Genomic DNA, 120501 nt, shown 5'->3' with positions numbered 1-120501 from the left:
AACCATGCCCTTTCCCCTGAGAAACAAAACTCACCAGGCCAGGTTCCTGATGTCAGTTTGCAGGAGGCACTTGGCACTGTCAAACCAGACACAGTTGCCTGTGGGGGCACCTTGCATCTGGGAGATATCCTGAAGCATGCGGAATTTCAGCAGGCAGCCGGCCACTCCGGGCCACCGGGCCCTGGACAGGAACGATGCCCTTTCCCCTGAGAAACAAAACTCACCAGGCCAGGTTCCTGATGTCAGTTTGCAGGAGGCACTTGGCACTGTCAAACCAGACACAGTTGCCTGTGGGGGCACCTTGCATCTGGGAGATATCCTGAAGCATGCGGAATTTCAGCAGGCAGCCGGCCACCCCGGGCCACCGTGCCCTGGACACGAACCATGGCCTTTCCCCTGAGAAACAAAACTCACCAGGCCAGGTTCCTGATGTCAGTTTGCAGGAGGCACTTGGCACTGTCAAACCAGACACAGTTGCCTGTGGGGGCACCTTGCATCTGGGAGATATCCTGAAGCATGCGGAATTTCAGCAGGCAGCCGGCCACTCCGGGCCACCGGGCCCTGGACACGAACGATGCCCTTTCCCCTGAGAAACAAAACTCACCAGGCCAGGTTCCTGATGTCAGTTTGCTGGAGGCACTTGGCACTCTCAAACCAGACACAGTTGCCTGTGGGGGCACCTTGCATCTGGGAGATATCCTGAAGCATGCGGAATTTCAGCAGGCAGCCGGCCACTCCGGGCCACCGGGCCCTGGACACGAACGATGGCCTTTGCCCTGAGAAACAAAACTCACCAGGCCAGGTTGCTGATGTCAGTTTGCAGGAGGCACTTGGCACTCTCAAACCAGGCACAGTTGCCTGTGGGGGCACCTTGCATCTGGGAGATATCCTGAAGCATGCGGAATTTCAGCAGGCAGCCGGCCACTCCGGGCCACCGGGCCCTGGACACGAACGATGGCCTTTGCCCTGAGAAACAAAACTCACCAGGCCAGGTTCCTGATGTCAGTTTGCAGGAGGCACTTGGCACTGTCAAACCAGACACAGTTGCCTGTGGGGGCACCTTCCATCTGGGAGATATCCTGAAGCATGCGGAATTTCAGCAGGCAGCCGGCCACTCCGGGCCACCGGGCCCTGGACACGAACCATGCCCTTTCCCCTGAGAAACAAAACTCACCAGGCCAGGTTCCTGATGTCAGTTTGCAGGAGGCACTTGGCACTCTCAAACCAGACACAGTTGCCTGTGGGGGCACCTTGCATCTGGGAGATATCCTGAAGCATGCGGAATTTCAGCAGGCAGCCGGCCACTCCGGGCCACCGGGCCCTGGACACGAACGATGCCCTTTCCCCTGAGAAACAAAACTCACCAGGCCAGGTTCCTGATGTCAGTTTGCAGGAGGCACTTGGCACTCTCAAACCAGACACAGTTGCCTGTGGGGGCACCTTGCATCTGGGAGATATCCTGAAGCATGCGGAATTTCAGCAGGCAGCCGGCCACTCCGGGCCACTGGGCCCTGGACACGAACGATGCCCTTTCCCCTGAGAAACAAAACTCACCAGGCCAGGTTCCTGATGTCAGTTTGCAGGAGGCACTTGGCACTGTCAAACCAGACACAGTTGCCTGTGGGGGCACCTTGCATCTGGGAGATATCCTGAAGCATGCGGAATTTCAGCAGGCAGCCGGCCACTCCGGGCCACCGGGCCCTGGACACGAGCCATGCCCTTTCCCCTGAGAAACAAAACTCACCAGGCCAGGTTCCTGATGTCAGTTTGCAGGAGGCACTTGGCACTGTCAAACCAGACACAGTTGCCTGTGGGGGCACCTTGCATCTGGGAGATATCCTGAAGCATGCGGAGTTTCAGCAGGCAGCCGGCCACTCCGGGCCACCAGGCCCTGGACACGAACCATGCCCTTTCCCCTGAGAAACAAAACTCACCAGGCCAGGTTCCTGATGTCAGTTTGCAGGAGGCACTTGGCACTCTCAAACCAGACACAGTTGCCTGTGGGTGCTCCTTGCATCTGGGAGATATCCTGAAGCATGCGGAATTTCAGCAGGCAGCCGGCCACTCCGGGCCACCGGGCCCTGGACACGAACCATGCCCTTTCCCCTGAGAAACAAAACTCACCAGGCCAGGTTCCTGATGTCAGTTTGCAGGAGGCACTTGGCACTCTCAAACCAGACACAGTTGCCTGTGGGGGCACCTTGCATCTGGGAGATATCCTGAAGCATGCGGAATTTCAGCAGGCAGCCGGCCACTCCGGGCCACCGGGCCCTGGACACGAACCATGCCCTTTCCCCTGAGAAACAAAAGTCACCAGGCCAGGTTCCTGATGTCAGTTTGCAGGAGGCACTTGGCACTGTCAAACCAGACACAGTTGCCTGTGGGGGCAGCTTGCATCTGGGAGATATCCTGAAGCATGCGGAATTTCAGCAGGCAGCCAGCCACTCCGGGCCACCGGGCCCTGGACACGAACGATGGCCTTTGCCCTGAGAAACAAAACTCACCAGGCCCGGTTCCTGATGTCAGTTTGCAGGAGGCACTTGGCACTGTCAAACCAGACACAGTTGCCTGTGGGGGCACCTTGCATCTGGGAGATATCCTGAAGCATGCGGAATTTCAGCAGGCAGCCGGCCACTCCGGGCCACCGGGCCCTGGACACGAACCATGCCCTTTCCCCTGAGAAACAAAACTCACCAGGCCAGGTTCCTGATGTCAGTTTGCAGGAGGCACTTGGCACTGTCAAACCAGACACAGTTGCCTGTGGGGGCACCTTGCATCTGGGAGATATCCTGAAGCATGCGGAGTTTCAGCAGGCAGCCGGCCACTCCGGGCCACCGGGCCCTGGACACGAACGATGGCCTTTGCCCTGAGAAACAAAACTCACCAGGCCAGGTTCCTGATGTCAGTTTGCAGGAGGCACTTGGCACTGTCAAACCAGACACAGTTGCCTGTGGGGGCACCTTGCATGTGGGAGATATCCTGAAGCATGCGGAATTTCAGCAGGCAGCCGGCCACCCCGGGCCACCGTGCCCTGGACACGAACCATGGCCTTTCCCCTGAGAAACAAAACTCACCAGGCCAGGTTCCTGATGTCAGTTTGCAGGAGGCACTTGGCACTGTCAAACCAGACACAGTTGCCTGTGGGGGCACCTTCCATCTGGGAGATATCCTGAAGCATGCGGAATTTCAGCAGGCAGCCGGCCACTCCGGGCCACCGGGCCCTGGACACGAACGATGCCCTTTCCCCTGAGAAACAAAACTCACCAGGCCAGGTTCCTGATGTCAGTTTGCAGGAGGCACTTGGCACTCTCAAACCAGACACAGTTGCCTGTGGGGGCACCTTGCATCTGGGAGATATCCTGAAGCATGCGGAATTTCAGCAGGCAGCCGGCCACTCCGGGCCACTGGGCCCTGGACACGAACGATGCCCTTTCCCCTGAGAAACAAAACTCACCAGGCCAGGTTCCTGATGTCAGTTTGCAGGAGGCACTTGGCACTGTCAAACCAGACACAGTTGCCTGTGGGGGCACCTTGCATCTGGGAGATATCCTGAAGCATGCGGAATTTCAGCAGGCAGCCGGCCACTCCGGGCCACCGGGCCCTGGACACGAGCCATGCCCTTTCCCCTGAGAAACAAAACTCACCAGGCCAGGTTCCTGATGTCAGTTTGCAGGAGGCACTTGGCACTGTCAAACCAGACACAGTTGCCTGTGGGGGCACCTTGCATCTGGGAGATATCCTGAAGCATGCGGAATTTCAGCAGGCAGCCGGCCACTCCGGGCCACCGGGCCCTGGACACGAGCCATGCCCTTTCCCCTGAGAAACAAAACTCACCAGGCCAGGTTCCTGATGTCAGTTTGCAGGAGGCACTTGGCACTGTCAAACCAGACACAGTTGCCTGTGGGGGCACCTTGCATCTGGGAGATATCCTGAAGCATGCGGAATTTCAGCAGGCAGCCGGCCACTCCGGGCCACCGGGCCCTGGACACGAACGATGGCCTTTGCCCTGAGAAACAAAACTCACCAGGCCAGGTTCCTGATGTCAGTTTGCAGGAGGCACTTGGCACTGTCAAACCAGACACAGTTGCCTGTGGGGGCACCTTGCATCTGGGAGATATCCTGAAGCATGCGGAATTTCAGCAGGCAGCCGGCCACTCCGGGCCACCGGGCCCTGGACACGAACCATGCCCTTTCCCCTGAGAAACAAAACTCACCAGGCCAGGTTCCTGATGTCAGTTTGCAGGAGGCACTTGGCACTCTCAAACCAGACACAGTTGCCTGTGGGGGCACCTTGCATCTGGGAGATATCCTGAAGCATGCGGAATTTCAGCAGGCAGCCGGCCACTCCGGGCCACCGGGCCCTGGACACGAACGATGGCCTTTGCCCTGAGAAACAAAACTCACCAGGCCAGGTTCCTGATGTCAGTTTGCAGGAGGCACTTGGCACTGTCAAACCAGACACAGTTGCCTGTGGGGGCACCTTGCATCTGGGAGATATCCTGAAGCATGCGGAATTTCAGCAGGCAGCCGGCCACTCCGGGCCACCGGGCCCTGGACACGAACCATGCCCTTTCCCCTGAGAAACAAAACTCACCAGGCCAGGTTCCTGATGTCAGTTTGCAGGAGGCACTTGGCACTGTCAAACCAGACACAGTTGCCTGTGGGGGCACCTTGCATCTGGGAGATATCCTGAAGCATGCGGAATTTCAGCAGGCAGCCGGCCACTCCGGGCCACCGGGCCCTGGACACGAACCATGCCCTTTCCCCTGAGAAACAAAACTCACCAGGCCAGGTTCCTGATGTCAGTTTGCAGGAGGCACTTGGCACTCTCAAACCAGACACAGTTGCCTGTGGGGGCACCTTGCATCTGGGAGATATCCTGAAGCATGCGGAATTTCAGAAGGCAGCCGGCCACTCCGGGCCACCGGGCCCTGGACACGAACCATGCCCTTTCCCCTGAGAAACAAAACTCACCAGGCCAGGTTCCTGATGTCAGTTTGCAGGAGGCACTTGGCACTGTCAAACCAGACACAGTTGCCTGTGGGGGCACCTTGCATCTGGGAGATATCCTGAAGCATGCGGAATTTCAGCAGGCAGCCGGCCACTCCGGGCCACCGGGCCCTGGACAGGAACGATGCCCTTTCCCCTGAGAAACAAAACTCACCAGGCCAGGTTCCTGATGTCAGTTTGCAGGAGGCACTTGGCACTCTCAAACCAGACACAGTTACCTGTGGGTGCTCCTTGCATCTGGGAGATATCCTGAAGCATGCGGAATTTCAGCAGGCAGCCGGCCACTCCGGGCCACCGGGCCCTGGACACGAACCATGCCCTTTCCCCTGAGAAACAAAACTCACCAGGCCAGGTTCCTGATGTCAGTTTGCAGGAGGCACTTGGCACTGTCAAACCAGACACAGTTGCCTGTGGGGGCACCTTGCATCTGGGAGATATCCTGAAGCATGCGGAGTTTCAGCAGGCAGCCGGCCACTCCGGGCCACCGGGCCCTGGACACGAACGATGCCCTTTCCCCTGAGAAACAAAACTCACCAGGCCAGGTTCCTGATGTCAGTTTGCAGGAGGCACTTGGCACTGTCAAACCAGACACAGTTGCCTGTGGGGGCACCTTGCATCTGGGAGATATCCTGAACCATGCGGAATTTCAGCAGGCAGCCGGCCACTCCGGGCCACCGGGCCCTGGACACGAACGATGCCCTTTCCCCTGAGAAACAAAACTCACCAGGCCAGGTTCCTGATGTCAGTTTGCAGGAGGCACTTGGCACTGTCAAACCAGACACAGTTGCCTGTGGGGGCACCTTGCATCTGGGAGATATCCTGAAGCATGCGGAATTTCAGCCGGCCGCTCCGGGCCACCGGGCCCTGGACACGAACGATGCCCTTTCCCCTGAGACACAAAACTCACCAGGCCAGGTTCCTGATGTCAGTTTGCAGGAGGCACTTGGCACTGTCAAACCAGACACAGTTGCCTGTGGGGGCACCTTGCATCTGGGAGATATCCTGAAGCATGCGGAATTTCAGCAGGCAGCCGGCCACTCCGGGCCACCGGGCCCTGGACACGAACGATGCCCTTTGCCCTGAGAAACAAAACTCACCAGGCCAGGTTCCTGATGTCAGTTTGCAGGAGGCACTTGGCACTCTCAAACCAGACACAGTTGCCTGTGGGGGCACCTTGCATCTGGGAGATATCCTGAAGCATGCGGAATTTCAGCAGGCAGCCGGCCACTCCGGGCCACCGGGCCCTGGACACGAACGATGCCCTTTCCCCTGAGAAACAAAACTCACCAGGCCAGGTTCCTGATGTCAGTTTGCAGGAGGCACTTGGCACTCTCAAACCAGACACAGTTGCCTGTGGGGGCACCTTGCATCTGGGAGATATCCTGAAGCATGCGGAATTTCAGCAGGCAGCCGGCCACTCCGGGCCACCGGGCCCTGGACACGAACCATGCCCTTTCCCCTGAGAAACAAAACTCACCAGGCCAGGTTCCTGATGTCAGTTTGCAGGAGGCACTTGGCACTCTCAAACCAGACACAGTTGCCTGTGGGGGCACCTTGCATCTGGGAGATATCCTGAAGCATGCGGAATTTCAGCAGGCAGCCGGCCACTCCGGGCCACCGGGCCCTGGACACGAACGATGGCCTTTCCCCTGAGAAACAAAACTCACCAGTCCAGGTTCCTGATGTCAGTTTGCAGGAGGCACTTGGCACTGTCAAACCAGACACAGTTGCCTGTGGGGGCACCTTGCATCTGGGAGATATCCTGAAGCATGCGGAATTTCAGCAGGCAGCCGGCCACTCCGGGCCACCGGGCCCTGGACACGAACCATGCCCTTTCCCCTGAGAAACAAAACTCACCAGGCCAGGTTCCTGATGTCAGTTTGCAGGAGGCACTTGGCACTGTCAAACCAGACACAGTTGCCTGTGGGGGCACCTTGCATCTGGGAGATATCCTGAAGCATGCGGAGTTTCAGCAGGCAGCCGGCCACTCCGGGCCACCAGGCCCTGGACACGAACCATGCCCTTTCCCCTGAGAAACAAAACTCACCAGGCCAGGTTCCTGATGTCAGTTTGCAGGAGGCACTTGGCACTGTCAAACCAGACACAGTTGCCTGTGGGGGCACCTTGCATCTGGGAGATATCCTGAAGCATGCGGAATTTCAGCAGGCAGCCGGCCACTCCGGGCCACCGGGCCCTGGACACGAACCATGCCCTTTCCCCTGAGAAACAAAAGTCACCAGGCCAGGTTCCTGATGTCAGTTTGCAGGAGGCACTTGGCACTGTCAAACCAGACACAGTTGCCTGTGGGGGCACCTTGCATCTGGGAGATATCCTGAAGCATGCGGAATTTCAGCAGGCAGCCGGCCACTCCGGGCCACCGGGCCCTGGACACGAACGATGGCCTTTGCCCTGAGAAACAAAACTCACCAGGCCCGGTTCCTGATGTCAGTTTGCAGGAGGCACTTGGCACTGTCAAACCAGACACAGTTGCCTGTGGGGGCACCTTGCATCTGGGAGATATCCTGAAGCATGCGGAATTTCAGCAGGCAGCCGGCCACTCCGGGCCACCGGGCCCTGGACACGAACCATGCCCTTTCCCCTGAGAAACAAAACTCACCAGGCCAGGTTCCTGATGTCAGTTTGCAGGAGGCACTTGGCACTGTCAAACCAGACACAGTTGCCTGTGGGGGCACCTTGCATCTGGGAGATATCCTGAAGCATGCGGAGTTTCAGCAGGCAGCCGGCCACTCCGGGCCACCGGGCCCTGGACACGAACGATGGCCTTTGCCCTGAGAAACAAAACTCACCAGGCCAGGTTCCTGATGTCAGTTTGCAGGAGGCACTTGGCACTGTCAAACCAGACACAGTTGCCTGTGGGGGCACCTTGCATGTGGGAGATATCCTGAAGCATGCGGAATTTCAGCAGGCAGCCGGCCACTCCGGGCCACCGGGCCCTGGACACGAACCATGCCCTTTCCCCTGAGAAACAAAACTCACCAGGCCAGGTTCCTGATGTCAGTTTGCAGGAGGCACTTGGCACTGTCAAACCAGACACAGTTGCCTGTGGGGGCACCTTGCATCTGGGAGATATCCTGAAGCATGCGGAATTTCAGCAGGCAGCCGGCCACTCCGGGCCACCGGGCCCTGGACAGGAACGATGCCCTTTCCCCTGAGAAACAAAACTCACCAGGCCAGGTTCCTGATGTCAGTTTGCAGGAGGCACTTGGCACTCTCAAACCAGACACAGTTGCCTGTGGGGGCACCTTGCATCTGGGAGATATCCTGAAGCATGCGGAATTTCAGCAGGCAGCCGGCCACCCCGGGCCACCGTGCCCTGGACACGAACCATGGCCTTTCCCCTGAGAAACAAAACTCACCAGGCCAGGTTCCTGATGTCAGTTTGCAGGAGGCACTTGGCACTGTCAAACCAGACACAGTTGCCTGTGGGGGCACCTTGCATCTGGGAGATATCCTGAAGCATGCGGAATTTCAGCAGGCAGCCGGCCACTCCGGGCCACCGGGCCCTGGACACGAACCATGCCCTTTCCCCTGAGAAACAAAACTCACCAGGCCAGGTTCCTGATGTCAGTTTGCTGGAGGCACTTGGCACTCTCAAACCAGACACAGTTGCCTGTGGGGGCACCTTGCATCTGGGAGATATCCTGAAGCATGCGGAATTTCAGCAGGCAGCCGGCCACTCCGGGCCACCGGGCCCTGGACACGAACGATGGCCTTTGCCCTGAGAAACAAAACTCACCAGGCCAGGTTCCTGATGTCAGTTTGCAGGAGGCACTTGGCACTCTCAAACCAGGCACAGTTGCCTGTGGGGGCACCTTGCATCTGGGAGATATCCTGAAGCATGCGGAATTTCAGCAGGCAGCCGGCCACTCCGGGCCACCGGGCCCTGGACACGAACGATGGCCTTTGCCCTGAGAAACAAAACTCACCAGGCCAGGTTCCTGATGTCAGTTTGCAGGAGGCACTTGGCACTGTCAAACCAGACACAGTTGCCTGTGGGGGCACCTTCCATCTGGGAGATATCCTGAAGCATGCGGAATTTCAGCAGGCAGCCGGCCACTCCGGGCCACTGGGCCCTGGACACGAACGATGCCCTTTCCCCTGAGAAACAAAACTCACCAGGCCAGGTTCCTGATGTCAGTTTGCAGGAGGCACTTGGCACTGTCAAACCAGACACAGTTGCCTGTGGGGGCACCTTGCATCTGGGAGATATCCTGAAGCATGCGGAATTTCAGCAGGCAGCCGGCCACTCCGGGCCACCGGGCCCTGGACACGAGCCATGCCCTTTCCCCTGAGAAACAAAACTCACCAGGCCAGGTTCCTGATGTCAGTTTGCAGGAGGCACTTGGCACTGTCAAACCAGACACAGTTGCCTGTGGGGGCACCTTGCATCTGGGAGATATCCTGAAGCATGCGGAATTTCAGCAGGCAGCCGGCCACTCCGGGCCACCGGGCCCTGGACACGAACCATGCCCTTTCCCCTGAGAAACAAAACTCACCAGGCCAGGTTCCTGATGTCAGTTTGCAGGAGGCACTTGGCACTGTCAAACCAGACACAGTTGCCTGTGGGGGCACCTTGCATCTGGGAGATATCCTGAAGCATGCGGAATTTCAGCAGGCAGCCGGCCACTCCGGGCCACCGGGCCCTGGACACGAACGATGGCCTTTGCCCTGAGAAACAAAACTCACCAGGCCAGGTTCCTGATGTCAGTTTGCTGGAGGCACTTGGCACTGTCAAACCAGACACAGTTGCCTGTGGGGGCACCTTGCATCTGGGAGATATCCTGAACCATGCGGAATTTCAGCAGGCAGCCGGCCACTCCGGGCCACCGGGCCCTGGACACGAACCATGCCCTTTCCCCTGAGAAACAAAACTCACCAGGCCAGGTTCCTGATGTCAGTTTGCAGGAGGCACTTGGCACTCTCAAACCAGACACAGTTGCCTGTGGGGGCACCTTGCATCTGGGAGATATCCTGAAGCATGCGGAATTTCAGCAGGCAGCCGGCCACTCCGGGCCACCGGGCCCTGGACACGAACGATGGCCTTTCCCCTGAGACACAAAACTCACCAGGCCAGGTTCCTGATGTCAGTTTGCAGGAGGCACTTGGCACTGTGAAACCAGACACAGTTGCCTGTGGGTGCTCCTTGCATCTGGGAGATATCCTGAAGCATGCGGAATTTCAGCAGGCAGCCGGCCACTCCGGGCCACCGGGCCCTGGACAGGAACCATGACCTTTCCCCTGAGAAACAAAACTCACCAGGCCAGGTTCCTGATGTCAGTTTGCAGGAGGCACTTGGCACTGTCAAACCAGACACAGTTGCCTGTGGGGGCACCTTGCATCTGGGAGATATCCTGAAGCATGCGGAATTTCAGCAGGCAGCCGGCCACTCCGGGCCACCGGGCCCTGGACACGAACGATGGCCTTTGCCCTGAGAAACAAAACTCACCAGGCCAGGTTCCTGATGTCAGTTTGCAGGAGGCACTTGGCACTGTCAAACCAGACACAGTTGCCTGTGGGGGCACCTTGCATCTGGGAGATATCCTGAAGCATGCGGAATTTCAGCAGGCAGCCGGCCACTCCGGGCCACCGGGCCCTGGACACGAACCATGCCCTTTCCCCTGAGAAACAAAACTCACCAGGCCAGGTTCCTGATGTCAGTTTGCAGGAGGCACTTGGCACTCTCAAACCAGACACAGTTGCCTGTGGGGGCACCTTGCATCTGGGAGATATCCTGAAGCATGCGGAATTTCAGCAGGCAGCCGGCCACTCCGGGCCACCGGGCCCTGGACACGAACGATGCCCTTTCCCCTGAGAAACAAAACTCACCAGGCCAGGTTCCTGATGTCAGTTTGCAGGAGGCACTTGGCACTCTCAAACCAGACACAGTTGCCTGTGGGGGCACCTTGCATCTGGGAGATATCCTGAAGCATGCGGAATTTCAGCAGGCAGCCGGCCACTCCGGGCCACCGGGCCCTGGACACGAACCATGCCCTTTCCCCTGAGAAACAAAACTCACCAGGCCAGGTTCCTGATGTCAGTTTGCAGGAGGCACTTGGCACTGTCAAACCAGACACAGTTGCCTGTGGGGGCACCTTGCATCTGGGAGATATCCTGAAGCATGCGGAATTTCAGCAGGCAGCCGGCCACTCCGGGCCACCGGGCCCTGGACACGAACCATGCCCTTTCCCCTGAGAAACAAAACTCACCAGGCCAGGTTCCTGATGTCAGTTTGCAGGAGGCACTTGGCACTCTCAAACCAGACACAGTTGCCTGTGGGGGCACCTTGCATCTGGGAGATATCCTGAAGCATGCGGAATTTCAGCAGGCAGCCGGCCACTCCGGGCCACCGGGCCCTGGACACGAACCATGCCCTTTCCCCTGAGAAACAAAACTCACCAGGCCAGGTTCCTGATGTCAGTTTGCAGGAGGCACTTGGCACTGTCAAACCAGACACAGTTGCCTGTGGGGGCACCTTGCATCTGGGAGATATCCTGAAGCATGCGGAATTTCAGCAGGCAGCCGGCCACTCCGGGCCACCGGGCCCTGGACACGAACCATGCCCTTTCCCCTGAGAAACAAAACTCACCAGGCCAGGTTCCTGATGTCAGTTTGCAGGAGGCACTTGGCACTCTCAAACCAGACACAGTTGCCTGTGGGGGCACCTTGCATCTGGGAGATATCCTGAAGCATGCGGAATTTCAGCAGGCAGCCGGCCACTCCGGGCCACCGGGCCCTGGACACGAACCATGCCCTTTCCCCTGAGAAACAAAACTCACCAGGCCAGGTTCCTGATGTCAGTTTGCAGGAGGCACTTGGCACTCTCAAACCAGACACAGTTGCCTGTGGGGGCACCTTGCATCTGGGAGATATCCTGAAGCATGCGGAATTTCAGCAGGCAGCCGGCCACTCCGGGCCACCGGGCCCTGGACATGAACGATGGCCTTTGCCCTGAGAAACAAAACTCACCAGGCCAGGTTCCTGATGTCAGTTTGCAGGAGGCACTTGGCACTGTCAATCCAGACACAGTTGCCTGTGGGGGCACTTCCATCTGGGAGATATCCTGAAGCATGCGGAATTTCAGCAGGCAGCCGGCCACTCCGGGCCACCGGGCCCTGGACACGAACGATGCCCTTTCCCCTGAGAAACAAAACTCACCAGGCCAGCTTCCTGATGTCAGTTTGCAGGAGGCACTTGGCACTCTCAAACCAGACACAGTTGCCTGTGGGTGCTCCTTGCATCTGGGAGATATCCTGAAGCATGCGGAATTTCAGCAGGCAGCCGGCCACTCCGGGCCACCGGGCCCTGGACACGAACGATGGCCTTTCCCCTGAGAAACAAAACTCACCAGGCCAGGTTCCTGATGTCAGTTTGCAGGAGGCACTTGGCACTGTCAAACCAGACACAGTTGCCTGTGGGGGCACCTTGCATCTGGGAGATATCCTGAAGCATGCGGAATTTCAGCAGGCAGCCGGCCACTCCGGGCCACCGGGCCCTGGACACGAATGATGCCCTTTCCCCTGAGAAACAAAACTCACCAGGCCAGGTTCCTGATGTCAGTTTGCAGGAGGCACTTGGCACTCTCAAACCAGACACAGTTGCCTGTGGGGGCACCTTGCATCTGGGAGATATCCTGAAGCATGCGGAATTTCAGCAGGCAGCCGGCCACTCCGGGCCACCGGGCCCTGGACACGAACGATGGCCTTTGCCCTGAGAAACAAAACTCACCAGGCCAGGTTCCTGATGTCAGTTTGCAGGAGGCACTTGGCACTGTCAAACCAGACACAGTTGCCTGTGGGGGCACCTTGCATCTGGGAGATATCCTGAAGCATGCGGAATTTCAGCAGGCAGCCGGCCACTCCAGGCCACCGGGCCCTGGACACGAACGATGCCCTTTGCCCTGAGAAACAAAACTCACCAGGCCAGGTTCCTGATGTCAGTTTGCAGGAGGCACTTGGCACTCTCCAACCAGACACAGTTGCCTGTGGGGGCACCTTGCATCTGGGAGATATCCTGAAGCATGCGGAATTTCAGCAGGCAGCCGGCCACTCCGGGCCACCGGGCCCTGGACACGAACGATGCCCTTTCCCCTGAGAAACAAAACTCACCAGGCCAGGTTCCTGATGTCAGTTTGCAGGAGGCACTTGGCACTCTCCAACCAGACACAGTTGCCTGTGGGGGCACCTTGCATCTGGGAGATATCCTGAAGCATGCGGAATTTCAGCAGGCAGCCGGCCACTCCGGGCCACCGGGCCCTGGACAGGAACGATGGCCTTTCCCCTGAGAAACAAAACTCACCAGGCCAGGTTCCTGATGTCAGTTTGCAGGAGGCACTTGGCACTGTCAAACCAGACACAGTTGCCTGTGGGGGCACCTTGCATCTGGGAGGTATCCTGATCCGTGCGGAATTTCAGCAGGCAGCCGGCCACTCCGCATTTCCAAATCCCCCATTCCCAACCCCTCATTCCCAATCCCAAATCCCACAGCTCTCATTCCCAAATCCCCCATTCCCAAATCCCCCATTCCCAAACCCCCATCCCAAATCCCCCATTCCCAAATCCCGCAATCCTAAATCCCCCATTCCCAACCCCAAACCTCCATTCCCAAACCCCCATTCCCAAACCCCCAATCCCAAACCCCCCATTCCCCACCCCTCATTCCCAACCCCAAACCCCCCAGCCCTCCCAGCGCACTCGGGGGGTCCCGGGGCTGTCCCCAGTCCCTGCGGTGCCGCCCTTGTCCCCGTGCCCACCCCGGGCACCGGGAGCCGGGGCCGGTGCCTTTTGTGTCCCGGGATAAAGGGCCGGGGTTGGTGTTTGGGCTCTGGGCAGGGGTGCTCAGCTCCCTGCTGAAATTCCCCAGTGTTTTTTCAGCACTGCACCGCTGTGTGGGGTGGATTTTGGGGGCTGGAGCCTCTTGGGGATGATGTTTCATGGCACGAAGGTCCTGCTGTCGGTTGTGTCCCCTGTTGGTCCCCACACCTGCTGGGGATGGGCTCCGCTCTGTGTCCCCGTGGGATGGCTGTCCCCGATCCCTCGGGCAGTCCCGGGGCCACGGAGCACAGGGAGAAGCTGCTCCTGTGGCCAAGGTTCAGGGGAACAGCGATGATTTGTGTCACAGCTCATTAACAGACTTAATTGCTCTTTGTGTCACAGTGTAGATTTGCGTTATTCCTTTCCCACAGAACCTGCCGGGCCAAACCTTGCGGTGAGCGCTCCACGTGTGGGGACACGAGGCTTGCCTCCATTCTGCTCAGAAGGCTGACTTGTTGTGTTATATATTACATTAAAATGCTACATTACAACTATGCTAAAAGAACTAAAAATATATCAAATATACTGGAAGAAGAAGAAGAAGAAGAAGAAGAAGAAGAAGAAGAAGAAGATCAGAAGGCTACAAAGCACAAGAATAGAATGGAATGGAATGGAATGGAATGGAATGGAATAGAATAGAATAGAATAGAATAGAATAGAATAGAATAGAATAGAATAGAATAGAATAGAATAGAATAGAAATAGAATAGAATAGAATGAAATAGAAATAGAAATAAAATAGAATAGAATATAAATAGAAATAGAATAGATGAAATAGAAATATAAATAGAACAGAATAGAATAGAAATAGAAATAGAATAGAATGAAATAGAAATAGAAATAGAATAGAATAGAATAGAATAGAATAGAATAGAATAGAATAGAATAGAATAGATAACAAATCCTGTGACTGCTCACAGCCTCGGCACAGGCTGTGATTGGTTATTAATTAAAAACAATCCACGTGGAGCAATGGAAGATTCACCTGGTGCATCCCACAGCAGCAGATAATTATTGTTTATATTTCTTTTCTGAGCCTCTCAGCTCCTCAGGACGGGAAAAATCCTAGCAGAGGATTTTCCATAAAATATCATGGCTACAGCCAAACTCACTTGAGTTACAGCACTGTAAAGAAAAACACCTAGCAGGGAGATCTGAGGCTTTTTATCTGTGGGCTTTATTGGTATTGCTCCTTATTTGAGCGATATTTTATTTTATTTTATTTTATTTTATTTTATTTTATTTTATTTTTTATTATTTTTTTATTTTATTTTATTTTGTTTTATTTTACTTTATTTTATTTTTTAGGTTCAGTTTGCTCTGCACTGAGCTTTCCACACATCCACATTCATTTTGTGCATCGTGCCCACTCTCTGTGTGTGGTTTAAGTGGTGTGGATTGTCCTCCAAGCTGAACCAATGCTAAATGACATTAAGTGTTAATTTTATCTCTGGCTTTTATGACCAAGAAGTCAATTATAATACATCTTACCAGAGCTGTGATATCATATATTATCCTATATACATATATGTGGTTGAAAAGCATACAAGACGCCTTTCTCTGTGTATATAACAAAAGTATTTTCTTACAAAAATCCCTGAGCACCCCACAGGTAACTCTCAGCACCGAGCACACAGAGAGCAGGTTATCGAGTGCAGAATTTTGTATATTCTTGATCCTTTATCAGCCTCAAAAACTCCGTAATTCTGTGCTTTTTCTGCTGGTTTAGTCTGCGGTGTGGTTGAAGCATGCTGCAAGGCACCCAGGCATCTCTTCACGCTTGAGAGAGGAAATGGAATCTCATTTTCAGAGTGAATAATGCAAAACAGCCTCCCATCAGTGCTAGGGGCTCACCTGAGAACGCTGAGAAAATATTCTGTATGTAATGTCCCGGGTTTATTTCACTGACTTTAATTGCTCTGGAACCCTTTTGAGAGGTTAAAACGTAATATTCCAATGGAACACGCAAGAAAAAAAAAAGAAAAAAAAAAAAAAAAGAAAAAAAAAAGAAAAAAAGAAAAAAAAAGAAAAAAAAGAAAAAAAAGAAAAAAAAAGAAAAAAAAAGAAAAATGAAAAAAAGAAAAAAAAGAAAAAAAGAAAAAAGAAAAAAAAGAAAAAAAAGAAAAAAAAGAAAAAAGAAAAAAAGAAAAAAGAAAAAGAAAAAAAGAAAAAAGAAAAAAAGAAAAAAGAAAAAGAAAAAAGAAAAAAGAAAAAAAAGAAAAAAGAAAAAAAGGAAAAAAAGAAAAAAAGAAAAAAAAAGAAAAAGAAAAAAAGAAAAAAGAAAAAAAAGAAAAATAAAAAAGAATTAATTGTATTAAACTTTGTATTAAAAATTATTTTAAATGTATAAAAATTATTATTAAATTTTAATTCTATTAAAATTATTTTAAAAGTTCAGCTCTGGTTGAACTTTTAAAATAATTCCCAAAGCCAGCAAGGCCTGGGGCCGAGGCAGGTCTGTTACCTGTAACGCTCTGCCTGCGCTGTCCCTCCGAGCTGAGCGCTGCATTTAACCCAGGCCGTAGGAAAAGCTGCCAGAATGGATTGATTACAGGCGTGTGGTTTAATTAGAGCCGTGCAACAGCACAGCCGAGAAAACGTAGAGATTAGAGATTTAGAATACAGTAAAATATATATAATATATATATATATTATATATATATAAAAAATATATATATTATATATAAAAATATATATAATATATATATACATATATATATGTATATATAAATATATATAATATATATATAATATATAATATATATAATATATATAATATATATAATATATATAATATATAATATATATAATATATATATAATATATATATAATATATATATTATATATATAGAGAAATATATATTATATATATAAATATATATAATATATATACATATATATGTATATATAAATATATATAATATATATAATATATATAATATATAATATATAATATATATTATATATTATATATATTATATATTATATATTATATAATATATAATATATATAATATATATAATATATATATAATATGTATATTATATATATGTAGAAAATATATATTATATATATAAATATATAATATATACATATATATAAATACATATATATAAAAATAAATAAATATATATATATATAAAATATATATATATATATATAAAAATATATATATAAAAATATATATATATATATAATATATATAGAGAGAGCAAAATAAAAGTTTTAAGGCAGAAATGAATCCTTCACGAGTTTCGGGAGTGTTTTGTAATTAGAAAATTGAGGAGTTGGAGTGATTAGTTACTGAGTGAAAAATAAAAACAGTTTATTGTGTTTATTTCCTAATTAGATAGTTTAACCTTCAAAGACCTTGTGGACAAAAACAATTAGCCATTTTATAACTCATTAATGGAATAGTACAGAGCTCACGACTTGGAAGACCCTTACAGAAATGAAAAAAAGAAAAATAAAACCATTGAAGCCTGAACACAAAACTCCATCTCGAGTACCTTCAATGCCTGCCTGAACAGAACAAAAGGGGAAACCCAACATTTACAGGTTTCATTGTTATTTAATTGTTATTTAATTGTTATTTAATTGTTGTTTAGTTGTTAGTTATCGTTATTTAGTTGTTATTTAATCGTTATTTAGTTGTTATTTATTGTTATTTATCGTTATTTATTGTTATTTAGTCATTATTTATCGTTATTTATTGTTATTTAATTGTTATTTATTGTTATTTAATCGTTATTTGTTATTTATCGTTATTTAATTGTTATTTATTGTTATTTAATCGTTATTTATCGTTATTTATTGTTGTTTATTGTTATTTAATCGTTATTTATTGCTATTTATCGTTATTTAATTGTTATTTAATTGTTATTTAATTGTTATTTAATTGTTATTTATCATTATTTATCGTTATTTATTGTTATTTATCGTAATTTATTGTTATTTAATTGTTATTTATTGTTATTTATCGTTATTTATTGTTATTTAATTGTTATTTATCGTTATTTATTGTTATTTATTGTTATTTAATTGTTATTTATTGTTATTTAATCGTTATTTATCGTTATTTTATTGTTATTTATTGTTATTTATTGTTATTTATTGCTATTTATTGTTATTTATCGTTATTTTATTGTTATTTATTGTTATTTATTGTTATTTATTGCTATTTATTGTTATTTATCGTTATTAATTGTTATTTATTGTTATTTATTGCTATTTATTGTTATTTATTGTTATTTAATTGTTATTTATCGTTATTTATCGTTATTTATTGTTATTTATTGTTATTTAATTGTTATTTAATTGTTATTTATCGTTATTTATCGTTATTTATTGTTATTTATCGTATTTTATTGTTATTTAATTGTTATTTATCGTTATTTATCGTTATTTATTGTTATTCATTGTTATTTATTGTTATTTATTGTTATTGTTATTTAATCGTTATTTATCATTATTTATCGTTATTTATTGTTTTTATTGTTATTTATTGTTATTTATTGTTATTTATTGTTATTTATTGTTATTTAATTGTTATTTAATTGTTATTTATCGTATTTAATTGTTATTTATCGGTATTTAATTGTTATTTAATCGTTATTTATCGTTATTTATTGTTACTTATCGTTATTTATTGTTATTTATCGTTATTTCTCGGTATTTATTGTTATTTCTCGTTATTTCTCGGTATTTATCGGTATTTATTGTTATTTCTCGTTATTTATCGGTATTTAATTGTTATTTCTCGTTATTTCTCGGTATTTAATTGTTATTTCTCGTTATTTCTCGGTATTTAATTGTTATTTCTCGTTATTTCTCGGTATTTAACAACCCCTCCCCTGGCTCCGCCCCCGCCGCGCCGTGCGGCCGCGCGTCACCGGCGGCGCGCGCCGTCTCCACGGCGACGGCGCCGTAAAGCGCGGGCGCGCGGGTGTCGCGGTGTGGCGGGCGGCGCGGCGCGGCCCAGCGGGCCCCGGAGCCGCGGCCATGGAGATGCCGCTGCCGCCCGAGGGTGAGCGGCCCCGGGCCTTGGGGCAGCGGGGGGATCAGCGGGAGCGGGGGGGGACAGCGGGAATGGGGGGGGACGGCGGGGGGCTGACGGCGCTGCTTCCCCACAGACCAGGAGCTGCGGAATGTCATCGACAAGCTGGCGCAGTTCGTGGCGCGGAACGGGCCCGAGTTCGAGAAGATGACGATGGAGAAGCAGAAGGAGAACCCCAAGTTCTCCTTCCTCTTCGGGGGAGACTTCTACGGATACTACAAGTACAAGCTGGCGCTGGAGCAGCAGCAGCGTGAGTGGGGCCTGCGGCTCGGGCAGGGCCGGCCGCGGGGCTCGGGCTCGGCCGGCCCGGACGCTTTTGTCCCTCGTGGGCTCGTCCTGCTCCGCCGGCACCGCTCTGCGGCCTCTTCCTGCGCCCGCGGTGCCCGCTGGCTGGCTCAGCGCTGCCCACGGCCCTGGTTGTGGGGCTGGAGGCGGGCAGGGGGGAGCCGGAGCTGGGCACCGAGAGAGCCGGGGCTCGGCACCCGGAGAGCCGGAGCCGGGCACCGGGAGAGCCGGAGCCGGGCACCGGGAGAGCGGGAGCTGGGCAATGAGGAGAGCCGGAGCTGGGCACCGGGAGCTGGGCACCGTGGAGAGCCGGAGCTGGGCACCCGGAGCTGGGCAATGGGGAGAGCGGGAGCTGGGCACCGGGAGCTGGGCACCGGGAGAGCCGGGGCTCGGCACCCGGAGAGCGGGAGGTGGGCACCCGGAGCTCTGCACCCGGAGCTCGGCTTGTCCTGGAGCTGTCCCTCTGGCAGTGCGCAGGCAGCTGCTGACTCTCCTCCTTGGCACCATCCACCTGTGGTTTTGCGTTAAGTGTGGAACCACAGGATGTGCCGAGTTGGAAGGGACCCATCAGGAACATCCAGTCCAGCTCCTGGCCCTGCACAGGACACCCCAGGAACCCCCCCAAGTGTCAGAGCATTGTCCAGGCAGCTCTGGAGCCCCCCTCACCCCCTCAGAGTGAGGCTCTCTTTGGAAGCAGTGCCGTTCCCACCCGTGGGCTGGCGGCAGCAGGTTTCTCTGGGGGGTTTACTCTCAAAGTTTACTCCGTCTGCCAGTGTTGTGCAAGCAAAGCCAAGACATGGAGGCTTCTGCACAGATGCAGCCCCTGGCACAGCCCTCGCTGCCGCCGGCCGCGCCCATCGCGGCCCCCCAGGGCACCCCCTCCGTGGAGGAGCTCATCCAGCAGAGCCAGTGGAACCTGCAGCAGCAGGAGCAGCACCTCCTGGCCATGAGACAGGTTGGTTTGAGATCTGCAGCCATCCCGTGTGTGCTGGCCCCTCGGTGGCTGTGGGAGTTAGGAGTGGAGGGGGAGAGGAGTGTTTGCTCTGAGCAGAGCTGGAGGTGAGGAGAGGGGTTGTTGCTCTCCTTATTTTTGTTGTGTGGCAAATGCCATCGTTCCCCTAGAATGGATGGATCTGATGTGTGGGTTGTGTTATTGTTGCATATGGGTTATATTATTGTGGGGTGAGTGATCTGTGATTAAAACCTTGGAAAATCTTTTTAAAACCTTGAAAAATCTTCTTAGTTTTAGAGTGGAATAGATTGTGACTGCTTTAAGCTTGGTTTGATGCTGCACACTGCTGGGATCTGCAAGATGTTCCAGTTTGTAGTATTCCAATCAAATTGGAGGGGAACTGTGCTATCAACTAGCTGATTTTTGCAGGAGATGTTCAACTGTAAAGCTGCTGAAAACCAAATTGAAGAGTTCCTTGTGCCTTGGTTATGTTGCTTACATTTAAGAGCTTCTTGCAATTTTTTTTTATTACGTGATAGATTTTAGAAGTAGAAGTAAACTGGATTTCTCCAGAAAAATATAAACAGTCTTTTCTTTTCAGAACCAAAGAATTGAAACATTTTCATGTGGTCACAGTGCTTGTAAAAGATTTTGATCCTTGAGATTGCCACTTAGGTCCAAGAGGATAAGGATACAGCAGCTTCATTCTTTAAAAGAATTTTGGCTATAATGTAATTATTTCTCTTTTTTTTCTCTTCTGTTTTTTTGGGTTTTTTATCAGGAACAAGTCACATCAGCAGTAGCCCTTGCAATCGAGCAACAAATGCAGAAGGTTTTGGAGGAAACCCAGTTAGACATGAACGAATTTGACAACTTGTTGCAGCCAATAATTGACACTTGCACGAAAGATGCAATCTCAGTAAGTGATCTGAATCTGCACGGGGATTTGGGTTTGGGTTTGTTTGAGTTTTGACATTCTCTGTACATTAACAGCAGCTTTGTGTTGCGTGGCAGGTAAGATGGAAGCTGTTACCTGAAAACTCCCCTTCCTGTTATTTCAGAACTATAGGAAGCCTATATCATGGGAACACATTAGACTGACTTAAAAATATTTTAAAATGTGCTTTCCTAAGGCGGGCAAGAACTGGATGTTCAGCAATGCCAAGTCTCCTGCCCACTGCGAGCTGATGGCCGGGCACCTGCGCAACCGCATCACCGCGGACGGAGCGCACTTCGAGCTGCGCCTGCACCTCATCTACCTAATCAATGATGTTCTGCACCACTGGTGAGGATTCAGGCCTGCCTTTCAGGTTGTTGTTTTGGTTCATTTGATGAAGTTTTCTAGGTACGGTGTTGGTTTGATTAGTCACTTTGTGTTTTAACGTATTAATTGTTTTTAGCAGCTGTCCATAGGTTTGATCTAGTGCTTTAGTAATCAAATGTAGGTAAAACCATTTTACCTACTTGGTGTATTTTTCCTCCTGACAGGATTTTACAATAAAGTCATTAGGGAGAGAACTCTATTTCATGATTCCACTACTTTTAGTAGAGAAGAAGTTGAGATGAATTGAATATTCCAATGCACTTAGTGTTACAGTGAAAAAGATAATTCTTCCCATTCCTTTCTTGAAGCCAGAGGAAGCAAGCACGAGATCTTCTAGCTGCTTTACAGAAGGTGGTTGTGCCTATTTATTGTACCAGTTTTCTAGCAGTGGAGGAGGATAAGCAACAGAAAATTGCCAGAGTGAGTACTTGGTTTTGGTTTAACTGTGACTTTTGCTTTGTTAGGTTGGTGCTATGTGAATTCACAAATAGGAAGGTGACTGAGATTTTTCTAGTCTGATTGTCTTCATAAAGTCTGTTATAGAAGGTGCTCTAGTACACGTTTAAAATAGAACTTGAAAGTCCTTAGGCTTTATTTAAGAGTTATCACAATGATGAATGCATCTGAATCTTTAGTCATTCAAAAATAAATAGAAAAATCCTAAGTGTTATGAAAAGCTGTAGACACAAAAATGCTGTGCCTCAGTTTTTCTTTGATTGTTCATAATTTCTAAAACCTTTTCACTCTTATTCATGCAGCTTCTTCAGCTGTGGGAGAAAAATGGGTATTTTGATGAGTCCATTATTCAGCAGTTACAAAGCCCAGCTCTTGGACTTGGCCAGTACCAGGTTAGCCACAAAAATACCAATTTTCTTATCTATGCAAATATTTTGAAAGGTTGTTTTTTTTTTTCAAAGCATAATGTTAATTTTTGTCTCCCCTCCCCTCCCTTGAAGTTGCTTACAAGGGATTACAAAAAATAATGTAAATTATAACCTTGTTATTTCAAACATTGAATAATCCAGCTGCTGATGTGGCCCTGGGTGCAGGATACAGACTGATACAGTCCTGTACTTATTTGACAGTGTCTTGTATAGCAGGGAGTATTTGGTTAAAAGGAAACAAGCAAACATAGCTTTAAATTGGATACATTGAATATAAAAATTGTGGTGACAGCAGGAACTTTTCCTTTTTATTATTAATAATGAATGCTGTTGATTTGAGCTGTATTGGAAAGACAGTGCTAAAGATGGTGGGTTTCAGGCTGCAGAGAATATTTTGGAAATCTCCACAAAGCTTCATAATGGGACTGGGTGCTTCTGCCATCATTATCCTGCATCCTCAGCTGTTTTTTGGGAGAGAGGATGAAGGGCAATACAGGGAATTTGGAACAACTGGATAAGGTGGGTGTTGCAGGTTCAGTGTTCATTTGTTCTTCATTTCTTTTGTCAGGCAAATTTGATCACTGAATATGCAACGGTTGTCCAGCCTGTGCAAGTGGCTTTCCAACAGCAGATTCAGAACCTGAAAACTCAGCACGAGGAGTTTGTGAACAGTTTAACACAGCAGCAGCAGCAGCAGCAGATCCAAATACCCCCCCTGGAGAACGAGGTGAAATCAACTCCCCCACCTCAAGCCCCCACAGCAGCCCCAGCCTCAGCTCCTCCATCTGTTCCAGTCACACAAGCAGGTACTGAGCTGGCCTGTGCAAAAATCACTGGGTGACAATGTTGTGACTTCTTTTTTTCCTCCTCCTTTTTGAATGATGAGGCACAGTGCACTGCTGGTTTGGTTCAGGCAAAAGCTTGAATCAGTTCAGAGCCTTGCAGCAGGTACAGGCTGATGCAGGAGTATAAAAAGACCAAAGAGATGAGTGTTAAATGGATCAGAAATCCTGTCTCCTAGTAATCAGATTTCTTCAGAAAGAATTAATCTGGAGCCTGGTGTGCTGATGTTTTATTAACTGCAAGTGGCTTTGATGCTGACAGTAGGCTCTGAATTGTTCCAGATGATGGTAAATCTCAGCTGCCTCTGGCTGGCTCTACAGAGTATGACACAGCTGGGTCTGGAGTGCAGGATCCTGCCTCAGGTGGACCACGTGGGCCTGGGTCTCATGATCAGATTCCCCCAAATAAACCACCCTGGTTTGACCAACCTCACCCTGTTGCGCCGTGGGGTCAACAACAGGTAAGAAGCAGTTCTAAAAACTGATGTGGAGGTTTGGAATGTTTGTTTTAGTTGTGGAGGTTGGGAGTGACCACCTCGGTTGTGGAAGTGCAGTGAAAAGCTGGAAAGTTAGAAGCTGTGAAAATTAGAAATCCAGATTTCAGTGCCAAGCTTTGTCAGTCTGAGTGCAGTTAAAGGCAAAATGTTAATCCTGTTTCAGTTTGTCAACCATCAGGCTATTCCTACGAACAAGAGCTGTTTGGTTCAGTAAGTTTGGTCTTTTTTCTGGAGTTGCAGTCATTCAGACTTGTATTTGAAATGTCCTTTCACCTGTGCATGGGCTGTACTTCCTGAAGAAGGTATTTTATTGTGTTCTTCATTCTTGTAACCTGTTAACCAGGCTTCTGTACTTCACCTGCAGGGGCCACCTCACTGTCCTCCCTGGAATAACAACCACGAAGGAATGTGGAACGAGCAGAGAGATCAGGGCTGGAACAACCAGCGAGAGACGCCGTGGAACAACCAGCCTGATCCTTCGTGGAACAACCAGTTTGAAGCCCCGTGGAACAACCAGCACGAGCAGCCTCCATGGGGTGGGGGTCAGAGGGAACCTCCATTTCGAATGCAGCGGCCACCTCACTTCAGAGGCCCATTTCCTCCACATCAGCAACATCCCCAATTCAACCAGCCCCCGCATCCGCATAATTTCAACCGCTTTCCACCTCGCTTCATGCAGGATGATTTCCCACCTCGCCATCCCTTTGAAAGGCCTCCTTATCCTCATCGTTTTGATTACCCCCAGGGGGATTTTCCTCAAGGTAAAGTGTGTACCAGGCCAGGTTTTCTTCTGTTGTAATGCTGATTGCCATTACAGAATTGTTTAGTGGTTTGGGATGATAGTTTAGCCTTGGTGGATTGGTGTGATTGTCCTAAGAAATGCTTCATTTGGGAGTTTGGGAAGCTGAGAACTGCTAAGAACTCAGCAGGAAACACATGCAGAGTTGGATGCTCCCTTGCTTTTTGAGTCTTCCCTAACAAATAAGAAATTGTAGTCCAAATTCAAGTCAGCATCTCTACAGGCGCCTCTTTCTGTGACTACTTTGCTTTAAAAGCAGTAGGTTCAAAGGTGAGAAGCAGCATTTTCTTGTAAATTTAATTACCTGCTCATCAGCCTGTGGGTGAGGGCTGATGAGGTCTGTGACCTGTGTAGATGGAGGAAGTTAAGAGGAAGGCTGAAAGGATTTGTTCCTGTGTGTACACTCATTTGTTCTTTTTATTTTGACTGCCAGGCTCTCTAGTTTTCTGCATTTAATGTTGTGTGGTTTGGTAGTGTGTGGTGAAACCACCCCTAGCTCCAGTTCTTCCTCCTCACTGGGTTTGTTCTCTTTTGGAAGGTGGCAGTGTGTGGCAGTGTAACCTGGTGCAGCTTGCCTGGCCACAGGCAGTTTCCATTTCACCTGCAGGAGTTACTGTTACTCTGGAATGATCCTTTCAGTGGGAGGGCCAAAGATCACCCTGCTGCTGTGTGACAAGCCGTGTAGAAAATAGATTATGTTTCTGTGTAGGAGTTGCTGTGTTAATCCTAAAAGTTTCTCAATTTTCCAAGTCCAAAAATGGTGGAAAACCAACAGATTTGAGTTTATATATTAATAATTGAGTTTTACTTCTGTAGTAGAGATTGTCCCTTTTTTTCCCCTAGGGTTTTATTGTTTGGGTGTTTTTTTTAAGAAATGTGTTAGTGAGTAGGGAGAAAGGGAGAATCCCCTCTTGTCCAAGGGAGTTGAGGTTTATGCTCAGAATGAGATGCTTGGTTTTGGATTGTAAAGGTGATTTAAGATACCTGTTGCTTCATGCAAAGTTTTTGGAGGAAGGGATCTACTAAACCACATGATTAAATTTAGGAAAGCAGTGAAGCAATGACAGTACAGACTCTGCTCAAGTCCTGATGCCAGTGAGTCAAATAGTACCAGCTCAAGATTGGGAAGGGGCTGTAATGGCTTTTTCTGGAAAAACTTAATCCTGTTGCAAATGATGTTGATTTTCAGTCTTGCATTTTTCTCTGCAGACTGCAGAGAGTTCAGCAGGGTCTCCTGGCATTCATGGTGTTTGTCCATCAGTGGTAGGGAAGTGAGTGACACTCATCCAATCTTAACAGAATTATTATCTCTATCTCTATCTCTTCTCCAAATTTATTTTTCTCCAAAAGTAATTTCTTGTCACTCACTGGTGCGAGTTAATTGCTGTTGTAGGTATTTCTTCACATATGTTGATTTAACAGGTCCAAGCTGAGCCATGATTGTGTACTTAGCTTCAGAAATAAACCCCACCAGTAGCTGCCCTGCTGCATCTGAAACATTTTGTTCTTGCCTGTGTCTTTGTTGTGGTCCTTTTGACCACAGCACGTCCCAAAGGAAGCAGTGGCTTGGGGCTGAACTCTTCTGTTGTCTAGAGAGTGGTTGCTGTGGCCAGGGAGGTAAATGCTCTGCAGGGTGTGTTGAGTGTGGACCTGTAGCCAGCCTCTTGTCCTTCAGTTCTGGTGCTTTGCTGGATCTGCTGGGCTTGGGTTTTAGGATAAATGCAGTAATTGAAGTGCATCTCTGCTTGCCTTCTTTCTTTGCTAGCTAAATAAAACATTGTAACCCTCCCACTCTGCAGAAATTGGACCTCCTCATCATCATCCTGGTCACAGATTGCCTCATCCTGGTATCAGCGAGCACCCTCCCTGGGGAGGGCCTCAGCACCCTGATTTTGGGCCTCCCCCCCATGGATTTAACGGGCAGCCCCCTCACATGAGGCGCCAAGGGCCCCCTCACATGAACCATGATGATCCCAGCCTGGTGCCAAATGTTCCCTACTTCGATCTTCCTGCTGGCCTGATGGCTCCACTTGTCAAAGTAAGTGCTTGCTGTGGGACTGGTGGGATTAAAGCACCCAAAAGCCCTTGTTGTTATCAGGGACAGTTCAGCAGTGATGTGTATGATTTCTAATCCTTCCATCCCACAACCTGTTGTGTAGGGTATAAGAACAGGAGTAGTTTGGGGGATTAGGTAGTGAAAATGGTGAGAATTTTCGTGTGTTGTGTGCCCTGTGAAAGAGTAATTTATACTTGAAAGTCTGACCCCTCTTTGTAGGAAATGGAAATCCCCAGTGATTTCCAGTGGCCAGAGAGCCCTCTCAGATCTGATGGGGCCACTGTACTAGTTCTTCATAACCAGAATTCTCTTGAAGATGTTTTACAGTATCAATGTTATATATATGAAGAAGGATAGAGAACAGGAAACACACCTGTATCAGCATCTTCAGAGATGTTTACATTTATGTATTCTGTGTTTGAGATGAACAAATAAGCCTCTTCCATCTCTTTGTGTTATTCTTGTACACCAGTTTGTGCCAGGCTTCCACCCAGACACATTAGCACAAAGGTGGATGAGATCTGCATTTCATCTACCTGGTGACCCACTTAATTCTTCAGCCTGTACTTAATTCTTCAACCTGTGCAGTGCAGGCTTTTCTCAGAGAATTCACAACAGTGACAGCACGAGGAACATTGGTTCATCTGCAAAATCCTTGTTTCCAGATAATTTTTTATCCAGTATTGAAATTTGAGATCTCTACCCAGCTAAATCTGTATTTAACTCTTCAGGTAGCCACCCCGTGACACGTGACACAAATGTCATTTGTTTTGTTTCTGGCAGCTTGAAGATCACGAGTATAAACCTTTAGATCCTAAAGATATACGTCTTCCACCTCCAATGCCCCCCAGTGAGAGACTTCTGGCTGCAGTTGAGGCATTTTATAGTCCACCATCTCATGACAGGCCTAGAAACAGGTAAGAGTAGGTGTAGCCAATAAAATGGTAAGGAAAATGCTCTTAAGAAAGTGCCTCAAATCACAAAGTGCCTCCCTCTCTTTTGCCCGTGTTTGGTTCTCCTAATGCTCTTGTTGTATTGCAGCTGCACTTGCTGTTTGATCTTGTACTGAGATTTGTGAGAGTTTTTCCCAGACCCTTTGTTCTGTACAAAATCCTGTGCAAATCCTTAAGGTCACAACTGAGGTGGAATTGACACGTGTGGGTTCTGTGTGGTTGATCTGTTGCAGTGAAGGATGGGAGCAGAACGGACTCTACGAATTCTTCAGAGCTAAAATGAGAGCAAGGCGGAGGAAAGGTCAGGAGAAGAGAAATAGGTGAGAGCTGCTCTGTGCCACCTTCTGCTCTGGGCTGTTCATCTGGAAGGTGCTCGGGCTAAATGCAGAGGGAAAGTCTGTTCAGCAACGTGCTGATGGAACAATGAGTTTCAGTGTGCTGAAATTTCTGTCTAATCTGCAGAAAATGGGCACAGCACAGGTGCCCAGAGCAGCTGTGGGTGCCCCATCCTGGGAAGTGCCCAAGGCCAGGCTAAACAGGGCTTGGAGTAACCTGGTCTTGAGGAGGGTGTCCCTGCCCAATGGCAGGGGTTGGAACTGGATGAGTTTTAAGGTCTCCTCCAACCCAAACCCATTTGTGATTCTGTGAAACAGTTTTTCACACTCAAGCTTTCACTTTCACTGCAGAAGTAATGCTTGTGTATAATTTGAATTGGATCAGGGGTAGATTTGTGTTTCTGGTGCTTCTCCATGGAATGTGACCGGAGTTTTCCTGCTCGTTTGTGCAGTGGGCCCTCTCGGTCTCGCAGTCGGTCCAAAAGCCGAGGCCGTTCATCCTCTCGGTCTCACTCACGCTCTTCAAAATCATCTGGCTCCTACTCGAGGTCGCGCTCCCGCTCTTGCTCTCGGTCGCGATCCTACTCTCGCTCACAGTCCAGGTAGGGCACGGGGGGCTGAACCTTGGGAACCCCAACCTGGAGGCAGATCCAAGGATCCTCGGGGTTTCTCTGCTAACCTGTGTGCTCTCTGTCCCTTTCAGGAGCCGGAGCAGGTCCCGCTCCTCTCGCAGCCGCTCGCGGTCCCGCTCGCGGTCTCGCTCCAAGTCGTACTCCCCGGGACGGCGGCGCCGCTCCCGCTCCCGCAGCCCCACGCCTCCGTAAGCTCTGCCTTGCTCCTGGCTCCCTGTACCTGCCCGGGCTGTTTGAACACAGCGCCTGCAGGGGCACTGCCTCCTTACACGGGGATAATTAGCATTTCATCAAAGAGCAGAAAAGATGGTGGAGGGGAGATCTAGAAACAACTCATCTGCTATATGGGCTTGTAGAGAGAATATTGCTCTGTTGTGGTGGCTTTTTATTTTAACAAAACTGCATGCAGAAGTGAAAACTGCAAAAGTGTGAAGTCTGTGTATGCCTTCCTTGGGAGCAGGAGTAATTCTATGTTTGATTTCCCTTGTGCTGAGAAGCAGGTGATGTGTTTCTGGCACCTCAGTAACTGCATCATCTGATGGCTGGAGTAAAGAATAGCTTAGAGTGGATAGAATTGTGTTGGATGTTAATGCTTAACAGACTAGAACTGTGTTTTGTGTCAGAATAGTATCACTGGTTCTTAATTTGTTCTTATTTTTCTTAGTTCTTCTGCTGGTTTGGGCTCCAGTTCTGGGCCTCCTATACCAGAATCGAGACTTGGAGAAGAAAATAAAGGCCATCAAATGCTCGTGAAAATGGGTAAGAGGCTGTTCTAGAATCTTACACAAGCCAGGAAACAAAATTAGACACCAAAGTCTTAGATGTAATTAATTAATGCATGTTCATACGGAATTATTGCTTTGCATTCCAAGGTCAGCATAAGAATATTCAGAGGTGTAAGTATATGGAGCAGTGATAGTTGCTTTTCTGAGAAAGATACAGAAGACAGGGCTGAGTTTGGCATCAGACAGAACTGACCCTACCTGAAGTATTTAATCTCCCAACAGTGCAGGTCAGCAGGGTTGGCTGGACAGATTGGACTTGCATTGCCTTTCTTGTTATCCTCCTAACAGTTTTTAGGGATGCTGCTGCTGTCAGCTCCTAGAATCTGTGCATATTAATGCTTGTGAAATAAATGGGACAGTTCATGAGTTGTTTCAGGTTGTCTGTTCCCATCCTGCTTTATCAAACTGATGCTGTCTTTGGTTGTTTCCAAAATGTCATGTTTGTCATCACAATTGTAGTCATAAAAAACCAGTGAAAGGATTGCAATGTTGTGTCCTTGCTGCAGGATGGAGTGGATCTGGTGGATTGGGAGCCAAGGAGCAAGGAATTCAAGATCCAATTAAAGGAGGTGACATCCGAGACAAGTGGGATCAGTACAAAGGAGTGGGAGTTGCATTGGACGACCCTTATGAAAACTACAGAAGAAATAAAAGTTACTCATTTATCGCACGCATGAAGGCCAGGGATGAATGTAAGTGAACATTTCTCAGCAATTTAGAAACTCCTGTGGACTTGAAAGTGATTTTTGTAAACCCAAATCAAAATAGCAGTAGCTCTTAATTTTTCCTAATGTAACCAATACAGTAAAACAACAGGTAAGTGGATGTGTAGTCTGATTAACCCAGCAGGTTTTCCTTTTTAGGCATTGTGGTGTGTTTTAATTTCTGAAATGTTAATTAATAAGTGTGTTCTATGCAAGTCATTTCCTGGCTGCAATACTGAGCACCTGCATCTTTAATATTGCCCCACAAGAACTTGGAACAGTCACAGAGTTGGTGGAGGGGGAGCTGTGCCACACAAGGGACAGCTGCCACAGCAGGGAGGAGCCAAGGTTGGAACCAAGCTAGGCCACACTCACTGTTTACCCCTGCCCTATTCAGAGTTTTCTACCATTATTATCACATTCTGCCAAAGCCAGAATTGGTAATAAATTCCCTGTACTGCAGGAAGGGTTCAGAAAAAGACAATTACCCAAATGATAGATTTTTGCAGAGAGTCTGTGATGCATTAAACATTGGCTAGAAGGAAAAAGCTGGCATGCTCAATCAAATGTCACTTCTGCCTCCAGATCTGTGCAATCAAACGGGTTCAAATAAAGCCCATAAGGAAAAATTCCTTCTTAACAGAACCCTCTTTCCACCAAACACTTCAGACAGCTTAGGTAGCTGCAGAATGTGTAGGAACTCTTGTCCCTGTTGTTTCAGTGAAGTGTGAAACACAAGACCCTTCACCACCCGAGTAAGACTCTCTGAAGAAAGGTGTCTTGCATCTTCTGCAAAACATTAAACTTTTAGAAATCCTGATTAAAGTCTGGACGAAGTGACAAATGAATTACTTTTAAAACTATGGTGAAAAATTGAAAGCTAGGACATGTACTTCAGTACTTGTCAATTAGTGCTTCAAAAAGGCCAGTTGTTACTATGACACGTCTAGCAAGTTTAAAAATTCCCATTTATCTTGCAAAACTTTCTAATTATTCCCCATTTTCCAGTAGAATTAAACCCCACTCAAGCTGTTCCTGGTGCAGGACTGTGCCTCATTCATTGCTGTGCAGCAGACATTATGTGATGTGGTTGTGTGTTCTCTAGTTCCATAATATGTATTTATTTCTCTCAAAAGGTTAATTCTGTTTGAAGTGGAGGGGTGCTGCCTTGGGATCAAGTCAGACCGATGCTGAGCAGTGTATCCTAATGTCTAAATGGGGAATGAAGCATCTAGTTCCAGTGCAGGTGACCTCTGAGCACTGTGCCAGCTTCTAGAACCTTCCACTCGCCTCCAGGCCCTGCCCAGCAGCTGCTGCAGCCACCACTGGGGCAGGAGACAAGGGCAGTTCTCTGGTAGCTTTCCCAGCACTCTGAGGGATGGGCAATGCTTTGTAATGGAACACAGTCTTTGAGCTTTTTATATTTTTGTATATACCCTTTAATAAAAGCTAATTAGTTCAATAGAAGAGAATCCATTTTCTCTGCTCTACACATTTCTATCAACGAGAAACTTAGAAACTTGCTGTAATCTAAATGAAAAAAGAAACAAATCTTTTGTACCTGTTTCCAGAGAGCACCAGCTAGAGCTGTTAGGCCCTTACACTGCACTTCCACTCCCAGGTCTGCGTGGTGGTTCCCTGTTCCAGTTGTTTGTTTGTAGAGCAAAAACCCTCATAAAACCATCCAGTTAATATGGTGGAATATCAGTTTGTTCTAGATCTGCTGTAGTTGTGGAACTGTACCTGTCTGTGAATCAGCATACAACACCTGTATGTTACCAACTTGTGAACGTTGTTGTTTTGCCTTCCAATAAACAATTTTTTTTAAAAATAAAAATGCAGCTGAAATTTCCTGTACCTTGATGTAAGCCTTCCTTGTTTTGAATTATCTTAATGAACACACCCAAGTGTGTGTTGGGGTTTGTTGTAGCCTGACAGGGCTGATTATACAGAAACATTGTTTGGGTAATGGCACTGAAGTCAGGATATGGTAATTTTCTGCTGTGGTTGTGTTCTCAGGCTCTAGTACAGACTTTCACTTGTACCACCATCACAGATGAGATCACAGATCTCACAGTGCACTGGATAAATGTGTGCACTGTGATGACTTATCAGAGTCCCATGAGATACAAGTGTTATCTTGATGTCTCTTCTGCTGACATAGTCTGGCTGCAGGTTCCTGTGTATCTCTGTATTGTGTACACAAAACATTCAGGTATAGAAAAGTAAATTATATACAGTAATTAGCAACTTGTACTAATTTATACTAACATAGCAGTTTGTATGAGTTCTTCCAACACAGTTTATCATCTTTTATCTGTGCAACTTGGAAGGTTTCTTCTTTCAGCCTTAGCCCTGTGAATACAAATGTCACTTGAAGTGCAATAACTGTCCAAGCAGTTCCTCCTGGGCTCTCTCTGAATTTCTTCAAGTGCTTGCTCAATTGTTAGAGGTGGGGATTTGTGATTCCTGATGTACTGCAAAAAGAAAAAAAGTTAATAAGCTAATGTCTTCATTATGTAGATTATTATTTATTAAACATTACAACTAATCTTCATGTCAAGACACCTGCAGGTTTCTGTACCGGCAACAGAAAGTGACCCTTCTGTTGCAGCATCTGAATGATCCCTGCTCATTTGAGGGATCAAATGCTACAGCAGAAACCTTAATCTTTAAAAACTATGGCCTCCTGCAGGACCTTCAGTCTTTTTTTTCCTTTTAAACTTATTCATATGCAGAGAAACTAGGTTTGCTGTAAATTCTGCAAGCGTTTGGAAAGGAATACACGTTCAGTCTCTGGTTTGTCACAAATACCTCTTTAGCCTCTTCCAGGGTATGGTAGCAAAACTTCTCACGCTCCAAGGACTCCACGAGGGCTGTGTGAAGGTGGTGAACGTTCTGGACAAAGTGCTGGGTCAGCATCAGGTGCTGCTTGCACAGGGTGTGTAAGAGCAGAGCCGAGGGGCTGTACGCGCTCAGGGCTGCGAGAGGGGACAGGGTGCACTGTGCTGAGGCACGGCTGGCAGCAAGGGCTCAGCAAACCAAGCTGGGCTCAGGTGCAGAAAATAGAGGGAAAAAGAAGAATAAATGTGGTTTTGGTACCTTCTACTGCATCCGGGCTGATGGCGTGACTGGCAATTGGCACAGGGTCAATGCAGCTGGTGCCGACGGGCGGGGCGAGCGCTGCAGCGGGGTGTGCTGCCAGAGGAGAGCACAGAATTACTGCCTGGGGCAGGGGAAAGGTGCAGTGCTACACCTTGGTGCTTCTTGGGACAGCAGCTGCCCTGAAAGCACAGTACAGCCAAACAGGAGAATGCTGTCAGCCAAAAATGTGTTGACATAGTTATACAATTTCTACAGTTTCTTTACTCTTAGGCTCACAACACCACTGAAGAAGGCACCTTTTCTAACCCTAGGCAGAGTCAAAATAGAAGAGTTTTGTACTCAATGCTTCTGTTTTCAAGTTTCTCCTTTCTCCTTGAGTGTGGCAAGGAATGGTGGCTCTAAAGGATGTAGGCAGGGAGCTACCCCTCAGGATGTGAAAGCTCCTATCTGAGCCTGTCGTGGGGCTATAATGCTTTCCCAAAAGAATTCTATGAAAGGGCAATCACTTTAGTAACATTACTAATGCCAGCACTAATAATGCTAGTTTTTAAATAGTAAAGATACCAGAATATTGAATTTCATTTGAGAGTACTACTTGTGCTGTTGTGAGCTCTGTCACTAACACTTGCTCATCCAGCCTCAGGTCCTAGGGGGAGTGTTTTTAAGCAAAAACCATTCCTTATTATGATATTCACTCCTAGTCTTTCCTGTAGACAGCAGATTAAAGCACTGGCCTTTAGAAAATTTTTTATTTAGCACTAGTGAGAGGAAGCTGTCACTGAAGTGAAGAAGTGTTACTGTTTAGTAAGAAATTATATAAAGTCATCAGAAGGTTGAGTGGTATATATCTTTTTATTTATTTATATAAATATGTATGTGTGTATATATATATATATATATATGGTGCTCATTTATTCCAGACTGCTCCTTTTTAATCACTGTTCCAGTACATATGGACTGGACTGCTTATTTAGTTAACACATTTCACCTGATTACCTAATTAACAAGATGCTCTTTCATAAACAATCTTTGAGAATAAGAAGAAAACAGACAGTAGGAAAAGCAACACCTGTAGATGGTTTTTGATAATTGTTATCACTGTTTATCTCCAGCTCCCTAAAGTCTCCCAGGCTGATTCTGGGAAACCTTACCTGGCTTTCTCACTCTCTGACCAGGCTGTCACATCTACAAAGAAGTCCCTCAAGGCTGACTGGGCTGGCACATATGGAAGTGTAAAACTCACCTGAGCAGGGCAGTGAGAGGTGCACTCACCCTTTGCCCAGCAGGAGCTGAAGGGAGGCTCTGCTGTCTGGACTGCAGCTTCTGTGACGCTCACTTGGTGGCCCGGGCTGTGCTGCTCTGGGGGTGGCCCTGAGGATGGGTGAGCTCCAGAACAGCTGCAGCCCTCAGCACGTCCCTCTTCCCCCTCTGCTGCAGACTGAGACCCTTCAAAGTCTTCAGAATATTCTGAATTAAGAGTACTCTCATTCTGATTAAGATAATGCTGTTTGTGTGGAGGGAAATCTGAGGAAACTCCACTTAAGTGTTCAGAGATTTCAGCTTCAGACACACATTTTTCAACTTCTTCTGCAGAAGAATCACTCCCAGCAGTTATTGCACTGCTCATTTTTACAGCAGCCTGCTCCTCTTCCACCTGCAATGCATCTTTTTTCACATATTTGTTTGATTCTTGAGTAAACGGAATGTCTTCTCCCTGTAAAAGTATTTATTTTAGAACTTCCATGCTCCACCAAAGGCAGACTGGGAATATGTGCTAGTGGGGAATTTCTACTTACTTTCTGCTTTAATTCTGCTGCCTTACTGGTGGTATCTGGTGCCAAATCATCAAGGCTCATGATATTCAGCCCAAAGTCTGCAAACAAATGACACCTACATGAGAATTTGCATGACAATTACAGTACACTTTCCTGTAAGTGAGAAAAGTGTGGGAAAAAAAAATCAGTACTACCTTCCTAGTTCAGTACTAAAAAGTAACAGCAATGAGTCACTGATTCTTTAACTTCACAGAAACTCCTAAAATTTCCTCCTTTGATCAGCTGACGTTCCTGAAGTTCAAGAGATTTTTGCTGCCCCTCATTTCCAGCTGTTCTCACTCTGACCCACTGGTACATTGTGCCACTGATACAGGAAAACTACTTTAAATATTCTAATTGTTTTGGCATCATAATTTCACCCAGGCAGCATCATTAATATGAACCCATTAAGTCAAAAGCTAAGAAAAATACAAACCTATTACACTAGAAAAATGAAACAGATCTAGATAATTACTTTGATCAGGCCTTGGTTTGTGTAAAATTTCACTGGTGAATCCTTTCAAAGTGACTATTTGCCCATGTTTATTAAGAGAATTTATCTGGAGATCATCAGTACAATTGATACTGAGTCTACTGAGACAATATTGTAGAACACTTACATTTCAAACTGCTGCTGGATGGAGCTTCTGCATCAGTTCCTTCAGAAAATAATTCATCTAATGACTTTATTTCACTTCTGACACTTTCAAGGGATTCTTGGATTTGCTTGGTGTAGCCTGCTTTAGGCAGAGCACTCTTTGCAGTGCTGTCTTGCATGGAAGATGACAGCAGTCGAGGTCTCGTGGGATGTCCTGACAGGTTTCTGCTGGTGGGTGAGGGTGCTGGTGAATTAACTCTACCAGACACACTTTCCTCTGAGTCTTTGTTGTGAGAAGAAGATGCTGTAGATAACTCTGCTGATGAAATTTCCTTACGAGGTGGAGGAGCCTTTCCTGATGGAGCTGGAGTCTTACTCTTTTTGGAGAACACAAAAAAGAGATTTATGTGTTACTTCATTGTTATATGTAGATTGCTAAAGGGAGAATAAATCATTGTGGGTAAAATAGAGCAATTTTAATATGTGAACCTGAATCCTATTGTGAGCATGACACAATGCAAATTTAAAATTTAGTTGCTAGTGTTATCTAAATAAAAAGCAATCAACCAATTAAAACAATCACACAAAAGCATTAATAAAAATACATAATCCAAAGTTTGTATTTACCATTCTGCCTTACTGAGCATCACTCACCAGAACCTTCTGATTCCCACTTCCACTGGAAAGCCCCAACGAGCTCTCCATCAATTCCCTCATTTCCTCTTCATCACTATCCAGATCGAGCTGTTGTTTAACCACAACACTCCTTTCAGGGCTTGGCGTGCTTTCCTCTTCCCCAGAACAGGCATCCCTGCGGGTCCCATTCCCACCGGTGGCACCGGAATTCTTCCAGTACCTCCTGCCCTTGGCACCACCTTCACGCCCAGAGGCAGAGGAGGCGCACCCCAGGCCCGAGTCGGTGTTGTGCAATTCCAGGCGCTTTTTCTGACCCATGATTTTGCTTTCTAGCTGCGCCACTTTGCTCAGGACGGCGCTCAGGCGCGTGTGCGCGGCGCTGCCCGGAGCGCTCCCGGCCCGCACGGCGCTCCCCGGCCGCGGGCCCGGCCGCATCGCCCCGGGTGTTCCCTCGCACGGCTTCAGGAACCGCCCGTGGTGGGACGGAGCGCCTCCAGCGTTCCCCAGCTCCGTGTCCAGCGCCGTCAGGTCACCGCGGGGTGCATGGCTGCGGCCCTGCCAAAAATCAGAGTTATTTGCCTTAGGGAAGACCCGACATCAACTTGTGGCTGACCCGCACGTCGTTAACCAAAGCACCGAGTGCCACATCCAGACTTTCCTCAAACATCTCCGGGAGCGGTGACTCCACGGGCAGCCCCTTCCAATGTGCGACCACTCTTTCTGTGAGGAATTCCTTTCTGATGTCCAGATTAAACCACCCCTGTCGCAGCTTAAGGCTGTCCGCCCGTCCTGTCGCGGCTGCACCCCGCTGCAGGGAGCGGCTGTACAGATCCCTCCCCACACAAACACCGGCCCGCGCCGAGGCTGCCGCGGTACACCGAGACAGGCGCCGGTGCCTCACCTGCCCGCGGCCAGCCGGGCCGGGCCGGGCCAGCGCTGAAGGGCGCAGCACGGACGGCATGACGGGAGCGGGGCCGGGAGAACGCCGTCGGGTCCGCCCCGCCCGAGGCACCGGAGGCTTCTGAGGGCCGGGCCACAGCGGGCGTCTCCTGGAGTCCGGAATTCCGCAATATCCCGCGCACTCATTGGCTCCGAGCAGCGGTTCGGCGCCGCCAGCCAATCACAAGCAGGCTTGCAGCCGCCGACAGCCGGCGCCCCGACTGCATGTCCCAGCATGCACCGGGATCCTCACGAACGCGCGGTTTGCTGATTATCGCAGCGAGCTGGGAATTAATTCATTCATTCCGCAGGATTTGCCTTAAAACCCCTCACTGAAACCACATATTGTAGGTTATTACCCGCCCTTTGTACTTGTGTGGCATTTCCAGGGACGTGGTGAAACTTGTGCTTTGCGTGTCACAGCGAAATTTGGTGTAAGGTATCTAACATCGTTACATAGTTGTAATACAATTACATAGCTATTGAGCTTATGCCATGGATATTTTTTGTTTTGCCTAGTTATTTGTTTTTCTGGGTTAGTTTTCTAGCACTTTCTACTGATATCATTCTGCTGTAAGCCTTAAACTTGAATTTAAGGTTCTTAAAAAGTTTCCCTTGCTATCTCTAAAACCCTGGCTGACAGATATGCACAGCAATATACTCCAGTTATATATTTTGATTAAAATTCCAGATCAGAGTTATGAAATAAAAATTGATAACAAAATGCATCTGGCAACCCACAAGATTATTTAGATTGTTTACCACTGAGGAAAATTAATGATCAAAGAAACCCACGGACTGGGATGATTGAATCTGAATTTATTATCTAAATGACCAAACTGATGATCTAAATCAGACCTGAGGTAAATTGTTCTCCTTATTCTCTGTTAGTGGATTATTTAATTTCTTTTTAATATGGTTGAACTGTGCACTGGTTTTGCTTTCTTAATTTTCCTTTCTTAATTTTCCTGTGCCTTTTAAAGGATTGGGATGACCCTGAACCCATGGTGGAACTAGTGCTGAGGACCTGAATTTTGGGATGAAGACTAATAATAATGCAGACTGGTATGATGCTGTAGTGTAATTATAAATAATTTCCTTCTCCTAGCTAGGGGAACACCTTGAGCCACTTTCTTTGCCTGACTGTATTCCAAACACGTAGTTCATCCTAGGGGAAATGGAAACCAAATTGGATGGGTAACCAGATCTGTTCTCTTAAAATAACAGACTTCCTGTATTTTTTTCTGTTTTCCTTCCAAAGTGACGGAGGAAGGCACAATTTTTTTACAATTTCTGAATAACAGATGCTGAGGTTTATGCAAAATGTTTTGGAGGTAGAACGTGGGGAGAAATGAACGTGAAATTCCCATGGGTGTTTTCATTCTTTATGTCCACATTTTAAAGATTCTTTGTCTAATCTGACTGAGAAACTATTGGTTTCATACATTTCATACAAATGAAATTAGAATCCCATGGTCCTGAAAGGGAAATGAAGTAGGTTGAGGAATAGCAGGAGAGAGAAAGGACTATGGAGGAAAAGTACTTTGAGCAATAGTTCAAGAAAAAAAAATTAGAAAGCAAAGATGACTCAGGAAGGGACAGAGCAATGGGGAATGATATTTACAATATATATTATAGAGAGGAATCCTCTCTGTCAGTGTCTGCAGGGAAGGGTCAGAGCATAGACCAAGGGGCCCAGCAATGGCACAAGCAGCAGCAGGCACAAACCACCTGAATATGAGAAAAACTTCTTTACTGCGCAGCGACCGAGCGCTGGAACAGACCGCAATCCTCGCTGGAGATATTCCAGAGCCGTGTGGGCACGGTGCTGTGCCGTGAGCTCTGGGGTGGCGGCCCTCTGCCTTCACCCAAACCTCGCTCCTTCTGTGCGATGTGGCTGTGAGCTGGTGGCGAAGCCCCGATACTGGCGGTGTTCAAGGAGCGACAGGACGTGCTGCGATCTGCTGGACACGGCGGTCATCTCTCAAGGGTTCGATGACCTCAGAAGTCTCTTCCGTTCTAAATGACCGGCTGACTCCGCGCAGCGGCAACCGCCGCCGAGCAGCGCCGGCCGGGCCCCCACACGGCCGCTGCTGGGGCTCTCGAGCACCGCCTCAGCCGCCGCCGAGCAGCGCCGGCCGGGCCCCCACACGGCCGGCGGCTCTCGAGCACCGCCTCAGGCGCCGAGCAGCGCCGGCCGGGCCCCCACACGGCCGTGGCTGGAGGCTCTCGAGCACCGCCTCAGCCGCCGAGCAGCTCCGGCCGGGCCCCCACACGGCCGCTGCTGGGGCTCTCGAGCACCTCCTCAGCCGCCGGGCCCCCACACGGCCGCCGGCTCTCGAGCACCGCCTCAGCCGCCGCCTCCCCGGCCCGGCCCGGCCGCCGCCCGCCCCTCGCTCCGCCCCGGCCGCGGCCCGACCCAGCGGGAGGAAGATGGCGGCGCTCATCCCCCTCAGCCAGCAGGTACCGGCGCTGCTGGGGACGCGCGGCCCTCCGCACCGGGCGCGGCGAGCGCGGCAGCGGGGCCGCATCGTAGCCCGGTGCAGCCGGGCTGGATTTGGCGCTGCTTGCAGGCCCCGTGCCGGGAAGGGCTCGGCCCGCGGGGAATTAAGGGTCGGGGCGCGGCGGGGAGCGGGAGCCGGGCGGGGCAAGGGCGGCGAGCGGCCCCCGCTCTGCCCCGGGCCCGGGCGGTGCTGCTGGGGGGCCGCGAGCCCTCCCCTCATGGAGGCCCTGGAGCCGCTGCGTCCCTGCGGAAGGGCTGAGGGTCTCCTGGCGCTTCCCCACCCCGAGCCGCCGGGATTACCGCGGGCCAGGGGCTGGGAGGCAGGAGGGCTGGTGCTCCGCCGTCAGCCCGTTCTCCTGTTGGTGCCGGGGCGGTGATGCCGCCTGGAAGTGCCGAGGTGTTGTGGCGGGCTGCCGTGACCGTGCGCGGCGTTCAGGGGCTGCTGCGGAGCGGGGACACCGGGAAGGGGCTGGGGGATGAGCGGGAGGTGTTCGCCTGTCAGGAGGAGCAGAAGCTTCTGCAGGGCAGGGCGCTTCCCCCTGACCCCTGGGAGAGGCTGTTTCCAGCTCTGGTTGAATGCTTGGGATCCCTGGGTTCATTTCTGTTGTTACAAGTTTTTTTTTAAATTTGATTTCTCACCCAAATAACTCAAGCCTGAGCAGTGTGATCGCTGTTTATTATTTTCCATAGCCATGTGAAGAGAGTCAGTTTACTTATTTGCTTTAAAGCAGAAGAAAATCAACCACCCCACTACCTTCAATGTCTTGAAACCAAAACTATTTTCTATACTGTGCCTAGGCCAGTCAGGCATTCTGAGTGACTCATATTAGTAGTTCAGATTAATTAAATATGTCAGTTTCCTTTTAGTAATGATCTTTGAGTTGTGATACTCTAAAGATTTATCTCTCAGTGGAGTTATGTGATGCTTGGATAACATAACTTGCTGTGTGTCTTACCAAGACCATGTACTGCTCTTTAGCTTCTCTGTGGCAAGTCCTGATTAACATCAGTTTGATTAAGTGATCATATTCAGAAACACCTGAGAACATCCATGTGCACACAAACTGTCATCAAAAATTTTCAAGTGATTAATGTGGTGCAAAATATGTAAGTCAAATAAACTCTGCATGTGAAAGGGTTTGTAGTTGTGAAACTTCTATAACACATTATAGAAAAAGGTAAAAATCAAATAATTATCAAATACTTCCTCTAGAAATCCAGTTTCTCTATTGTTTAAATTCTCATTGATCTCTGAGAGACTGGCATCAATGGTATTCTTTTTGATAGAAAATGTTATGTTTAGGGGGACTAAGACCACATTCTGTAAACATATATGTTATTTTCATATAGTATTTTCCAGCTAATTCAGTGGAAGCATTGTAGTTCTAAAACTTGTTTTCATATATTGAACTGTCAAGAGTCATCTAGCTGTAAATAGAATTCCCTTTAAAGTAATAAACTTCCTCTTCTATTAGCCTCAGTTTTGTAATTACTAAGGAGATGTGTGTTAATTAGAGTAAATGCCAGAAATGGAATTAGACAGAGTAGGAGAGGGTATGTGTGTTGTGAAGCTGAGGCATGTCCACTCAGAAAGCTGTGAAATAACATATTAAGAGCTGCAAACAGTATGGGTAATTCAAGCAGCTTAAAATATTTTCTCACTAATCATTTATCCTAATAATAATTTATTTTAATTAATCAATGTGATCCAGAGGCCTTTGTGGCCCCGAGATGACTTCAGGAAAGAGAATGAACTGTTCTGGTGGCAGGTTCTTACTCGTGCCCTTTTGCCAGAGCTGCATGGAGGATCTTGGAGCAATATCCATCCAAACACAGTGTGCAGGCTCAAGGCTTCACCTTCTGAACAGGAGGTCAGCTTGGAGGTTAAACAGCAAGGCACCAGGGCTCTGAAGGGTCTGTTGGGTTGGTCAGAGGTGATGTTTTGGGGAGTGCAGAGCAGGCATAGGAGCCACGGGGTGGATAACTGTTAGTCAGACTGAACCTCTCTAACAGGTTATGCTTCGATGTCGTCAACAGTGCACTCTTCAAAATTGGTGTCTCTGCCAGTGTTGGCAGTCTTGGGTTGGTCCTTCATGAGCAGATGTCACCAAATTACAGAATCCTCTTGAATGATGGTGGTGTCGTCACGTGTGGTGACGGGTGGATAGAGAGCTGTGCTATTTTTGTCACTTGAACCCATTTTGTCTGGTCTGCTTCATCACAGAGATGCAGTCATTTAGGTAAATCGGTCAGAAAGACTGAATCTTTGTAAAATTCTGCAAGTAGAGAATTGATCTTGAGGTGCTTTTCAGCAGTGCTTGGGTGAATAATTTGCTGTAGAAGAAATTTCATAGCATTGAGGCACATCACCCTGGCTCCCTGCCACCTCTGCCAGGTAAGTCAGCTCCACGTCATGGCTGACAATATCAAATGGGGGTGACAGGAATGTCTGGTGATGGGGTGAGATCATTCAGTCCTGCTGCTGGAGCAGTTTGCTCTGTGTCTTGGTAGGAATCCAGTCTCTGCATGCTCCAGGTCACTCACTGCATCACTTAGAGGAGCTTGGAGTTGGTGGTTGACTCCCTGAGCTTGCTGAATAAACAAGAGGTGCATAGTTTGGTGAGAGCTGGCTGAAAACATGGTGTTATTCAGAGTGGAACAGGCTATTTCCTACTTCCACCTTTTCTCTGAATGATGTGTTTCCTGCTTGGACAGGAACTCAGTGCTTAGATGTGCTGATCGTTTACATGCCAGCACAAAGAATTGTCAGATTTATGAGTTATGTTTGCAGCATCCTTCTGAAATCCTGTCTGCCATCAGGGAGAGCGAGAGCTTCCAGAGAGTGTTGATGTTGGAAAATGCAGCAGCTTATTTTGTTGATGGATATAAGTGAAGTACATTTAAGATGTTTAGGAAACTGTTGTGAAAATGCAGGGTTTTTCTGTTCAAGTAGAGCTGTAATCTTCAGAGAGTCAGTGTTTGCTTGTGCTTGGTTCAGAGAAATTAGCTATTGTGGATAGCTCCTTAAATTAGATTTAGCATGTTTATGGTAAACTCACAAGAAGGTTCTCTTGGTGTAAAATAAAATTTTTGTGTTCTTGATTGCTCTTTTCTTTCCTCATGTTCCTGCCTTCCTCTCAGAGTAAGCAGAACATCTGGAAATCCATGAGGATGACAAGGAAGGAGGTGACATTTGGGAGGGGACACAGTAGTGATGGGACTTAGTGTGAAATACTCCTTTTCAGGTTGTCCTGGAGGTGGAGAGTGGTTATCCCAAGCAGTTTTTGTGACATCTCTGTGTTTTGCTCATTGACATCTTTCTTGGGTTGTGTTGTTGCTTGCTTTTTAAGGCCCTGAGTGGTCTAAGGACTGGTTTTGACCAGACTGGTTTTTGGGGAGAACAGGGTAAGCTGCACAGGGCTAGATCTCCCGTGGCAGCTCTAGGAGGTGTGTGAGAACATGGCTTTTGGGGCTTCTGCAGCTTTTGGCGTTCCAGCTGCCTTGTTGGTTTTTGTTGTTTTTTTTTTTTTTTTTGGTTGGTTTGGTTTTTTGTTTACTCTGTTTCAGTTTAAGATCCTCGTCTTGAAAATATGTTAACATAGGCACTATGTGTGTGTGTGTGTGTATAATTGTCTGCTGAAAATATTCTGTAAGGATGTACATGGTGCAGTAGGTAGTCAGGTCAGCATTGTGTTGAAAGCTTGACCTTTGTTACCAGTCCTTCTCATACTCAGGTCTGAAATACTTCAGCAAATAATTCAAAGCTGTTCTTCAAAACCTTATCCCTGTGTAGTGTCACTAAGTAACAGTGTGAGGAGAGGTAGGAATCCTGATGAATGAGAAGTTCTAAGAGATGACAGCAGTCTGTGGTCTTGGTGGATCACTGTTATCCACACTTAGATTTCAAGTGTCCAGTTTGTAACACAGCAAATGAACACACCATTTCAGGTTCTTGATAGAAGTGATACACAAAGTGCTATACATTTCTTTCCCTATCAATTCTGATTGTTGATTATTCTGTTTTCTTACTTGTGTTTCAGTTTTCTACTGGGAATCCAATATATGAAACATATTACAAACAGGTATGTTCTTAAAAAGAAGTAAAAATAAAGTGCTGTATCTTCTTCCCCAAGATTTCCTTCTCTTTCTTTTCCCCACTGCAGTGCTAAAACTGTGTGAATTCTGAGTGGTGATGCAGTTTCTGTAACTCCTTTTGACCTAGAGGCAAGAGACATTGCATTTCTTAGACCTGCTTTCACAACAGCCATGTTTCAATTAAATGTTAATTTTTCTCCTTCAGGTAGATCCAACATACACAGGGAGAGTTGGGGCAAGTGAAGCTGCTCTGTTTCTTAAAAAATCTGGTCTCTCTGATATCATCCTTGGAAAAGTAAGTTGAAGGAATTGGACAATGCAGTATCTTTACACTTCTTTTAAGTGAAAGGAAAAATTTAATAAGAAAACTTGTTTTTTGTGTAACATTTTTGTTGTTAACTCGACAATTCAGTAACATTGTGTGTCATTACCTGAAAGCTGAATGAACATTTTAAGAAGACATATAGTAGGAACTGTTGAGCTAAGTTTTCTTTGAAATTCACAGCAGCTTTTCTTTTGTATCTCCACAGATATGGGATTTGGCTGACCCAGAGGGTAAAGGATACTTAGATAAACAGGTAAATGAAATGTTCATGTAGACTTCCTGTATTACCTTTCCCAGATGAGCCTTGTTTCAATCAAGCCCTGGTACCACTAGCAGTTTTCTTTATCTTTTTCAGGGTTGAGTTTTTGTTTACAAGATGAGTTTTGTCCCCAACACTGCTCATATCCAAGTGTATTACTCAGTGAGGCTGCAGGAGAAGTTTGGTTCTGATTTTCTGTATCTCTTTGTTTTGTAAATAATTGGCATGTGTACTGTGTAGGTACACAGTCATTGAGTCACAAATGAAAACTATGATTTGATTTTAGAAGACTTTTGTGCATGAAAAAATCTAACATTTTTACTAAAAATGGCTTGGAATTCCAAATAGCAAGTTACTTGTAGATACAAATGAACTCTTTCAAAACATTACTAATTTTTAAGAAAAAATGTTGTATTTTAATTAGGAGAGAGTTCTTCATATAAACCAACTTCCAGTTTTCTCCTCTTTGTTTCCTGTCACTGTAAAATTTTTCCCGACTCATCCTTAAAAGCAAAGGGGTAGTTGCCATTATGGGGCTGTACAGGTGGGGTTTTCTGAATTGCACATATAGAGTGTTAGTAAAAATGGTAAGCAGGTTATTTTTTATGATTGAAACTGGTTTTTAACAGAAAACAAAATTGTTTGTAGGGTTTCTACGTTGCGTTGCGCCTTGTGGCATGTGCACAGAACGGCCACGATGTAAACCTGAGCAGTCTCAATTTGACTGTGCCACCTCCTAAATTTGTAAGTAGTGTCCACTTAAATGCAGGTATGTGTTGTGTGAGAATTAAGGCTTCAGTTGGAACACTGGAGTGATCTTGTGTTTCATAAATGTCATGGTTCTGGTGCTTCAGGCTGCTGTCAAACAGTTCCTTAGGGCACAGCAGCCAGGGCTGAGGGACAAGAGACCAGCCCATCCCTGGAGTGCAAAACCAGAGTGAGTTTAAGTCTGGTCAGGAAGCTGATGTGGCTAAACTCTGAATTCGTGAAAACAAAGGAAAGAAAAAAGGTTATTTTGGGGCTGGCTCAACAGGAATGAGTAGTAGAAGGCATTGCTGCAGCTTTGCCCTGCCCTAGCTGCAGCACAGCCTCTTTGGCTTGTCTTGGTTCTGTGTTTGGACACTGAATGCATCTGCTGGATGTCCTTACTCCAGTACTGTAATGATATAAAATGAGTGTGACTTCTGTTTAGGTACCTGTGCAGCCATTTTCCTCAATGTAGTTAAGCTTCATGTCCATAACCATCTCAAACTCAGTGCAATTAATAAGTACTAGAGACAGAAGTATGTATATATATCTATTTATATATATAAATAAATAAATTTCTCATTTTTAGCATGACAGTAGCAGTCCTTTGCTGATCACACCACCCTCAACAGAGACTCACTGGGCTGTTAGGGTAAGTGTAAAAGAGAGCACATTCCATCCATTTTTTAGAAGTAAATATTTTTCATGTGTGTAATTTTCCCAGTGGGAGAATTTTGTCCCAAATGTATTTCCCATTTCAGAAGTCCCCCCTTTCTGTGCAGACCTGTGCACAATAGAGAGCACCAAGGTGTAGTTTTAGATATGCAATGAGTATTAAACAACCTTTGACAACCACTGGTGGGATGTTTTTAAGAAAATGAATTTTAATCTTCTGCCTGGATTTCTTCCAGAATCCTACAATTAGGCACTTTGTTTGTATAAAGGAACCCCACTGGGAACAGCAAAGTGTTTCACCACATCCAGTCTGAACTGTTAATTTAAAGCTTGAGTTCTTAGTTTCTAATTAGTATTCAATGATACAAGCAAATATATATAATTTGGAAAAAATAACTTTTGATGCATATGTGGGAATATTTATATTTAGGTAATTTTCAACTCCAAACATTTCCAAAAGGTAGAAATTAAAAAAAAAAAAAAAAAAAAAACACAAAAAACCAAACCACCTTGTAGTAATATGTTCTTTAAATGGGAGGAATAAGTTTTAGTTCTATAGAGTTTATCAAAGTTACTTTAAAACAGAAGCACACCTTGTCTGCTGCATGGTAAAATCTCCCAGGTACCATAACCTTTGGATTTAGGAGCCTAATTTCAAAGCTTTCTCTATGGGTTTACATTTAAACACAGTACAGTGGCACTTGCAAGAAAGCTTGGAAATTTAAGATGAATACATTACTGACCAATCTTAATTTCTTGCAAGATCTCATTTTCATCACTCCCACAGACACACTTTTTTACTTATTCAGACTATTTCTTACCAACTAGGTGGAAGAAAAAGCAAAGTTTGATGGTATTTTTGAAAGCCTTTTGCCAGTAAATGGTTTACTTTCAGGAGACAAAGTAAAACCAGTACTGATGAATTCAAAGCTACCTCTTGATATCCTTGGAAGGGTAAGTTAAGTTGTTTAGATTTAACTAGTTTCTGTTTAGCTTCTCGTAATTGCAATGTTAAAAATATAATTTATCAACAGAGATCAGGTTTTGGCTGAGGTTTTGCATCATGTGCATGCTATAAAGCAGGAACAATAAGACTCTAAAGTCTTCCACTTAGAAATGAGAGTAAGAGTAGTAATTTCAACCCTAGAGTAGATTGGCTTCATTGTCTCTCTGTACATTTAAAGTGGAAATTTGATTTTGGTTGTTTAAAAACAAGAAAAAGCTTTCCTGAATCATAATAGCTGTTAGGACATTAGATTCTGCTGTTTTGTCATTTTTACAAATATGAATTAGTAGATATACCATTAAATCCTTTCTCTCTTTGTACAGGAGAATACCTTAAAATATCCTCCTTTATTCATAGTGCAAACTGTCAAGTTGATTTTTCTTTCATGTGTATTTATAAATACTTCCAAGGTCTGAGTTTTAAGCATCCACTGTATATTTACAAGGGAAGCAGACCTTAAAGTATTTTTCTGCCCCCATTAAAAACAGGTTCTTTAATGCTTTGCATATTGATATTTCTGAGTACATTCTGTGTCAGAGTTCTATCTGCATTACATACTTTTATCTCTTCAGGAAGAAGTGCCTCTTGCTCTGTATTATCTGCAAAATATAAGTATGATTTGTTTTAATTCTGTACTTGAGTATTGTGAAGTCTTAAAAGGCTTCAGATTTTATCTCATTATTGTCACAATAGAAATTCAGGAAGCTTTTGCCTCTTCCAGAAAAGTTTGTGGACAAGATAAGGCACTGAGGAAATGGACAAAGGACTAATTAAATTTGTCAAGAGTCCAGTGAAAAAGCAGAGTTCTCACAACTGAGCCTCAAGTCTTGGCTTTTTGTGGACTCCACTGTCCCCAGGTCATATTGATGATTAAACAGTGTTGGAGTTCACAAAGTTTTGTATCTCTCTGAGTATCTTCTGCAAGTTTCATTGACTGTGCCTCACCTAATAATGAACTAAAGTTGATAAATGCTTAAATTCTCTCCAACAGGAAAGTCAGGGGCCAGAGGGAGCTGCACATAATTTTAGTTTTTAGTAGAAAACCCTAATCATCTAGGAATGGAATAGGAATTAGAGATGTATTGAATCTTCTGTTGAACTTTCTTGTGAGGAATTTGAATGACCTGCTAGCCCACACCCTCTGGGCAGTTCTGAAAGCCACCTCTGAATGTTTTTATTCAGCTTGATGACTCTCTAATTGCATCATAGAAAGATGAAAAACCTGCCTGAGTTGCAGCCAGAATTTGTTAGAGCCAGTGTTGATGCATGTGGCCAGAAAACTCTAATCCAGTCTGTTTCATCAGAGAATTTTTAGATAGGTAGTATAATTAATATGATCTTCACCAAAATCTATGAGGAGTCTTTAGAGGTCGTGTTAATACAGTGAATATATAAAGTGTAACTTGGTCTGCAAATAATTTTTTAATCTTAATTGCTGTAGGTCTGGGATCTCAGTGATATTGATAAAGATGGTCACCTGGACAAGGATGAATTTGCTGTGGTAGGTTGTTTTAAATTCTCAAATCACGGTCTAGTCTGTCAGAGCTCATTTCTTTCTCAAAAACTTTGCAGCTTTCTGTGCTACAGTCAACTGTTCCAATCTAAATTGTTCACGTGGAGCTATTTAATGACCTTCTTCAAGTCCATCTTGCCTGTGTCAAGATTAAACTTGTTGGAATTACATCCAAAATTAATTGCTCTAGTTTACATTTCTAGTCTTACTGTCTTTGTTTTACCAACATGTAAATGACTGACACAGGAAGATCTTCTGCTTTTTCTAATAACTGTGAATGTTATGTGACCTTTTTGCCTTTCAGGCAATGCATTTGGTTTATAGAGCTCTTGAGAAAGAGTCAGTTCCTTCACAATTGCCCCCTTCTCTCATACCACCTTCTAAAAGAAAGAAGACATCAGTCTTTCCTGGTGCAGTTCCTGTTCTCCCTGCAAGTCCTCCCCCAAAAGACAGCCTCCGTTCCACCCCTTCCCACGGCAGTGTCACCAGTCTGAACAGCATAGGGAGCTTGTCTCCCAAGCACAGTGTCAAACCAGCACAGGTACATGCCTTTCTTTCTTATTTTTGTAGATCTGTGTATTTGTAAGCTGTAGGAAAAAATAAATGATACATTTTTTTATTTCTGCCTCGTGTTTGGGTGATTTGGGTGGAGAGGGTGAAATGAGACAAGCATAGGGAGCTTGTCTCCCAAGCACAGTGTCAAACCAGCACAGGTACATGCCTTTCTTTCTTATTTTTGTAGATCTGTGTATTTGTAAGCTGTAGGAAAAATAAATAATACATTTTTTTTGATTTCTGCCTCATGTGTTTGGGTGATTTGGGTGGAGAGGGTGAAATGAGAATGGTGAGACTTGGAAGAATATTGGATGAATTTTAAGCAGTGACCACGAGGTAGCAAAACTTAGGGGGAATTTTCACTTTATGTAGAAAGTGGAACCATAGAAAGGTTTTGTTTGTGTATCTGCTTTAATACCAAAGAAATCATTAATCTACTTCTAAATCTCCTGCTATTAGCATGAGGACTTTATATGCCTAATTGGGTCTGTATTTCCAAAGAATTAATGCTTTCAACTGCTGAATAGCTGTTTATCAGTGCTTTTATTCAGATAAAAAGTGTGAAGTCAAAACATGCAGTGAAAATACTTCTTTACTAGTCAGACTGGAGTATGCAAGACGTTCAGCACATCCAGCCCTGGATAATGTCATATATACTGAGTGTGTTCATAAGGACTATTTCTGTTCTTTTGAAATGCCAACCTTTGTTTTGCAGCCAGCTGTTAATTGGGTGGTACCAGTGTCTGAAAAAGTGAGATACGACGAAATTTTCTTGAAAACAGACACAGACATGGATGGGTTTGTGAGTGGCCAAGAAGTAAAGGACATTTTTATACATTCGGGTCTATCTCAGAATCTCCTAGCACATATATGGTAAGAATTCCATACTAGCTGTATTTTTGTAACTTGCTGATCTGGGAGCTCAGATTCAGAATGTGATCCTAACATTAAAAAAAACTACCAGAAACAAACAAAAAAACCCTACTTCTTTTACTTGTCCACATATTGCAATATGTGGACTATATGGAAAATTAAGGGAGAAATAAATACTCCCTTTGCTTTTCTGCGAGTGAGGGCAATAGGTCAGTCTGTGAATTGTGATTTTCTTTTGAAGTTCTAGTGCTCTAAATATTTTCTCAGACTACCACTACTCTGTTCAGATTACTGTGTGTAATAAAATACTGCACTGTTTGTGGAAATCTGACTAGAGTAATAAGCTCTGATGAGGAAGAACCAAAAAGAAATTACATGTATATATTACGTATATTTCAGGCTTTTTAGTAGAGCAGAAATAAGATTTTTCTCGTTTGTATAATCTGTTTTTTGTCAGGTCTTTGGCAGACACGAGACAGATGGGAAAGCTCAGCAAAGACCAGTTTGCACTTGCCATGTATCTCATTCAGCAGAAGGTCAGCAAAGGGATTGATCCTCCACAAGTGTTAACTCCAGATATGATCCCTCCCTCAGACAGAAACACACCCATCCAGGTAAGCCTATTTGTTGTAGATAACACTGAACTTACATGCTTTAAAAGTAATGGGCTTTGAGAATGAGTTTTGTGTGGCTTTTTTTTTTTTAGTATTATGATAAAGAATTGCCAATATTTTTTCTTATCTCCTCTTACAAAATTCTTTTAATGTTTGAAAACACAGCTAACTTTTTAACCACCAAGACAGTAAGTAAAGAAAAACGCAGTAAAATATTCCATAAACCAAGGAGTAATAATGCTGGAAAAAATCTAGTATAAAGAATAATCCTTTGTCATACAGAAGATTCAGGGAACTTGTAACAGCAAATATTAAAAGCTGGTTGAGCATCATGTCCCTGACTCTGACCAGCACCATATTCCTCCCATGGAAACATAACATTTTAAAATGGCTAAATGAGGAGTGATGACTTCCTGGTTTCTGGGATTCATCCTTTGTAGCAGTCCCCAGTCCTGTATCCATCACTGCTGACACCACTTTGCTGGAGATCTGATCCTTTGCTGACCCTGCTTTGTTCCTTTCCTCGACAGCATGTCAGTGCATTTCTGAAACTGAATTGAAGAAATACTTCTGTCATGTCACTGCATTCACCTTTTCTGTAACTTATACTGTGTTTTTCTTTACTTATATTTGCTTTCCCTAACCAGAAACCTTTGGAACTCTAAATACATTTTAATTATTGCTGTTGCTACAGTCCTCCTATGGTTTTTCCTATATCCTTTTCCTGTAGACTCTGTCAGGTTACTTGACCCCTGTAGGAACTGAGATCTCAGCACTAACAGAAATGCGGCGGGTGAGTAATTGCAGTGTCTGAAGGAATGCACATTTCTAATATATGCTGTTTGTAACTGCAAAAAAGTCTTTATTTCTACACCTTCTGCTGCCTTTGCTCTTGAGTTCTGTGCCCCTTGCTCTTGGTGTGGTGATAATGTCACAGCAATGTGAAGTGCCCAGTGCTGGCTGCCAGCCTGGTGATGAATTGATCTGGCAGGAATTTCCTGGGACAGGCAGCTCAGTGCTGTTGAAATTTCTCCTGGACTAATTCTCTGCAGTTGTGAGCAGTAAATACATCTTAGTGTGAGAGCTTTAAGCTCCCTGCTGTTTTCAGTTAATTGATTTTTTTTTTTCCATGTAGTATGTGTTTAGCTGAGCATAAGATAAAATAAACTGTATGCTACTGTGAGCTTGGTTAAGTGACTCTTATCCTAAGCAGTGCAGCAGCTCATTTTAATTTATTTCATAGCTCATTTATTTAATAGAATTTATTTTCATAGTCACCATATTGGGTGACATGGCTGTGATCCTGTCCAGCATTCAGTACAGGTCTCCCAGCAAATCTGTGTCTGGCCTGACAGCATAAAAGTGATTTTTGATTTGCTACCTTGATGAATTTGTCTGTATTGTTGTTGTTATTTGTGATTATTTAATGGCATATTGCCAAAAAAATGATCCCCCAAAAGTGAGTACTTAATTAAATTATTTAAATTGTATGTTCATCTATTGTTCCCACAAAAATGTCACATCTTACTCTGCTGATCTTGGCTTGTTGGTTGGGTTCTTGTTTGTTTTTTAATGTTTAATAAAGCCAAGCTTTCTGTGGTTATCACAGCAGTCTCAAAGTGAGTGAAGCAGGCAAACTCTGCATTCTTCTTTTTGAAATGCTATATAAAAATTGTAGGTCTCCTGGTCTGTCAGACTGGCAGTGAGTTCAGTGCTGCAGTTTTTGCTCAGTTGTGGTGCACTTTTTTTCAAAGAGCAATCCTTTTATAGTAACAATAACAACCAGTTTTGTACCTAATGCTCACATCCATTCTTAATTTATCCAGAAGACAGGGGATGCCCTGTGGATCTGCCCTGATCTCTGCTGGAATGAATGTAGAAACAACCTACAGGAAATGGGGTATAATTGCAGAAATTGCCATTGGTTTGTGACAGGGCTCTAGAAGACTGGAATTACAATCTGGCTTCATGAAGTCCCCTGTAAATTTTACTATTGACTGTAGCAGAACTGAGTTTTAGGTTTTGAATTTTAATTCTACCAATTCTGCAATTTTCTTGTAGGCATTGTGCCTGTCCTTTCATTGCTGTGTGTTCAACTGTCCTGTCTGTTAAACAGGCATGTTAAAAATTCTCCTGTCTCATGGCTAGAATTGTGTGGCATTTTCCTTGCTTGTTACAGAATAATTTGATGTCTCTTATGGAATTTTTGCAAATGCAAATAATGAGGATTTTGTATCCCACCTCTGTCCTCAGCCTTTGTTAAAGGAAGAACTTCTGTAACTAATTAATATTTTAATAAATTGTTTCTTTCTTAACAGGACAGTGCAAGTTCTGTTGGATCAGGAGAATTTACAGGGGTGAAGGAGCTGGATGATATTAGCCAAGAAATTGCACAGCTGCAGAGGTAATAGTTGTGGACTGTTAACAATGTCTTGGTAGAGAATAACTAACTCTGTAGTACTGATGTGTCAGTTTATTTTCTCTTAGTCATTTTGTCATTATTTGTTGCTGTAATTGGTGATGAATTTCTCAGTGGTACCCTACAGGTCTATGAGGTGATTTCAGAAGATTGCTGATGGGCACAGATGGCATTTTTCAAAGAATAATTGATACCTATGCACTTTTTCTCCTTTAAAGAATACATGAGAATGCAGGCTGGCATTTTTGTCTGCATGGTGTTTCCAGAATAATATTTAATTGATTTTTGCATGTGTGCTGTGTTATTCAACTAATCACAAATACATGTTGTTGTTTATCTGACAGAGAAAAATATTCTCTGGAGCAGGATATTAGGGAAAAGGAAGAATCAATCAGACAGAAAACCAATGAAGTTCAGGTAAAAACTATTTATCATCAGTAGTTTTCATGTTAATCTAAGTAATATGTGGCAATTTAGCATTTTTTTCTGTTCTATCATTCTTTCTGTCATTCTTTCTTGGGATTTTCCCTCTAACTGGCAGAAAAAGATTAATTTTACTGTTTTCCATCAGAAGTGTTTTCATCTGATGCTGGTTAATACAAGCATAGTATGTGTGAATAGTTGGGTTGTCTTTCTTATTAGTGTTTAACTAACATGTAATTTAGGAAATCAGTGTTTGCAGAGATTGGTTTTGATAATTAGGATAACTCAATGCAATGTGCTCCTTTTCCTTCTTGTGAGCAGTGATTTATTTCCTGATGTCTTACACAAGTTCCTGCAGAAACAAAATAGGCCAGTGCAGGGTGTAGCCTATATGATATAGAAAATATTCTGAATTTTGCTCAGTTCTTTCTCTGTGGCTGATGCTTCTTTAAGACAACAGCTAAATACGAGTTACAAGTTGTGGAATTTTCTTCAGGAGCTGCAAAATGATTTAGATAGGGAAACGAGTAACTTGCAAGAGCTGGAGGCTCAAAAACAAGATGCCCAAGACCGCCTGGATGAGATGGATCAGCAGAAAGCCAAACTGAAAGATATGCTGAATGATGTGAGGCAGAAATGCCAGGAAGAAACACAGGTGGTAAGTGGATGTTAATTTTGGACCAGCTCAAGAGTAAAATGTCTTCTGTTGAGGGAAATTCTATTTACTTAATGAATAAACTTTATTTTCTTGCCATAAATAGCAATTTTTACACAAATACAGAGGTCTAAGAAAGGATTTTGCCATCCTTTATACCTTCCATAAAGGTCATAAAAGAAAGGTTGAACCTGATGGTCTCCAGGAGTCCCTTTCTACAGGAATTGTTGCTCTGAGAATATACTAAACATTGATTCAGCCTGATAGGGCAGTTGAAAATCAGTTGTCCTAACCCATGAGACAGCCCATGGCAGTGGGGCTGGTTTTGATCACTCTGAATGTCATCAGGATTGAGTTTTCAGGTGGGTGCAATTGCCAGTGGAAATAGGATGTTACCTTAAGTTAGAAACTTCCTGTGTAAGGAAGTCAGAGAAGAAAGTGTATAAGGAAGGTTATAAGCAACTCTGTAATTTTAATTCTTAAAATCAACATCAAACTACTTGATAAATGTTTGAATTGGGACCAAGTTCTGAAGGTGAACACCTAGGAAACGAAACTAAAAAAAAATAAAGGTAATCAAGCTTTTGATTACCTTTATAAGTAGTGGGGTATTTCTCTGATTTAAAATAGTATTTCTAGGTTTTATTGAATGTGCTTTTATCAAGGATTTTGTGTAACAGCAGAAGCAGCTTGCATTTCTTCATATTAAGTTCTAAAGATTTTCCTTAGTAGTTGATAGGTTGCTGTACCACTTTTGATTACTTACTGTAAATTCACCGTTTAATAAATCCCATTTATTCCAAATTTCTCTCTGACTTTTCTACCGTGTTGTTTCAGATTTCATCACTAAAAATGCAGATTCAGTCTCAGGAATCAGATTTAAAATTACAGGAAGATGACCTTAACAGAGCAAAAGCAGAGCTGAATCGCCTGCAGCAGGAAGAGACTCAGCTAGAGCAGAGTATCCAGGCTGGGAAAGTGCAGCTTGAAACAATAATCAAATCTTTAAAATCAACCCAGGAAGAAATAAACCAGGTATTCACTGCACTTTATACAATTTTTTGCTTCTTGAAATGAATTGAAAAATGATTTGTCAGAATGGAAGAAGTCCTGGTTGGTGAAATAAGCCTTTTTTTTGGGTGTTCAGTAGGGAAATTCCTGGTTTGAGTCAGGAAGCATTCAGTTCTGTTGGGGATAAAATGCAACTGTCAGGCACCAGTGTTTAAGGAGACTGTAAAAATGACAGTGCTCGTGAGTGTGGAACATGCTAAAGCATTTTTCCTTCTCAGGCAAGAAGTAAACTCTCTCAGCTGCAAGAGAGCCATCAGGAAATGAATAAGAGCATTGAAGAATACAATGAAGCCCTCAATGGCATTCATGGTGGGAGTCTGACAAATTTAGCAGACATGAGTGAAGGCCTTGGGCAGACAGAAAGAAGCAATTATGGAGCTATGGTAAAAAACCCACTGTTATTTAATATATTTTACACTAATGAAGCTTCTGGCTTGCACCTTATCTGAAGTATTGTTTAGCTGGTATTTGGCACGTGGTGGTGTGGATTTGTAACCTGTCACATGTTCACTCTCAGGACAGAGGTGGGGCTTTATTTCCAGTTTAATGTTTCATTTTTTCTTCCATTTTTTCTTCTCCAGTTTACCAAGGTGAAACCTTCTTTTGCTGAAAATTTTCCTTTATCATGTATTTCCATCTTATTTCCAAAAGAAACTCTACCAATTTCTAATTTACATTGAGCTATATTTATTACATATCTCATGTTCCCTTTCGGAAAGGTTGGTTCTCTCTTAAATAATTTCAGCATCATCTTTATAATTTATTGTGTTTTTCTTTAATTAGCGTTTTTTCCCAAATCATAAAATCTTTCAAGTTCTTAAACATTTTTCAAGTTCAGTTTCTTTTGGGTATCTAATGTTGATTTGGGTATTAAATATTCCTCTAAAACACAAGAATTTTCTTTTGTTTTTAAGCTCGTTTCTTGTCTTAAATATGACAAGATAAAAGTTGCATACTTGCTTGATTCTGCTTGCACATCTATGTTGGCCCTTCCTCATTATGGAAACATGTTGACTGTTGTAAGCACAGTATTTGCTATGGGTTTAGTATGAAATGGAATATATAATGTGTTAGTAAATATTTACCAGGCATTGCTGCCTTTATGCAGTACTTTACACTTGCTCTGTAAAAACAAACTGCACAAAAGAACAGTGTAGGTAAAAAAGAACATTGAGAAACATGTACTAAAGGTCTTAAAACACTTTAGTGCTTAATTTCTGTGCTTGCATGGCTTGCATAAATATATTTAATTTCCAGTGAAAACTTCCAGATGTTTTCTTGCAAAACCTAGGAGTCACTTACTGGCATAAAACACCAGTCTATGCTCATAGCAATTTTTTAAACCATTGTGCCACTTTCCTGTTTCTCAATTCTTCCTTCCTCTTCCTTCTCTCCCCACCTCCCTCCTGCTGTTCTGAGAAGGATTAATTAGGATGTTTTCATTTGCATCTTGTAAAGGGATGAAAGGAATCCTGCCTCTTTCTGCTGTTGGGGGCAGTGTACGTGGGTGGTTGTTTCTGGGTATTCCTGGTGCTGGGATGGCTCCCCTTGTCCCTGGAATTCTGCTGTGCAGCTGCTCTCTGCACTTGGGCTTTCATCAGAGACCTCCAAACAAGACCCAAGCCAGGGGTATCATTCAGTGAATGTCATGAAGAGGTTCCATAACTTCAGTTTGCTGCTTGTTCATGCAGGGTGTTTTCTGCAACTTGCCAAATGTAGATTTGGCCTCTGCTGAGAAAGCTCTTGTCATCAAAATGTTGGGGTGACTCTTCTGCACGAAGTGCTTTATCATGGAAAATCAGTATTTGGAGCTTTAAGCTCAAAGATGAATTAAGAAGCCATCTATCTGACTGCTCAGTAGTAATTTGTTGTATTTGTAGTGCACAGATTATTTTTGTATCCTTTCTTTTTAAGTAAGTGTCTTACTTGCAGCTGAGCTATAATTGCAAAGAATTTTTTGATAGCATGATGTTTGGGGTTGGTTTGCTTTTGTTATTTAAGTATTTGAGAGATGAATGTATTAGTATGGGCAACAGTTTGACATTTAATTGCTATTTGTATTATTTGTACTGTTATCTTTTGTTGTGCTGTGTAGCCTTGGAGTACACATTTCCTTCTGCTGTGTAATAACTTCTACTTAGAAGTCACATATTCAGTAAGTTCTTTAGGAAGTAATTTTAAAGACTGTTAAACAGGAACCAAGATAGCATGCAATTTCTACTTAATGGGTAACTGGGCATTTTTATTTTTATCATGACAAGCTGTTGTGATGTTTCTCCTCTTAATTTTTAGGATGATCCGTTTAAGAATAAAGCCTTGATGTTTACCAATAATACACAAGAATTGCATACAGACCCATTCCAGTCAGAAGATCCTTTCAAATCTGATCCATTTAAGGGAGCAGACCCCTTCAAAGGCAGTAAGTGACAAGTGCTTATCTAGGACCTTGAAGATCAATGTTGAGTAAATTATGTTTTCACAAACTTATCTTGTTAAATAGATAAAATAAATTGTTTTTCTCTTTTGCATAGGTGACCCATTCCAGCATGATCCTTTTGCAGAGCAGCCACCTGCTCCAGCAGGTAATAGCCCTTTTTAATGACAGGAGAGATGTATAAACAATTTGTAGCCTGACACAAAGATTTACAAACACAAAGGAAGCATAAAGGTTTCCCTGGCTTCAGATTTTTGGTTTGCATGTGGGACCATAGAAACCCAACAGGGTGTGCATTCAGAATCAATATGTTTAATGAGAAGTGTGTAACTCTTTATTAAGTCTGAAAGCTTCCTATAACATGTTCAAACTTAGTAAATACCCTCTGTAGAGAGATCTCTGGAAGTCTGTCAGATTTGTCAAAACATTGTGTAAGAAAAATTGAATCATTGAGTGTGAGGTCAAATATGGAATGTTCCTTACAGACATACTACATTGTATTTTCCTTTTCCTGCTCCTTTTAGATCCCTTTGGAGGAGATCCCTTTAAGGAAAGTGACCCATTTCGTAGTTCTGCCCCTGAGGATTTCTTCAAGAAACAGGTGAAGAGTGACCCATTTACCTCAGATCCATTCACAAAAACCCCCACTTTGCCCTCAAAGGTCAGTAATTTTTAAATCTACACTTAATAGATTTCTTTACTATTGACAGGCTTATTGTCTGAAAGCTAAAAGGAGTCAAATAACACAAAATACTTTTTCCTAACTGATGAAATATCATTAATTGTATTCTTAAAATGTAGCTATGGATTGTTTAGGCAGTCAGCAGTGTTCTCTCTGGTTCCATGATTACCTTCATGGTGATTGTACCTTGTTCTTTCAGGTGGTTATTTTTCCTCTCTGTTGGGAATTTCAAAGCAGCAGCACCCACTCATTCCCACCATTCCCTCCATCCCATAGATTTTGGCAGTCACATAGAGAATGAGAGGGAGGAACTGCTCTGGCTAAAGGATGCCTGAGCCCTCAGCAGACTCTGGAGCCAGCACAGGGGAGGGACTGCACAGAACACATTTCTTGTAGCCATACTTGCACTTCTGAGCTGTCCTGATGTCCATGTGTGTGCTTGTTTGGGGGGGAGTATGAATTTTTTGGTTTTGTTTTTATTAGTATTTTCCTCATCCTTATGCAATTCATTGAGTGTTGCTACCCAAGACCAATTTCAGACTGTGGGAAGTTAGTTTGTCTTGCAGTATAGGATTGTACTGAAATAAAAGCTGACTTGTCAAGCTGAAGAGCAGCTATAAAAACAATCTGTTTAAAAAGAAGCAGTATACAGACTCTGAATTATTATTAATATAAATGCATGACCCAAATATTCTGTCTGTTGCTTAAAGACAAAACACTTCTGGGTGTATTTTCATATTTTGCCCTGGTAAGTAATGTTGCATATATTTCAGTGGGATGCACTTCTCACTTGTACCTATTAGTGCACTTGGCTATCAATAGCCAAATGCACTAAAAATGTAAATTTCATCTAATCAGTTGATTTTATCCTGCTCTGTCCACTGAATAGAGTGGTCTGAAACTGGAAACTGTTTGTCTTAAAGCAAGAGATTTTAATAGGCATGAAATGGTAATTGCACAGTTCAGCAGAAAAATAATTATGTATATCTGTTCTTATTTAGCCTGACCCTTTTGAAAGCACTGATCCTTTTACGTCTTCCAGTATCTCTTCAAAAGGTCCAGGTAAGAAATAAACATTTTATAATGAGGTATCTTTTTTATGAAAGAAGAACCAAATATAAGAGTTGAGAATAAAGAGTCTCGTGAACCATTGGCAAAAAGCTTCATGGTCTTGTTACAAGTCATGAAGGCTGTCTGTGTAGCACTATATATGTCACTGTTTTCTTACATTTTCCCTCCAAACAACTGCTAGAAAACCTGTTGTTTTGTGGAATTCTCTTTGAACATCTCCTCACAGGTCAAAATGCAGGTGTGTTTTAATCACCTGCCTAGTTTTGTGCTTCATTGGCACCACCAAACGCTCCTTGTAATTCTGAAGTATTATTCAAAATAACTTTTTTTTCTGCATATCTGTTCCAGATCCATTTGGAACACTGGATCCATTTGGAAGTGGTGCCTTCAGTGGCGGTGAAGGATTTGCAGACTTCAGTCAGATGTCAAAGGTAAAAGGAAAGCAACTGTCCTTTTAAAATGTATGTACAGACACTTTCTAAAAGAGTGTAATATGATTGTAACTTTTTAGCTGACAGTCTGGTTTTGTTCATTTTTTCCCAGTCAGCCTCACCAGCTATATAGCAAAGAATTTTCCAACCATGTCAGATCTGGCAGTGTATTACTAAGACTGGTAGATGCAGTAGGGATAAATAAATTTTTCACAAATATTTTCAATTACCAGATCAGGAGAATAAGTTAACTTCTAGTTTTAACTTGTAAGAAGAGGCAGTTGTTGCAGATACTGATATATTTCAGTGTCCAGCCTTTGTCTAAGTCCTGGAATTTCCTTCTTGGTTACTTCATGATAAGTAACCTGACTTGTTTCTAAGCTTACCATAAAATCCTTAAGGTTGGATAAGGCCTCTAAGACTGAGGCTGACTTTTAACAAAATACTATGCTACCAAATAAATGTAACCTAGCCTTACTTGGCTCTTAAGAGTCAGTCATTCTCTCCCATGTTTTAAGTGTGCAATTTCTGCTCATTTTAAATAGCAGATGGAGAAGAAGGTTCAGGACACACATGAAAAAAAATGGATAATTGGAAAGGTCTTGGTCTGCTTTCCTGAGGTGGAGTTTGGAATTGAGTTCACTCAGTGCCCAACTCCTTACATGAGTTCTACAGTGACACTTGAACACTGTGGAGTAAATGTTAGCAATAAAATAGGTTATCATTTCACTTTGATTACATTTCTTGGTGATTTTTTTCCTCCACTAACTTTTACTGTTTTGGGGAGGGTTTTAGCTCTCCACTAGATGGCAACAGCCTTTACCAGTAGACATGGCTGGCTTGAGGTAGAAATTTTAGCAAAGGTTTGAATGCAATTTTAACCTTTTTCACAAAATTCCTCTTTCTTCATTTCACAATGATAGATTTCCCTGCATGGCATAATACTTGTGTGCTTCTTAATCAGTAGGAGAGTCCTTTAGAAAAGCTGTCTGAATATAGGAAGATTTAAAGACATGCTTTTGGACATTCCCTAAGGTTTTGACTAAAAAGTCAAATACCTATGTGTAACTTCAGAAAAGTTTGGAATGAAGTTATCCCTTCTGCATTGTTTCTCCAGGTTCTGTCATGGTTCTGTTTATTAGAGTGAAGGTCAGGCTGTGGTATGACTGTTCATTGCCAAATAGCAAAAAGTAAAGTTTTACTTCCTTTTATTTCCTCATCAACTTTTTTTTGCTAGGACTAAAAGTTCTAGATGTGCTTAAATGATTAAGAGCATAAGGTCTTTGAATGTTTATGGAATCTTAGCACCTCTGTCATTGGGCATTAGCCTCCTACACCACTGACAATTTGTGTATCTGCCCTCAGGTTTTGAAGTTAATGCTTTTCCTTGACTTAACCTGTAGCTTCATCACACCACAGGTATCCTCCAGTGTGCTTACATTCTTTTTCTTTTCTTTTTTTCTCATGTAGTCAGTAGCTTCAGACCCCTTTGCCTCCTCTTTTGGAGGGGCAGGATTCACAGATGACCCTTTCAAAAGCAAATCAGACACACCAGCATTACCACCCAAGAAAAATGTCCCTCCACGACCCAAGCCACCCAGTGGTAAGGAGGTTTTCTTCTTTTCAAAGCTGCTTCTTTCAATTTACAGTGTATTGCTGGGTATAAGAGCAAGCTGACAGTCTGCTGTGTCTTATATTTCAACCATGGAGGAAGATGTGAAGTTATTGGTAAATTGACAAAATTATCAGTAAACCAGACTGAAACTCTTCAAATTGGAAAAGAGATTATGAGAGAGTGTTATTACAGATCTATAAAATCACATGTGGCAGGAAAAAACGGGGGAAAACCCTGTATTTTCTAAGTAGGCAACATATAAGATTAGTAAATGGCATCTTTAAAGTAAATAGTAATTTGTATGGTAATCTAAATTCAGGATTTATTTCTATGTTTGCCAGAGAATATGGTGAATGCAAAAAAGTTCAAATAGTCTTAAAAAAACTTCTAGATAATTCTCAGAAGAAACAGAGACAATGGGGTGTCCCAAAAGCCAAAATACTGGCTCCAGCTCCTTTGTAGCTGAGTAGCAAGGCAGCATGACTGTGGCTGCATCTTTATCTTGTTTTGATCTTCTTCCTGAGGCATCTGCCACTAGGTACTAACAAGATCAGGGTGCACAGTTAGACCTGTCCTGATCTGGCTGTCCAGGCAGGATTATTCTTCATTTGCACATTAATGTGTGAATTCAACAGAAAACACTTTCTGAATAGATATGATTTTGTTCCTGCTTCAAGTCCATTATTTATGGAAATCTGGGAGATACATAAATCTCATGAATTGAAAAGAAGATCCCTCTTAGTGGAGCTTCAATTTCTGTTCTCCCTGTCGTTGTTTTCAAGATATTCAGCTACCAGTGAAACTGTTTAAAGAACTGAAGCCATGTAGTTTCAAGTCTCCTTTTAACAACAATGGCAGAGTTCAGTTGATATCAAGAGGGAACTTTCAGTTGGCTCAAAAAAACAATAGAAGCTAGGTGCTGCTTATGGATAGGCACAGAATTTTGCACTAAGCACATTGATCATCATGTATTTATATATCCACAGACAGTATTAGGAAACAAAAAGAACAGAGCCATGATTAATGTCTCCTGCAGTGTGTGGAGTCTCTGCCTTTCTGCTGTGCATTTTGGAGCAGAGCAGGCAGCCTGTTTGTGACAGGTATTGTTGATCTGGCTGGTTTTGCAAACCACTTATTCTAGAACAAACTCCTTGGATAATGTGAAAAGTGCTTGCTTATTATCAAGGTATCCTTAATGTCATTACCTATCCCATAAATTGATCCAAGATATGAAAGATACCATTTCACACAGTAGACTTACAAGCAGACCATTGCAGCAATATTAGTTTGTTCCTGTTGCTGTGATTGTATTGCTTAAGAGATGATGGTGCACCCCAAAACCCTAAAAGCAACAAATGAGAGGATTTTTGTTGGTGAGTATGGACGCAAAGTTGTCAGGAACTACTCTAGGATTGTGGACAAGCCTTTAAGCAGTTTTTTCTATGCTTGCTTTGTGTATTTTCTCCTATTTTCTACTACTCTACTAATGAGTTTTCAGTAATTAAAAAAAAAAACCACATAATATGTCATGTTGACAAATATCAATCACTAGGACAGGCATGAATAAATGGAGAAATAGAAACACTGAAGGGCATCTTACTTCATATTGTGAATGATGTTACTTTTCTTTACTTGGTTTTCAAGGAAAGAATGCAAGTGGCCATCTTTCAAAAAATATCTATATAAAATATTTTAGAGTTCCTAGGGCCTCTATAAAGTTGGACAATTCCAATGAATACTAGATATACCCATGTAATCTCTTGTTAAAAACATGATTACTCTTAGCAAATGCAGTGTGATAGTAGCAGAAAAGGTGAGTACTGACTCACCTGCATGAGGCTTTTTGGGTTTCTGTGTCCTCATTCCCTCTTTTGTACATATTGAGGAATTTGGGGAATATTCAGCTGTACTAACATGTTTTTAATTTAGGCATGTGCACTCAGCCTTTAATCAGTTGGTTAAAAATGGTTGAAGTGTGCCTCTTCCCCCCTTCTAGGGAGATAGAATATTTGTGAGGTTCCGTGCTCTACCAAAAGCAAATGTTGTTATGATAAAATAGGCTGAGGAGGAAACAACAGGGTTTTTTTTTAAAGCAAATGTGCCTCATGTGTTTATGCAGTTTTACTCCTCCCTTCCTTCCACAACTAAGGCAATCTTCAGTGGTTACTTAAAGCATGAGAAATTATATAGTAATAAAGTGTGATTGTAGCAAGAGATACAGGCAGAAAATGTGTGTTAGAATGGGCTCAGCAAACAAACAACAGACAAGAAGCTTCCGTTGTTTCTTACCTTTCTTATTGGTCTCTTAATTAAAAAACAAGTAAGTGATAAAGATCTTGCTGAAGGATGAATAAATGCTAATTATTACCAGACAATTTGTAATTTGCCTTTCTGTTCCATGCTCATACTCTTTTTAGTAAAACCGTTCTTTCTGTTGGGGGGGGGTTAATATTGAAAAACACTTTTGTGGTTTGGTTGCATTTTGGTAGGCAGGTGCAAAAGCTCTAAAAGGAAACTTTACTTGTCCTCAAACCTCTGCACTCAAGTAGAAAATATAAATACGTTTGCAGAGCATTGGAAGCTGATTTCCAAGGCTTTTGATAGTGGAAACTCAAAAGGATCCAGCAGGGATTGTTCTTGATTAGCCTTGATTTGGTGCTTTTCTTCATGTGAAGCTTTTGCATGTGACATGCCAACACTGTGTGATGTCCCACTGAGGGACTGCACAGTGTCCTGGACCAAAGTGTGCCACAGTTCTCACCTTGCCCATGGCTCTCTGTTTTGTCAGATGAATGAGGAGTTTGGCATTGAGTCTCATTCCTTCATGAAAACAAAGAGCAAACAGAGCAAACCCTTGCAGCTGAGCACAGGAGCAGGGAAACACTTAAAATCATGGCATGTCCTGAGTTCAGAGGGACCCATATGGAGCCAAACTGCTGGCCCTGCACAGGATGCCCCAACAGTCTCACCCTCTGAAAGGCTGAAAGCATTGTCTGAGCACTTCTTGAGCTCTGACAGCCTTTGGGCTGTGCCCCCTGCCCTGGGCAGCCTGGGCAGTGCCAGCACCCTGAGGGGAAGAGCCTTGCCCTGAGCTCCATGCCAAGCCCTGCCACAGCTCCAGCCCTTGGTGGCCTCCTGTCCCTGGCCCAGAGCAGAGCTCAGCCCCTGCCCCTCTGCCTGCCCTGGGCAGGAGCTGCAGCCCCCAGGAGCCTCCCCTCAGTCTCCTGAGCTCCAGCTGAACGAGCCAAGGGCCCTCAGCCGCTCCTCAGAGCCTTCCCCAGCTCCGTGTCCCTCCTCTGGGCACTCTCCAACACCTTTGGATCCTTTGGTCTCATGGTGCCCAAAGTGCCCCAGCCCTGGAGGTGAGGCCACCACAGCGGGACAATCCCGTCCCTTGTCGGGCTGGTGATGCCAGGCCTGGTGCCCTCCAGAACATGGTGACACTTTGGGCTGCTGGGGCACACTGGTGACTCAGATCCAACTTGCCACCAACCAAGGACTCCCAGGTCCCTTTCCACATGGCTGCTCCACACCCTCTCATTCCTCAGTCTGTCCCTGCATCCAGGACTGCCCTGGCACAGGGGCAGCATCTGGCACCTGACATGTTAAATTGAGGATTGCCCAGCCCTTTCTTTTGTCAAGATCTCTGTGCAGCACATCTCTGCCTTCAAGGGAGTCAACAGCTCCTCCCAACTGCGTGTCATCACCAAACTTACTTAAGTCTGCCTTCCAGTCCCACATCCAAGTCCTTCATGAGGAAGTTGTAGAGCACAGGTCCTGAAACGGAGCCTTTTGGACACAGCCTGTGTTTACCATACAGTGACAGTCAGAGCAAAAGGCCTTCAGATGTACCTGGAAAGGCCTCTAGAAGCAGTTTGTGGTTCAGGGGAGCTGCTCTCATACCCAGGTTCTGGACACAGTCTTTGCACAGCGTGTACAGAATCTTCTGTGCTGCTGCAGGGGTTGTCAGTAGCAGGATTGCAGGGGGTCATCAGGTCTGGTCCTACACATCCCGACCTGTTCTGCTTGTAAAGTGAAATTGGGTTGTTTTGGTTGGTTTGTTTGGTTTTAGTTGATATTTGGTTTGTTTCACAGCTGGAACATTGAGGAGCAGCTGTGATCTGAGTGTATTAGCAGATAATGTCACAACTCTGGCTGGTATCAGGCAGGGATAGGGAAACTCTTCTTGTGTGGCATGGGTTAGGCACCCTTGAGATCCCTATCTTTCCCTTCTTGAATACTGAGATTAAGAGAGGCTATGACAATCACAAGATTATTTAATTAGGTTTGTATCTTGAGTAGAATCTCAGCTTTATGCTAGTTTTATTTATCATAAATAATTTTCTTTCTTACTCTATTGTTGACCAGTCTGTCAAGATCTTTTAGATGTTTCAGAGTCCTCATCTGATCCTTGCTTGGTCTAAGAGAAATCTCATGTTTGTTTTCATGGTAAAATACTCTACTGAGTATTTATTCAGTAGAACTGTTTGGAGGTTGAGTGCACAGTCTTTAAAGAGAAATGGAGGAAGGTTAATAACTCAGTGAATCCCAGTAGAAAATAACAAGGAGAAGGTGTTCTAGAAGGAGCAAACCTAGAAACTAGTGTACCTCAAAGCTCCAACTTACTGTTTCATGAAGAGATTTGGAACATCTCTATCTCTGTCCTATACCTGGTTTAACATTCTCTTTAGATTGAGGAAGATCAGCCAAGAAAAAGTTCTTTAGCTCTTCTACAAGACTCTTCAAATGAAAATTCCCAAGAGAACGTGTGCATGTTCTTCAGTGAGGTATTAATCTAATGGACATTAGGTTTCAGAGGGCTCTCCTAGGACCTGGCTGGAGTAATTTGATGTTCACCAGGTGCTGCTGGAGAACTTGCAGGTTTCTTTGGAGAAGAGTGGAACGTTTTGTAAATTTATTGATGTTATATCTTGAGTAATGCTCAAAAAGCACTAAAGAAATGCCACTGCTTTGTGTAACGAGCTGTGATAAACAGAAAGCAAATAATAGTAAAGTATCTCAGCATTCTTAAACAAAGGTGCCCTGTGACAGGGATCTACATTCCACTGCACGTTATTTTCTCAAACTCCCTAAAACATTGCTGAGTTTTGTAGATTTATAAGTACATTTCATTTGCTGGCAGAGGACTGCCTGTGGTGTTCAGCACTACCAAACTTCTGGTTGCTTTTTATTTCTTATGCAGGCTCTCAAGCTTTATGGGACTTGGGTGTAATTAAGGATAAAAAAATATGAAAGAACTGGTAGACTGAAACCTGTCAGTTAAAATGGCTCTCGTAGGTTCTCACAGATTAAAAATTATGTTTTCTGCTGTGAGCTGCAGATTGAAATCAGTCAGAGTTCGCCGCTAACTAGTTTCTAGGTAAAAGTTGTTGATTACAGAAAGAGAGAAACAGATTTTTTTTTTTCTTTTTCTTTTTTTTTTTTTTTAAAGTACAGGAAGTTGCTGTGTGGGTGTCAGTGATTGGGTTATAAGTAAAATGCTCTAGTGCTTTGATCGTGGGAGCTGTTGCTTATGCCCCACCCTTACCACTTCCTTTCAGTGCAGCCCCATGCATTCCACATTGCGGTTATAGCAGCGCTGTTAACCAGTGAGATTAACCACTACTGACAAGCATCTGACACATTACTCTCTATGCTCTGGACTCCTTGTCAGGCCCTTGAGTTCCTGAAGGAAGCCGCTCTATCCAGGGAGGATGAGCAACACTTGACCCCTGCTGTTCCAGAGTTCCTTGCCCATCGAGGTAGCAGCACAGCAGGAGTGTGTGTGACCTGGATTCCAAGGGGACAAGGCACACCAAGTTGTGGGATGCACTCAGATCCCAGTGATACCTTGCATTGTCTTGGTTTTTACCACCAAGTATCCCCCTAGGCCTCCTTAGGGATGGGAGAGGTAACACACACCCAAGTGGCAGAGAGATCATTTGGTGCCTTTAGGGCTGCTGGTGCATTCAGTGACCCACAGCCCATACCCACCACTCCCTATTCCTGCATGGTGCTAAAATGACAGCACACAGTCAGTGTCACCAGGTGACATCCTCCAAACGAGGGTTACTCTGCTCAGCTAATGATGGTTCAGGTGCACGTGGTTGCTGGAGAAGCTCAGAGACAACATTTTTTGCCATCGAGAAGTTCGGATGAATGTGATTCTGCCTTAATCCAGGAGTGATGGATGAAGAACCCAAATTTCAGGATGCATGCAGAACCCTAGAACTGGCAGTAGGTTCAAAATGGCTTCTCATGCAAAAGTCACCCTGAAGCCTCCAAACTGGTGCCCTCAGTGTTTCCATGACTTGTGCTGACAGCACTCTTACCTTTAAGATCCTTCCCATTCAAACCATTCTGGGGTTCTGTGATATTAGTGGAAGAACCTTCCCCACAGAGCAGTGTGAAACCTTCAACCTTTCCTAAATTTTTATTGCTTGCTTATGGTAGTTTTCACCTTTTTAACTATAAAAGAATAAAAGTCCTAAAAACACAGGAAGAAAATACACTTTTCAATTTCAGTGTGCTGCTTTCGTGCAATGATTATTTAGTAAACACAATTATTTTAAGAATTTTTGTTTTTAAAATAGATTTTAGCTTATGTAAATGTTATATATTATGCTATTGTATATTAGTGAATAATAGAGGTAGTGAATATTATATTAATGGTGAATTTTTTTCATCCTATATAAGAAATAAATTAGTGGAGTTACTTAGCTGCTATTTGAGAGAAAGGTGTTAAAATAAATTCCATTGGTAAATTACTATTCCACAGTGCATATGGGGGAGTTTGTCAAAAAACTTACAGCTTTCTTTAGTGATCCATTTATATTTTGTAGCTCTGGCCTATGATGGCAACTGAGTATTGGCTTTTCAGAGGTCAGTGGTTAACACCTCTCTATTAACCTTTTTGAGTTAAGAGCTTCAGTTTTGTTCTCACAGTGTTTTTATTACTTGTTACGGTTTTGAAATATTAAAATACTGAAAAAATACAGGGGACAGTAGCCTGCCTTGGGTTAGGAAGCATGACTGATCCCTCAGAGAGGCCAGGTTCTGTGGAGCTCCAACCTCAGTGCAAACACCAAGGTTTGCAGAGTGTTTGAGTGACTAGAAATTATTACAAAATAATAGTAACAATGTAACTGATCATGGATGTAATCAATCAAGGTGTTAGGGTTCAATATTTCACCAAATCACAAATTACAAGACTGCTAGATGTATTTTGCTGTCCTACAAAAAAAGACAGAAAAGGCTGATTCAAGCAAAATCTGGCTGATAAACTGTTTTTTCATCTTGCCAGTTGGCTGATAAGTGATATCTGAACATGCTGGTAGCTTAAAAAAGTGAAAAGGGGTCAAGGGTTTAAGATCTTAACAGGTCTTCAGGATCTTAATATTGTGTTTATTGAACCAATCTGCAAATGTATATCTGTGCTGAATGTTGTGACCCATCACCTACAGAAACCCTAATTCCCTAATTTGGGGTGGCCATCCTTTGGAGTGTGGTTGCAGCAGGTTGTTGTCAGCCTCAGAGAAGCTGGAAATGCAAGAAAAATCACCAGCAGAGCATCTTTTTGTTCTGTTCCTGTGGTGCAGGCAGCTTGCAAGGGAAATTGCAGATGGATTTGCCCATCAAGTGCTCATGGTTATGGAGGGATCTAAAAGAGCTGTTCTGATGGCACTTGGACCTCAAAGCTTTAGTGATTAAGATACCCAGATAATCACACATATGCAGACATGTTCCAGGTTTCCCTGGAGCAGAATTGTCCAGGTGAAAGTTTTGGATTCACTCTTTGGGGCTGGCTTTTGAAGCCTCTTGCTCCTTGTGTGTGTAGCCAGCTGCTGGCCCAGCCCAGGGCAGTGCAGGCAGTGTTTGTGCAGCTTCTGCTGCTCCCTTCCTTTGTGTTTGATGCTTCCTCCTCCTTCATGCCAACGATAAATATAGCTCTTTTTTGTATGTGTCACTTCTCTAAATTTAAGGCATTTTATGGTTTGACTGTTTTTTGCAATTTTACACTTATTTCTCATCTTTAAGGCAGCCCAAGAGCACTGGCAGTGCACATTGACCTTGTGTTGACACTTTCAGTGAGGTAAAGAAGGCTTAGATCTTTGCTGCTTTTTGAGCTGGACATACAAATGGGGTTTAGTAGTTTGTTTGCCTAAGATGTGTCTTCAGTGTGGCAACTAGATCAAAATTCAGACTTTACAATTTGTTCAGCATCTTCCTTATAAATGCAGGTCAAAGTCTGAATGCTTTGTCTTGTGCTTTTACTGAGTTCAGTTCTTGAAAGAAGATGATGTCTTGTGAATACTTAGTGTTAAAACACATCATGGTTTTGTGGACTTTTTTTTTTTTCACTTGCATCATATACAGTGTTCCCATGTAGAAATTAGCTCTATATATTTAGGCAGATAAATTTTAAAAGAAAGAAGCCATGTTAGATATAATGGATGTAATTAGGAACAAAAGAAAGGATTGTGTTAATCAGAAAAAAATAATGTAATATAATTGCCTTTATTTAATTTAGATTTAACTCTAAATTATGTGGATTTATTGAAGTTGTGGGTATCAATCATTTGATCTGGAGCAGGGTGTATAGAGTTCTATTCTTTACTCGTTGTGACAGGACAGGAGTGCTGGGATGTTTATTTGTGCATGATGCTACACACCTGCTTCCTTAGAACTTTTTCAGCACCCAGAGTTATTCACAAGTACCCTGGTGCCTGTTTACCTTTATTTTTTCCCCTCATCTGTAGCTGAGAGTGAGAAAATCAGCCTCAAAGTTGTGACTGACAGGAAAAGATTTTTTTATTTTTCATGCCTTCTAGAAGACCTGACAGTTGCATTAGAGCGCAGGCATCCCTTGTTGTGTAGGATAAATGACTCATGGGTGGAGCACCTGCCTGGCCACAAACTAAAAATTCCATTCACGCTTTGATTCTCTTGTTTATGCTGGCTTTCTCAGAGTAAAGATATTTCAGTACTGATGGTTGAAAGAGGTTGTCCAGAAGCTGTTTCAGAGCAGATTGTTGGGCTGAACGTGTAACGATTTCTCACCTTTCAAGAAGTTTGTAGATTGACAGAATGTTTCTCTTAAGCAGAAGTTTTCGGTGAACTCAGGGTGCAAACTTTGCAAATATTGAGCAAAAACAGTTCTGAGGGGGTTTTGCAAGGGAAAGCTTCTCCCTTCTGTTACAAAAAAAGATGAGATTTTTTTGCAAAGAACATTATCAAATAGTTGAGTTTCAAATAGCCCCTGTTGAAGACAAAGACCTTCAAGTATTCTGTAGGAAATTTAGTTTATGTAGCTGACATTCAGGCAAAGTTTGAAACAATCATTTTTTCTGTGAGTTCAGTTTATGAAGGTTTTACTCTGCATCACTGGAGGAGCTGGATAATCTTAGCAGGATGGTGGAAAACATGCTGAGTAAGTTGGGAATGAGATGTAAATTTGGTAAACTGCCCAGAGAAAGATGTGCTGGGAGGCACCTGAGGCTTCTTCTGCCATGTGAAAAAAGAGGAGAGGTGGAAGTCCTGGGATTATATGCTCAGGTATGGACTTAACTCACCTTATTACTCCTTATCCTCTGCAGCAAAACTCTGATTTCTGAAAGGCTATTTTTCAGTTTAGAAAGTATCCTGGAAATGAGCCCTTGTTTAGTGAAAGTTTAAAGCTGTGTCATTTCCACTCTCTCCTGTTTGCCCATGAGCATGATCCATTTAGGCTCCAAAGGCAGGAAAAATGCTGCTTCTCATCATTTAGCAAGATCTTCTTCTAAGCAGAAAGTCAGGCTGAAACATAGAATATTGAGACAGTTCTAAATATTTCACTTCGTTGTCAATATCTTGTAATTCAATAAGACAAATTTTGTGTTTGCATCCTATCCTTGAGGTTATATTTGCTTTGAAATATAGATCTCAGCCCTCCAAAGTCAAGTTTGCTGTGGGGTATGAAATTAGATAAGCCCTTTGTATGGGTGGAGTTCACTCTAAGTAACAGCACTTGCTGTGGTAAACCATTTTGTTCATCATCTCTTTTTGCTGAAGTGAGTCCTCGGTGTGGTTTGGGTGCACCACTTGGGTAACTGCTGAAACTGCTGTGGTTTCAGAATAGGACCTGTTTTGCTTTTTTCTGAACTTTTTTCCCCTGAAACTATTAGCAGAAAAATCAAATAAGGGTTACAACTGTTTGCCTGCCATACCTCAGAACGATGAGCAGAGTCATGTGCAAATACAACATTTTCCAGCAAATGGAAGGTTAATGCAATCTCAGTTGTGACTCTATTTTGCAGTATTGCAATTTGACCAATGTCCATCAGTGCAGCTGGTAACCTTTTACTGTGGTTTGGGTACTTTTGCTTTATGTTGTGGAAAGCTCATACTCACATTCTTGACATACTAAACGTGGGATTACAAAAATCTTTGTGCAGTTAATATGGGAGACTTACACTTGGTGTAAGTCAGCAAAGATATCAGAAAGATAATGCTGGTGTTGTTCTTACTAATTTGTGACTGATAAATGAGTCAATTTGAACATCTAACTGAACCAAACAAACTTGTGCCAGGCCTCAAACCATGTTTGCAGAGTGTGGCAGGATAAAGTAAACGGTGACCAACATAGAGAGGGCACTAAAAGAGAGATTTGGACTTGGACTTGATGGTCCTTGTGGATCATCAGCTTTGTGGTTGATGTATTCACAGTAGGTGCTGCCCTTAAAATTGCTCTGCAAAAGATAAACCTGATTGCATAAGGGTTTCCCTCTCACTTTTTTTTTTCAAAATAGAAAAAGTACCACCCTATTCTCTTCTTTAACATCTAAAAATCTGAAGAAAATGGCACTCAGTGTGTAAAATGAAAGCTTCAATATCATTAGCAGTAACTCTCATTATATGGTGACATTTCCTCTACAACAAAGTGATTCTTTGTGATCTTTTGTGAAGATGAAGCACAAGAAACCCTGATGCTCTGTGCAGGTTCAAAACCACCCAGGGCTTTGTGCAAAAACCTTAAACAGGCCACCCAGAAAAACCAGTCTTGCTGAACAAATACGTTGCAAACCCAGCATTTGTGTTAACAGTCACCAATTCCACAAAGTGGTTTCGCTAGCAGAAGATTTAACTTAAGAAAAAAGCAGCTTAAAATGGGTCAGTTTTACCTCCATCAATCCAAATTGGTTTTGGGCAATACAGGGTGAGGTATGAGGGGGAATTTCCTTGCTGGTAACTGGCAGTAGAGGAAGGGGAAATAACCTGGAGGGTTCTTGTTTTGCCTTGACCAAAAGTTGGAAATGCAGATGCTTTAATTCTCTTTGTAATTCTCCAAGGACAGCTTGGATGGAGCTTGGAGCAACCCAGTCTAGTAGAAGGTGTCCCTGCCCATGGCAGGGGGTTAAAACTGGATGAGCTTTATGGTACCTTCCAACCCAAACCATTCTGGAATAATTCTATGACTCTAATTTAAAACAAGTTCAAATAAGTTGCTCTTTTCTGTGGAGCATTACATACGAAATGCTGAGTTGCTCATCCCTTGCCAGGCTTGCATGTCCCCTGGCGTGGGATGGCTGTGGCCGTGGTGAGACCTGGAGGCCACCAGGATGGGCAGGATGGAAGTGCAGCACTCCTTTCCAGAGAGCAAAAGGTGCCCTGTGGAAGAGCAGCTGGGACGAGGGAGGGTCTGTGCCTGTGAGGAGAACAGTTTCCTGTCTAGTCTGTCACTAATTTCCATGAAGGACAAAGCTCTGGCCTGATCTGCCTCTCTTTAGGAGTCACACGGGCCATTGCTGCCATGGGGATCTGTATATCCACGTCACATTATCCAGTACTGAACCTTGGAAAGTAGTGCTGGGGTGAGCTTTAAGACATCTCCTTTATCTTCCAGCTTCAAGGCAGTGTTACTTCTAGAAACTTTCCCAAACCTCGTGGATGTGTTGATAGAATGTCTCCCAGAGCAATGGTCGTGGCCCCAAGGCTGCCAGGGCTCAAGAATTTGGACAACTCTCAGGACAGGGTGGGATTGTTGTGGTGGCTCTGCAGGGCCATGGGTTGGGCTGGATGATCCATGAGGGTCTCTTCCAACTGAGCATGTTCTCTGATTCTATGAATGTTATAAGTTCCCTGGGCAGTCTGTTTTAAAAGTGTGAATTTTCTGATGTGAATCTCTTTTGGTCCGGTCTAAATCCATTCACCTTTTTTCCTGATGGAAGACTTGCAGAACTATGATCATGTTCCCCTCAAACATTCTCAGGACTAAACAAATCCAGTTCTACCTCCTACTGCACGTGCCTTGTTTTCCATGTCTCTCTCTGTCTGCTTCTTCAGCTGGGGACTTGCTTGCTTCCCACTTCGCGTGCAGCTCAGTGCCTGCCAGTGGTGCCAGAATTGCACCTGAGTCTGACATGGACACTGCACTAATGAGGGTCTGTGTGATTCCCTCAGCTCCATGTAAACTTGATTCCCTCAGCTCCATGTAAACCTGATTCCCTCAGTAAACCTGGTTCCCTCAGTTCCATGTAAACCTGATTCCCTCAGTAAACCTGGTTCCCTCAACTCCATGTCAACCTGATTCCCTCAGCTCCATGTAAACCTGGTTCCCTCAGTAAACCTGGTTCCCTGAGCTCCATGTCAACCTGATTCCTTCAGCTCTGTGTAAACCTGATTCCCTGAGCTCCATGTAAACCTGATTCCCTCAGTTCCATGTAAACCTGATTCCCTCAGTTCCATGTAAACCTGATTCCCTCAGTAAACCTGGTTCCCTCAGTTCCATGTCAACCTGATTCCCTGAGCTCCATGTAAACCTGATTCCCTGACCTCCATGTCAGCCTGATTCCCTGAGCTCCATGTAAACCTGATCCCCTCAGTTCCATGTAAACCTGATTCCCTCAGTTCCATGTCAACCTGATTCCCTGAGCTCCATGTAAACCTGATCCCCTCAGTTCCATGTAAACCTGATTCCCTCAGTTCCATGTCAACCTGATTCCCTGAGCTCCATGTAAACCTGATTCCCTCAGTAAACCTGATTCCCTCAGCTCCATGCCAGCCTGATTCTCTGGATACCCAATTCCCTCAGCTCCCTGTCCACATGAGCCTCTGACTTTGGGGAATAATCCAGCTGAGTACAAGGGAGGATGGCTCTGGGCTGGCCCTGGGGCAGGAGAGGCTGAGCTGGGATTTACTGGAAGCTGCTGAATGGGTCATTTATTCAGTGCAAGTTTGCTGATCTTTATTTCCTTTTGATAAAAGTATTTCCACACATCTGAGCATATATTCTGAAGTTCATGAGCATGTACCAAAGTACTTTTTGAAAAGCTTCCAGGCTGTGACTTAGATGTGCCAAGAACACTCTGAAATTTGGGGGTTGATTGCATTTCTCTGTGCTTTCCTAGTATGTATATCATAACAGGAATGAATGACAAGATTCCTATTAAATTATAGTTCCAATGATTGGATATTTCAAAGCAGCTCTATTGCTACAAATAATGTATGAAATTCAGGTTATTATGCAGAAAGTTGTAAGTATTGGTTTATTTTAAGAATGTTTCTAGATGTTCCTTTATCAAGTACATATTGCAATTAAGAGTGTTCCCCAAGGAATATTTTCCCTGGAAGCTGGACAAATACTTCTCAGGAGCAATCTTTTTTTTTTTTTTCTAATTAGGTAGGGCAGGAGGGGAAGAAATATATTTGTCTGTTTAGTTACTTGACCTCACAAAATAGTCTTTAGGCAAGGGGAATTAAAAATCAACCCTTGAGGCTGTAATTGCAACAAATTAAGTATACATATAATATTTATGAGCATACACAGTAATTCCTGTGATGCTGTTGTTGGGGTGGAATATTAGAACAGTCACCTACAAAAGGTGGGTTGTGGAGCAAACACCCCAGAGAGAGGTGATTTCTTAATCAGCCTCCTTTTTTTGTCTATGTGGTGGTAGAAGGATGAACCAATTCCAAGAAAAAAAGCAGAATGCAGGCATTCTGTAAAGTCACAGCTAAGTTACTCCTCAATCCCATTTAACATGACTTACCTGTAGTGATACATGGTTTTTTATTTTGTTTTCTATGTAATATCAAGCTTAAACTTGAAATATCTCTAATCCTGGAAAATCAAAGTCATACTTTTCAATTTTTTTTTCTGACCAAATGTCTTTATAATGGGTTTCATCATTTAAAATCTTGATGGTATTAATATTTTGGTATGTGTAAATAAATAAATCCACTTAAATAAAACAACTGTTTTAGATGATTTGCACTGAGAAATGAATACCATTATATTGGGTTAAATTTTCACCCACCCCAGGAAGGATGGATGATGCTTAAGTGTATGAGCACAGTTTCCTATTTCAGGGCTTTGCATTGTCCATGGTAAGTAACTTCTCTTTTTCTCCTTTTGTTTTGTTTTGTTTTTTCCTAAACTTTCCAGGTAAAAGTACTCCTGTAAGCCACCTTGGGTCTGCAGATTTTCCCAAGCCCCATGATCCATTCCAGCCATTTGGGGCTGACAGCAGTGACCTGTTTCAAAGTAAAAAGGGGTTTGGGGACCCATTTAGTGGAAAAGATCCATTTGCTCCCTCCTCTTCAAGTAAAACTTCTAAAGACTCTTCCTTGGGGTTTGCAGACTTCAGCTCTGTAAGTTAAGTTCCTTGTCTCTGAGCAAACCACTTTCTGCTCTGCTTGCAGCAATCTCTGTTGGGTTTTTGTCTTACTGCAAACCTACTGTTCCCTGGCTTCTGTCTCTCAGTACCTTCATGCTGTCCTCATTGTTTTTGTATTAATATTTCTGTAATAAAAAGGTGTTATTTCAATAAAAAAGAAGTTTCCTACTAAATTTTCAAAGGTTTACGTGCATTTAAATTATTTTAGTACAGTGTGCCTTTACTCTCCAATTCTTTGTAGCAGAATCTGTGTATTGTTTTTGTTGCATGGAGGTTGCATTTTGTAAACGGATTTTTGGGAGCCAATGATGTAAAGACTCAAAACCAATTGATGTTGAACATTGCTCTAGCAATTTCACCATATCCTGAGAAGCAAATCCTTGAAGGGAAAGTTTCTAATAAGTGCTTGTAACTGTTTGTGGAGAAAATTCTGACATTTGCTGTACATGATGGAATGTGGTCATAGAGAGACACAGAAACTGAGACAGAAATTGAAAATTTAGCTGTTGAATTTTGTTCCTGTTACTGATGTTGTAGAAAAGACAGAGAAAACAAAATGGTTTTGTAGAACCAAATAGAAAGGTCCACGCTGCACTCCAGAAGACAGTCCCAGAAGGTTTGAAAACAAAGCCAGGTCCCCATTCAGTTAAAAATCCCGGGGTTGCCAAAGCCTGGCTTTGCTTTTAGTGCTGGAACTGGGAACCATTGCAAATGCAATGGTGGTGTGGTTCTTACTGCTTCCATGAGTGGATGGAATCTGTTCCATCCACAGCCTCAGGCTTCTTCCTCCTCTCACATGTTTTTGTTTTCTCATGTTTGCCACGCAGTAAAATTGAATTTACTCTGTTCCTTGACTCTGCTGGACACAGGTCAGTGTTCAGCAAGGGGAGATATTTAAGCTGAATCTTTCAGGTTGTTTCTTTTTAATGTTTTGAGGGGTTTTTTTCCCTAGTTATTATTTAATATTAAATGTGTATCACTTTCCTATTTGATATTGTTAGCTGAGGTCATCTGTGCAGATTTTAGTTGGCCTCAAGGCTTTAATTTATCACTTTTGAAACATCCAAGTTCAAGATGTGTGTTGTATGTTTGACCACAGCTAGTTGGATTTGCACAGTTCAATTCTGATTGTATACAAACTGGTGACATTCTTAATAAAAATAAGACACAAAACCTGCTTTATCTGAAGTTTCTTCAACAACATCTAATTTCTTCCTGCAATCAAAGACAAATGATGGAATGGAATGACTGTTACCCAGTTGTCATCTTACTTTCCAGACTGTTATTTCCTAAGTTAAAACATGATTTACTCTGAGTGATTGCATCAAATGATTGACCAAAATCTCTGATCCCAGTCCTAGTGGGTGCTCCAGGGTCAAATTTGCTGTGCCATCAAGCTCTCAGCTCAGATTAACTTTAGAAGATAAGGAACAAGTAGGAAAAATGAGATAATGAGCAGTGGCCACTTCATAATTCCTGTTAAATGGCATTTCATCAAATGAAATAAATTTTTTAATCAGTTTTCTGAATTAATTTCTCCTCCTGTCAGAACAAAAGAAATGTTGACTGAATTTGGCTGAAAAGACAGATTTGATCCCTTTTCTCCTCAGTTCATGGGGTTTTTTTCCTTTTCTATGACACAATTATGCTGCTACACTTGACAATTTCTAATCCTTCTGTAGGATGTTTTAAATTACCTTGAAATGACTGAGAATATTGTGCTTCTCATTGCCTCATGCTTGGCAAACTTTGTTCATAATGGAAATGAAAATCAGTTTGACTTACAGAAGGTTTTTGACATCTGCTTTGAATCCATGGAATCTGAGAACAGAATCATGTAGAACTGAATAATCAAACAGCTGATTTTTAATTGCAATCCTGGACTGTTGCAAGAAAGAAATGAGAACCTTCATTATATTTTAGCAGGAAAATCTGATGCTTTTTTCACACGTTGGCAAATCCATGCACCCAGAGTTTATGCATATTTTCATTGCATCCTTAACTTTGTTGCTGTCATTAAATCTGATTCATTGGAACAAAAGAGTCTTTGGGTAGCTCAAATTTCAGGTATTTCTGGGTTCCAGCTGCAGTTTACAGAACAACAAGAAAAGCCTTTTTTTTGGCCAAGAAACAGAACCCTTAGCACTGAGCTTTTTGTCGTGGTACAAGCTGGAAATTCACTACACACAAACCAGTGGAGATTTTGTGATTTATCAGCCTTGCTGCAGTCTGCTGGTTTCATCTGTGCCCTGGCTCTGTATTTCTGAAAAAGAAAAGGAAAGGAAGGGTTTAATGCAATTACACATACAACACATTTATACACTTGTTGAAACCTTGAAAAAAATTGTTATTGTATTAAATTACCTGTAAATTACCTTTTTATAGACAATCTGTGGCATTAATGAACTGTTCTGTATTTATTCCACTACTCAATGGTGAGAGTTACCTCCTGAAAATTGAACTTTGTGCCAACTACTTGCAATAAGGCACATCCAGATTTGTTTCCAATGAATCACTTGCCTATTTTTCCTTTTTTTTTTTTCCACTCAGCACTTTTAACTGCAAAAATATAACTTGTGTCCCATAAACAAGTTATAATTGAGACTCTCATAAACTTTGGAAGCCTTGTTCTAGAATGGAAGCCATAGAAGTAAAACTGGTTTCTCAACATTAAAAAAATGCCCCAAATAGTCTGACCAAAGTGTCTTATATATTTCTGAAAATAGTAACCATTCATTTTCCATCCCAGCTGTTGGATCTGCCTAAATTCCTGGACTAAGCAGAGAATTCCTGCTTCCATTTGTATGTCTTTACCTTGAAAAAAATAATCTATTTAAAATCATAATGAGCTTTTCAATCTTACTGACATTATTTAAACGAGGAATGTAGAAGGGACTCTCCATTTCAAAAGTAAAATCTCAAAAGGTGTTACACTTCTATTGCATTTCAGTAACATCAAATGCAAAGATTCTCATCTAAATTTTACAGCAATGAAAGCAGATCCATTGCATGAAGAAAAGTAGGGTTTTTGCATCAAATCATCTCTAAACTCATACTGGGAGAAAAAAAAAAAAAAAGAATGATGGGCATCCAGAGGCATGATCAAATTATGAGTAAATGAGAATTGGACTTGGGTTAAAACAAATTCAAATAGGCGGATTTATTCCAAAATACATAAAATCCAGAAATTACAGATAGGCTGCAGAGTGGAGGAGGAGGCTGGGGTGGGACCATCACGGTGTTTATGTATCTAGGCAGGGTTTAGCACTGCAGCTTGCATTTTACACTCAGTTCAGTATTTCAGCTTGGTCTAGGCAGGTGGAGCTGCAGCAGGCTGTGCTCAGGGTCACTGTGTTGGAATTTTTGCAGTATACATCCAGCTGAAATTTTTCTCCTCAAAAACCCTTCAAATAATATGTTTTCCTGCACACACACTGGAAAAAAAAAAACCAAAAAAACCTCCAAAACAAAAACCAAAAAGCAAATTTTAGAAGTGGGCTTTAATGCAAACATTTGCATGCAGCTGTTCCCATCCTCCTCCTCCTCAGCAAATGCTAAAATTAGCTGGGAACAGATTATATTTGAGTTTGAAATTGCTATGATTTCAATTTAGAAAATTCAGAATTTGTTAAAAAGTTCAAACAAGCAAACTTTGGCATCCTTCAATTGTAAATACTAGAATATCATTTTAATTTTGAACAAGTTTTGCTGCCCTGTGTTTGGGGGAGCCCAAACAGGTTTAGGAGCTGAATGTTTTAAAGTTTGATATTTTCTTAGTGTTCTCTGCTGAAGTAAATTGGATTCTCTCACATTATTTCTTACTGCTGAAACTGTGTATTTTATGAACATCAACAGAAGCACTTTGGGTAACTTTTGATTTGGTGATGGAACTTCCCACATGTCAGCAGTGTCCAAAATCACTTCTCAAACCCCTCACCCTTAGCAGGAACCACCACAATAAAACTCTCTTGTGCAGTTCCACAAGAATAAATAACTATTAGCTTTACCAGCTATTTATTCTTAAAAATGGTTGCTGTGCTTCCAAACCATGAATTTCCTTTTTTTTTTTGTGCTTGTGGAGGGTTTTTTGGGCAGTTTTCATACCCAGCTGAGCCACACATGCAGAGCCTTACATCCCATGTGGGTTCATTTCCAGGTGGGAGGAGGAGGTAACTAAAGAAATAAACTAAGGAAGGAAGTAAAGGAAGGAGGAATTAAGGAAATAAATCAAGGGAGGAAGTGAAGGAAGAAGAAATTAAGGAAATAAAGGATGAAGTGAGGAAACCAGTGAGTGAATTTCTGTGTCCATCTAGAACTGCCCTAAGCCTGCTGTACTTGAGCTGTATAGTTAATAACTCTGATTCTTTGTGTTTTTTGCATAATTTCTTGGAGCTGCTCGGTAGCTTTATTAATTCATTTTCCATTTTCATTTTTTAGTTTGGAAATGAGGAGCAGCAGCTGGCCTGGGCGAAGAGAGAGAGCGAAAAAGCAGAGCAGGAAAGACTGGCTCGGTTGAGGAGACAAGAACAAGAAGACCTTGAGTTGGCCATTGCACTCAGTAAGGCTGACATGCCAAACTCTTAAAGAGGGTCTTGGCCTCCACCCTGATCAAGAGAAACCTTGGAACAAAGCTTTTATAAAAATACTAAATCCTCGGTTTATATTTGCGGAAATAATTTCAGTCACCTTCAGATCTAAGCAGGAGTGGCTGGTTGTGTCTGACCAGGCTCTGTGTGGCTTCTCGAGTGCATAATCTGCAGGAAACACTGTATAAGCTGTATTATATGTTCTAGATCAAATTTATTGCTTGTAAGAAATTTAATGTGTAATCCTAAGGTACTGAAAGTTTCTTTATCTGAAACACAAATGTTGCATAGAGTAAACTGCAGCTTGTGAATCTGGTTTTTTTTATAACCTGAATTCCACTGGGTCTCTGAGGCTGCAGGATGGATTTCAAAGAAAATGTCATGAAAAGAGAATATTTATAGAATTAGTTTTCATTTGTTGCATTTATTTAATAATTCATGGTAAGCTAATCAGTACTTCTGCATCATCTATGTCAAAGCATAAATTCATTGGTATTTTTATCCAGAAGTTGTGGCTTTTACAAAAGAATCTGACAATTTATATATGATGGATACAGTAAACTCTATAAAACAGTACAAATTTGAAGACTCTAGAAATTAGCAGTTCTTCTAATTTAAGCTTTTGTTTGCATTGAGTTTTAATAATTGTATACAACTAAAAGTGGGAATTAATTCCGTTACAGTAAATGGGATAAATAATTTAGCAGTTAAATTATGAAGTAAAAATTCGCGTTATTGTAAGCAAACAGGATTGCAAAGTGGTGATACACCTTTGGGTGCTGCTTTAACGTGACATCAGGAAATGAAGTGGTGGAAAAGTTGCCACGTTTGAGGAGTGCTCAGCCCTGCCACTCACTGGACCCTCATTACTCCAACTGCCAGCACACAGAATGGGTTGTGTTAGCCAGGTGACCCTCTGGGACAGTCTCTACCTCTGCTTCTTCAAGTCCACCTCTTTGGGCTTACAGATCAAGCAGCTTTAGCTGAAATGAAACCAAGTTGAATCAGATTTTGGTTGCCAAATGCACATTCACACATCAGTTCTGGCAGCACTGTCTGGGTTGGCTCTAAAATCCACTTTGCAGGACTCAGACCAGGTAGGACCAGGTTTTCTATGCACTGAATGCTTCCACCTGGAAAAGACAACACAGAAGGTGTTTGACATGCCATAGAAACAATAAGTCTGTGAATTTAATTTGCTTACTAGAAATGCCTTTTCTGATTGCAGGAATTCTAAACCTTCAGTTGTGTTTGCCTTGGAATTTTCTGTCTCGTAGAGTAGGGATCTAGCCCAGCATTTTTAAATGTCCTCAGTCCTCTCTCCTGCCCTTCCTTCTCTGGGAATACAAAAGCTTTACATTCTGTCTTTTTACTGATGTGGCCCTTGTCTTACAATATTTTCTCTTTTTTTTTTTTTTAAATGTGATACTCCTTCATCATCTTCAGTGCATTTCTATTTTTTATGTCCTTGCTTCCTTACTTTTATTTTCGTCCTACAATGATAGTGCCTGCTCAGTGAATGAAAACAATCTTTCCCTGTTCTGTTGGGATTGCCTTATCCTGGATGCTTTCCTTACACAGAGGAGTCAGGCTGGATCTGCTTTTAGCATCCTGGTAACTTTTGGCTCTGAAATGCAGCCAGGACGTGGCATTTGCAGTCTCAGGCTTTTGTGGGGAGGTGGGTGGATGGTGGGTGTGCACACACACATCTGTTCTTTTTTAGGATGTTATTTTTAGGAGTCACAACTCCCCTTTTGCCCTGTGTCTCCTCTGCTAATGGTACTACAAATAATGTAAACATTTTCTTCTCCTCAGAAGGAGAGAAGATTTATTTCTAATACCAAAACCAACCTGTCTTTAATACTGTCCTTTGATGAGCCCTTTGGGATGCAATAGAAGCTATTTCTAATTTTGAAGAATCTGATTTGAAATCCCTTCCCATTGCAATATTTTTTTTCTCCAATATATGTTTGATTATATAATCAAACACACTAAACCACAAAAAATTCTCTCTTCTGTTGGTGTATAGAACTTGAAATCTCAGAGAGCTAACTTGTGTCTGTCTTCAGGTAACATGATAAAACTTTTGCTGTGAAAGAGCAATTTTCAAAGGCACGTGGCTGCAGGATTTCAGTGCAGCTGTACAAACAGGACCCACGTGTAAGATCCTCCTGTTCACTGGGACCTGAGTCCTTCTGGTGTCTCTTCTGCTACAATAAAATGTAGAAAGTAATGGCAGTTCTGGATGGGGTGATGTCACTCCAGTGGGACAGGTGGATGACTAAAGAGCTTGATGCATTTTTGGAGTTCTGTACCATAACAAGACTTTCTGCTGCTTTGTCAGGGCCCTAAAACACTGACTTTATAATGCTTCTAGGCCAATGAGATGATGTGTTCAAGGTGTCCAGCAGGGAGGCAGAAATGTGAATTAATCCAGCATTCTGTATAGTGTTAGGGCTCATTTTTGTATTTCCTTCTTGGCTCTTCCTCATATTTACTTGGACAGTAACTGCAGATCAACCAATGAACAGGGACAGAACACAAGGTATTGTCTATGCACAGTATTAGATTTAGGAACCTTAAATTTCCTGAAACACCCTTGATTCAAAATGTTATCACTGCAGTAGAAGAAAACCTAGCTGTGATTTCTTGCTTTGTGTTTAACACCATTTTCCATCTAAAAAGGAAGATTCCCCACATTCTTTCCCCATGCTGTAACTCAGTGTTTGTACAACACCTGCACTTGCTCTTCGAGGCAAAACTTTATTGTAAGACATTGCTCTTCTTCCTCCAGACCAGTGAAATTCAAAGCACAAAGAGGCCTGTTGCTATTTAGGCAGAGAAAATACACACAATGTAAGATATGGAAAATGTGAATACCCCCAGTGCATATACAGTGTACAGTGAGATCCACATTATTTGTGTCTATGTGTATATATACATATATATATATATATATAGAGTATTGTATAATGTAATCATAGTGTGTGTATATACATGTCACATGCTATGTCCAGTATATAGTTCCTCGTGCTGTACATAAAATATGTATATACAATGAATATGTAGAATATGCATATATATTCTATATATTGAAGCTTGTGTGTATGTCTGAATTCTGTAACCACAGATGGATGCAGAGCTGAATCTTTACAGAAATTCAGATTAGCTCATGGCTCTGAGAGTTTCAAAGTCCTGGTTAAAGAAAAGAGGAGAATTTATTTCTAATCAATTTGTATCAAGATTTCTTTCATTGACATGAAAAACTGTGTTCATTAGCTGTGCCAGGTGGAAGAGAACCCTGGCAGAAAGTAGTAATTATCTGCACTGGATGTAATTTCACATTCTTTGTCGTTTTTAAAGTATCTGTTTGGAATGTAGGCTCAGCTGCTGATCTTGCATGTCATCTTTCTTCTCTGGGCTGAGGCAGTGAGTTTTCTTCTATGCTTGCTCGTAGTTTCCCTCTTCCCTCTTTCCTTTCTTTTCCTTTTAAAAATTTATTTGTGGGGAGCTGTTCCCATGCACACACTCCAAACAGTCACAGGCAAAGGTGGAAAACATGTTTTTCTTGCTTCATTCCAGTTAGATTGGTCAGCTGGATTCCAGTTCTGTGTTTCCTCCATTTCCACCTGAGCTTTTACTTCAGGAGGAACAAATATCCACTGCATATTTGGCTTAGAGGAAAGAGTGGGGGTGATTCTTCTTCCTACTTAAATAAATAATTCGCTTCTGTGGTACCTTGAGTGATCAGTCAGAGTTTAGCAGGGTTTTATGTGGCACACATGTTTTATATGGAATATGTGCTGCTGCAATGACTCATGGAGAGCCCTGGATTGCACAGAGCACTGAGGCACAGCAGTGAAACAGGACAGACAGACAATTACTCACATGGAACCTGCACGTGCAGACAGTGCACAAAGGGCACAGATATTGAATTACCACATTGCCCCTCACAGAACTGTGTGTTCACATTGGCCTTCGGTGGTTTCCCTCAAATTGTCTGGCTGTAAAACCTCCCAGTCACCCTGCAATAAAACCAGATGCTCATAAAAGTCATATTTCCACAATAATGCTGTAGGAAATATTTTTATATGGGCAACTTTTTCTTCCTGGAGCCTCTGCCCTGTGAGGGTCATCAGTCCTTCCTGTATCTTGTTCCATGTACTGTGCTCTCAAAGTGTAGGAAGTTCCAAGCTGTGTCTTTATAAGTCTTTTTATTTTTAATTCCCATCTGTTGGCACTATTGTAGAAATCATTTTGTCATCTTATGCTCAAGGATAACACACTTTTCTTGAATTCTTCTTATAATCCTTTTGGGGTTACTATTTCTTCTTTAGTGTTTCTCCATTGAGAAGAATATTTGTTCTGTAGAACCGTGGCCCAAGGAGTTTTGGTCCAAGTAGAATTGTTGCTTTCCCTTGTGTAAGAGTTTGATTTCTCCTTTCTTCTGTATTTTTTTCCCTCCCTCTCAGGAATTTCATTTCTGCTTCATCCTCATTTAGAGCTGGAACTCTGTTGATGTGAATCGATCTCTGCTGTTAATGATCTAATTCAATTATCTTCCTGTACTAGTGGAACAGCCAAGTTTTTGGTTATATATTTGGTTATATATTGCATCTGTGTAGACTTCACAACAGCCATCTTTCCTTAGAAAGGACTTCTGCTTGGAGCATGATGGGATCATAGAAGATTTATTTTTAGAGTGAATATGTTAACTAGAATTCATTGACACACCTGTTTGATCAGTTGATATACTGCTCTTTTTACTTGAAAGTTTTATAAATAAAGGCTAATTTGTTATAAAATGGAATTTTCATTTTTCCAACTTCTGCCTCTCCCTTTAAGTTTCAAAGGAAAACTCCTATGACTGTGGTTCCTTCTGCTGGTGCAAGTACAGAGTGCTCTTCTGGTGTCCCTTTTAATATATCATTCTTCAGTCTGACCTGAAAAGGTGGAAACACAAAGTGGAAACTGCAATGTTGACCTAAATCTGACTAATATCTCCAAATATGTACATTATTGTGGTTATATTTATCTTTCAAATGTTATAACAAATTGTAAGGTATTTTAATTTTAACCCATCTCATGTGTTTATTGTTTAATATAATAAGAGAAATGTTATTGTTTAATATAATAAATGAAAGTTACTTTTTGGAGCTCTGAGATTTCAGCACTCTTTCTTTACTTTTTTTTTTTTTTGTCCACAGTTTCACAAGTTTTTCTGTTAAATCTGTGAATCTTGCTTTGAAGAACAGCTCTATTCCCTGCACTGAAATATTTTTCCTGTTGGCTGGTGCCCTCTGCGCTGTTCTCCCTCCCGTCCTGCCCTCTCTTCCTTGTCCCAGGCAGATTTGGGCTGAGCAGCCCAGCACCACGCCCTTCCCAAGCAGTCTGTGTGCAGCAGTGCTGGATGTCCTGGCAATTTGGCAATTCCACTGGGAGTGGCTGGGGAGATCACTGCAGACAACCTTTGCCTGGCTGGAAGGACACACCTCACTCTGACTCATTCTTCTCCCAGCTGTCCACTGGCTGCTCCTGCTCACCTGGCCACAGTGAGCAGCAGGTTGCCAAGCTTTCCCTCCAGCACTTTTAGTGCATTCACATTTTGGAGGATTTGAGTGCAGTGTGTCATAGATGGGCACAATCCCCAAATCACAACCCAAATCTTGTGTCGTGCTTCTCATCTCTCACAAAACCATGACCCAGCCCTCCACGTGTTGCTCCCACTCGAGTTTCTGGGGTCTGACACACACAGCATTCTCACCCCTATGTTTTGCCAAATTCTTTCCTAATCCACCTTGTCTGGGCTTAATCTGAAAGGATCCCCCTGTACCCATCACGGCCCAAGAGCCCCTTCACTGGGAAGGGAAGAAAAGCATCACCATTCTGCTCAGGATGTGGGAATTTCACCCTGAAGGCTGTCCAAGGTCTGAGCCCAGCTGTTAAACCTCAAACACAACTGTAGCATTTATTGGCTGAGCCTAAATCTGTCCCAGCTCTCCTCCTGGAATCCTGAGCTCCCACGCTGGAAGTGCTTGTCAGGTTTATCTCTAGAGCTGCTGAATCTCCCATCTGCTGTGCGTGACTCAGTGCAGTCACTCTGAGTACCTTTTCCCTCCTGTCTGCTTGTTTTGTGGGTTTTTTTAATGTTATGACCACAATCAAAACTTTTTATTGGTGCTGATGCAGCATCTCGTAAAATTGCTGTAGCCTTCCTCATTGATGAAATCTCACAGGACTCTGCCAGCAGCACACACAATATATTTCTGCTCTTTAACTTCCCATTTAGGTCCTTGATCACAATTTTCAGAATGAAAAAGCCCCGTGCTCTCTGCCTATCCCTTGCTTCCACAGAAAGGACATTCAGGCATTCTGTATCCCTTATTCTACAATATAATATTAAATTAAGCTAACACAACTCACGCTGTCAATGCACACAGACTGCAAATAAGTGGTTGTTAGAATCTGAGGATATTTTTGTGTTTAAGCCTCAGGCTCAGTAGTTATTCACCTAATGTATTAAATGTCAAAGGAGGTCATATCCAAAATGATATTCCAGATATTTCTTTGTGACATAATGAGTCAGAACTCCAGGTATGCTCTGAGCTGTATGAAGAAACTAAAAGTGATTTGAAGCAGTGCTCTAGTTATAAACCTGCAGCAGATAAATTCACCTGCAGTTTCTGTGTTGCTGAATTTATGCTCACAACCACAGGCAGAAAACTTCTGACTTGCTCTCTCTTACAATGAGAGCGGGTAAATAAGGAGGTAACAAATGCTAACAGTGGTTACAGAGTAAATGAAAACTTGGCTGTTTCTGCTCTCCTTGTGCTTAGAAAAGAGGTTTTGGTAAAGTTAACCCCTTCAAAGCAGTCCTTATGGTTCCTCTTTAGTCTGCAGTAAATACTGTAAGATAAATAATTGAGGCTGAAAAATCAGACCTCAAAAGAGTAGATAAAATAGATTTTCTACCTAATAAGCTCAGGATAAATCCGTGCATCCTTTGTGTAATGCAAGTGGAAGGTGCTGGTTGGTGGCAGGGGCTGCTCCCCATCTCAGCTGAAATGACAGGGAATGGATTATTTGGGACCAAATGATAGAGAGCTTTATGGGGTCTCTGGGAATCCAAACATTGAACAAGTTACCTCCAGGGCCTGTGAACTGAGCATGGCTGTGTGCTTCAGGGTACTGGTGTTTGGCTTTAAATCAATTACTCCTCTGGGTCAGTGGGGAGTGCTGCCAGAGGCTGGGCCGTGGCAGAGGAGCTGCTGCAGCGCCAGGGTTCAAAGCTCTGACTGCTTCACTCACAGCCTCTAGGAGATGTCTTGCACAGGACAGACCCAGCTGGGAGCAGCTGCTTCGAGGACACCCAGGAATTTTAAAGTTTGTCGATGCCACCGAGTAGGTTTTGGATGCTAGCACTGAGGATGGCTTTCTCCCTGCTAAATTACATGGGGTTTGGGATGAATTTTTTGCTAGTTGCCATAGCGATGGCTACATGACTTTGTTGTAGTTGTTTTTTCTAAATATAGCAAAAGAAATTGCTAGAGCTTGGGGTTCTGGCTTCAAAAATTCAATTTAAGCAAAGCCTAACAGCTACTCTGTGTTAGAGGTGCACAAAATAGCTTAAGAAACCACACAGCTTCTACCACAGAAAACCACAGAACCACACAGTCCTATAATTTGAAGAGTGGACAAACTTATTTTGGCATTCTTGTGGATGGAAGACCAAAGTTTAGAGCCAGTCAATGTTTTCAGGCAGTTTGTAAATGGCTGTGAGTAACCAAGGGCTCGCACAGGTTGAAATGCCCCATCCTGCCTCAGGTGAGCCATGCCCTAAAGCTTCAGCTCTTCCAGATGTGATTAGCTACAATACTGAATCTAAAATAAACCTCCAGAAAATCCAGGGGGTTTCTAGTCCAGCCTTCCACTTTAGGGTTAAAAATAAAGAGATTTGAAAGGGTCCTGCCTGCTGGCTTGCTGGGTGCTGGCTGTGCACAGGGTGCTGGGCTGGTGCTGGGTATGCACAGGGTGCTGGGATGGTGCTGGGTGGTCTTACCAGTTCTGGATTGGTTCTGGATTGGTGCTGGGTGTGCACAGGGTGCTGGGTGGTTGTTCTGGGTATGCACAGAGTGCTGGGTGGTCTTACCAGTTCTGGATTGGTTCTGGATTGGTGCTGGGATGGTGCTGGGTATGCACAGGGTGCTGGGATGGTGCTGGGGTGGTGCTGGGCTGTCTCACCAGTGCTGGATTGGTTCTGAATTGGTGCTGGGATGGTGCTGGGTGTGCACAGGGTGCTGGGATGGTTCTGGGGTGCTGCTGGGCTGTTCCACAGGGTTCTGGGGTGCTACTGGCTATGCACAGGGTGCTGGGTGGTTGTTCTGGGTATGCACAGAGTGCTGGGCTGGTGCTGGGGTGCTGCTGGGCTGTCTCACCAGTGCTGGATTGGTTCTGGATGGGTGCTGGGTGTGCACAGGGTGTTTGAATAGTGCTGGGTATGCACAATCTGCTGAGGTGCTGCTGGGGTGGTGCTGTGTATGCACAGGGATCCTGGGGTGGTGCTGGGCTGTTCCACAGGGTGCTGGGGTGCTGCTGGGTATGCACAATCTGCTGGGGTGCTGCTGGGTGAGCACAGGGTGCTGGGCTGGTGGTGCTGGGCTGTTCCACAGGGTGCTGGGGTGCTGCTGGGCTGTCTCACCAGTGCTGGATTGGTTCTGGATGGGTGCTGGGATGCTGCTGTGTATGCACAGGGTGCTGGGGTGCTGCTGGGTGAGCACAGGGTGCTGCTGGGTGAGTACAGGGTGCTGTTGTCACCTTCAAACCCAAAGGGGACCGAGCCACAGGCCCTGCAGCAGCTGGACCTGGTCCTGCTCTGGGCTGTTTCAGAATTACAGTTCTGTCCCATCTCAGAGGAGCCTGACTCTTCTCAAGTCAGTGGGTGAGGAAAAAGCGTTTTTAGCAGGGTGAAACAATGCTCTGAAGCTCCATGTGGAAGGATCTGACTTCAAGCAGTGACTGCTCTGGATGGAACCTGAGTTTGGCAATATTTACCTAAGTTTTCACCAGGATCACTTTGCAGAATTTTTATGTTTCTGCACTTAACCTGCTCTGACTCACCTCACAATCTACCTTAGAACAATAGGGAGCCCATGGCTGTGGTATCTTATATTAATATATGTGAAAATCTTGTTTTCAATGGACATTTCCTCCCATTAGGTTTAATTACAACTTCTGCAGTTTTTTCCTTGCCCTGGTGTGTTAAAATCGAATCCAGGATAGTGCAGGTTGTGGTTACTGGATGCTCCCTGGGAGGCAGATGGTTAATTAGAACAAAATTACTTAAGAGATGACAACCTGATGGTCAGTTATGAGAAGATGTGGAGCATTAGTGGTTTCCTGCTGCCTAGGGGATGCTGGGTAGATCACTGGAATTACAGCATATCTTTGGATGTACTCATTTAAAACAATTAAAGAAAGGAGGGAAAAAAGAAAAAAAAAAGAGGGTTGACAATTACTCATAATAGAATGTGAGAAGAATGAGATCAGCATCTCTTTTTTTCTGCTGCAAGATGATCTCAAGATTCAAGAACATGCAGTTTCCTGTAAAGACCACACAGCTATTATCACCAATGCCCTCCCTTAAACAGTGACAAGAAAGTTTCTTGTGAACTTTTATTAGTGCTTTGTCCCCCCATCCCTTCCCACATTCAGAGGACTGACTTTATATACTTTTATATGAGGTCTTTTATATTTCTGTATGAGGACTCCTCTGCTCTATTTTCTGTTGAGTCACTAATGTGAAAACTCAGAGAGCACCACCTTTCCACATCTTGCTCCTCTTTCCACATCTCCACTGCTCGTCAGGCTCTGGCACTGTTTGGCAGCACAGATATCTCCTGATGGCAGATACCAACTGCCTGATCTGAGGACTTTTTAGTGAGCAGGAGCAGAGGCAGCAGAGGTGATAACCCCCACAGCCAGGCTCACCTGGAGCAAAGGCAGATCTGGATGCTGCCACGCTGAGGCACTGGAGGAGGAGGAGGAGGAGGAGGAACACCCAGTGTGGTTTTTTAAGGGCTGGTGACTGTGGTGACCTTTATTTCTGCACAAAGGCCCTGAGCAGCACACAATACCTTCGTGCCATTCACAGGCTGCATTTTGGAACCCCAAAATCCCAGAACGGTTTGGGTTGGAAGGGAGCTTAAAATCCCTCCTGTTCCACCCCTGCCATGGGCAGGGACACCTTCCACTCTCCCAGGTTGCTCCAAGCCCCATCCAAGCTGGCTTTGAACATTTCCAGGGATGAAGCAGTGACAGTTTCTCTGGGAATTCTATTCCAGTCCCTCACCACCCTCACAGGGAAGGATTTTTTCCCAGTGTCCCATCTCACTCTGCTCTCTGGCCATGTGAAGACCTTCCCTGTGTCCTGTCACTTGAGCCCTTGTCTAAAGCCCCTCTCCAGCTCTCTTGGAGCCCCTTTAGGCACTGGAAAGGGCTCTGGGCTCTCCTTGGAGCCTTCTTTTCCCCAGGCTGAGGATTTGGAAGGGAAGAAAGCTGGTCAGAGCAGCCAGAGGTCAGGAGAGCGCTGGGGACAAGCAGGACCAGGTAAGTGTGCTGTGGTGTTGATGCTTGCAAGCTCTCCTCCCCAGGCAGATGTGGGGCTGAGGTGTCACACCTCTTTGTCTTTTAAATTGCAGCACAAAAAAGGGAATTGTTTAAGCTTGCACTGTGTTGGTGAAAGCTGGGTTATAACAAAAACCGGGAGTGCTGAAAGCTGGGGATGACTATTAACCATTTCCAGTTCCTCAGAAAGAGCAAGGGAAAGCCAGGTGAGTATGAAAAGATGAGGGGAAGAATTTTAGAAGTTGTCTTCTTAAAAGTTATAAACACCAAAGGACGTGCTGAAATATGAAAATATTCAGCTATGGGGAAAGAGAAGGAAATATCTAGAACTGTTGCAACAATGAGTGTGCCAAGTTTAGAACATCTTTAAGTCATCCTCACTTTCTGGAATTAGATTGTGCAATTTTTTTTTTTTCTAGCAAATAAATGAGTTTTGTTGTTGATGAAGAAACGCTGAAGCTCCCTTTTATTTCACTTTGAAAGAACTACAAAAGTGAAATGTGGAACTCGTTCTTCCATGCCAATGATTAGGAGCCCAAAATACATCTGTTCCACATGATCAGCTGCAGCCTTTGCTTTCACAGAAGAACAGCTATATTTGTAGTTACCCTAAATGCATTCCTGTTGATTTCATTCTTGTGTATTCTAACACGTAAAGCCAGAAAAAAAGGGTCACAGTCTTGATTAAAACCAAGCTCCAAGTGCCCATATGTTAAGGAAAAAATGCACCAATATCGAGCTGAATCTGCATATTTGATTAGCAGTGGTACACAGGTATCAAAACTCACCACAAACTTTAGAGGACTGTAAAGACAGAGGATGCCCAGCAGACTGTCAGGACACTGCTTGGATTTACTGCCTGGCTTTCTGAGCTCACTTACAGCTCTGAAGAATTTTTTGGGGGCTCAATTTGACTTTTGTAGCTGTCTTTACTGCTGTAGCTGTTGCAGTATCCAATTTACTTGCAATTAGTTTTCAGAATCTCGATTCCTGACTGATTTTTCCCCCCAAATACTTAATAACTGTCTTAACTCCCGAAATCTAGGTGGCACTACAAATTATTAAGGGAATTTAAGTTGTGGGGAATGAGTTATGAAGGTATTTTAGCCTGTGTTGTGAATTCATGCTTGAATTCCACTACTGTTCCATTGGAATTCTGCACCAAGTTCTTGAGAACAAGGATAATTTATGTACAAGAATGCCTTAAAATAAGCCCCCATAATTACAAAAATGCAGTGTTTAAATTTATAGTAAAAACCCACACACTGCTGGCAAAACTATAACTGCATCTGGAAAACATTAAGAATGCTATTAAAATAGTCTAGCATAAACTAGAAATGAGACTGAAATTACAGTGTTGCTTACTTAACCATTTTTAGGAAGTATATTTTGAATATGATCTACTTTCCTATTTGATTTTTTGATAAAGCACTGTACTATGTCTGATTTACCACTGAGAATACCTTACTTACTCCGTTATCTATTTCAGACAAATCCATGGCTCAGAGTTTTTTAAGTGTCTTGTTACAGTTGTTGATAATTTGAAACACAATCAGGTGGTTGCTGGTCCAGCCATCAGGGAAAAAGCAACAGGGATATCTCAAAGGAGAATAAAAATCACAGCAATTAAAAACTTATTTTATTAAAAAGATGAAATGCTTTCAAACATTGAAAAATTACGTTTTTATAAAAACAGAAATAGGCAAAATACCCATTTGTCTTCTATTTACATATACAATATTTCTCATTGTATAAAACTATTTACAATATATAAAAAAAAAATTACAGTAAATAGGTTATTTTCTTACAAGACATCAAGCCCTGTACTTCTAGTGTAGATCATGGCAAACAAGAATACTATTGCACCTGTGAACCAAACAGCCGAACAAGAGGAGTGTTCTCTTAGCCATGCCTTCAACTGAGATCTAAACTAACATCGTCAGCTACCGTAACATTCATCTCATCTCTTCTAGGGTCAACTTCAGGCAGTTTCCATACAAACATTGTCTTGTAAAGCTTAGCAACGGGCAGTTAGAATTAGGAAAAAAACCATATTTACAGCTTCTTCTATACAACCTGTATGGAGTCTTTTTACCCTTCACAGAAGCTGCATAAATTAACCCCTTGTTCTCCTGACCGGGACGGGCGGGTCAGTGCCTCGGGCACGGCGGGTTCCCCTCGAGCCCCCTCTCTCCGAGCCTCCTGTCCGTCCTGGAGCGTCGGTCCGTGCCTCCCTATGTAGTACCAGCTACAGATTTATTTATTTTTTTTTTTTAACCCTTCTGCACCTGAGCAGTTTTGCGAGGTCCAGTGGCGGCAGGGCGGGCTCCCGGGGCTACATGTGCCGCTTCATGTGCAGAGCCAGGTGGTCGGACCTGGAGAACGCCCTGTCGCACAGGTGGCACTGGAAGGGCCGGTGCCCCGTGTGCTTGCGGTAGTGCCGGGTGAGCTCGTCCGAGCGGGCGAACTTCCAGCCGCAGCCTTCCCAGTTGCAGTGGTAGGGCTTCTCACCTGTTTGGGGAGAGCGGACACAGCGTGACTCAGCGTGGCATCACACACCAGGCAACCTGCCCAGCTCTGCTCCAGCGCATCCCTTCATTCTCCACCTACCAAGCCCTTCCACTCAAGTGCTTTTAAGCTAAATTACCAGAAATTCCTTTACCATAAAGCCCTTTCGCCCATACCTGCCGTGCAAATCTTTGGAGAAAGGGCTTTAGAAGCCCTTAGTAGAAAAGCTTTGACTAACACCTGGATGTTACGGACCCGACCGCCAGCTGTGAATTTAACAGACTACAGGGTAAAAGCTGCAAACTTTTGACACGGGGCTATCCCAACCGGCACCCAGCCCGTGTCCGCACACCACCAGCAATAATTAATTAATTATCTGTGTGCGTCCTGAGATACCAGCAATAATTAATTACCTGTGTGCGTCCTGAGGTGAGCCTTCAGGTGTGAGCTCTTGGTGTAGGTCTTCCCACACCCGGCGTAGCTGCACGTGTGAGTGGCCGTCCTCTTCCTCGGCCACGACCGGCGTCCTCGCTTGGGTTTGGAGTCCAGCAGCTCCAGAGGGGAGGAAGGAGGGGTGAGCATGCCCCTGGGAGCCGAGGGCTGCAAGGGCAGGCTGTCCTCGAAGAGGCCAAACTGGGAGGTGTTCTGGTACTGGAGGTGCGTCTGCGGGTGGTGGAAGCCGGAGGCCGGGTGGTAACTCTGCTGGTAGGACACGGACGAGGGGCACATCATCTGCGAGTGGCACTCGTTCGCCATGAGGTCGTCGGGGCTCAGCGGCGGCGTCTCTGCCCCGGGGATCTGCGGCGAGCTGGCCACCCGCGGCTGCTCGTAGGCCATCATGCAGGTGGCGTTCCCCTCCTGCTTGATCTTCGGGCAAGCCTGGGGCACCAGACCCAGGACCGGTCCATAATTGTCCATGTCGGGCTCGGGCTTAATGTTCTCGACGAACTGCGGGCCGCCGAAGGTGGGGGTCACGAAGAAGCGGCCGTGGACGCTGCCAGGAGGGCAGTAGCTGGAGTCCATCTCGGATCGCAGCATCTCCGGCACCATGCCGGCGTTGTAGGGCGGGGGGCTGCCCTGCTCCAGGGCACTGTAGCATCCCGGGGACGGGCTCGTCTGGTAAAAGCCACCGCTTTCGCCTTGGGCAGGGGGATAGTCCCCGCCGGCAGCGCCCTGGCCGTAGCCATCGCTGCCCATGGAAAGGATAAAATCCAGCACGTTGTTGAGATCCTCATCCTCTTTGCGCGGGGAGAGGCCGCCCCAGGTGCCGGCGGGGGTCTTGGCCTCCTGCTCACACTTCCACCTCTGTGGGGAGAGAAAAGGGACGGGGTTAGAGCTGCCCTTCGCCTGGGGGGCCGCGGGGCGCAGCGGGGCGCGGGGCACACTCACTTCGTGCAGCGCTTTCTCGCGGCAGGGGCTGGCGAAGGTGGCGAAGGAGGGCAGGGCGGTGTCGCTGAGCGCCATGGTGCGGGACGAGCGCGGCCGGCCGCCCTCCGCACCTTATAACGCGGGCGCGGGCGGCCCCAGGCCAATTGCAGGAGCGGAGGAAACGCGTCCCGGACGGGGCGGGCGGGAGGCAGCGGCTCGGGCGCAGCCTAAATTTAGCCCCGGTATAAAAGGACGCGGCGGCGGCGGCGGTCCCAGCCCGAGCGGGGCGGAGCGGAGCGGGGACGGGCCCCGGCCCCTTCGCCGCCTCCCCTCCAGCGGGCGGCCCGGGAGCCGCGACCCCCGGGTCGGGCAGGGCTGGGGAGCAACGACCCCCGGCTGGGGCAGAGCCCAGAGAGCCGCGACCCCCGGTTCTGGCAAGGTCTGGGAGCCGCGACCCCCGGGTCGGGCAAGAGCCGCGACCCCCGGCTGGGGCAAGGTCCGGGATCCGCGACCCCCGAGTCGGGCAAGGTCCGGGAGCCGCGACCCCCGGCTGGGGCAGAGCCCAGAGAGCCGCGACCCCCGGGTCTGAGTGCCCGGACACCGAGGGGTCTCTGCCCGGACACCGAGGGGTCTCTGCCCGGGACACCGAGGGGTCTCTGCCCGGACACCGAGGGGTCTCTGCCCGGGACACCGAGGGGTCTCTGCCCCAAGTGAGCCGTGGAACACCAAGGGATCTCTCCGTCCCTGCTGCAGGGACACTGAGGGAGCCTGTGCTGTGCTAAGAGACACCCATGAGGGGCTTGGGTGGGATGAGGGGCCACAGGGGGACCCTCCCCATGGAAACACCCCCAGGATCTTTCCCGACACAGGGGATCGTGCTGTGGAGGGCAGCAAGGGCTCCCTGACCTGGAAACACCGAGGCAGCATCTGTGTCACGAGGGGACACTGATAGCCACAGCTTCAACAGAGAATGTGCCGTGGGATGGGGAGCGCTGAGGGGTCCTTGCCCTGGGGACACTAAGAAAGACACCATGAGTTAGGGGTTTGATCCCCCCACGCCTCTGAGCAGCTGCCCCACAACCCAGCCTCATCCCTGGGGCGTGTGGTGCAGTCAGGCAGAAAAAGAAGGTGGAAGAAGAGTGGAAGATGGAGTAGGGAAAGGAGAAATGCCCTGCTCCCGTGGGTAACTGCTGAGCTGATGAGGGGGTCTCTTGGCACTGGTCACCCTAAAGGTCCCAGATGCATCTTGGTGCTGACAGAAAGGTGTTTGATGCCACTCTTGCACGGTCCTGGCTGGAGTTTTACATTTAATGGAAGTCCAGATCTGTGGCAGAATTTCCATTTGCTGCACAAAGATTGCCAAAATCAATGTTGCAATGAGAGAAAAAATGCACGTAGCTTCTGTGATCTCTGCTCGTTGTAAGCAATTTACAGTCTTGGGCTGATTTTTCAGAAGGGAAGATTGTTCTTCTCCCTTACCTTGGCCTCTAGCTCAGATGCTGACTCTGAAGGAGCAATTCTCCAATAACTTCTGATAACATGCTCCAGACTCCTGTTTCTGAGGATCCTGCCTGCTTGGCCATCATCCAGGAGCAGAAGTGACAGACCTGAAGGGGGGAAAGCCACGATCTGTCAAGGGATAGAACTGATTCTCTGAGTGCCTGTTCAAAGAGAGCTGTGCTTTCTCCTCTCCTCCTCCACATTTCCTTTGCAGTCACTTTCAGAGCGGTTTCTAAGTGAGCTGGAAATCGGGAGGGTGCAGGAGAGCAGCTCTCAGGTTTAGGGGAAGGAACAATGCCCTTGATGGGCTCTGGCTCTCCCGAGCACTTTGAGCCTGTTCACCAGAGCCCATCCCAGGCTTGTGGCTGTGTTTAACCACCTCGGGAAAACTCCGTTGCTAGGGCGAGTAAATGATCGTTTCAATAGCTACACGTGTTTTAAAATCAGGAATATCTCTTGTTTAACTTTCTATAGTTTTCATTCTAAAAGTTCACAGGTTGGCCAGAAGGAGCAGCCAAACTTCTGTGAGTGGAGCAGAATCAATACACTGAATGCATGGTAACGCTGTACACAAAGATGTGTGACTCATGGCTCTGTAATGTCACACTTGTGTAATCTTTCAATGTAAACTCTTTTCCTCTAATAAAACGGCCGTAAGTGAATGATACGTATATATGGGGCTGTGAGTCAGCCAAGAAAATATACTCTGATGAATTCAGAATGAATGTGAATACTCCCTTGATAACACACCCTGAATGTCTGTGTCAGTTTATGTGCTTGTGATTTCAGCAACAGCTATAACAAAATATTTTGTTTCTAGGATATACAACTGGACGTGTAGGTTTCACTGAGGAGCTCCAATCGGATGCTGCCTTCCAGCACACTGCAAGGACTTTGTTTATGGCTCCATCACCGAACTCTGCATTTTCTTTGTGTAAAGGAAAAGTTTAGCGGGCAGAGAGGATGAAAGCCAAGCACACAAAATAATAAATTCGCTGCCTTTAGTTTCTTTTTGTTTTCAAGAAAAGCAGTTAGTGCAGCTCTCAATTTTTAGCCTGAACCTGGGGAGACAAATGTGAGAATTTATTTACCTTGTGAGTCACTGGTTCTGCGCAAATTGAGAACAACTTTGCCATGACCTTCCACTCGGTCTGTGACAGTTGTGCTGACATTTTCTGGCTTTTTGCTGCTCACAACTCTTATTTTAAATACCTAAACGCTAGATCCTGGCAGTGATCTCACTTAGCATAGATCAGGAGTGATGCCACTGGTGTATAAATGTGAAGAATGCGAGATTAGAAAATATTTGTTAATCTTCTGTGAGTAGAGGAGAGCTAAATGATGTGTGATTTGCCTTCCAGCCAAAGTAAACACGGACTCAGCCATTTTTTATATGGCAAAGTTCATTTTCCTAGGTGTTGCTGCTGCTGTCTTTTGTTGCTTTTAGATCAAGGAGAGACTTTTTAAGGAATGGCAATCAAGATTTTGCACGTTAATAGAAGAACCCAAGGCAGGCTGTGCCCACTGGAGCTGGTGCTGGATGGGCTGGTGCAATACCCACGTCACCTGGCTGCCCCAGCTCTGAGTCATCACAGAACTCAAACAAACAAAAAGCTCCTTTCTCAGGGATCGTTCTCAGAAAGTCCTGATTGCACCTAGAGCAAACTACTAATAATAGTCGTATCAGGGTAAACGACCTGAAAATGACACCTCTTAGCACCTAGAGTACGCAGTACAGGTAACACCTTGACCAATCCTTCATATTGAAATGAGACAGAGGATTTCCTTGCCTGCCTCTCAAATTGTCACAGCTCTGTTGACTATACTTTTTTTTTTTTTTTCTATTTTAAACTGCAGGTTCTGAGTAGGCACATTTTAGAATCTGCTGTCAAGGAAGTTGATAAAACGATGTAAACAACCACATAAAATGAAATATACAGGTATGTGTCAGAGACACACATCTTAATTTGGGGAGAGTGATTTCATCCTGTAGGTCTTTTGTCTGAATAAAGGAACGTCATGAATTAATTGGAGAAAGGAGCCTTTTTGCCCAGACCTTTCATGACTGGAGCTGATTCCCATGCATGAAGGTGAGCCATCTCTTTGATGAGCCGAAGTGGCTCATTAAGTTTTTAGGAAAACATATTTTCCTTTAATACTTTTTTTTTTTTTTCTCAGTGATTCTCCTCTGAGCTATTTCCATAGTCTTTCTTGAGGTTTGAGCACTGGAAAAGTGGAGTAGCAGACAAGCATGAGTCACTTCTCGTTCAGGACTTGACTTGTGCCCTTTGTCATGGTCTTCTGCTGAGCAGCTGCTTGGCAATGTCCTCCTCTCCCCCAGCTCGGTGCCACGGAGTGCCAGGACACAGGGAATGGCTTCCCACTGCCAGGGGGATGTTGGATGTTGGATGGATGGGTTCTGGAAGGAATTCCTGGCTGGGAGGGTGGGCAGGCCCTGGCACAGGGTGCCCAGAGCAGCTGGGGCTGCCCCTGGATCCCTGGCCAGGTTGGGCAGGGACAGAGCACCTGGGACAGTGGGAGGTGTCCCTGCCATGGCAGGGCTGGCACTGGGTGGGCTTTGAGGTCCCTTCACATCCAAACCATCCTGGGATTCCATGATGATTCCACGATACTCTCTCAGCTCCCCAGTCCTGGCCAGCACCACCCTCTGCACTCCTGAGAAGATTGAATTTCTGGCCATGTTGGAAGCAGAGCACACAGGACATGGGGGAGGCTGGAAGGTGGAGCAAAGCCCTGGGAGACCTGGTGGGAATGCTGGGGCTGGGAAGCATCAAGAGAGAATTGGAGCCACTGGGAGAAATCCAGCTCGTTGAGGGTTGCACAGGAAGGTAGAGGCTGTGGAAGATACCATCAAACAAGATGTTTGAGAGAAGAGCAATTTTGGTGTCCCACTTTTTCTGAATAATTCCCTGTTGGCCTGTGTAGGAACCTCTTTTTGTCCATGCCAAAAAGCAGGGCTGCTTGCATGCTCCATTCCTGGAACTTTGGCTCTGTATTGCCATGAGTGGGGTTTGTATCTGCCCTGAAAGTTAAAATAATCCTTTAACAATGACATGTTCTTCAAATTGTGTTGCACTTCTGTGATCCTTGTCATCTAGGGCTTTACCAGAAAGAATTTCTGTTTTCTTCCAGGTTATTGTTAACAACACTGAATGGCAAGTAATGATAAAAAAGATCAAGAACCAATAAGCCTGCTTGATAAAATCTAAATTCCATTTCCAGATGCACTGGCCTGTTGGACCAGTTTGCATGTGCACACCATGTTAATTTGTCATGTGCTTATTTCTTACTGTGAAAATCACACTGCACCAAGGCACGTACTTATTCAAAACACCATCCCAAATGCCATTAACCAAACCATCTTTATTTAGAATCCTTTTTATGTCTCAAGTCCTCCCTGTCTCTCAGGTTTATGTAACACTGACAGGCATATCTAGGTCATTCTGTTTACCCTGTTGCAATATTGACATAATATTAACATTCTCCAAGTCACCTGGGGCTTCCCCACTGCTCTGAAATGAATTGATAATAAACATTAACCATCTGGATATGTCCTTAGTTGGTTCTTTGGAAACACTCACTTCTAAATTACCCAGACCTGGCAACTTAATACTGTTTGAGATGAGTAGCAGTTGTTTTAACATCCTCCTTAGTTACTGTAATGGAAAGTATTTCAACATCATTATTGTCTGATCTCGATACAGCATCTGGCTTTTTCCCAAAGAGAGAACAGAAATATTTTTTAGCACTTCTGCTTTTTCAACGTGATTATTGGCAGTTCTATCCCTTCCATTCCCTGTGATGGCAATCTTAGTGAAAGCCTTGTTAACTTAGCTCCCCAAAGATCAGCAAAAGTCAAGCTCTGACGCTTCCAACCTGCTTTAGCAAGGCAGATTCCCATCAATGCAGAGGGAAACCAGCTTAAATTCCATTTCAACATGTAAGCCAAACTATAGAAATAAAACTTTTCTCAGAAATATGCAAGAAAATATGTTCACGGTTGAATAAATCATGCAAAAATTCAGCTATTTAGTGAATATAATTGAGGTAATCGTGTATTGCTACTTGATTTTGCTGTGTGAAGAATGATAGCATTCAGCTGTAAATATTTTTTTGTAATTTTTGATCTGGGGACTCTTCAAACCTAAATAAAATATGCCACTTTTTAAATGATCAGCTTTGATTAGGTATGTAGCTGTGTTTCTGCCAGCTTTTACTGATGTGTGCTGAATGCCCATATGTTTTACTGCAGATGTCCCTTTCAGCTGTCAATTAAAACATGTTTGAAAAACCTTTTTCTTTCTTTTTTTTTTTTTTTCTTCTTTTTACAGAAGTGTGAACTGATACCACAGTTTCCAAAACTTGGCAAGCATGTTGAATCATATTAGCAAAACTGCTTGAAACGTCAGTCACTGATCATGACAAGTAGTTTTCAGTTGCTGCCAAATGCTTTAGATTACAGAAGCAAATATTTAGTGAAGAAATGGGCAATTGGAGCATGGAATAACAGAAGCACGGGGCAGAAGTACCTATGTGATTTCATTCAGAAAAATTATGGTTAACAAATATTTCATGGGCTCTACAAGATCAGAAACCCAAGAAGATGAAACTCATTTAATTCTGGAATACAGGAGTGTTCATACTGGTCGTGTCGTTCCTGGCCTCCATTTTTAATAAAAAATTTGTAGAACTGTTTGGAGATGACAGGAGGAAAAGGGAAATGGTGTCTTGTCTGTCATGTCCACTTAGGACAGCAAGTGCTGTCAGATGTGCCAAGCTGACTGGGTTTAGAAGTGAAAGCTGTGTTTGGGGTTTAAAAATGCAGGGGGAAAAAAAAATCTGTTTGAGGGGACATCAAAGCCCCAATCAGCTGCTTTTTTTCCGCTTTTTAATTTGTGAGATCTGCTGCAGTCTGAGTCAGCACAGATCAGGTGCCCTTCTTAGCAGAGTTTTTTGCCACTTTGAAGTTTACATGTTTTAACTGGGGGAGTGGGAGAGAAGACTGGACAAAGCTCAAAAAGAAGAGAATTACTGAGGAGCGAGGAAGGCTTTGGGTTTTTTTTTCCCTTGCTGGCATGTAAAACATGGTTCTAGGTTATGGTTGGATCTGATAAGTGGAGCTTTATTCACCAAATACACAAAGTAGGAGTTCATGGAGGGTGTAGGTTGCAAAGCCTTGTTTAACGTGATGAATATGTGGGGTTTAGTTCTCCTCCATAAAATACCATCTTTGTACTGCACCTGTATGATTTATTAGTCATACGTCCCAGAGTAAAGTAATGGGAAATATTGGAGCAGGCATTTCATTAACCATGACGCTGTTAATTGGTATTGCTGGCTGCCTGGAAAGACTTTCCCTGTTTGAATACATGGAAGTGTGAATCAGAGGCATGAATTGGCCAGCGAGAGGAAGACAGGCACCTCTGCATCTGCAGAGCAGCTGATTTCATTTGTCTTCCTGGCCTCTCCAGTTCTTGAAGACTTACATCACTGAAATATTCAATATGGTATATAATTTTTTTTTCCATGATCACAATTATTTCTATAATTATGGTTAAGCTTTGAAGCTTCAGTGGGATATTTTGGGATAGACTTTTCCCCCCGATGTTTGTGTCCTTTGTTGTGATAATTTTTTTTTTTTCTTGAGCTATTAATGCCTACATTTTAGGATATTTATATATTTAAATTCCTGGCTATGTCTGAGCTTAGGAACAGTGCTTTTTGTTTCATAGAAAATGCTTTTCAGAAACAAAACTTCAGCTTATTTTGTTCCACACACCTGAACTTTTGCTCCAAATTGTTCAGCTGATGCCTGTGAGGAATGTCACACTTACTGCTGAGGGTGGAATCGAGTGCCAGTTGTCAGGGTTAATACTGATCAAAATTATAAATATTTGGTGCTGTAGTATACAAAGCAATTGTAGCTTTGTAGAAGAGAACAACACTGTTGAAACCCCTTGAACGGTTACAGCTATTCTTGAGCAATAAAATGCTTTTTCAAGGGACAGCCTGATACAATGCAACTTTGTAGAATGAGTTGTGAAATTCTCTTTTCATTTGCCACATAAAGCGCCAAATAAATGTTTGCAATAAAAACACAAGCCTGGGAAGAATGTGTTTCGCCAATTACAGCATGATGTGAGCTACAAAGAAGTGTTCAGCGTGGACTGCATGGGGCTGTTAGTGTCAGGTTACAGCAGGGAAAAAGGTGCCTTAATTTACCAAATAACCAAAGTGGGTTTTGTCCCGCATTTGCAAGGAAAATGAGAGAAAAATGGGCCTAATCCCATGCAAAATGGATTTGGTGAGGAGAAGCAGGCTGAGGAGCGGAGGCAGAGGGAGTGCAGAGCTCAGATTGATGGTGGGTGGCCAATCCTGCAGCCTGTGGTTGCCACAGGCATCTCCTGCAGCTGGGGGCACGGGGTGGGACTGGAGCTCCTCTGGCAGAAGTGGTCCAAGCCACACTGGGCCTGGTGGTAACAATTCAGGGGGGCCCTTTCACCTCTTGCTCAAGAACCTTCCACCATCAGCCTTGTTCCCCTTTTCAGGTTTCATATCACGGAAAAAAACGAGTTGTTTTGTTTTTTTAACATAACTTTTACTTCAGCCTAAAGTCAGACGCCGAACCGCTCCGTGGCTCAGCTCGGCCTGACAACACCCTCGAAATAAAGCCTGGATCCTGCCTGCTGGAACCTCAATAAGAGCTGCCTTGTGCTCGGCTTCTCCGTGGGCTGTTTTCTGCCTTTTTCTGCTTAAAAACCACCTGCTCCGAGGGGATGGCAAAGCATCTCATTCACATGGAGTCAGCAGCGGGAAGCAGCGGCCAAGAGGCAGCGGCGAGTGTGAGCGCGAGGGGATCCTTGCAGCCTTTATATACCAGAGTTATTTTTAACCACAGCCTCCATGCTTATTACAGAGTTTCCTCTCTCAGACGCTCAGGAAGCCCACTTGGCTCTGTTTCCTGCTAACATTCAGCCCTGGCTCACAAAATCTTTGAGAACAACAGGCCTGAGACTGCTCGGCTCCATTAAAAAAACTGGCAGCTTTTCAAGCCCTGACAGAAAACCTTTGAAAACTCTGGATTTCCTCCAGCTAACGTATGAGGCTCCTACATCAGTGACAAATTAGACTGAAACAGCACAAAACACTCCTATGTAAATAGCCTTTTTCTGCGTTCGCTCTTTTAATAGTTCAAACATTATTTATAGTTATTTCTCTGGGTGGAAAAATATTTTTATATTTTTCCAAAGATGGGTTGTAGTGAAATGTTTTCTTTGTTTGTTTGGATTTTTCATGTTTTCTTTTTTCCTTCGAGAATTTCGTGACAGTTTTCTTAGGCTCCAGGAGTAACCTTTTCTTCCTGGAAACCAGGACAAAATGGCTGTTGTGAGTTCTTCACTGAAAGACCTCTGTCCACGAGTCTCTAAATGCTGCCATTCCCCAACTATTAAATAATAGTTGTAACAGGCACGACTGAGTTCTGATTTCCTGAGAGACAGCAGGAGAGGTCGGCTGCACTTTATCGCTGACTTCCCACATGCCTTCTACGTGTAACGTAAATTGTATTGAATTTTTCCTTGCAGGGTTTTCACTTCAATTCCAAAGGGACTCCTACTTCCAAAATTGCTTTCAAGTATCAAAATAGATGTGACTGCGTGGCTGGGAATGCTGTTTTATTCCTGCATTGCCATTGTACAGCATCCTAAGACATCTTAATGTTGTGACTTCTTATATCTGTGAGTAAAAATGGTCTGGAGTCATACATGATAAATCCAGATCATTAGACTGGTGGGATTAATTGATTTTCTAGGAGTATTTCCAGTATTTCACATCCTTTTCTGCATCAGCATCACCTTAAAGGTTATTTATTGCCCTGGGCATGAAGAGGAGCCATCAGTAACTTCTCCATGTCCTTTGTAGTCCCAGTGTTTGTCTCAGACGGGTTGTTGGGAGCAAGTTCACTGGAGCAGGAGGATTTCCCCGACTTGCCCGTTTTCTGGGCAGTCAAAAACACCTCAGTAAGGTGTTTTTGTTCTCTCCTCCCAATTTGAATCATCCCCAGCTTGAGTGTAGGCTCAGGAATGGCAAGGCTCTGTACCTGAGGGGGGAAGTGATGGAGAATTCATCCCTCCCTGGGATGATAAGGCCAGTTCTCACCCAGCTAAAGGCAGCTAATTGTACCTCTACAAATCCAAGGAATTCTCTTCTATTTTCTCCTTAAAGGATTACCTTCACTCCCTTAGTTGTGCCCTAACCACCAGGTTATGCCCATCACTCTGTTTTTGAGGCTGACCAGGTCTGTGGGGTTTGTGTGACTGCAGCATTTTTGCCCTCTGCCTTTCCTTTGGAGCTCGGCTGTTGTGTGAGAGCATCTGCAGTGGGAAAGCTCATCTGTACCACGAGTATCTCAGCTACACTGCTCAAACAGCTGTGCTCTGCTGTACCAGACACAAGGAAATACCCAACAGGGAGCTGAGGGTATCAAGCATGATCTTGAGCAAGTACCTCCCAGCATCTCTCAGCCACCATCCCTACTGTGACCCCTATTCTGATTGAAATCACCCCACTCCCTGATTTATCTACATTTCACACAGATGTGGCTAAGTTGTGCAGCTGAAAATTACTCTTATGAGAACAGAAAAGTGTAAACAGCTCCTACACGTGAAATAATTAATTCCACATTTTTTTTTAGCTTTTAGTAACTTGTTGTGCAGTTCAGTTGCTGCTTTTTGGGGCTTTTATCTCACATCATGCCCAACAATGAGGTTTTGGCTGTGCCAAGGCTGCTCTTTTGAATGGATCTTGGCAAATGAGGCTTTTAAATCCCCTGTATTATTTTGGCAAAGGGATCCTTATTTTGCAAAAGTGAAATGGTTCCAATCATAGCTGCCAGCATTTGCCCTTGTAGTTTATGGAACCAGTGGTATGGAATAGCAGATTCACGTTTATTTTCAGGCAGGAAGCCAGTAGTGCAAAAATGCCTCATGAACTGAAGGGTCAGGGTGAAACCTTTTTAAAAAAGAATCAAGGTGGTTGGGCTGCGTTTATCATGCACAGCCCAGAGGTCTAAAAACGACTTGTTTTGATGCTATTTGGAGCTCACTATAATGAAAAAGTGACTTTGTGCAGATTGACTTTCTGCGTCAGAGCCCATCTTGGGACAGTAATACCAACAAGGACAATTAGTTTAACTGTCGTTCACAATTGCTGTTTGTTTGTACTCGGTGGTTTCTGGTAGAAGCTGCAGGATGACCCTTCCATTCCCACTCCTGCCAGCAGCCTCAGTAATTGCCTACTAGTCACTGAAGGACAGACTCACCAAGGATTTTCAAAGCTCGCTTGCCCTCCTTCAAATATAACTGAAATTTATAGCTAGCAGCTTCTAAAATAACTCACATCACTACCACCTCCAAAAACAGCTCTGCAACCATGTGGCCTTGTGGTTATGGCTCTGGGGTTGTGGTGGTGAAGTCAGAGATTCAAATCCAGTTGTAGGGAGATAAAAAGCTTCAAAGAAAGTGAAACTGGTTTTTGCCTTGATTAGGTGGAAATAATAACACCTCATTTTGCTTACACCTGAAAACCTAAATTCGTGGCCAAAAAATCAGGTGCAGTGCAGAATTCCATGTCACAGCAAGAGATGCACTGGGTGCCAAAGCTTGTGGTTGCTATGAAGACAGCTCATGCCAGTTGTCGTGTCAGAGGGGGTTTGCTTCTCTTAGTACATAATATTGAGGTGTGGGGTGACAAAAGTCAAAGTCTGAAGCCTTCACAGCCAACACAGTGAGGTCCACTCTGTTTTTCAATGTTTCCTGCTTTTGGCTGTTTCAGGTAGGAAAGGATTTTGTTTCCTTACTACCCCAGAGCAGCCCTGAGCTCTCTCTTTTTAAGCATTTAGGCAACATTTGCAGTCCTGCAAGAGTCCCATGGATGCTACACTGGAAATTGTTATTATTGTACAATGATTAGTGAATGCAAATACAATAATAGCTTATGATTTTACACTGTACAGGAATTACAATTAGAAGGAGCCAAAGAAAAATCAGACAGCTCTATAAGCAGATGGCCTTAGCCCTCAATACCAGAATTATCTAAACCTGAACTAAATGTAAATAGATTTCTGAGTTATTTGGCACAAGAAACATCTGGAAAGCTCTGACTTCCCCCTCAATATGCAGAATTTTCACAAAGCCATTGCTGTCCTGCTGGGTTATTCCTATAGCCAGTCAATATGTTTTCAAAAACTGGGCCAGTTCTGGCTTTAGGAAAAAAAACCCACCTTAAGCCCCACTGAAACTCCAGCCTCGTGGTGTTAGTTTTCAGGTTTTGTATCTGACACTGGAATTAATTCCCACTCTTTACACAGGGTATGAGAGGAATTTTAACTTGAGAGTGAAGGTCAGGTTTAAGTCTCACTTCATTGTACACAGGATATAAATGTGAAGGCATATTTCAAGCATAAATACAAACTCTGCTACAGATGATAACAAGAAGAGTCCACGGAGCCATTAATCCTAAGAATAGCTGTTCCTGGGTTACGAGGACATCCAGAAGTGAGCGTGTCACGTTTTCTGATTTATTTAGTAGCATTCCAGTGGGAAAACACAGAGATGATAATGTGCATCAGTGGTACACATTGGCTCTGCAGGAAAATCCAGACCTGATTCCCTGGTGACAAGCTTGGCAGATTATTTCTTGAACTGCATCAGGATTAAGTCTGCAGCAGAGACAGATCTGAAGCATTTACAGAAAGAGATCTGATGTTTCCATTGTTGGAATCCAGTGGATATCAAAGATGTCTTTGAATTTCTACAATTAGAAGGAGCCAAATAAAAACCAAATAATTTTCCAAGCAGATGGCCTTAGCCCTCGATACCAAAATTATCAAGTTCCCTACGTAGTGGTTTTAAGATAGATGTTAATGGGTCTTTGAGCAAGAAGCATTAGTGATCTGGACTACAGCAACATTTTAATTAAAAAGTTGTACAATAACAGACTCAAAATGTAAACTTCAAAACATTGAAAGCCTAAATTACCGTGGCTTCAGAACTGGCACTGAGTATGTAATTTTTAACATTCCAGACTGCCTTCATTATAGTTCAAGAAGCCACAGAAATACACCGTTACGAGCCAGGAATAGTTCGTCCTTTTATTTGGAAAGAGAATTACAGAGGGAGCTATTGGGAACTGAAGTTTAGCTCCTAAAGCAGGAGCAGGCTGCAGTATTTTTATACACAACTGCAACCACAGACTCGCACTCACTCGAACATGCCGGACTAAACGGTGCCGGCTGTATAAATACTCAACACTGAGTTAAAACACAGCTTCCTTTTTATTTCAGCTTTGAAGGTTTATCATGCTATTTCTACTTTTTCAATATCATTTAAAGTCTAGATGTCATATATATATATATATATATATATATAGATATAGATATAGATATAGGTTTATCATGCTATTTCTACTTTTTCAATATCATTTAAAGTCTAGATGACATATAAATATATAAATATATATATAGGTTTATCATGCTATTTCTACTTTTTCAATATCATTTAAAGTCCAGATCACATATAAATATATATATAGGTTTATAATGTTATTTCTACTTTTTCAATATCATTTAAAGTCTAGATGACATATATAAAAAAATATATATATATAGGTTTATCATGCTATTTCTACTTTTTCAATATAATTTAAAGTCTAGATGACATATATAAATATATATATATAGGTTTATCATGCTATTTCTACTTTTTCAATATAATTTAAAGTCTAGATGACATGTATATGTATACACACAAATACACACACAGATATATATATATATATATGGGTGCCAGTAACTTAATCCTACAAATTAAGACCATGATCCTTCAGTAGGTTTGGAGAAAGGCTGATTTCTTTCTGGACATTGTTGATGGACACAAAGTTTTCATTCATTTGTGAACATCCACTTAAAATTACAAAGTGAATCCTTCAGGATTTGTTGTGTTGTTATTTTTTTCCACTGAGTTACTCCACAACTGCATCATAATGCTCATATAATCTTTTTTTCAGAAATTGGACTCGCATAACTTGTTGGTATGCAAAATATGTAAGGCCCCAGTCTGTTCTGAATTACACCCATGCAAACCGTTGAAACTTAAAAGGGAGTTTAAAATATGCATGAGTAAGGAAAACAAATGGAGCCTCACTTTGCAGCGTGCCTTGAGATCTTCAGAAGATTTTCTGGAGAGCTTTACAAGATCACTGCACACTTTGTTACCTGTACCTTCAAGACAGAGAAGGGTTCTCATTCTTAAACCACTGTAGCCCTAAACTGGTTTTACCAATGCTTTTGATAAATGAAAATCTAGGAGCAGCAGATGCCCCACACTTCATGCTCTAAACTCACTATAATTAATTAAAAAGCTCTAATGAAAAAACATCCTAAATCTCATGGCTGGTGATGAACCAACTCTGGTTTTGTTCTACCAAGAGCAGTAAATAAACCCGACATGAACAGGCATGAAAGGACATTCTGGAAGTGGCTGGCTGTGATAATCCTGCCCAGGAAGCTGCTGACGAGCACCACAGACTGGCTGCCCTCTGCTTTGTTGTCTCTTTTTCCCTGTGCTGTTATAAAATCAGGGCAATTGATTTTTCTTCGTGACGTTGGTTGACTTGGACCATAGAGCTGCACTTCTAAAGTCTGGCTGCTGGGAGAGAACACTTTTAACATGCTTTACAAACTGTTTGGGCTATTTTCAGATTGACTATTGAACCACAGTAGAAGTCTATGTATTCAAGATATTTCGGGTGATTGTGTAACTGGAAAAAACTGTCCTGATTTTAAAGTATTTTTGGCCTACAAGTGGAAGTAAATAAGCAATTTTAGAGACTCACTGGAAAGTAATTGCTCCTGCAGGATGCTGCCTGTGCCAGGAGCTCTGGCAGATGCACTGAACCCTCACTATTAAGCTTCAAAAAACCCTATTTTCTGATGCAAAGGATCAAAACCAAGCATATATAACCTAAAATGCAAGGAACTTGGAAAGAATGGATGTCTGTGAAGGGTAATGTCTAAACATATGAACTGCATTAGGAGGCAAAGCAGGGGGAAGTGCCTGGTGAAGTCTGGAGACCCCTCACCCGTCGTGGTGGGAAGCAGGAGCTGTGGTGGCACTGAGATCTGGGATGGACCTGGGCTGACCAAGGACTTGGGCAGAAAGGACTGCAGATGGCACAAGGGAGAGCAGGAGCAAGAGGAGCACCTTGTTTTGGGTGACACCGATGGTGACAGCCCTGGGATTAAGGACAGTCTGTCCCTGCGCTTCCATCCAGTGACTCACCATGACTGGGAAAGAGTCATGAAAGCTCCACTGTCAGCTAATGTGTCACTAAAGGAAGTGTTCTGCTGCTTTTTTTCCTAAACAAGAAGTTAACAAAGTGTTATTTTCCCCTGCTCACGCTGTAAACTGGCATTTCAAAGGCTTGCCTTTGCTGTTGCTTCACTTGCAGCTCAGGGCTGGCATTGAATTCACCCGGGCTGGTTTGCAGGTCTGCTCTGCCAGCTCTCTCCATGGAAATCCCTGCTCTTACCTCCAGCAGCCCAAGAGTTGATCTGAAAACCTCAGGGAGCTGTGGACAGCCACATGCTCCCTAGTGAAGGACACGAGGAGCTTTGAAACTGAAAGAAAAGTTTTTCACCTGCAGAAAAAAAATTTTTATATATATATAAAAGAAAGGAAAAAGAAAAGTAAACTCAGGGGGAGAGAATTGGTCATATATATATATATATATATATATGTGTCTATATATATATATATCTTGAATATATATATATTTTTTCAATATATATATCTTGAATATATATATATATCTTGAAAAAATAGATATATATATATATCTTGAATATATATATTTTTTCAATATATATATCTTGAATATATATATATATCTTGAAAAAATATATATATTTTTTATATATATATATATATATATATATATATATATATGACCAATTCTCTCCCCCTGAATTTGCTTTTCTTTTTCCTTTCTTTTTTCTTTTAATTTTCCTTTCCCCTTTTTTCCTCTTTTTTTTTTCCTTTTCTCTTTTTTTAAAACCAATATTTGCTTGAGCTGCCTTTTCCCTACATTCCCAGCCTGGGGGCTATAGCACAGCAATAGTTTTCTCCTTTGTGTAGATTTCTCTTTGTAGGTGCTTCTTTCCCAATCCAGCCCAAATGTGCATGTCCAAAGAACTTTAGCCTTCTTGAGGCACCCAGAATTGTTCAATACAGGATGACAACAGAAATAAAGGATTTTTAATGCTTCAGGATGGATGACTTTGTCTTTAGGATTTGTGTCTGGGTTCAATCAATGCAATAAATCAACCACGTGGGCATCAGCTCTCTGTTTAATCTGGTGGGACTCAATTCCTTTCTGAAACACACTGAGAGGAGAGGGGAAAGCCTCCAGAGAGAGAAAAACTTCCCAGTTACAGTAAAATGTGCCATGGAGAAATGGGAATGTCTCTGTTTTCCTGTAGTGTCATGGATAGTAAGCATGAGGTGCTGAATTCATTAATATTAGCAAAGATCCAGCTTCCTGTCTGATGGAAATTTATAGAAATTTTATTTTTTTTATATATGAGAACTCATTTTTGCTGCCTTTTAGAGCAAGCATAGTGAGGTCACTGCATTCTGATTATATTATATATATACATATATTTTATATATTTAAAAGATATAAGCCATCTCTGTATAAGCTATATTTACATGTACACACACTCATATATCTATAAATCCAAAGATTTTATCTGAAAGGGGCACTGAAGGAAGGCTACAAGAGGAGAAGGACCAGAGTCATCTGTGCAAAAAGAATTATTATTTATCCACAATGCAGGTTTTTGAAATTGCTTCCATATATTTTTTAGGAAAAACAAACACCCTTGTTATATAAAAAATCCATGGGTCACGTGGGTATAAATACACCAGAAACCATCCAAGTTCAGCATCAAATGGCACAGAACAAGCCCAGCCCAGCCAAACCTCCCCAGACAGCCTGCCCAAAGCTCCAGCCTTGAAAAGGGGGAAGAAAAACGTGCAAGGTTCATGTAGCTGCCCCATGGGCATCAACCTCACGAAGCTCAGCTGGGTGGCTGTGCCTGGCGGGGGTTTTTGCTCACAAGCATCACCCCGCAGTGATGCCTGGCTCAGCTGTGCTGTGGGGAGGGTTCTGGTGGGATGTGATGCCAATATTGTGCTTTTCCCACCTTGTCACTGCCCCTGGCCGTGTGGCAGCACCTCCTGAGCAAACGGGTTTGTGGCAGCAGAGGAGCAGTGCCGGGGTTGGCTGCCACTTGTCTCTGCCCCAGCCCGGGTAAAGGTGGTTCTGGGCAGGCCGTGCTTTGAAGATGGAGTCTGGACTCTTGCTTTTCATCTTCAGTTGAGTTTATTGGTCCTTGTCTACAAAGTTTTTCTGTCTGTCCAGCCGAGGTCTGATCAGCAGGACAGCCAAGGGCACTCTCCCCCGCCCACAGGTCTTTTATAGTGACAACTACGTATAAGATATTTACCTTCTATTTCCAATACTTTCTGCCCTTGTTGGCAAGTGCACCTTCACTATGAACCAATCTACCCATGCCAACATCATCCTGAACATGGATGCCAAGGAGAAGAAAGAAGAAGGACAGGGCACGCCCAAATCCCTCCATCTTGGGACTCCCGACCCATGTACAGAATTCCAAACCCCCTGTACAACATATAAAACCCCCCTGTACAGTGCATTATAATTCAAGTTTTATCTAGTGAATATCATCCCCTCACCATTCAGGCCTGAAATTCTCTCATTTCCTCACATTCAGGGGTCTTTGGCTTCCTGCCAGGGTCTCTGAGCCCCTGCCAGGGCTTTGAGACATCCAGGGCATTCAGAGATGTCCTGGGTCCCGACAGAGCAGCTTCATTTTTCATCCCAGGAGCTTCTGCAAGATCCTGCAGGACGTGAGTGCACACCTCCAGGAGTCACTGGCGCTGGGGTTTCGGTGGCAGGAGGGAAACTGGCAGCTCTGGGCGTGCAACAGCTTGTTCAGGGACGAGGTGCAGGCCTTGTGTGGCTTTTTCATTTGTCTGTTTGGCCCAGAGCACAGCTGAGTTTTCAACTCCTCCACAATTTCATATCAACCCAGCAAGTCGTTGGAAACCACCGAAACTCACGAAAGCAATGGTGCCACAGCCCTGGGCTGCTGAGCAGCACTGAGCCAGGGCTGGAGCTGACACGGTATGAATTGCTCTGACCATCAGCCGTGCTCCTTTTTGCCTTTGCAGCTGCTTTGGAGGGTGCTGCTCTGGCAGGGAAGATGCTCCTGGAGAAGGACAGGACAGCTCTGTGTGCCAGGCAGTGAGACTTGGAGCTGTCCCCTCCTCCTGTTGGTTTTCTGAGAGCTCAAACAGCTTTTTTTGGACAGAAAAGCAATGTTTCAAACTTACTGTCGTCTTTGAAACTGTGGCCTGGGCACAAACAAAACTCATTGCATCTCACCAGTGGCATTGCCTGTGTCCTTTTGCTGTCACTGACAGTGGTGTGAGGGGTGGGGAGTGGACCCCTGGCCCTGCAGGAGAGAGACAAATCCAACGAGATCCAAACGTGAGTGACAAATGAGCTCTCTAGGCAAGGACTGATTTTCTTGCTCGCTCTGTGGTGCTGGGGAGGTTTTTGTGGGCTTGGGGCTCCTCGACCCCACAGCAGGATCTGGTGGCAGTGAAGTGACAGGAATCAGGGCAGGTCAGTCCCAGGAGCAGCGGGTGATGTGACAGCACCCAGAGCAGCCCTGTGTCACTGACAGCGATGGATTCACTGCAGGAAACGAGGGAGAAACTCTCTGGCCCCTCTGATGTGGGTCAGACGGGGAATCACAGCCTTCTTCCAGTTCTCTCTCCCCCTCCAAATGACTCTTGGCTCGTGCAGCAGTGCAGCTGGTAAGGACATGCTGTGAGGCAACCCCTGCAGGCTGATTCTGAAATGTGGATTCTGAAACGCGCTGCTCAGTGAAGCAAGTTAGTAGTTGTCATTCCCTAAAAAAAGTCCAGAAATAATATCTCAGAGCCAAAGCGAAGCCTGCCAAGGAATGAATGCCCTTGGGTGGAGATTACTGATGCTGTATTTGTTGTACTAGGCAGGAGAGATCAGACCATTCTTTAAAATAAGCTCCAGTAAACAAGCTGGGTAGCTGAGCCCTTCAAACATCTCATTACTGATGAGTCTGAACGTTAAGAGCTTCTATCGTACAAATCTTGATCGAGGGGAAGATAAATGTGCTGTTTTTTAGCATTTCACTACAAACATGGTGTTTGTGCCAACTGACACAATGATTAAATATGATCATCTCTTCTGAGAAAAGAGGAGAACTGTAACCGCACCGAGCTCTCTGCCGCCGATTTGAGATAAAAAGAGTCAAATAGTGTGTGGTTTCCTTCAGACCAAACTTGTGGTGTAGCGTTTCGTGAATGATGCTGTCCAAAGTCAAAATAATCTGTTTTGCCCTAAGGTATTTTTACAGCAGACTGCAAAAGTGTATTTTTTCAACGGGATAATAGGAAAAGTTAATTTGTCCTTTGCACCATGCTCAGTGATGGCTCTTTGTTAGGGCAGAGGTTCAATGCTGCAGTGTGGGAATTATTATGTGCCCAACTGCTTTCATTCTAACAATGGCTAAAAAGGCAATAGCCTCCAAACAAGCTGAATATATGGGTTGGTTTTTTTTTAATAAAATTTAAAATTCAGGCCATTTTTCCAGCACTGTGCCTGCTCTTGCTGAGTGGTGCCCCCAATCCCCCTGAGACAGCTTCGTGTGCATGGTGGGGCTGTTACAGCAGCCCTGGCACTGACGGGTGCTGTTTTACACAGAAAATGAAAAGCAGCTGTTTCTCTCTTTTCAAGAGTATCAGAAAAACAAGAAGATGGTTCCCTCCCCATGTGGGCCAAAGGCTCCTTCAGCCCTTTCACTTTCAGCCACGCTGGTAGCACTTGCTCTCTGCCTTTCTCTGAGGAGGCTTTCCAATTTATTTCACTGCTGCTCTTTCAGGCCCGTGGGAATTAGCTACAACTGTCCTTCCCCTGTGGCAGACCAAGATAAAAGCAGTGGCGGAGCCACCCAAAAAACCCAGAGAAGCAAAGAGTCGCAGCCCCAGGCAGCTCAGCACCCAAGGGTGCTGCCCACACGCTGCCTTGCAGCCTCCCCAGGCCCTGCAGAAGGCTGGGTTTGCTCACTGGGGAGGGTGCCTCACCCTCCTCACAGCCAAGGGCAGCTCTGCTCGCGCTTCCTTCGCCACCTGCAGCTCTGAAGTGATGCCTTGTGAAGGCTGAGATAGAATAGAGCTAGACAGAGCTAAAGAATAAAGCGGGGATTTATTGAAAGGTCTCAATGGATCCACACTGGGCAGCACAAGAGCCCAGCCAGGGCTGCACCCAAGGTGAACAAAAATGGTCACAAAATGGACCCAAGATGAACCCAAAGTGATCACAAAATACACGACTGCTCACGGGGTCTCTCACTTTGATAAGTTCTGCTCCATTTGCTTATTGGAGTTCATTGTCCAATTCCAGCTTTAGGTTATACAGTCCCATCCTTGTTTTTCTCTCTCCAGCCCACGGTGTTTGTGCTCTTGGGCTGAGATTTGGATCCTTTGTCCTTGGTCCCCAGCTAGAGCAGGAATTGTTTTGTCTCCCTGCTCTGTGCACAGAGCTCACCATCCCCTGATTTGAAGCCCAGACCCACACACTGAAGCAGCACAGAATGTGAAAAATAGAAAAGCTCAAACCTGAGGCACCAGATACCTCACTGGTGCCTCCAGAAGCAGCAGCCCCTTTTGCTGGCTCCACCAAGGCATGGATCTTTGCTTGGCACAGCTCAGCCGTGGCCCATTCCCCAGGCTCCAGCAGGTGCATCCCAAGTCCTTTAAGCTCTGATTTATGGGTTTTACAGGACATGGGCTCGGGGCAGTGCCCTGCTGTCCAAATAACCTTCTGGAATAGGATCTTAGAGGAAATTCATTGTGAGTGACAACTGTGATTCATCATGACTGACCTGTTAATTCCTCCTGTGCCCAGAGATGCTCCTGAACCCACAATGTGGCATTTAAACCTTTCCTCTGTTCAAGGGCTCTGAACCAAAGGCTGTTGCTGATGGGACCTGACATGGGGCACCATTAAATGCTGGGCCACAAGCAGCAGGCTGAGAGCCTCCCTTCAGAACTGCACTGTGGATGCAGGGAAGAGCAGCTGTAACATTTATTTCTCTCTCACTCTGCGGCTATGGGGAGAGCAGATGGTCAGAAGCCAGGAGATGTGAGGCCAACATCCCCCACACAAGCACCAAGCCAGCAGCTTCTCACCCATCTGGCAAAGGACAGGGGGACCAACGGCCTGGAGGGGAAAAGGAGAAATACCTGGGGCTCAGAATGAGGGTGGGGATGAGGGCAGGCAGCAGAACATTTTTTTGGCGCCAGGCAGAATGGGACACAGCGTGTGCCACTGTACTTTCCCACACCCTGGCTTTCCCCTGCCCTCACAGAGACTGTCAGGCAGGATTCGTGCAGGAAACGTGGGTGAGAGGTTCCCCGAGAGCAGAGGGGATCCTGCACCCAGCCCAGCCTCCCTGCCTGCTGCGCTCGCCTTGACTCAGCGCGTGGGGAGTCACGGCTGGGGATGTCCCAGGGCACCTGCAGGAAACTCAGCTGAGTGTGGAGGTGGTGGTGCTGCGAGGGCAAGAGCTCTGATGAGCTCAGCAGGGGGAGAAGCCTCCAGGAAGGATTGCGCTGATGTTTTGGAGGTGAGGAGCTGCCACAGACCATGAGAGCATCACCTGCAGAGTCCACGCCTAAGGACAGGAGCTGTGGCAGCAGGAATGGGGCTGCAGTTTTTGGAAGAGGTGTGTTTTTGGGTGGAGGCTCCCTCCCATCCTCACACAGGACTCCAAGCTCTCCCCTGCATCAATTCCATCAGCAAATGCACTCAAAGAAATGCTCTCCTGGAAACAACCTCCCCTCCTTGACTTTGCTTTAACTTCCAGGCATTGCAGCTGCTCTTTCTTTTCTCTGCTGAATTCACATTCTCACCCCAATTAAAAAAAAAAAAAATCCTGTATTTGCTACCAAAAAAAAAGTCACTTCATTAATCTGAACCCCTCTGGCTTTGCTGTCACAAAATCCTGCTTGGAAAAGAGAAAGCTGCTGCAGTGCTGCTGCCTCGGAGGCTTTGGGCACTCCAAGACTTCAGCCAGGAAGACCAAAACGTTCCCTCCTTGCCACCACCTCCCCCAGCGTGTCCCAAGAGTGAGCAAGAGGGAGGAAAAAAGCTCTCAGCTCCCTTAGCTCCCCATCTCGGGCTGTGTCAGCCCCCCAAAATAACACCTGCCATCATCAGCCCCTGGTATTTTGGGTATTTGACACAATACATGGGAGATAAGTTTGGGGATGTAATTTTGTCATCGTGAGCCTCCAAGTGCTGCAGCTCCTGGCTCTGGCTCTGCTGGGAGATGTCAGGATGTTTTGAGAGGCATCAGTGAGGGCCAAAAGAAGATTCTGTGACCAGTTAAATGCTCAAATGGGCCTGCAAACTTCCAGTTTGGGTTGGTTTTTTTGTTGATTTTTTTGTTGATTTTTTTTTTCCCTTTTTTTTCCTTTTTTTTTTTGTTTTGTTTTATTTGTTTTGTTTTTTTTTTTTTTTTTTTTTTTAGTGGGTATCATGTAGAATAAAATGGAAAGAAAATCCTGACTTTTGTCACTGTAGAAGCCAGTTTTATTGGTAACAAAATGATCCTTTTGTCCACACTTACCAAAAATTTTCTATAGAAAAGATATCTTTGATTTCTGATGTCAAGAGACATTTAAGAAAAATTGTTATAAGAGTGAAAGTTAGAAAATCTGGCTCTCAAAGGGCAACGTGCAACAGTGCATTAAAGGTGGTGTAGCACTGATTATTCTGAAGGATCAAAATGACCCTCAAGTTATTAGAATTTCTCATTATGCACTTTTTAGGAAAAATGTGGGCAATCCTCCGGCTGTGTTTGGGGTTGTAGTTTTTCCTTCGTGGTAGTTACAGTTACTTTGGATGAAAACAGTGACGACAGCTGTGGAAAAACCCACTCCAGCTTTATCAAATGGGCCAAGTGAGGCTTGCTATAATCAACAAGTGGTGTAATTCCATACAGAATATTAATTGCAATATTGGCCCCCTTCCAAAAGAGCTTTTTACAGCTCCATTGAAGCACTATTTGCTCTGATCTAACACTAGTTCTAGATGTTATTGCACTTTTTTTGCCATTAACTCTGTGAGGCAGAAGGGCTGCTCTGTTCAACACATGGATCATGCAGAACACTGCTCATTTCAGAGCCCAAATATAACATTTTATCATCCAGTGAATCTGAGATTTGCTTGGATAGAGCTCAATCTTGCACCATAGAAGTCTATGAGTATTTAATGAAAGCTAAACACGGCCTGCATTGATATGATTTATGGATTTGTTGTTTATATGCTAAAGGCTTCTTTACAAGGCTTATATCACCATATTAATTCCTTTAAACATGTCCATCTGCACTCAAATAATAAAAATACACATATGGGCTGTAATGAAATACCACCCTGAACCATGCAGGGCAAGAAAATTCATGCTGCAACTATAGCAACTACTAAAATAGCAAAGCACACTGATTTCTGCCATGAACCTGTTCCTAATGTCCAAGAGACACTGTGTGCTGCAAGCTTTATATACCAGTTCCCAAAATATCCGAGTCCTGATAGGATGAGAAAATACTGTCATGTTCTTGCACCAGGCCAATTACAAAGCTGTAGTTCCTGTGCTGGTAAAGATGTTTCCTGTTGATAACACAACAGGACAACACGGCACTCAGCTGCTAATGTTATCTGGCACCCTTGTGACCTCTTGGAAACTTGAACAATCGTAGAGCCCACGGCACGCAGAAGGCTCTCTCCTTGTGCTTTTGTTTGAATAAATAAGCAAGAAAATAAACACTTGTTCTGCAGTGTGCTCGTTATTGGGCAGGGAGTAATTAGAGGTGGCTGGAACACAGAGGAGAGCTCAGCTCAAGGAGCAACAGGTTCCTACCTCTGATGCAGTGCTTGACTGATAAGTCCTTTTCTAAACAAATAAGGTGGAATTCTACGCTGTTAGTACATTTTGTCCGTTTAAAACCTGCTCCTTTTCAACTTTATAGGCTGCTCTTTTTGGTGTTTGAAGATGAAAAAGCAGATTTCGTTTGTTTATAATGTCAGCATTTCTGAACAATCCTCCTTCATTATCCTTTCCCTCAAGATTTTCCCCTCAGCTTTTATACTGAAGTCTCTTCAAACCCTTCCTGTCTGTGCAGTTTTGTCCCATTTCCTTGGCCAGACAGCAGCAGAGACAGGTACAGCTTGGAGCAGCGTTCCAGCAGTTTTAAGAAAATACTTCTTCAAAATATAAAATTTTCAAAATAAGCAATTTTATAAAATATTATTATAATTATTATAAACAATTTTATAAAATATAAAATACACCTGAATCTGGGTGTATTACCTCCCAAAAACTGGCTGATTCTAACACACATTTGAGATCTCCTACACCCACCATCCAATAGATATTTGCCACAGTTTATGTAAAACCCCCCAAAATCTTGATCCTACAGGAAACCCAGTGCCCCTACTTGCTCCTGGACTTGGTGGGATAGTTGAATTCTTCATTCTCTGCTGGGGAGGGGCCAGCAGCTTCTGTGACCTCTTTAACTACTTAAAGAGGAAAAACCCAGATCAAGATTTGCCCCCTTTCTGATTTGGAGCAACACCCAGTTCTCATCAGTGCAATCCAGTCTGCCCATGAAGAATCACCCTGCAAAGCTTTCCCTCAAATCCAACAGGTACATCAGTGACCTGTAACCCAGTGGCTTGAAGAGCCATAAACAACAAATGGATGGATTTATCCTATGTGCCTGATTTCCCCAGGTATTCTTCTATCCCTCAAAATCTGTGGTGCAACCACCAAGCTGCCTCAGACGGTCTAAGAAATTCTCAGATGAGGTAGAGGATATTCCTTGAGAAGGATGGAAAAGGGCTTTTCCTAAGTTACTAGAAAAATAAACCAAACCATTTTTAAAGCCTTAGAATTGAATATAAAGCCTATATACTGAATATTTGGGCTTCAGTTCAGTGGGAAGCGTGAGTGTTTTAAACATCCCATTGCTCTTCACCTGCACCTGCCCAGCTGGAATAGCAGAGGTAAAACTAGTCAGCATTCCCTGCTCCATTGTTATTCCTGCTGGAAAGAGGCAGAACTTCTTGCAGTGGTTTCCTTTGAGTGGTGCTTATTCACAGCAAGCCACAGTGGGAGTGGGTGGGAGGCAGAGTTCATTCATTTTTGTAGCATAACATAGAGCAGATTGTGTTTGGATTTCACTAGATATTTGTTGTTTTATGTTTCTTTGCTTTATGTTGGAGAAGGGCCTGCAACAAAACTTTGATCCAAGGTACAAATCCACAGCCAAGACTTGAACTAAGCCTACAAAACTTTCTCCAGAGCGGGCTGCAGCCCAGCACGCTGACTCCAGGAGCGTCTTGTTCTTCACGTTGCTGATCATTTGATTCAGGCCTGTTTCTGTTTATTTATTTGACCATCAGCCCACAAACAAACTTGGAGGCTCCATGATCTAGACCAACAATTTGTTGAGAGTAACTCAGAGTAATTAAAATGAAGTTTCATTGATGCAATGCTGCACCCTCAAAACCAAATTTCTTTCCTCATACCCAATCTAAACCCCATCTCTGTCAGGGTGGTGCCATTCCCCTTCTCCTGTCACTCCAGGCTCTTGTGAATTGTCTCTTTCCATCTTTCTTGTGGGCTCCTGTCAGATGCTGGAAGGTCACAGTTAGGTCACCCCAAAGTTTTGGAATTGGGATTCTCCCAGCCTTTCCTCACAGCAGAGTTGCTTCATCCCTCTGATCATCCTGGTGGCCTCCTCTGGACTTGTTCCAACAGGTCTGTGTCTTTCCTGTGCTGGAGCTCCCAAATTTTTCATAAATTCCCTAAAGTGCAACAGCTACACAAGGGAATCTCCTGCAGAGAGGTGGAACTGTGCTTTAACAAATGCTGAGTCAAGACAACGTGCTGCAACTACAGGAGAAACAACTTTTATCTGTGTGTAGGGAAGGCATGACTTAGAGAACACAGTGTACTGCACAAAATCCCCTGGAAAAAAAGTT

At 44.1% G+C, this 120501-nt stretch overlaps 4 protein-coding genes and 1 long non-coding RNA gene across 11 annotated transcripts; 3 read left to right on the top strand and 2 right to left on the bottom strand.

The window, feature by feature from the left end:
- Positions 1-18748: 18748 nt before the first annotated feature.
- CHERP (calcium homeostasis endoplasmic reticulum protein) lies at positions 18749-31803 on the top strand. 2 transcript variants are annotated; one of them, XM_064396607.1, is made up of 18 exons: positions 18749-18868; positions 18975-19148; positions 19957-20138; positions 20917-21054; positions 21269-21420; positions 21768-21879; positions 22218-22307; positions 22912-23149; positions 23468-23646; positions 24047-24443; positions 26281-26519; positions 27321-27454; positions 27724-27810; positions 28278-28427; positions 28529-28645; positions 29122-29216; positions 29749-29934; positions 31083-31803. In XM_064396607.1, the coding sequence occupies exons 1-18, from the start codon at positions 18844-18846 to the stop codon at positions 31085-31087; spliced, it is 2700 nt and encodes an 899-aa protein (XP_064252677.1). In that variant the 5' UTR covers positions 18749-18843; the 3' UTR covers positions 31088-31803. The 2 variants fall into 2 exon arrangements, with proteins under 2 accessions (XP_064252677.1, XP_064252676.1); XM_064396606.1 differs by lacking the exon at positions 31083-31803 and having other exon boundaries at positions 29749-29942.
- Positions 29065-37140, bottom strand: C21H19orf44 (chromosome 21 C19orf44 homolog). The gene is made up of 8 exons (XM_064396608.1): positions 37001-37140; positions 36118-36654; positions 35486-35840; positions 34848-34924; positions 34324-34765; positions 33049-33144; positions 32761-32927; positions 29065-32423 (listed from the first exon to the last, which is right to left on the bottom strand). The coding sequence occupies exons 1-8, from the start codon at positions 37058-37060 to the stop codon at positions 32253-32255; spliced, it is 1905 nt and encodes a 634-aa protein (XP_064252678.1). The 5' UTR covers positions 37061-37140; the 3' UTR covers positions 29065-32252.
- Positions 37141-37254: 114 nt separating this feature from the next.
- Positions 37255-38945, top strand: LOC135284841 (uncharacterized). Of its 2 annotated transcripts, XR_010349955.1 has the most exons (4): positions 37255-37477; positions 37730-37901; positions 38022-38103; positions 38677-38945. It is a non-coding gene; the product is annotated as an uncharacterized LOC135284841 (long non-coding RNA). The 2 variants fall into 2 exon arrangements; XR_010349956.1 differs by lacking the exon at positions 37730-37901.
- A 422-nt stretch (positions 38946-39367) lies between these two features.
- On the top strand, positions 39368-85054 carry EPS15L1 (epidermal growth factor receptor pathway substrate 15 like 1). Of its 4 annotated transcripts, none has more exons than XM_064396603.1 (25): positions 39368-39501; positions 43582-43623; positions 43842-43931; positions 44167-44214; positions 44869-44964; positions 45557-45619; positions 46471-46596; positions 48090-48149; positions 48466-48702; positions 49432-49589; positions 50047-50203; positions 50934-50996; positions 52522-52607; positions 52967-53039; positions 53542-53703; positions 54538-54735; positions 54990-55154; positions 57064-57190; positions 57303-57353; positions 57730-57806; positions 58889-58949; positions 59307-59389; positions 60860-60992; positions 75427-75632; positions 80096-85054. In XM_064396603.1, exons 1-25 carry the CDS (start codon positions 39472-39474, stop codon positions 80240-80242), a joined length of 2739 nt encoding a protein of 912 aa, XP_064252673.1. In that variant the 5' UTR covers positions 39368-39471; the 3' UTR covers positions 80243-85054. The 4 variants fall into 4 exon arrangements, with proteins under 4 accessions (XP_064252673.1, XP_064252672.1, XP_064252674.1 ...); XM_064396602.1 differs by having other exon boundaries at positions 39371-39501; positions 57730-57866; XM_064396604.1 differs by lacking the exon at positions 50934-50996 and having other exon boundaries at positions 39372-39501; positions 57730-57866.
- Positions 85055-93126: 8072 nt separating this feature from the next.
- KLF2 (KLF transcription factor 2) lies at positions 93127-94940 on the bottom strand. Of its 2 annotated transcripts, XM_064396542.1 has the most exons (3): positions 94765-94936; positions 93789-94680; positions 93127-93378 (listed from the first exon to the last, which is right to left on the bottom strand). In XM_064396542.1, the coding sequence occupies exons 1-3, from the start codon at positions 94837-94839 to the stop codon at positions 93203-93205; spliced, it is 1143 nt and encodes a 380-aa protein (XP_064252612.1). In that variant the 5' UTR covers positions 94840-94936; the 3' UTR covers positions 93127-93202. The 2 variants fall into 2 exon arrangements, with proteins under 2 accessions (XP_064252612.1, XP_064252611.1); XM_064396541.1 differs by having other exon boundaries at positions 93789-94940.
- Positions 94941-120501: the final 25561 nt, after the last annotated feature.

Source organism: Passer domesticus, chromosome 21, assembly GCF_036417665.1.
Source record: "Passer domesticus isolate bPasDom1 chromosome 21, bPasDom1.hap1, whole genome shotgun sequence".
NCBI lineage: Eukaryota > Metazoa > Chordata > Aves > Passeriformes > Passeridae > Passer > Passer domesticus.
Note: the sequence above shows the minus strand (reverse complement) of the source record. Positions and strands in the feature narration are given on the sequence as shown.

Excerpts from the sequence above, each read along its gene's own strand:
- EPS15L1 (XM_064396602.1), top strand. The coding sequence starts at position 39,472 with ATGGCGGCGCTCATCCCCCTCAGCCAGCAG. Across the intron at positions 39,502-43,581 it reads TCATCCCCCTCAGCCAGCAG|TTTTCTACTGGGAATCCAAT; the intron begins GTACCGGCGCTG and ends CTTGTGTTTCAG. Across the intron at positions 50,997-52,521 it reads CACTAACAGAAATGCGGCGG|GACAGTGCAAGTTCTGTTGG; the intron begins GTGAGTAATTGC and ends CTTTCTTAACAG.
- C21H19orf44 (XM_064396608.1), bottom strand. The coding sequence starts at position 37,060 with ATGCCGTCCGTGCTGCGCCCTTCAGCGCTGGCCCGGCCCGGCCCGGCT. Across the intron at positions 35,841-36,117 it reads GTGGGAATCAGAAGGTTCTG|AGTAAGACTCCAGCTCCATC; the intron begins GTGAGTGATGCT and ends TTCTCCAAAAAG. Across the intron at positions 34,766-34,847 it reads CAGCAGAATTAAAGCAGAAA|GGAGAAGACATTCCGTTTAC; the intron begins GTAAGTAGAAAT and ends ATACTTTTACAG.
- KLF2 (XM_064396541.1), bottom strand. The coding sequence starts at position 94,839 with ATGGCGCTCAGCGACACCGCCCTGCCCTCCTTCGCCACCTTCGCCAGC. Across the intron at positions 93,379-93,788 it reads TCACCTCAGGACGCACACAG|GTGAGAAGCCCTACCACTGC; the intron begins GTAATTAATTAT and ends CTCCCCAAACAG.
- CHERP (XM_064396606.1), top strand. The coding sequence starts at position 18,844 with ATGGAGATGCCGCTGCCGCCCGAGG. Across the intron at positions 19,149-19,956 it reads GGCGCTGGAGCAGCAGCAGC|TGTTGTGCAAGCAAAGCCAA; the intron begins GTGAGTGGGGCC and ends TCCGTCTGCCAG. Across the intron at positions 23,150-23,467 it reads TGTTCCAGTCACACAAGCAG|ATGATGGTAAATCTCAGCTG; the intron begins GTACTGAGCTGG and ends GAATTGTTCCAG.